Below are 144,179 nucleotides of genomic sequence, written 5' to 3' on the forward strand. Positions count from 1 at the left end.
ATTATTCGTTTAACCCATTTATGCCTAGTGGCCTCTCCCATCCTTCAATATTGGATCAATTTATTTCCAAAATAAGGGATGTCTAGTATATTTATTTCTATATTAATAAGAATATTTCTTACAGAAATACCTTTAAGCAAAAAGCGCAGACCCTGATGAGATGCCGCATCATGCGGCGTCTCATCTGGGTCTACGCTGTTTGCCAATGCCTTTTTCTAGAATCTTGGCATAAATGGGTTAAAAGAAATCACGCGGAAGTGAATATTTCACAAAGATCATGTGAGAGGTTGAAGTCTTTCTTCGTTCCAAACGTAAAGGAAAGCGATAGAAATACATGTATGTGCAGGTTTCATGTAGAAATCAACACAGTCCTTAACTCATGCATGAAGGGAAAACTACATCGTCGGATACCCACGACTATTTCATTCCGTTACTCTCCAGCATTAGCCGTGGGACAATATAAGCAATACACGCCGTTTTGACCTTAACTGTAACCTTTCAGTAGACCAACGAAATCGCAGTTTACAAAAAGAATTTCGCTTTGGAGGTGTCAATGCTTCGCCTGGATAATTGCGATTTGATGCAACAAGCTTTTCCATCCACCTGTCCGAGTGCTTAAAAAGACATCGCGCCAATGTAAGAGTCTAGAGATACTTTTACTCTGAAAGTCGTTTAAATTCTCAATTTTAAAGTATACGCATGATCGACGAAATTCCATTTCTACGGACGACGCAATTTTGACAACAAACCGAAGTCTCTATAGTACGAGTTGTATCATTGGTCAAAAATATCCTCATGAAACCGTGAGGGATCCAATGAAATTAATGGATTTGGCACAGTGAAAAACGGTGAAAAGAGCTCGTAATGTCCCATGGTCGATAAAAGGAGAGTAACGGAATGGATCGAACGTGGGTATCCGACGATGGGAAGACGACAGCTGAAAGAGAAACATGGCGAGGATTTGGAGCAGTTTCCGGTGTACAGTAGTGTACGAGAATTACTTAAAGAAAATTTATGTGAAAAGGATGAAAATGAGATCTACTACAGGGCTGATTGCATTAACAGGAAATTGTGGCATGTGTGGTGTATCCTTACTGAAATTAATGGACGAAGAAAGATCCGATGATATCGTAGTTTGTGAAAAGTTTGAGTATGTTAAGATACCGTCCAAAGCGAATGGCACGAGGTAAATGCTTATATTAGTAAAAAAAAAAACAAGCAGTGATGAAATGTTTGCACACCTGTGCAAACTATAGGAGCCATTTGCCAGTCACCAATTTCGTGCCATATGGCAAAATGACCAGTTCAAACAGTACATTAAACTTCTCCCGCTAAATGACATAGTCTGCATCCACGGTTTTTCCGAGAATTACCGGTAAGCAAATTTATTCCAGTAATTTGTCTATGTAAAAGAGTTTTCTAACACATATCATTACCATGTTGTTCATTTCAGAAAAATAAATATCTCACACATACAAGGTGCTACGTATCGAACGCCGTCAAACACAATAAATAAATAAATTCTGACATTTTACCTCCTTATTAAAGCGGGAAATAATTCATTAATCTTAAGACAAGTTTATGAAAGAAAAATATTTTAGCGATGTTATAGTGAAATAGTGGGCAAAAAACCACACTTTTTGCCTAAATCGAAAAATCATTCAACAACATGTAACACGGTGAGATAAAGAGAAAAATACTTTTCATTTGCTGTTTCAGCAGTTTGTTTTCAGTCATTAGTTAATGTTAGAAAAACTTACATTTGTATTCGCTGTCAGCTTTTCCTGTATTAGATTTTATGAAACCATGTAAAAGCAGTTGACAAGGCAACGTGCAACAAAATGCTGCATTAAAAGAAGCACTGCTTTATTTCGAGGCAATGTGCTACACATAACACGACTTGCTGATAAGTTTCAATAAAATAATATGTATCATAACAGGAACTGCCACAATATACATCTTACACGAATCCTTGCTACAGTCTAATTCAAAATGATTATAAAATGTAATAAGAATGTAAAACAAAACACATAATAATACTCACTTTTATGTATTAAAAGGAATGATGTATTTAACCAAAACACTCTGCAATAGTTCCAATTAAAGGGGCCTTTCACAGATTTTGGCATGTTTTGAAGTTTGTCATTAAATGCTTTGTATTGATAAATGTGAACATTGGATCTAAAAAGCTCCAGTAAAAATCAAGAATAAAATTTAAAAAAGGGCAAAAAGTAGCCCGCATTAGGGCTCGAACCACTGACCCCGGAGTCCTGGAGCAAAAACCAATTAGACCGCTCGGCCAACCTGCCAAGTATGTATGAGAGCCGTATTTTATACTATATATAAGCAATCTTCGTAGTTTCACAAAATTAAACGACAACAACAGAACTCTCCAAATTATTCAATCGTTTCGCGTTGCAACGCTTTATAATTTTCAGGTTTTTAAATCGTCAACAGATGCATATAATGGCTATATTAGACCATGGTAAATGTTCAGTATTACTGTTTCCTCACAAATATCCTAACTAAAACGAAAACTTGCGAATCTGAAACAACTTTTTTTAATTTTGTCAATTTACCAAAACGTGAAAAGATCCCTTTAAAAGCTAAATGATATAGTATAAGATGCAAGTAAGCTGTATAATAAATCCCACCGTGCAATTTTAATTTTATAGTATAACATGACATACTTGCATATTTCAATGACAAAACTGTATTAAAAGACGCACTTCGAAAAAAGTAAAGTATATTAAAAACACTGAATTACTTAATTTAAATGCAAAATGCTAATTCATACGAAATACATGTATTGATTCAGGATTGTTTTACATGAAGATTGTTGTTTTACACGACGAACTAAGCCTATTGAGTTACAATACGATGTATGAATCTGAAATTTTCAATGTGCAATACCGGAATATGTACCAAATTCAAACCGAACACAGTTATTTATCATGTTGCAAATTAAAAAATGGTGACCCATGGCAAGCTCACGGAAATCATGGAAACCAGGGCCTCTTTTTCACATGTTTGACTTGGCTTGCTTTGCTTGCCACATCAGACGTATTCAGTGGATCAGTTCGTGTAGTGCTTCCACATGACGCAAACGATGATGCCATCACCGGTCTTGGCGATTTTACCATTGGCGCGTTCCAGAACCGATAAGAGGGAGTGCTACTCGCGAATGAGAGCGCGATATTCGTCGCTTCCAACGGCACTATTCCGTTACCATGGTGATTTTTCGCGCGCATGACGTCATTCGTATTGTGGCTGATGGTGGAGACGGATGATTCTCTTATCTGGTCGTCGTTACTAAGCGGCCATAATCTCACTAAGCCTGAAATATCATAATAATCATCATAATCATCATTAGCAGCAACAACATCATCATCGTCATTATCATCATCAGCATTATCATCAGCAGTGTGCTACTACGAAAAAAAAAATCATCATCATCAGCAGCAGCAGCAGGAGTATCAGTATAAACATTATCAGCAGCAGCAGAAGCATATTCATATTTAAATATTAACGTTTGATTATCCTCATCTTCAAGATCAGCATGCGTTTTGCGGTCCCATACCCTTGTGGTGCAGTGCGGTCAACAACACGATGATCACAGCTATCAGGAGCACTGACCCTAGTACACCGGCCAGTATCCAGAAGGACATGCCTGGAAACAGGCGAGAACAAAAACATTATAATGGGGAATCGTACATATAGATATCTACATCATTCTTTTGTGCAAAATGGGTAATTTCGAAGATATTATAAAATTATTCAATTTTTCGTACATTTTAATAAAAAAAAATATTCGAGGAAAACTTTAACCAGACTGCGTACAACTCGAACACTCTTGGATTGGTTTTGTGGGATAATCACGTTGAGCTTAAACAATATTTCGGTTATATTAATGCAAATTTTCCCATTTAACTGCTTGTTTCCGGCTCGTGGTTACTAATTGAATTTTTTTTCTCAGTTTGCTGCTGTGTTTTTATAACAAAATAATCACTTTTTCGTTTATTTTATTACCCCCTTTTTAACTCATATGAAAAGTTTAATCCAAAACAGACAAAAACAAATACCTCTGAACACAATTTATAATGTAACGAATACTAGTAATGCAGTCACCACGAAAGCGACAAGCAGAGTCTCACCTTTCACCGGTATCTCTTTGAAGCTGAAGGTCAGGCGCGCCTCGTTGTTGAACCCTTCAGAGTTGTTGCAGCTTATCTCCATGGTTACCGAGTCCAGCTCCTCGCTCAGTGACGTCATATCCTTGGATCCCTTTAGACGCACCACATACTCTGTATCGCAGAAATACTGGTACATTGTATTCAAACATTTGAAAAATGGCATTCCGTTACAATGTATTTATGAACATTTACACTTAATTGAGTTTTAGCGTAAGAAAGCTTAACCCTTGAAGCGTAACGGATATGTTGTTTTTGTTTGTATCGGTTCATCGTGATATTCGTTAAGTCTATTATGTGAAATGAACCCTTCTTGGTTTCTTTAGGCAATCCTTGAGAACTCTTACGGAATGTGGATCGAGTCGGATTGTAATTTTAAGTAAGGCTGTGTGTTTTTCACAGCGTTTGATATATTCTAACATTTCTGCTTCTTATAGAAGTACAAGTGCCCTGTAACCTGCTCTACTGGACGCCGTCACTTCGAAGTAGTCGACTTCCGGAATGACGTCATTGATGTAACACGTGACGTCATCGACCACGCGCTGTCGTGTTATTTGAAATTTGTGGATGACGTCGCCAGAAGGGACCAAAGAAATGCTTGCAGGTAGTCCGAGGAAACGGATTGGCTGGAAAATGATATCTGTTTGACCTACACTCAGTGAAAACGGGACTCAATTCGTGTGCGTAAAGTGTCTTCCCAAATAAGAATGTGAAGTCCGTGGCCTGTGAAGTCCGTGGCCTGTGAAGTCCGTGGCCAGTGAAGTCCGTGGCCTGTGAAGTCCGTGGCCTGTGAAGTCCGTAGCCTGTGAAGTCTGCTTATGCTAATCGTGGACGACACCTCACGCTTTTATGGTGTTTTTCGTTTAAGGGAAATCTCTCCGGAGCGAAAATATGTTGTAATCGAAAGTGTCGCCCCTGTCATGTACTGACTGCACAGGCTAATCTGAGAAGACACTTTACGCACATGCATTAGGCCCGTTGTCTCTGAGCGTGGCTCCTTTATACTATTTGAAAAAATAGCGTTAACAAATGTGCTAACTCGAATATAGAATATTAGTGCATTGTTTCCCATATATGTACATGCAAATAGCGAAAACTTTATGATTTTTCTCCGAAACAACAAATCCCGCGGGTTTTATATATTGCTTGTAAAATATAATAGTGGTCGTCTGCCAAGTTGGAAAAGTCATTAATCTGTGGGTATTATATAACCTTATATGTCTATATATTTAACTGCATCAATGTTTGTAAAACATGAAATGTTTTTATTTGAGCCGTATAATAATAGGCTAGCAGAGTTGTACCAGAAATAACTAAACTTGTCCCGACCTTAAGAGATCATAGACTAGTAAATATATTCAGGCATAAAGAAGTTTTCTAATATTATTAGACAAGTAATTTTTGTTCTATAATCGGTAAGTGTTGTAAGATACACGACACAATTACAGCACACTAAGGATAAAACTTATAAAACTGGGGTCACCGCCAAAGACTATCAAAGCCCCGGATGTTGTAAGGCTTGCCTTATCTCGCACTAAACCCCGAATGAACCCCAAAGAATTATGTAGTCGTGCACATGTTTAAACTTAAAGGTAATTAAATGTTCCGTTCACTAACCGAACATTTAATTTTCTTGCTAAAATTTATTTTTCAAAATAATTTACATAGTTCTAACGTCTGTTTAAGACACGGCGCGGAGTCAACAAATGTTAGTATAAGCAAAGAACGTCTCGTTAAATGGCATATTTTCATTAATGTATTCCGTAGCCCATGTAAGTGATCGGAAACAGATGTCTTACCTCGGGTTGTTTGTTACTTTCACCGTGACGACATACTAGATGTCTTACCTTGTGTTTGTTCGTAACTGTCAGATGGCCGACAAACGTAATTCCTTGCACTGGGTTCGTTCGTAACTGTCACCATTACGAGATACGAGATGTCTTACATCTGCTTCGTGCGTAACTGTCAGCTTGACGATACACTTGATTTCTTTCCTTTGGTTCGTTCGTCACTATCAGCTTGACGATACACGAAAATTCTTACATTGGTTTCGTTCGTTACTGTCAGCTTGACGATACACGAAATTTCTTACCTTTGGTTCGTTCGTTACTGTCAGCTTGACGATACACGAGATTTCTTACCTTTGGTTCGTTCGTTACTGTCAGCTTGACGATACACGAAATGTCTTTCCTTTGATTCGTTCGTAACTGTCAGCTTGACGATACACGAGATATCTTACCTTGGTTTCGTTCTTTACTGTCAGCTTGACGACACACGAAATGTCTTGCCTTTGGGTCGTTCGTTTCTGTAACTGTGACGACACACAAGATGTCTTACCTTTGGTTCGTTCGTAACTGCATTACTACACATGATTGCGTACTTTGGAATCGTTCGTGACTCCCACGGAATGTCTTACCTTGGGTTCGTTCGTAACTGTCAGCGTTACGATACACGAGATCCGTTACCTTATGTCCGATGGTAACTGTCAACGTACGAGGTGTTCTACCTTGGATTCAATCGTAACTGTCAACGTGACGACACACGAGATGTCTTACCTTGGGTTCGTTGATAACTGTCAAAGTGAAGGCACATGAGATGTCTTACCTTGGGTTCGTTAGTAATTGTCGGAGTGACGACACACGGGATCTACATTGGGTACGTTGAAAACTCTCAAAGTGAAGGCACATGACATGTCTTACCTTGGGTTCGTTCGTAACTGTCAGAGTGACGACGCACGTGTCCGTGGACGCGCACGAATCTTTCACCCGAATGGTTACCTCGTACACGGTGTGTGGGTAGTCGGCATTGAGCTCGCCGACAACTATTAACTCCCCTGAAAGTACATGAAAGAATTTGAGTCGCGTTTGGGCAAAAAAGGGGGTTATGTAAGTGCGTAAAAAGTCTTCCCAGATTAGCATGCGAAGTCCGCACAGGCTTATCTGGGACGTCACTTTCCGCCGAAAGTGGATTTTTGGTAAGAAATTGTTCATGAAAGCGGAAAGTGTGGTCCTTGATAAGCCTGTGCGTACGAAACATGCAATACGTCCGGTTTTCCCAAACGCGGCTTAATTAATAGCAAACATGCAATACGTCCGGTTTTCCCAAACGCGGCTTAATTAATAGCAAACTCTTCGCAGTAATTTGTCCTGGCAATTCGTAAAATCCCTTATTCACGTGTACATACGTAGTTTCAAATCTCGTGGTGTAAACAAGGTACTAAGGGCAGACCACTGGCAGAAAATATACGACATAATAACTCGTATTGTCATCTCAACCCATTTATGCCTTGTGGACTCTCCCATCCTTCTAAATTGGATCAATTTATTTCCAAAATTAGGGATGTCTAGTATATTTATTTCTATATTTAGAATATTTCTTACAACAATTCCTTTAAGCAAACAGCGCAGACCCAGATGAGATGCGGCGTCTCATCTGGGTCTACGCTGTTTACCAAGGCCTTTTTTCTAGACACTATGCATAAATGGGTTAAATATAGTATCACTTTGAAACATATGTTTTTAAAAATATATACGTGATTCTTGCTGTTTTAGTTTCTTGATGTGTTTTTTTGCTGTGTTTTTAATGCACCTATATCATCGATTTCCAGCGGAATGCTCGGTGACGTGGTATCTATGGTGACGGCATGGTTGCTATGGAACAGGTCCACGTTGTAGATATTGACGTCTGTCACAAGAGCGCCGATCTCCAACAAGTCTGTGATAGTGTGGGATTTGTCGTCACAAGACGGCGGGACTTCTAAAAATATAAATAACTAAACTATATTAATAAACCAATTAAACTGGGCTTTGTGTTTTAATGATACCCTTTGCCATTTAGCTCAAATGTGTTTTTAGCATGATTGTGTTTCTTTACCACGGACAGGTACATACTGTTGTTCTACCATTTTTGAAGTATGCATCGCAAATGCTTATATCGTGTTTTTCGTTTTTGTTTTTTGTGTCATACGCATTTGGGGAAATATAAAACATCATACGATACAAAATAAAAAAATTGTATAAAAATAAAAACTAATCAAACTGGCAACAACAATAAACAAGTCTATGTATCGAGTTCAAAAGCAGGTGAATGAATATGCAGCTTATCTAAATTCGCATTTAACTACCGTAATCTGCTATCAATGGCCGAAGTGAGTCGATGTCTCTTCATGAATATTTAACCCATTTAAGAACAGGTGCGTATTCGCGTTTCCCAATTCTATTGATCGAAAAACGCGTCAGTTACGGGCAGCTGTTTAGTTTATAAAACTGTTTTCATCAAGGGGAATATTTGTTTCAATTAAAGATTGCTTGATATTTGATAAGCAAGAAAAGATTGCAATAGTACGCACAAATAATATGTTGTGTGTGTTTCTTTTTCTTGATTGAAATAAAAATAAGTATATATTTACAATATGTTCCATTGAAGAATGTCCCTAATCGTGTATGCTTATGTTTTTATTTTTGTATTTACAGGAATACATGGATTTTTATTCAATAAATTACTTATAATAATCTGCACAAATCAGTGTTATGAAAAATATTTTCTGACACAATGTGTAAAATGTGTCTATGTAAGACCGAATGGCAGATTTATCAGGTCTGCTCTTAACGCTTTACCACATTTTACCTTATTATTTAAACGTATTTATTATTATTAATTCTAAACTATCTACGCACTTTTATTTAAACGGGCAGTGATGGCATACGCTCTGACTGTTGAAACGTTAAGGTGCGAGGACTGTGACGTCGCAAACCGGTGCTCGAAGCCGGCCTCGTTTGGTATTACGTCATACGTTATTAAATTGTCGTATGCGCAGATGGTTTTGTTCACTGGAGACCGTGGATCGCATTCTGTATACAGGGCGACAGCGCTGTCGATTTGCTTTCTACAAAACAAACAGACAATAAACCTTATAAATATTCATATATTTGATAGTAAAAAGAAAAGTATGTTTATTGACGTGTTTCGTACGTGATTTCTTAATTTTCTTACTTTTTTTAATGCGTTTACTATATAGGTTGTTAGGTCTTTACGTAAAGCATAAATCAACTCAACCCTTTCATCGTTTAAACGCATCATTAGATTAACTTTTTAATTGCTAAACAGCACAGTCAAAATATGTTATTTCGAATAAATATATATGTCTCCTTTATATCATAGTGTTGCTGAGACATTTAAGAGTTCTGTGACATGTTATAAACGAAAAAGTGTTTCTATACAAATATGGGTCATGTTGGCTAATTAATAGAGCAAATCCCTTTAACGCCATGTTATAAAGCCATTGACATATTCGAATGTGTTACATATATTGTAAACACTTTTATTTTTTCTTGAAAGGCAACACACGGTATGATACTCGACTTTTAACAATCACTCTCAAGATTGATCAACGAAATTTTATTATGATGTAACATTTCGTGCACACAATCTTGCGCGACAATCTGACACCCATGGTTATTGTCGAGGACGACAAATGACTTTTATTGATGCGCTTAGCCATAGAGCTACAAATTAGTATCCCGTTATGAAGTTCATTCATTTACATTAAATGTCTTGTTTTATGTTTCAACTTTATAAGTGTTATACATTCGCACATGGTGTTGTCTTAAGCATGATCTGTTTGCATTCACTTACATAGCGACGACATCCCCGGTATCCACGAAAATCCAGTTCTTGGGTGGAACATTGAACGAATGCTTCTGCATTACATTTGCTGGAAAAAACGTGGTCATTCAAAGTATTTAGTATAACGGTACTAATATTTGCTTCCTAAATGCACAATTCCATTACAAATGTTTTTGACTTTTCAAAAAATGTATACTTTTATTGGACAGAAAAATGATAAATCAGTCATTATTGTACTAGGTGTTTGATCATGTTGTTGAATATGAATAACACGTACATTATTCAGATCGTATTCCTTTCTCGTTACGAAACGAATTATATTTTATGTTCAAATTGTATTTTAAACATAGAATATGACATACATACATGGTTTATACAGAAAATTGTTCATGTATAAGTTAACACTATGATTTCATTTTAATATGCAGCTTTAACATGCTTGTAATGTTACCATTTATATAAAACAATACAGTTGCCCTGCACAGTGAGCACTTTAATCAGTTATCTCACTTACAAATATTGTTCTAAATGGTTACACCTTTACTTCTATAATTAACCCTTTCCAACTCAGAAGAAAAGTGAAAATGTGTATATGCAACCCGCATAAAACCAGAACAGCCTACGAGTATATGTGTCTTGTTCTGAGAAAAGTGGGCTTAATGCATGTGCGTAAATTGTCGTCCCAGATTAGCCTGTGCAGTCCGCACAGGCTAATCAGGGACGACACTTTCCGCTTTTATGGTATTTTTATTTTCAAGGAAGTCCCTCCTTGCCGAAAATCAAGTTTAGGCGGAAAGTGTCGTCCCTGATAAGCCTGTGCGGAATTCACAGGCTAATCTGGGATGACACTTTACGCACATGCATTATGCCCAGTTTTCTCAGAACGCGACTCATATTTTGTTTATTGCGATACCACCACTCACTCTTTGCCTGAAACCCGTTCTCCCCCAGAAGAGTATACATGCCGGGTCGACCGGGTATTGGGCGCCAGACCTGCAGTCGAAGATGACCGTGACCCTTGACGTAAGCGTCCCAGGCCGTGACGTAACCGCAACACGTGACCGTGCCATGGGGATTAGCCATCAGGATTGTTGCATCTATATTGAAATTACCGATTGCTGATTAATGGTATAATTTATTTGATTCAATTAAGTCCAATCGTCGATATCTGTTTGCATAAATGTCTCTGTATGTTTGTATATGTCTATCAGTATCTGTATGTTTTCCGTCAGTCCGCGTGTTCTTCCCCCTGTCTTTCTGTTCACAAGCGGATAATAGAAAGAGTTCAACAGCTATGGAAATAGTTTTACTTAATGCCTTTATGCACTTAATTTCAATTTGTAAAAAGACAAACGATTTATTGGAAAATTTTATTTAAAAATTTGATGTACTGATTTGTGATTGTGTTCTTAATATTTAAAAAAAATACATGTGATTTCACCCCATGCAAGAAGTACAATAAGACAGAAAGCATATTTTTGCGTACACAATCAACTGCTCCAATACTGTCGTGAATTTGACGTGCGTTTCTTTTAACGGCGTAGAGCTATAAGTACATATAAATTGACGGAACGACAAACAGCACGTACACGCAAGTTCTATAGAAGCGGTGTTTAACCGAATCGGCTCAGCAGGGACGACACTTTCCGCTTAAACTGGATTTTCGTCGAGAAGAGTCTTCATTTAAACAAAATACAAATAAAGCGGAAAGCGTTGCCCCTGGTTAGCTTGTGCGGACGGTCCAGGCTTATGTGGGACGATACTTAACGCATATGCATGGTTTCACATTTTCACTGAGCGAGGCTTTAATTTATTATTCTGACGTACCGGTGTCTAAGGCACTAGGTAAATGGTCGGCAGCGTTTGCGACTGATTGCTGTCCAACTCGGGAGGCAACCGTGCAATGGTCTGCAACAAGATCATAGTCTACATTTATATTGGTATCGCTTTAAAAAATAAGTTGCGAAAACAACCACGACAGATTCGTTTAGTGGATCTAAATTAGTTTTAACCTTAATATGTAAACTCATTTCGACCCACTTAACGAATCGGTACTTTGTTAGTGATATAAAAGATTCAGCTATGTATGACAAACGACGACATATTCGTGAATATATCATACCAAATAGTAAATAACAAGGTTAAATTATGGCATGGAAATAATAATAATGATTATTATTTTAATTATTGTTACAATAATAATAATAATAGTAACAAGAATTATTATTATTTTTATTATTATTATTATTATTATTATCATTATTATTATTATTATTATTATTATTATTATTATTATTATTATGTATTCAAAAGCGGTACGAGAGAATATGCAAATAAAAGTGAAAATATGATAATCGGTGTTCATATGTATTTTCACTTTCAATAAACGCATTATCCAGTAGGAAGTAAGGAAACAAAACCTTTTTCTTACCTGACCCAGCGTGTGTTAGTGTAATAATGATTAAAATAACAACAATTGCCAAACAAAAACGCGACATTTTTAATTCCAAAAGTGTACGGTTTTGGTCAAAACGATATTTCTTTTCTTACTCCGTTTATATTCACGTGAAAACGAGAATTGGATGCTTCTCTACCTGTCCAATGAATATAAATTTTCGATCAAAAACGATTTAAACATCATTAGAATTTTTATTGCAAATAATGTTCTCATGTTGTTTTCGTTTCAATACCTACGCACTCGCTTATTGCATTTCTTCTGCGCACAAAACTCACTCCAAAACATTAACCCTTTTCCTTTCGCTCATTTTTTCAGAAGGCTAAATATAAGCGTAAAAGCCTTATAAATACGGATAATCAATTGGTAATGATGTTTTGTAAACTCGAATTGGGCGTTGCCTCTATTGTGATTGCAATGTATGGCATGTCTTTTCCGCGTTTGTAACTTTTAAGAAATGCGATTAGATTTCACGCACCATTACAGCGGTCGGATAGACCCAATGATTAATAGAAAAAACAGGCGGTCACATAACACTAAGTTTTTAAGTCATAACAAACGAATAATTAATTGGATTGTAACATATAAAGCATATATTTTCAATATTCTTGTTGTTTTGCGATTCCATTATCGTATTTTACTGCCGGTTTTGAAACACACACTCAAAACATCGAGTGAATTCAAATACGTTTTCCATATTGATCAGAGATCTAAGTGTTTCAAATTTAGTGGAATGAAGCCTATGAGTGATATTTTCACATTTTTAATGTATTTTGGTAGGTTGTTAGTGAGGACTTTTCAATCATTTTATCATGATACCGTCAAACGATGTGTGTGGCAACACTATGATATAAACCGTTATAACATAAAGCTAATGTAAACTCTTATTTAATCAGGTATACATTCCATGAAAAGGATTCATACTACATGATGTCAAAATGACATTTGCATGTATATTCTTGTTACCATCTTGTTTTCATTGAAGCTCGTTATTTGCCTTGATACTGTGTGCCTTGGCATTCGAAATGGAAATCAGATCCCTGGAAAAAAACGTACCACGTTTTTATGATGTGTTATTATATCTTCAGAAAATAAATGACGTATGTATGGAAGCGTATATGGTACACCCTGATGTTGTGATGATGTCAACATTCTATGACGGCATGATATGAAAAAGGTGTCATGGCGTAAAAAAAACTCATCGTGTCGACTAAAACTATGATGGAAAGTCATTTTCACAAGAGCATGACGAGAAAAATTATGTTGATTTGTCGACTTAGATCATGTCGACCAACTATTTTTTCGGGAAAAGCCGGAAACATTTACGTCGAGACTTAAACTTAATGTCGTTATGGCGAGTAAAATTAAGAGGGAAAACCTACAAAACTATGACGACATACCGTGTTATTTCACAGTAAGTCGATATAAACTAATCCGGCATGACCATTTTATTGGGGTGTACCATATTCTGTGACGGCATGATATGAAAAAGGTGTCATGGCGTAAAAAATAACTCATCTTGTCGACTAAAACTATGATGGAAAGTCATTTTCACAAGAGCATGACGAGAACAATTATGTTGATTTGTCTACTTAGCTCATGTCGACAAAAAAAAATTCGGGAAAAGCCTGAAACATTTACGTCGAGACTTTAACTTAATGTCGTTATGGTTAAGAGGGAAAAACCTACAAAACTATGTCGACATACCATGTTATTTCACAGTAAGTCGATATAAATTAATCCGGCATGACCATATTATTGAGGTGTACCATATACGCTTCCGTATTTATGCGATTAAACTACAAAGTGAACGTTTTTGTTGCTTTTTCATTTGTTCTTTTTTACTTTTCATATTCGTTTTGCATTTAACTTATTAGCGCATTGAACATTTCGGTTCCAGAAAGTACGCATTACATGTTTTGTTGTTGACGCATGTTGCTGTCGACAATTCGTTGAATGACAAGATAATGTTAGAATCCTCGTGTTTTATAGTTTGTGAACATCGAACAAATGTTTGATGCACTTTAAAGGTGTATCATTAAATTATCCATTAACTTTCAAATGAAGTGTTTAAATTATGTTAAGTAATAAAATGTATGAATTGATCGAAATGTTGATGCACTTGAATAATCGCCTGTGCTTACGTTGGAATGTCATTTTTGTTAAATGTACTTTTAATGACTTTTATACGCCGATAAGTGCTGTTCATACGTTTAATGTGGTATGAATTGTGCTAACAAAACCATTTCTTTATCACAATTCATACAAACTGTTAATTGTATACGATGCAATATTTAAGATTCGGAAAATGAACATTTTCAATTTCAAATAAATATATATTTATTTTTATGTTGTAATTGAATAAAAAACGGATGATGACAACGTAACTTGTAAATGTTCAAATGAAATGAGAATACGGAGGATTTTTGCAAACTACTCAAACTACTCGTGTCTGTCATGTTTTATAGTAATTGTCATACTTATTTTACGTCAGATAGTGTTATTTATTGGATTTTTTTCCTGATTTCATTTTTATGTCAAAAATATAAATTGTCTATATAAAGTTAAAGTTGTAATTGGGGCAGATTTTTTTTCTTATTATATTTTTATCATGATGTAATATATTTTAGATACAAAAATAACATTAACAGCAAAGAAACAAAAAAAATATATATAAAGCGCAAGTACTGATTACGTCATTACTTTTTTTCAAATACTTTTCAGGGACGACGCTTTACGCACATGCATAACATCCCGTTTTACAAGAGCGATGTTTATTTCTATGTGTTACCCTGTATACTTGGGGTGCTTGAAATTCATCAATACCAAAAACATTCTCCAGGAAAGATAACTTATTATCATGACTCAAGAAAAAGAATGTGTATGCCATTTTGCTTTCAAAAGTGTCAGAATCAGCAGGTTTTTTTTCAATAACTAAATTGTGTACATTTGTTATACTGTAATTAATTTAATATGGACTATTGAGGGACTAACTATTTCAAAACGGAGTGATATTGAAATTACTTCATTCCTGTGCCAACATGATATTATTTGTCTAACGGAGACATGGACTAACAAGAATTCTAGTATTAACCTCAATGGTTATAGTAGACCAATACACTCATATAGACGCTACCAACATCGCAAAGCGAAACGTTCCAGCGGCGGGATTATTATATACATAAAAGACACTATACGAAAAGGAGTTTCATTGTTGAGAAATGATTTAGATTGTATAGTATGGCTTAAACTTGATAAAGCATATTTAATAATGATTCCGATATATATCTAGGAAAATTCAGCTGTTCATGATATGTATGAGGAATATATTTTCTCAAAATTAGAATCAGATGTTACATTTTTCAATAATAGAGGCAAAGTATTTATTACTGGCGATTTAAACGCCAGAACCGGGCATAAGGCCGATGTTATTGTCTGTGATCGAAACCTTTGTGATACTGATTTTTTAGAAATAGACACTCCACTCCAACGGTCAGCCTGTGACCGAGGCTCAAACAGATTCGGTGACTTTCTATTTGATTTGTGTAAATCTACTTATATCAGAATAGTAAATGGTAGACTTTTTAAAGATAAAGGCATTGGAAAATTAACTTGCGAAACAAATAATGGGGAAAGCAGAGTCGACTACCTCATAACATCATACAAGCATTTTAAAGATATAGCCGACTTTAATGTCCACGATTTTAACGAATTTTCCAACCATGCCCCACTGACATTTGCTCTGAACATGAACAATTTGAGTATTAACGGTGTAAATAATCCGCGCATACATTTCGCGTGGAACTCAGAGTTTAAAGACCAGTTTTTACAACATATAGCTGGTGGGGTTCAAGATTTAGAGAACAGATTGCGGCGTTAACTCGAGTTGCAACCCAGATTTATAGGTATCGATATTTACTAATTTTCTTAATACACGCGGTGAACCGTATTTTAAACGAGTGAGTAATAATCAAAATCATTGTTTCAGTTCAGAAGACAAATTCAAACAACGCTGGTTTAATGATGTGTGCAAACAAAAGCGGGCGGACTGTTTACGAAGAGTTTATGAATATAATTTACATAAAAATGAAAATTTGAGGGCTACAATGCTTGCTTCTAAGAAGGATTATAAGTATTTTTGTAGACAAACAAAATCAAGGTATAAACGTTCACTAGACAGACAAATGAATGACTTAAGCCGTAAAGCGCCACGCGAATTTTGGAAAATATTTAAGCAGAAATCACCATCTACAAACGCGGAAAATGTCTCGATTCATGAATTTTACGAATACTTAAGCACATTATCTTCTGACACTGATGTCATTGCTAACAGTAATGAATATGACGAATTCTTACAAGAATTTGATCGAATTGAAAATCAGACCAGCCTCTATCCGGAACTTGATAAACCTTTTTCATTAGAAGAAATTAAAAAAGGGATCAAGCGTCTTAATTATAAAAAAGCGGCATCGCACGACAATATTATCTACGAATATTTCAAAGAAACAATCGATTTTATAGCCAGACCTTTAGAAATATTATTTAATTACATTATAGATACTAAAATATTCCCAAAAAGTTGGTCGTCCGGAGTGATTCTACCAATTTATAAGCGCGGAGATGTTTCCGACCCTAACAATTACAGGGGCATCACACTGATAAGCTGCTTTGCTAAACTTTTTTACCGGAATAATTAATGAACGTTTAAAATCTTGGGCAGAATCATATGATATAATAACGGATGCACAATTTGGTTTTAAACCGAATTGTAGCACAGTCGACGAAATTTTTATTCTCAATGCTTTAATCGAGAAACAGCTACAGAATAAAAATAAACTCTTCTGTTGTAACATCGATTACCGGAAAGCATACGACGTCATTAATAGGGGTCAGCTCTGGTATAAATGATTCGATTAGGAGTTGATGGCAAGTTAATGTCTATCATTCGTTCGATGTACAATGAGGTGAAACTCGAAGTTAAACACATTAATTCCCTTTCTGACTTATTTGGTAGCAACGTTGGCCTTTTGCAAGGAGAAATAACATCGCCGATCATGTTCTCACTTTTCGTGAATGATCTAGAATTCAGTCTTCAAAACGGATTAAACGCTGGTATAACACTTGATCAATTATCGGTTTATCAACTCCTATTTGCGGACGATGCAGTTATTTTCTCCGAAACCAAAGAAGGCTTACAGGAATCTTCAGTCAACCTAGAAATATATTGTAATAAGTGGAACTTAACTGTCAATATTGATAAAACAAAGATAATGGTTTTTCGGAGGGTGGTGTCTTGAACAAAAAATATAAATGGACATTCAAAGGCAATGAAATTGAAATAGTCAGTAACTTTAAATATTTAGGTATTGTCCTATCTAGTGACGGATCATACATACCAGCCATAAACACCTTGTATGGTAAATCGACAAGAGCAATGAAAAGATTGTTCCTTATAACAAAAGAGATGGTGGAAGTCCCAATAAATTTCATGTTCAAGTTATTCGATTCATATGTTTTGTCAATTTTGAAGTAAGGGGGTTAATAGCTGCCAATAATATTGAACGTGTTCACAGGAAATTTTGTAAAAGATTATTAAATGTAAAGATGTCAACTAGTTCATTGTCATTGTATGCGGAAGTTGGTCGTTTCCCTTTAATCATTGGACGCTATTTAAGAATTGTTTAATATTTTCTAAAACTATATCAAACAAAACAAGTAACTGTATTCTACACACTGTTATAAATATGCAAAGATCAGAAATTGCTAATAGAAATAATATAGTGAATTGGTCATCAAAAGTGCGCGATATACTTAGCCACTCAGGATTTGGAGATGTATGGTTATTCCCTGAATCTATAAATATCGACAAATTCATCCCTTTATTAAAAAAAAGATTGCGAGATCAGTATGTAGCTGAATGGAGGACTAACATTGATTCTTCAACGTCGTTAAATATGTATAAAGAATTAAAACCTACATTCGAAAGTTCGCCGTATTTAGATATAATTGAAAATAAAAAAACATAGAAGGATTATTGCCGAAATGCGTCTCTCATAACTTGTTAATTGAAACAGGCAGACATCATAATATTGACAGGAACGAAAGAATATGCCCCATGTGTAACTGTAAGTTATCGAAGATGAGTACCATTTCATACTTATATGTCCGCAATTCCTAGAAGAAAGAATCAAACATATTCCAAATTTCTATTACAAGCGACCTAGTATGTTCAAATTTATTAAACTCCTAAATAGTAGTAAGAAAACGACACTTAGAAAATTAGCCATCTATTGTATAACAGGTTTAAAAAAAGAGATAACAATTTGTTTATTATCACGTGATATGTTAAGAAGAACTATAACTTATGCTAACAATTGAGTGTACTATGCTTGTTACATGTTGTTTGTTAACCATGGATGTATCACATGTATTGATACCTATATATGTATTCCATGTCACATTATAACTTGTAATTTAGAACACTCTCACTCTCCAGTGATAAGTGATTTATTAATTGATGTATGTAATTTGAACATTGTTATTATTTATATTCAGCACGCATGTCTGTAAATTTAACATGCATTTGTATATGACGATAAGCTTGTTCTGTAATTAATTTAAGTAAATGATGTGTAATGTTACATATGTGTTTGTAACACGCAGTTTTATCAATGTGCTTCCTTATTTCCGCTTAATGTATGTAAAACATTGTTTTACAGTTTAACCCTATAAGCGCTGGAACCGAATTTTGAAGGCCTTTGCAAACAGTTTGGATCCAGATGAGACGCCACAGAACGTGGCGTCTCATCAGGATCCAAACTGTTTGCTATTCTGATAGTATTCTTTGAAAAAAATCGAAGAAATGGCTAATTTTAGAAATTCAGCAGACGGCATTTTAGCAGACAACAAATTTCCCAGCATGCAAAGGGTTAACATACACACGCGCGACTCATTTGCTATAGACGTTTGGTATGAACAGATTATTCTTACTCGACTTCCTTTAGATGCATCACCGTGTATACAAACTCTGATATTAATAATTCAATGCGGGTATTTTAGTCGAGTTCTGGGAAAACTGGACATAATATATTGTGCGTAAAATATCGTCCAAGATTAGCCTGTGCTAAAAATTTCCAACTAGACTTGATCTACTTGTAGAAGAGATTTCCTCTCAACGTAAAATTCTATAAAAGCGGAAGGTTTCGTCCCAAATTAGCCTGTGCGGACTGATCAAGCAAATCTGGAACAACTCTCTCCTTACATGTATTAATAATGGTTTCACCAAAGCAATTCCAATTTGTATATTAGGACCATATGCACGACATCCTTTTATAGAGGCATAGTTATGCAATAAGTGTCTGCATGTGTTTTATATTTCAGCTATGGTGGTGATGCATTAATGCCGAGTACAAGTGTGTGTTTAACAGGATTTTATTGCGAAATACGAATTAAATGGTGTTTATGATAAAGTGCTGTACTATATTAATAATTCAATACAAACATTGCTGAACGTGCATAATCTACAAGTACAACTTTCTGTTCAGACTAGTGTAAGGAACTGTTACGATAAAGTGGATAAATATTATACAATATTCACTAATTTCTAAAATACTTTACGAAAAGACATACATTGTACAAGAATCAACCAAATGCTATTTTTAAACCAGCATCGATATAATGAAAGAATTAACTTATTTGTTAAAACAAAAACAATGATTTCAAATACAACTGGCGCAACATAAAATGTACTCAAGAAGCATGCAAATATAAATGTCAGAGTAGCATAAACATTGGGAGATGGTGAACCATGCTTAGTCTCGCTGATTTTCTAAATTAATCTTACCCTTTGATGCCAACTCATAGCTAAAAATAGACAGACCTGGTTTTGTTTCGCTGAACAAAATCAGGCTTATACATCGATTTGATTAAATTAAAGCGCTGAAGGCACTGAAGTTGTTCGCTATTGCATAATTTAAGACGAAATCATTTTTCAAAATTAAACGCTAGTTTAAAACGAACACACGTCATTCAAATTTTTGTCACTCTATACAATTTACTGTTATGGCATGTTAGTGAAATGGAAGATAATAAAAGGTAAAAGTGTTTAATATATTAATAAATCTGTGTTAAATACATGAATAAAACTCATTATTATGTATGTATGTTAATATGTGTTAATATTTTTCCCAAACTGACAAAATATACTTAATTTATCTTTTCGAATCAGGCTGTTCACACGATTTTTGCCCATTCATAAATCAAACATATATTAACATTTACTTGTTAAATTTATTATGCAATGTCCCTCCAGAATTAAACAATTAAAATTGAGGCCCGTGAAATTAACAACTGGCAATTAACAATTAACAATTTCTCCTCGTAGACCCGTCTGGCCTGTAAATCGTGACGGTCTTTCGCCATGTCTGCTCTAAACTCATTGGTGGGTAACTCACAAATGACTTTATTCATAGATTCACACAGATATAAACCACAATACAAATAATCCATGACTGCATGCTTTAACAAGACAATACAAGATGTGTCAGTTACAAAACAATACATGACATCCCCCTTTCTCTCTCTTTTTTAAAAAAATTATAAATACATGATACATCAACTACTGTATCGTTACATATGCGAAAAGGTATATGAAAGAAAGAAAAAAATAACATGACCTGTCCTTATATACATCTCTGTTCATAAAATCATAATGTCTTTTAAACCTCAGAGTTTTATATTGTTATGGAAAATAGAACATTCCCTATGAACACAATTCAATATAACATAACATAACATAACATTTATTAGGCATAAAACAGCATATTGCAAATTTATAGCCTATACACGGTATGTGTTTGTGAGAAAGCAAAGACATGGTACATGTATTTGAGAAGTACAACACAAAACGATGAATACGAATAGTTAGGTAAAACAAAAGAGAAAAAAAGACATGTCAAAATAATTCAAAGAATAGAATCAATAATAATACAATGATAATTGCTTTATCCAAATATATATACATTAGGCAAATGGAAACAATAATCATAGTTAATACGGTTAACTTATTATTACATCTGTTCTAATAAACATACTAAATTGAAGGTATATATTTTATATTACGTTACATTTGACCTTAGTTTTAATATAATTAATATAGAACTTCTTTCAAATTAAATAGTGAATTGAAGTTCATAAAATTAGGTTAACATCTTTACAACATGTACGACAAAATTATTCACTAAAATAAATGTTCCCTAAGTTTCCACAAAATTGTCGCTGTTATTTCAGATTCAGGCTTTGTTCAGGGCAAAATGTTTTTCTAACAAATGCCAGATACACTTAATCTAGGGTTTCAGCTAGGAAATGATAACAAACTGTGATCACAACGAAAACTAGCTAGAAAGTAGATACACCTAAACATGAAGTAATGGATTTCTGTGAGAAGACAACTTTGCGCGGATGCAGCAGATGCCGTGGTTATCGTTCTCAACAGCAAACTGCAGTAAACAGCAGACTGACTTGCAAAACTCCCTCTTAACTCTTTCAGTGCTGGAACCAAATTTTGAAGGCCTTTGCAAACAGTTTGGATCCAGATGAGACGCCACAGAACGTGGCGTCTCATCTGGATCCAAACTGATTGCTATTCTGATAGTATTCTTTGAAAAAAAATCGAAGAAAATGCTAATTTTATAAATTGAGCAGACGACATTTTAGCAGACGACAAATTTCTCAGCATGCAAAGGGTTAAAATAAGTTGTCTGCTAACGCGAACAACTAAAAAGGTTTGAAAAGCATTAAAATGCATGTTTTTTCTGATTATTTTCGAAACAGTTTCACTATGTTATTCATTTTTTATAATGTTTGTGAGTTTCGGTGCAAAATCGAGGGATATAGGTTCCACGATGATCCGTTTCTATGGTTTCTTTCCTTTCGTCACTTTCGTCTCGATCCGGGCACTTGAATCCATCAGCGCATGAGCACAGGAAATTATATCCGGTCACGATTGGTTTGCTACCATCTGTGAGCTGGTCCACGTAAATCTTTGAACACAGGGCGCGATCGGTTTCACACTGTGGCTTAAAAAGAAGTAACATTGCCTGGTTCATTTACAATTCTATATAAAAAATACAATGTATTCGTGTATTACGAGTTGTTTTGAAGATATGTAAAAAACAAAGATAAGTTTTGGTGCTCGCGTCGTTTAATATGGGCACAACTGAAATAAAAATGTTGTAGGCAGACATAAATTGACAAAATGAAATGATTTCCATTTTTACTTAATCTACACGCACGTAGCTTAACTACTACAATATTTGTTGTAACATTTTTTTTCTTCATTTAACAGTTTCTTTGTGTTGTTAATGTTTGTAGTTTTGTTTTACAACAACAACATAGACACTTGTATGCAGGCTTATACCTTTTCACAAAAGTACTCGTAGATCCACTGGCTCGTGTTGTTGTCGTATTTCGACATATGGTGGCGCCACCATCCGAGTAATTCGTACATGTTGTCTGGGCATGCGCAGCGCGCTTCTCGCACGTGCGGGCTCCACTCCCCTGAGGTCGTAGCCATGGTGACGGCGAGGTCACCGGGTTGACACTCCCGCTCCGGAATTATAGGAACGCAGAAACGGTACTGAACCGTTTTGTCTGCTGTTGAAAAAAGTGTGATCAAGTTAGATATTTAAAGAGGCTGTGAAATGTTTGTGTGCATACAACTTATTTCAAGCTAAAACAAATTGGGCTTAATGTCAATTTAACAACTTTCAAAGATACATATTCCGACATGTTTAATACACAATATTTAAGCAACTATTTTCATAATAAGTTATTCACCCATGACACAAAGCCTGCAATATAAGCTTTTGGACAAAACCAACCAAACACTGTCGGAATCATTTCATTTTGAAATCATCTTCCCGTTACCTCGTTCATAGTGTGGCCATGACAACGACATATAGTCATTGGCTATCCACTTGTTGACACATCCAGGGCACTGGCAGTACGGTCCTTCGTCGAATTCGGTTCCATCCGGGTACCTCATCAGAGACGTACAGACATGCGCATTGGATTTGCACTGAGGCTTCTCCTGTAGTTTGTAAACCAGTCAAATTATATTTATTTTTTGTTCCAACTGGGCAGCCATTTAGAAATTAAACGTTCCCATTAAAACTAGCTTACATATGACAGGTTGCAGGATCAAGTGATATTGTTGGGTTCACAATTGAACGTTAATGGATGTAAACACACCGGTATGTGGTGATATTCTTTAAATAACTTTTAAAAACTATTTTTCTTTAGAGTTTCATTTAGGGCATAAAAGACAGTTTTTATGCTGTTTATTGCAATATGAAAAACATAAGGATTACTTTGTTTTAAAAGCCTATGTCCTTTGCCAAAATCTATGTATAACGCATTCATGTTCACGGGTATGCTGTACGCATTGTGAAAATTGGGCACCAATTCCAGACGTATTTAATGATTTATTCTTAGATCTTAAGATAGCGAAACAAAATTCAATAAAAACTGTCTTTTATGGAATACAGATTTTTGCAAATGTATTTAAAAAACTGGAGATGTTTGCAAAATAAAAGTTCTTAACGGTGTGTTTACATTCTGTCCAGCCCGTGTGTAAACCCCTGTGAACACCGTTGATCCTGTACCCTTATAGCATAGTTACGTGGTTAACCCTTTGCATGCTGGGAAATTTTTCGTCTGCTAAAATGTCGTCTGCTGAATTTGTAAAATAAGCATTTTCTTCATTTTTTTTCAAAGAATACTATCAGAATAGCAAACACGTTCTGTGGCGTCTCATCTGGATCCAAACTGTTTGCAAAGGCCTTTAAAATTCGGTTCCCGCACTGAAAGGGTTAAGGTGATTACATTCTGTGTCGTTGTGTAGGGCAGTACAGTGTAACTAGATAAATACCGATCATCCCTTCCACTAAGTGATAACGAAGCAGAACAAATCGGTTTGTCATAAAATGTTATTCGCAGCCAAACAAATTCCCCAAAACATCAAAACTTAAACAATTCAATCTGATATTTACTTATTCCCAATACAAAATACATGTATATGAGACAAACAGTGCTAATCCGAAGAAAGTGCTCGCGCAATTCTATGGATGAAAAAAATGATATTTTGAAAGTACTGAACAACATCGACCTTTGCAAGTGTACGCATTTACGAATCGTTCAACAAAAAAGAGTTAGAAAGTCAACATTGAGATTTGTAACGCAAACTGCAGAAGGATAGGGGTGACGAAAAGAGCATTGTAATTAAAAACCCGATGAACCCAGTGCGTGTACGTTGCATTGTATTTTATAAAGATGTATTTTTTGTCAAAACTGCGTGGTGTGAAACCACAAACTTAACACGCAACGCCAAAGAGAATTTTCATCCTTCGATTCATTCACATATACGTGTCTTATTTTCACGAAGAAAATCACATTATGAACTGCTAAAGGCGTTCTTAACGTGTGACAATAGCAAAACCCGCATACATGTGCATTTTGTGGTTATATGCAACAATATTGACTTATTACATAAAATGCAAATCCGATCAAGATACACACACACGAGTTTGTTTATGGGCCTCGCTCAGGCAAAACTTGACTTTATGCACGAGCGTTAAGTCTCGTCCCAGGTTAGCCTTTGCAGTCCGCACAGGCTAATAAGGGGCGACACTTTCGCCGAAGCCGAATTTTCGCTGAGAAAAGACTTCCTGTAATACAATAAAAGCGGGAAGTGTCAACCCTTATAAGCATGTGCGGACTGCACAGGCTAATCTGGAACGACATTTAACGCACATACATTTAGCCCATTTTTCCAAGAGCGTGGCTCATATACAGTTTTTGACATATAACTGTATATGTACAAATGTATACAAAGTACTACTTCAACTGCATAGATAGTATGTTTTAGCGCGTGGTCAGTCAGGACACGCAATCCATTGCTAAACTGCTCACAGCATAAAACACAGTTTAGTAAAACACGGCACCATGATTGTAAAGTGAAGACATTCGCATGAGAAATTAGCAAAAACACAGTAAATTCCGGTTTTGCGGTCGGAATAAGGATTCACAAATATACGTTAGCCTCTATCTATTAAAATTGTGGTTTATGCATGTGTTTAAAGTGTCACCACAAATTAGACTGTGCAGTCCGTACAGGCTAATTATGGATGACACTTTTCGCATACATAGGATAGGATACTTCTTCTAAACAAAAAATTCCTTAAAAGCGGAAAGTTCCGCCCCTGATTGGCCTGTGCGGACTGCACAGGATAGCCTGGGACGACACTTTATGCATATGCATAAAGCTGAGTTTTCCCAGATCGAGGCCCGTTTTCAAACCTTAGGGGATTCTTCTGACTCGCAGTGTGTTATTCCCAAACATATCGCCAGCACAGCTACACAAGTCAATATGTAGTCAGACATTGTGCAGTATTGTAAAACGGTTACTAATCCGTATTTCAAGTGTAAACTAGCTTCGCCTGATATATGATATATGTATAGCCTATAAAAAATTACACAAATTGCTTCGCGTTTGCGTATTCATCGACTTTGTCGCTTAGTAACGTTGCTCCTACAATAACAAATCCATTTGTTCGTCTTCATCCGCAATGTCTGTGCACCCTTTTGATCTTTAATTCAAGTAATCGCTCCAAAATCCGTTCAATAAATGTCATAGAAATATCCAGGCGTTTTGCATACATTCGCTGTCCACTATTTTCAATATATCCGGCGACAATCCATGTAGTCCTTAAACAAAATTTCGGTAGTCTCTTTCCAATGGTTCCATCAGTTTTCCGATAGGACTATTAAGTTATCGGCTTCCTCGATGTGTTGGTACAGCTTTCCGGGAGGCAATATGCACTGCCGTAGACAGGAAAATCGATGATGTTGTGTCTCAGACAAGCCTGCAATTATTGGACTTCACGAACTAACAGCGAGCTCTGAAACAATAGGCTATTGCATTCGGTCTGTCATTGATCGAATTGCTTAGTATTAAGCAAATCCTGCATATTTTAAGAAAGGGGAGCTAATCTTAATTGGTCTCGCAATTGAAGTATGCATATGCATGTGTTTGTTTTTTCCAAATGTGTATTTGCCGCGTCATGCGGAATAGGTCTTATGTTGTATAGGTCAGTATAGTCCCAGAACAGCCTGCACTTTCGCCCGTCTAATTAACGCACTTATGCCAAGTAGACTCCCCATTTTTCTAAATTGGATCAATTTATTTCCAAAATTAGGTATGTCTTGTATATTTATTTCTATATTTAGAATATTTCTTACAGAAATTCCTTTTAGCAAACAGCGCAGACCCTGATAAGACGCCGCATCATGCGGCGTCTCATCTTGGTCTACGCTGTTTGCCAATGCCTTTTTCTATACGTTAGGCATAAATGGATCAAGAGCTACGCAATCCGCTATAAAGTCAAACAATGTTTCCTTGTTTCATTAGTAGACAGGGTAGCCTCTGACCAGACTGTGCTATTACGCAGGCTAGGCTGGAACTACGCTTGTCGCATAAGGCATAAGACCTATGTTCTCACGACACGGCTCATTTGACGATACACTTACCACTAGCAGTGTGTATACATAGTATCTTGTTATAAGTAACGTGCTTAAAGCATCATCCAAGATAACGTTGTGTAGTCCGCAAAAGAGAGTATCTTCTAAAAATTCCAGTTTAGGTGAAAAGCGGACTGGAGAAGCCACCGGTAATTTGCATTAAGCCCCGTTTTTCCAGAGCGAGGCTAAATTGGGTCGCGTTCTGAGAAAACTTGGCATAATGCATGTGCGTTCCAGACAGGCTAATCAAGGACGACGCTTTCCGTCTAAATTTGATTTTTGCTAAGAAGAGACTTCATTTTAACGAAAAATGTCATAAACGCGGAAAGTGTCGTCCCTCATTAGCCTGTGCGGACTACATATGCTAATCTGGGACGACACTTTACGCACATGCATTAAGCCCCGTTTTACAAGAGCGAGGCTCAATTGTAAAGAACTCTTTCGATATAAGCTACTCACGTTTTCTTAACCTTTCACCTACTGAATAAAAAAACAATAGGGGTCTTGTGTTCATTAAGGGCAATTCATATAGATCGTGGGAACAAATGACATAACAAAGATAATGTTTTTTAAACGTTATAAACTAGCAACATGTCATATACGGAATGAAAATTGTTATTAAGTAGCCCTTAGAGCAATTATATGTCACACTTAAATTGTCTATGTAGACTTTATATATATATATTATACTGAACATTTAAAAACAGTGAAACACACAAACATGAAAAATTAAAAATATTATTGATTCTTACGTTCTGCTCTTATTTTATGCACTAAGCTTAAAATACTGGAGCATAGTCCATCAGTTTGAAAAGCTGACAGAACTGCAGAACTAGTCCAAAAACTGTATGTGTCATTCTTGAGTGACATAAGAAACTACAATTTGGCACAAGTATTTGGTATTTTTTCATAAAAAAAAACGACAAAATTTTAAAAAACTTGGTCAAATAATTTTATTTAGATTTTATTATTTACAATATAAGCTTTGAAAGTGTCTGACAGAGATGTTCGATCATTGTCGTGGACAATACTTATATTTTAATTAAAATGTTGTTTTTTCGCTAGCCTCTTATTTGAAATTGAGTCAAACTATCTTTTTTTTGTTAGCTCGCTAATAATTTCGTCAAACAAGTTACCAATTTGTTAAGTCCTTATTTGTTATTTGTGGATTTTTTTTATTAAAAAAAATAGAACAGGTTTTACAATTTCATTGAAATAGTAGTTTGTAACCCCAAAACTAAGTGTTTTGTAAACTCATGCTATATCCGGTCGGGCATGCGCATTTATAACTGAAAAATCATAACAAGGTAGTATTCTGTGACGCATAATAATTTCGACAAAATGCCTCTTTTTGCGAATTCTACGCCGTTTGACGCAGATGTTGGTAAGAGATAAATACTTATAATTCATCTTTAAATCCTTATATGTCGTTACCGGTTATTTATTATTTTATGATCATTTATTTATTTAACCTAATTTTCATGTGACATTGTGTCATCGTCATAAATATTTTATTATGGTTTAGATTTAAGAATCTAAGATAGCTTTTTGCTGAATGGTAAAAGACTAGTATTCAGTGTATACTGAGAATTATATACCGGTAGTGATTTTTATACATTCAATGTGGTTCTTAAAAGTACCCGGCTTTCAATGTACATTCAATGTGGTTCTTAAAAGTACCCGGCGACTGAAAGTGTACTAAAAAGTACCCTGGTGTATGGTTTGGTGTCTTTGAGCACATTTTCCGTACAGGGGGTTCACTGAATTATAGAATGAATAACTGGTTCTAGCCCAAGGAAACAGACTCTTGAGCGTTTCAAATAAGAAGCAGTACTTTAATCCAGCTTAATTAAATAGGTTTTAACTAGACTAGACTGAATTATACACAAAAGTGGGAATTTTTAAGTAGTATCTTAGAATACAAGGATCAAGTGAGCTTTGAATTTCCCTCAACTCCATTTAAACATCAATGCAATTTTTTTTCCAAAGACTTTAATGTTGGGCATTTTGCCTTAAATGCACAATACTGGAGATTCCATTGTTACAATTATCCTGCTCATATAACTGTAACGTGTTTTCCGTTTCTTCAGAATATATACAATGGCAACAAACACCAGTGGCATTTTTCAACTAACGGATTTTCCTTTGGCTTTCCTTAGCTGTTTGATTAGAAACTTATCTTCCTCAATTTTAACTGGAATCAATGAATATTGACACTATTAATGATTTATAATCATTGTTTTTTTCGAATGATGAAGGTTAAATCACTATACAAGCCGGTTTCAAATGCCATGTATGACTTGGTTGTCTTCGATCACTTGGGTGACTTGGTTCATTTAGGTGTCTTGGGTGACTTAGGTCACCTGGGATGAATTAGGTTAACTTGGGTCACCTAGGGTGACTTGGGATGACTTTGGTCACCTAGGGTGTCTTGGGATGACTTGGGTCACCTATGGTGACTTGAGTCACCCAGGGTGACTTGGGTCTTTCGGGTGTCTTACACCTGTAGCAATGAGTCCCCCCTGTTGGCGTTATGCAAGGAAGACACTTTTGATCAGTGCAGTACAACAGGGATCAAGCTAGACTCAACTTTTTGGGAGAAGTAATTTCTCCCAAAGCTGCGGAGTAGCTTGACAGACTCAGGCTGACCTACGAGACCTGACACGTGCACTAACTTATATTTCCAATGGAAGCCTGTGACCTCGACTTATACATGTATATGAGTCTCTAGGCTACCCAGCAAGCTATGGTATATTGCGCAAAGTTGCTTGGGTCACCCCGACTTAAAAGGTATCCAAAGTCACAGAAATGCCCCTGGCTTATGCTGACCTAAGAGACCAGAAATGTGCACTGTCTTATACTACCAAAGGAAACCTATGACCTGGACTAATATATGAGTCTCTAGGCTACCCAGCAAGCCATGGTATACATGTAACCCAGGTTTTCCCAAAATTGTTTGCCTGGGCTGGGCAATAATATAAAACCTGTATGTATGTATTTCTTTTGACCTTGCAGTCAAGGATAACCCATGAAAGTGCAAGATAGCACTTATTTCCAATGGGGTCCTTTGGTTTTGCTGAAGAAACAGTAAGCAGAAGAGACAGTATTGGGATACAAGGAATCCGGGTGCGAAACCCTAGCTCTTTGCGAATAGACTCCTTGGTTCTTTTACGTGCTCAGTGTATAGCACCGATACACGCGAGAATTACCTGGGTTTCATACCAGTACACCTCTAGTTGGGTGGGAAACACTTGAAGCATTATTGAAATGTCCAGTGCCCCGGCCAGGAATTAACCTGGGGGCCTCTGGAATGGTAGACCAGAGTGTTACCACTCGACCACCGCACAAACCTGGGTTTTATGCTAAAGTCGTTACTCACCCTTTTATTGCAGCATTCTTGTGGACTAAAAACTGTTTATGATCTAATGATCCATACATTTTCAGAGAAAGCCACTAGCGAATTGAACACAGTAGAAGACTGGGCACTTATTATGGACATCTGTGATAAGGTTAAAATAAACAATGGGTAAGAATTATATAACACAATATTTTGATAAAGACTGCATGGCATTTTGTGGGTTGGTAGTTTTTTTAACAAGTTTTATGGATTTTAAGCAGTTTCAAGGTTACTTGCATGGTTTTGACAGAAAATTGTGTAATATATAAAGTTTTGTAAGTTTAAGCAGAAAAATAAATTTATTATAAATCAGAAACTATACATGTATTCATAATTTAAGGATGATACTGATGATATTTTTTAGGTCCAAAGATTGTTTGCGCTCCATTGTGAAGCGTTTGAATCACAGAGTGCCATTTGTGGCTATGCAAGCATGTGTGGTAAGTTGTTTTGATTAGTTGGCCTTAGAATTCTCAATCACTCCTACATGGCGAGTACAATTTGTGTGAATTTAACATCCCCGAGAAATAAAGTAAATCATTATTTTTATGAACATAATACCAAGCATAAAAGAAATAATGTGCTATACATGAAGTTAGCAATATATTTGGTTTGCTTTGCACAACTTGTAAGCTCAACAAGGAAGAGAGTGAAAGAGTTATCAAAAATGAATCTTTTAGAGTCAATCATTACTTGAAGACATATATTTTTTCGGTTGGGAAATTTCATCTTGGTCTGTTTGTTTTCTTGTCCTTCCATTCAATCATAGTTAACCCTAAAATAACATGTTTCTGTCATAGACATACAAAGCTTAAATACATGTACTTGCAGGGATAATGTCTTTGAACTCTACCAACACACCTACGGGATATTACCTGACCTCAATTTGACCTTGACATCTTCTTGTGCTCTAATTGGCCAGTTTGAATATGAATACGTTTAAAAAGACTTAAAAATGTGGTCTTGTGATGTGGGCATTTAAAGAATGTTCATAGATAACAGCCATACAAGTTTCAAAGCTTTTTAGTAAGGGGTGTTGGTATTATACAATGATTCATTATTTGGAATTAATTTAAAGACAATTTCTTCAGTACTTATAGTGGTTAATAATTATGTACACATGTAGGTAAAGTAACCAACATTAGTGTAAACATATTTCTTTCTTTTGGCAAGTACAATATATCAAAATACACAATACAATACATTTCAGAAAAGGATTGAAACAGAAGAAATATTTCTTATAGATTTTCTCTCCTTGGGATTATATTTACACAAAATTGGCAGTGTATTCGGAACAATATAATTTAGTTTATGCTAGACATAGGAAATATTAGTGATGAATACATGTAAACAAAGGTTTTGAAAGAATAAGAAGAACAAATAAGGAAAACCAACATTGAATACAGGATGGTCTTTGTCAAAGCAATGTGTTTGTATATTAATGTTACATGTATATTTTATTTTTCTCCATAGTTGCTGCATGCCTGTGTGAACAACTGTGGCCGAGAATTCCATCTAGAAATCTGCTCCAGAGATTTTATATCCGAGTGTAAAACACTGATAAACCAGAAAGTAGGTATCCAAGTGTACAACACTGATAAACCAGAAAGTAGGTATCTGTATAAGGCAGTTGAAAATTAAAATTGTAAAACAATGATAAATCAGAAAGTAAGTATCTGAAGAAGGCAGTTAAAAATTAAGAGTGTAAAACACTGATAAACCAGAAAGAAAGTATCAGTATAAATCAGTTGAATATTAAGATTGTAAAACACTGATAATCCAGGAAGTAATTGTCTGTATAAGGCAATTGAAAATTAAGAGTGTAAAGGTAGTGTCATTTGATGTGAGATGTGGTTTTGGAGAAACTCTGCTTAATTCATGTGCATTACGTTGCGTTGCAATCAGCATTGCAGTCGGCTCAGGGAACACACTTTCCGCTTTTATAGAATTTTTCATTTAAAAAGAAGTATCATGCATCAAGTCCTGTTATCTCAAAGCAAGGCTGATTGTAGGTTATTTTAGATTCTCTTTAGGTGTTTTTTAATTATCAAAAGTTCAAATTTATCCACTCTCATCACCAGTTCAAACAGAATCAACCATCAATAATGTATTGAATGAGGGCACAGTCGTTAACTGGCTGGATATCAGATGAGGATTACATTTTGAGATGTCAAAGACTTTTGTTTTGATACAAAAAGAGTAAACAAATTAAATTCTTTTCTTTGGAACAATTGATACACCTAGCTTGGTGGGCTAAAGACCAGCACTTTAAAATTTTATTTGTAAAGGCTGACCTGTTATAAGCCTTTTGTTCAGATTTGGAAAAATGATACTTCGTACATAATATTTCATTATTTTGAAATTTGACTCTATATTCTTATTCTTAAGACTCTACTTTCTTATTAAATACACAATTGTTAGTTGTACAGACGCAAACAATAAAATAAAAGTAAAACATGTGTAAGTCAAAACGGAGATGACATTGGTCAAATGAGACAGGCTCTAGAAAAACAGGATTTTATGCATTTGCTTAAACCTTACAGTGCTGGAACCGAATTTTGAAGGCCTTTGCAAACAGTTTGGATCCAGATGAGACGCCACAGAACGTGGCGTCCCATCTGGATCCAAACTGTTTGCTATTCTGATAGTATTCTTTGAAAAAAATCATAGAAAATGCTAATTTTAGAAATTCAGCAGACGACATTTTAGCAGATGACAAATTACCCAGCATGCAAAGGGTTAATAGTGCACAGATTACCCTGTGCAGGCAATGTTTCCCCATCAGACTGTGCAGTCTGTTACAGGCCTATCCCAGGGTGTATTGGTTAGGTATATCCCCTTTTTTATTAGTGAGGTTTGATGTTGATGTACATTATGGTACCTTTGCTTACAGGCACATCCGCGTGTGTCACAGAAGCTGAAGTTCTTGGTAAAGACATGGGCAGAGATGAAGGAGTTTAAGGAGGACTCAGCCCTCATGTAAGTGCAGGGATAGAAACTGATATCTGTTTATGGTATGTTGCCCTCGTTTTATGGTAGGTTTCCCATATTTACAACTATCTTTAGTACTTTGGTTGCTTGGACAATGAACAAGAAGCCCAAAACCAAGTAAACATCATATCTATATAATACCTTGTTTTGAAATGTACTAAACAGGGTCTAAATCTACTTGCAGAGCTTTTTTTCTTCTGTGAGAATGGTAGTCTTTCACATTTGTTAATAGTTTGCGACTCATTTTTTCACAAAATGGTGGTGGTGCCAAGGCCCCTTCACAAAAACTGGAAAAAAACGCTGACTTGACCAGTTCAAACGAACAACCAGCTTACTTGCTCAGGTCAAACGAGCATACACTGAATGCTAACGTTAAAGTGCATCAGTAAGATCTCTTGTCCATTCAGATACAGGGTAAACTCTGCCCTCATGTCAGTGTACTGGAAGAATGGAGGGTCAATAGAGTTACAGGGTTTTGCTAAAACTGGCATCCCCAGGGCCTGGCCAAACCATAATCCGGCATTAATGTGACATAAAATTATTGAACAATTGCCATTCTTAGGAATTTGTTAGTCCACCTCATGTAAATTAGAGTTTTAGGCATAGTTTGTGTATCGCCATTGAATGATTGAATGTTTGTTGAAATATATGAAATATCAAAAGATGTTCACAGTCAAGAGGGGCAGCAGATGGGGGGAACAAGAAAGGAAAAAAGGAGCAGGGGACCTTAAAACCACAAAAATACTTAAAATCAAGGAATATTTCATAAAATAAAGTTGACACTTAAACAATCTGTGTTCCTTATATCAATAGCCCAAATTGAAACGCTTGATGCAGTATGGTAACATAGATTTAAAGAGATACAAAATGCCTGTTTTTATTTTTTATGTCACAATATATTCAATGTGAATTTCCTGCGACAATATCGGAACATATCTCGTGTTGGCTCCTACATGTTTGGATATTGTCGCGGGAAATTCATGTGGTATATGTTGTCTCACAAAAAATGAAATTGAGCATTTCTCGTTAAATCTTTGTTACCAGACACCACATCTAGCTTTAAAATTTTGGCTATTGCAATAAGGAACACTGATTTTTCTATGGGTTCACTTTATTTTATGAAATATTAGTTGATTTTGAGTATTTATGTGGCTATAAAGGCTTAGGCTTCTCCACAGCTATGCAACTAGTTCTTGTTCATTAAATAATTCCACATGTCAAACTTATTTTAAGTAGTAACATTTGAAATTTGCTTTGGTTACATTAAAAGGCATGTATACTTTTGATTTGAAATTTTATTGGAACGGTCTTTTTAGGATAATCTATGTTTTATCTTACAGCTATCTATGACAAGTTTGACCATTTTCATTGCAGGTTGATACCCCAGCTATACGAGAGCATGAAAAAGGAAGGGGTAGATTGCTCCAACCCAGATTCAGCGGTAAACAACTATATTTAGTAGCTTCTTTAGTGGGATTGTTTCCACTTAATAATCCAATACACACATGATAATAAAAGAAAATAGTCATGTTAACCCTCTGAGTTTAGTGTCTTATGCCACATCAAAAGAGTTGACAGTTTCTAAACTTTCACGTACGATTATTTGTATGCTATGAACAAACACATATCAGTGAAATAGTCAAATGATTTAAAACTAATTAACATATTTCATTCAACAATGAACTCTTCTAAATATCTAATAGCCCAACCATCAGCTTTTAGCTTTGACCCATGCATACAAAAAATAAGTATACATTGTGGGATTGTTAAAATGACTTTAAAACATGAAAAAAACTACAAATAATACTCTTGAAAAACATGACTGTTTGCCTGTGAATAAACTGTCATCCCAGATTAGCCCGTGCTTCATTCAAAGGCTATCATCAGTGTTGACACTGTCTGCCTAAACTAGATATTTTTCATGAGATTTTTTAAAGCTAAAACTTTCATAAAAGCAAACAAAGTTTTCCTTTACTGGCCTGTGCAAACTTCACAGGCCACTCTGGAACGACATTTATATAAATTTAATTACTATAAACAAGGATCAGTAAAATGGTTAAAGCCCCTTTTCATCCTACAATTAACTCCTTAACTAGATATTATCTTGAAACCAAACCATCAACTTTAAACTTTGGGACTGCCTTAACAGGGTTCCCTCTGGGCTTTAAACTTTGTGACTGCCTTAACAACATAAGTGAGACAAGCTAAAGGACATGAGTACATTTATATTGTATGGGATTGCGAAAAGGACATTAAAACTGCAAACAAGTTACCAAAAATACCTTATTTAGTAAAAATTGTCACGAAAGGAGAAGGCTAAATTAAGTCGATATATTTTCCCTGTTTCAGGTAAAGCAGCCTGTGACATTGAGTAAGGACCCCAATGTGGCCCAGTCACAGCAGGAGGAGGATGACCTTGCAAAAGGCATGTTTGGACTCATAGAGGAAACCAATCAAACTGCTTATCACATATCTTGCCTCATAGAGGAAAATATGAACCAATCAAAATGCTTGTAACATGCATGGCCTTATCTAGGAAAGTGCTGACCAGTAAAAATGCATTTGACATATCAATGCTTGATTTTATTGCTCAATATTTTATGTTTAGGCTCAGTTTTTGTTAGGAATTTTCTTAGCAGAAAAAAACACTTGATAATATATTTTAAAAGAAAAAAGAGGAACATTCCTTCAATTTGATCTTAATTGATTGGACAGATATACGTTAAGCACTGAATCTTGTTAATTATTTCATGGACGTGCTAACACACTAATTCAATGATTACAGAGGATTCGCTTGCACATCAATAAGAACGTCTTCTACATCCCACTTTTTCTCTTGTCTGTCCATCTGTCATTCAGATTTTTTACTCCCTTAACTCAAATAGTTTAAGGTCTGGGAACGAAAAACTTGTGAAGCTTTTTCATCATCTTGTGAACTTAAGCACCTGGGTACAGCACTTGGGTATTTTTGTGATTTGCTTTTTGGACAGCAGGTTTATTTCCTTTGAAGTAAAACTCATATTTGTACTCCCTCATTGCTAGAGGCATATAGTGACTGTCTTGTATGTCTGTTCTGTATATACAAGGACACACTTGATCAAGAGGATAAATATTGATAAAAAATCCTACCAGTCAATTGTTAACATTTATGAGTCAAGCTTCATGAAACTTTGTCAAAATGTTTATCTGGACAATATCTACATGTATTTGTAATTTTGGCAATGTGCATCTAAAAACTAGGACATTGAGTCAAATCTTGAAAAACACTTGTTTTGACTCTAGATGTGACATTTCATTTTTAATAAGTCTTGTGCCTGAATCTTAGTCAGAATGTTTGTTTTGATGGACATCGAGTAAAAAACTAGATCATCAGGTCAAGATTTCAAAAATTGGTGTCAGTGAACTCAGATGAGCCATCATGGCCATCTTCTGTAATTATTATAAAAAATCAAATGTTCAAAAACTTTGGAAAAATAACTTCACTTTTATTCAGGGATGGTATTTGTGCTCTTTTTCAGCTGACTCCCTTTCAATGTCAAACTCATTTGACAAATAGTTATTAACTCTTTCAGTGCGGGAACCGAATTTTGAAGGCCTGTGCAAACAGTTTGGATCCAGATGAGACGCCACAGAACGTGGCGTCTCATCAGGATCCAAACTGTTTGCTATTCTGATAGTATTCTTTGAAAAAAAATCGAAGAAAATGCTAATTTTAGAAATTAAGCAGACAACATTTTAGCAGACGACAAATTTCCCAGCATGCAAAGGGTAAACTTTGCTGGATCTATTACAATGGAGAGTTCAGTAACTGAATCGATACCTGCAAGTGGGGTAGGGGGGTATTTTCCTGCCCTAAGGTGATTCTTAAATGACACCCTTGTATAATTTTACAGCGATTGCCCTGTCACTTCAAGAAGATAAGCACTCAACCCAACACAAAACCTCTGCTGGGTTGTACCCCATGACCTTTGGGGGCGGAGCTTCATCAGGGGCCACTGCCAGTCCCCGGGTCAGGGAGGTCAGAAAGGTCAGATTAAGTTTTCAGATCATATTATTTATTTAAGCTTGATTGCATCAAATCCTTTAGACATTTTGGAACACTCAAGATTTTTTCCTGAGTAGAATCAGTACTTGGTGACCGTGTCTTTGGTGGATTACCATACAACGCTCCAATAGTTAAGTGGTTGGAACCTATGACCTTTGGGTTGCTAGGCTAACTAAATTTTCACTGCGCCACAGCAACCTAGAAAGGTGAGTGTATATGTATGAGCATATTTTTTTTTAAATCTTTTGCAACTGTTCAAAAAGGATTGCATTTTACCAGCTTAGCCTTTGTATGCACAACTTTGTTTTAGATCACAGCCCATGTATTTGATATACATCATAATCAAACTCCTTATGTTTACTTAGTTTAAGGCCAAACCTGTAATTCACTTTCAAATAAGGGGTTTCCCTCTTCTAAAAGAGGTATAAATGTTACTGAGCAAAGTAATTTACCTAATTTTTTCCCAAATTTAACAAATTTAAGATTTTCCAAAAAAAAATTGATGTTCATAAATTATTTATATTTTTTTCTATGTTTCAATTTTTGTCTTTAATTTTACCATACGGAAACAGGTAAAGTGAAAGAATCAATGAAAAAGTTGTAGTAAAGTTTATAATTCAAATCTATAAATTTCACAATTGTAAAATGACACTTGCTTTCCCTGATTGAAAGGTTCAGAAAGAATGGTCTGGAAAATAGGCTGCTAAAAATATAACCATAAGATCATTTTTCATAGGTTTGTGAAAACAGTAATTTGTCAAGCCTTGTAGTTTTCTTTGAATGCTGGTTTATTTATAGTATGAACAGATTACCTTGCTTGGTGATATGAGAAACCAAAGCTATTTTGGACTGTATTTTTTGAAAACCCTAACATAATGAAATTATTACTGTTAATAATCTGAAAATAGTCTCCTTGTCAACATTTTGACATCTTTTGAATACACTGCAGATTTGTTAGGCTGAAATGATTTGATGAAACTGAAATAAAAGTTAATTTTTAGCTCTACTGGCCGAAGGCCTGAAGAGCTTATGTCATGGCGTGGTTTCTGTCGTCCGTCCGTGCATGCATTAGATTTAGTCCACAGTTTTCATTAGATTCTTTTCAAGTTTGTTCAGTGTCTTTATTTTAATGAGGACTCAAACCCTATTGAAAAAGGGTTACATCAGAGTAAAAAGTCCAGAATTACCTCCCCTTGAATTTGAGAAAATTGTGATATAAGGCTTGTTTACGCAATAAAGTCCACAGTTATCATCCAATTATATCCCAACTTGCACAGTGTCTTTATCTGAATTATGAGTCAAACCCTATTGGAAATGAGAAATATCGGAGTTATAAGTCCAGAATTATCTCCCCTTGAATTTGAGAAAATTCTCCTTGTTTGCGCGATTAAGTTCACAGTTTCCATCTTATTTTTTCCAAACTTGCACAGTGTTTATACCAGTAGATCGATTCAGGCCCTCATGGGCCTCTTGTTTTTTTATAAGCAAGCATTTTTAGTTGCACAGTTACCATATGAATTATATGCACCAAAATAATTTGAGCTTTGCTTTGGCAAAACTGGTGTTTTTTTTTCTCAATAATAAGGGAATAGGACCAGGTCCCTTTGGATTGGGAAAATTTGAGGCGTTTTGATTATTTAAAATTTGGAAATAAAGTGTGTTCTTTTTTTTGTGGATAAAAAATGCTTCAAAATTGAGAATACAAGTGTTTTTAGTATTATTTTTACTGAGGGTGAGCTTATTTGGATTGGAGATAAACACAATATTGAGATATAAAAAAAAATTATTTTTTTTGGAAATCTTCCTTTGGGAATTTTTAGTTCCCATTTCGGAAAAATATATACTATTTTGCATTAGGAATGGGGCCCATTACTGAAGCCGATTTAAAATGAAAAAATATACTGACTGGGTTTTATTCATGTGCGTAAAGTGTCATCCCAGATTAGCCCATGCAGGCTGCACAGATTTTAGAGGACACCCAGTTAAGGTCGAAAGTGTTGCTTATTTACGACAACACTTGATACACATGCATTAAGCACCATTTTTGCTGAGGGAGGCTGATTTCAACTATGTTTCAGGTGCGGGCCCTGTATGATTTTGAGGCAGTGGAGGACAATGAGCTGACATTCAAAGCAGGGGAGCTAATCAGTGTCCTAGACGACAGGTGAGCTGTTTGTCCAAATTTGATTGTATAATTGTATAGTACCACAAACACAAGTTCAGTGTTTTTTCCTAAGTGTCATTTCTTTGCAAAACTTTGCGTTAAGTACTCACAAAGTTTTATTTCAGCACAGCCTGCATTTTTGGGGGGTTTTAGTTATAAAGCATTGCGTTGTTTCAGTGACCCCAATTGGTGGAAGGGGTTCAACCAGCGAGGTGAGGGGCTGTTCCCTGCCAACTTTGTCACAGCAGATCTGACAGTGGAACCAGAGGAACGTAAGGCTGCTTTCCTATAAAATATCACAAGACCTTTCTGGTTGGCAAGTCGTGTACATGAATGAAACAATACGCATTTATTATGGGAAAAAGCTACGTCTTCAAAAATTGGCTCAATGACAGTTGTGCTGTTGTCAAATAACCCACTGTCAGTTATATAGATCATATAACTGACAGTGGATTATTTGACAACAGCACAATTGTCATTTTACCAATTTTTGAAAACGTAACTTTTTCCCAAAATAAATGCATGTTGTTCGACTGGCACTTGTGATTTAATTCCTATAAATCACAAGTGCCAGGCAAGACTCATTAGATTACACACATGTATATGCTTGAACATTGGTTATTTGGTAATAAATTGCGATAGAAAATATTGTATGGTTATTATAGTTTAGGGGGGTATATAGGAGTAAACTTGTCAGTCTGTCGGTCTGTATGTCGGTCTGTATTAAGTATCCGCTCTCTAATTCCAGTAGTTTTCATCTGATCTTCACCAAACTTTGTCAAAAGTTGTACCTACATGATGTCTAGGCCAAGTTCGAACATGGGCCTTGCTGGGTCAAAAACTAGGTCACAGGGTCACTTAGTGCGTTTTTTAACATTCAGCATGGTGACCTCTCTCTTATTCAAGTAGTTTTCATCTGATCTTCACCAAACTTGGTCAGAAGTTTTATCTAGATGATCTGAAGGCTAAGTTCGAACATGGGCCATGCCAGATCAAAAACTAGGTCACAGGGTCACTTAGTACGTTTTACACATTGAGCTTGGTGTCCGCTCTCTATTTCAAGTAGTTTAAATCCGATCTTCACCACACTTGGTCAGAAGTTGTAACTAGATAATGTGTAGGTCAAGTTCGAACATGGGCCATGCCAGGTCAAAAACTAGGTCACGGGGTCACTAAGTGTGCTTTAAACCTCACCATGTTGTCCGCTCTCTAATTCAAGTAGTTTTTATCCAATCTTCACCAAAATTGGTCAGAAGTTGTATCTTGATAATGTCTAGGGCAATTTTGAATATGGGTTATGCCGGGTCAAAAACTAGGTCACGGGGTCACTTACCTAGTGCGTTTTAAACATCAAAATGTTGTCCGCTCTCTTATTCAAGTAGTTTTCATCCAATCTTCACGGAACTTGGTTAGAAGTTGTATCTAGATGATGTCTAGGTCAAGTTTGAATATGGGTCATGCCAGGTCAAAAACTAGGTCACGGGGTATCTTAGTGTGTTTTAAACCTCACCATGTTGTCGGCTCTCTAATTCAAGTAGTTTTCATCCAACCCTCACCAAACTTGGTCACAAGTTTTATCTAAATGATCTCTAGGACAAGTTTGAACATGGGGCCATTCCGGGCCTAAAACTAGGTCACAGGGTTACTTAGTGCGTTTTTTAACATTCAGCATGGTGTCCGTTCTCTAATTCAAGTAGCTTACATCCGATCTTCACCAAACTTGGTCAGAAGTTTTATAGATCATCTTAAGGCCAAGTTAGAAAATGGGCCTTTCTGGGTCAAAAACTAGGTCAAGGGGTCACTTAGTGCGTTCTAAAAATTGAGCATGGTGTCCACTGTTTTTTGTGAAGACGACATGCATAATATTATGTGTCAATTCGGCATGTGGGGTTATTCGTCACGTCTGTGATAAAGCGCTAGTTTGGTAATAAATTGCAATAGAAAATATTTAGTTCAATTCTAAAGTGATGCTTATTTTATTTTTTTTGTATATTTGAGTTAATGCACAAGAAGTTTATTTTCTATACACTGCCAATCTTTCTAGTACATGCATTCACCCAGACTTATCAATAACATCAAGAAACTATAACATGTATGACATTGATTTCAGCCATGAACATTGAAAAATAATCTCAAAGTCATTGATAAAAGTAGAAGATGCATTTCACTGTTGATTTACCAGAAATTGTTCAGTACTATTTTTAAACCTAATTATTTCAGAATTTTCCGCAATAGATTTGTTTCTTTGTCCGTAGAAAACAAGTGACATATTGCGTTAAAATGGAGAATTGTTGAAGATCCTATACATTATGACATATAAAACATAAAAATTAAGTACATTTAGTCACTCATTTTACATCCTGCGAGAGTTGTAGGGAATTTGTGTATCCTGTATTAAATTGCTGACACAGATTGTAGCATTCAAAAGTAAAATTATGTTTTCAAATAAATAATCATGATGGAAGAAAACATTAAAAATCATTGTTTCAAATTGCAATATAAATACAAAGTGATATCTCATGTAAGCTTGATTATGTTCATTAATTTCATCCTGCCTTCTTGTAGATAATTACATAGAAACAATTTTTCACAGTTTTCAGCACAGTGAATAGCCGGGTTATTTACTTGATATTTCCCTAGCCTGTTCACTGCCAAAAGGTCAAGAGAAGGCGATATTTCCTAGTTCAGGCTGCGTAGGCTAGTCAGTGACGACACTTTCTGCATCTTTGGAATTTTTTGTTAAAAGGAAATCACTTCTCAACCATAATCTTGTTTAAGGGGAAAGTGTCGTCCCTGAATGATTTGGCTATGTGGACTGCTCCGGCTAGTTTGTGATGTCGACACTATGCACATGCATTAAGCCCTGTTTTTCCGTGATGTTGTTTTAGCAAAGAAGAAGGTAGACTTTAAGGAGGAGGTGGAGGTGAAGTCGTTTGAGCCAGACCAGGTCGAGATTGATGAGGTAGGTTGAGACTAAAATGCTCGCAATTTGTTTTTAACTCTTTCAGTGCTGGAACTGAATTTTGAAGACCTTGCCAAACTGTTTGCTATTCTGATAGTATTATTTGAAAAAAATCGAAGAAAATGCTAATTTTAGAAATTCAGCAGACATCATTTTAGCAGACGGCAAATTTCCCAGCATGCAAAGGGTTAAATTTCACTCTTCTGCGGAATGGCAAGTGACATCAACGTGTTAAGTCATTGTTAGTATGTTGTTGTTGATACTTTTAGTCAAATACATTGAAAACCTGAACAAAGCACATTTGGTTGACTTCTATACAATCTTAAGACACAATTATCTGACCAATCATATTCTCTTTAGGCCAATAATGCTTTTTTTGATGTGAAGGAAAAATAAATAACGCACTATCCGGGCAGAACCCTGCTGTCTGCCATCACTCCTCAGCCACCTGAACTGCATCCATACTGCCTTTAAGCACTTGTCCACTGTTGAATTTGTAAGTCATGCTAAAATGTACTATATCTCCTAGCATATGCCTCACAGAAGTCTTCAGAGCTAGCGGAGGGCTTGAATTAGCTCTCTGCCACTTAAAAGCAAAGAAAAAATGACTATGTGCTAACAGCATAAAACCAGAAAAGCCTGCGAGTACATTTGTAACTCGCAGTCTGTTCATGTTTTATGCTGTTTTCTGCTCATTAGTACCTAAGATTTCAAGATAAAGCTATAAAAGCTTGAATCTTGTAAGAAAGGTCTTAAATTGAATATAACTTTCTTAGGGACTACAAATGTGTGAAAATATGTTTCGAAGTGGTAAAGGGTTAAGAAGTTTGTGAACAATTATTTCAACAGTCAACTTCACCTCTAAATAAATCATTTCATACAATGTCAGGTTTTTTTTATACAAATACCCCAGATGCATAATTGTGCATAGTTATAGCCTTCATCAGCAATGCACTTCTTACAGATCATGTACCTCTATAAATTCTGTACATCAATTATTCATGATTTAATTTCAACCGTTAATGTTTTGTGTTGTTAAATACGGTTACAGGAGAAGATAGACCATGTTCTACAACTCATACAGAATGCCGACCCCACAGGGGAGACTAATCCTGACAGTTCGGAGATGGTACAGCTGGAGGGTGAGTCAAGTAGACCACATACATGTGCCTGGCACCAGTGGGGTGAGTCAAGTAGACCACATACATGTGCCTGGCACCAGTGTTATTATGAGATGGTTCAGCTGGAGGGTGAGTCAAGTAGACCACATACATGTGCCTGGCACCAGTGTTATTATGAGATGGTACAGCTGGAGGGTGAGTCAAGTAGACCACATACATGTGCTTGGCACCAGTGTTATTGGAGGGTGAGTCAAGTAGACCACATACATGTGCCTGGCACCAGTGTTATTGGAGGGTGAGTCAAGTAGACCACATACATGTGTCTGGCACCAGTGTCAAGTAGACCACATACATGTGCCTGGCACCAGTGTCAAGTAGACCACATACATGTGCCTGGCATCAGTGTCAAGTAGACCACATACATGTGCCTGGCACCAGTGTCAAGTAGACCACATACATGTGCCTGGCACCAGTGTCAAGTAGACCACATACATGTGCCTGGCACCAGTGTCAAGTAGACCACATACATGTGCCTGGCACCAGTGTCAAGTAGACCACATACATGTGCCTGGCACCAGTGTCAAGTAGACCACATACATGTGCCTGGCACCAGTGTCAAGTAGACCACATACATGTGCCTGGCACCAGTGTCAAGTAGACCACATACATGTGCCTGGCACCAGTGTCAAGTAGACCACATACATGTGCCTGGCACCAGTGTCAAGTAGACCACATACATGTTCCTGGCACCAGTGTTATTATGAGAGCCTCGATCTGTTAAAACTGGGCTTAATGCAGTCCGCACAGGCTTATCTGGGATGACACTTTCCGCCTAAACTGTTATTTTAGCTAAGAGACATTCTTTCAACAAATAATACCATACAAGCTGTCCCTCATTAGACTGGCCAGACTTCAAAGACTTATCTAAGACTAACACTTAGCACTTTTTTATTAAGCCAAGTTTTTACAGAATAGTCTAAAAACGTATTATTTACTGAACAATTCCATTTTTAATTAATTTCAAATTTTTATTATGTAATGATTATAACACTATTTGATTGTTCTCAGATTGTGTATCATTAATGTGGCTTGTTTTATGACATACATGGTGTGTTTATGACATACATGGTGTGTATTACTCAGAGATGGAGGCTTGACTAGATAGGTTAAAACAATAGAATGATAGTGGTCAGTTATAATAGCTGTCTATGTTCAACAATAAAACAGCTGCTTTATAATAGCTGTCTATGTTCAACAATAAAACAGCTGCTTTATAATAGCTGTCTTTGTTCAACAATAATACAGCTGCTTTATAATAGCTGTCTTTGTTCAACAATAATACAGCTGCTTTATAATAGCTGTCTATGTTCAACAATAAAACAGCTGCTTTATAATAGCTGTCTTTGTTCAACAATAATACAGCTGCTTTATAATAGCTGTCTTTGTTCAACAATAATACAGCTGCTTTATAATAGCTGTCTATGTTCAACAATAAAACAGCTGCTTTATAATAGCTGTCTATGTTCAACAATAATACAGCTGCTTTATAATAGCTGTCTATGTTCAACAATAATACAGCTGCTTTATAATAGCCGTCTATGTTCAACAATAAAACAGCTGCTTTATAATAGCTGTCTATGTTCAACAATAAAACAGCTGCTTTATAATAGCTGTCTATGTTCAACAATAAAACAGCTGCTTTATAATAGCTGTCTTTGTTCAACAATAATACAGCTGCTTTATAATAGCTGTCTATGTTCAACAATAATACAGCTGCTTTATAATAGCTATCTATGTTCAACAATTAAACAGCTGCTTTATAATAGCTGTCTTTGTTCAACAATAATACAGCTGCTTTATAATAGCTGTCTATGTTCAACAATAATACAGCTGCTTTATAATAGCCGTCTATGTTCAACAATAAAACAGCTGCTTTATAATAGCTGTCTTTGTTCAACAATAATACAGCTGCTTTATAATAGCTGTCTATGTTCAACAATAAAACAGCTGCTTTATAATAGCTGTCTATGTTCAACAATAAAACAGCTGCTTTATAATAGCTGTCTATGTTCAACAATAATACAGCTGCTTTATAATAGCCGTCTATGTTCAACAATAAAACAGCTGCTTTATAATAGCTGTCTATGTTCAACAATAAAACAGCTGCTTTATAATAGCTGTCTTTGTTCAACAATAAAACAGCTGCTTTATAATAGCTGTCTATGTTCAACAATAATACAGCTGCTTTATAATATTTGTCTAACTTAAACACTAAAACAGCTGCTTTATAATAATGTTCAACTGAATCTTATACTGTTGAACAAGATTAACGAAGAATCTTAAAGAGGACAGACTGTTTTTTTTCTCAAAACCCTTGACAATTAGTAAAACAATGAAAGCTTGGAGCAAAGCAGAAGCAAATTGATAAGTTTTTTACTTGCCATTTTAGAGCAGTGCAAGGTTATGGGACCATTGATAGACGCTGAACTGGAGAAAATAGACAGGTAAGTCACAAGGATTGTGCACAGGCCTCGACACAACCAGTGGCCCGGGAACCCGAGACCCCCAAATTTGGGTTAGGGACACCAGTTTTTCCCAGGATTTTGCTCTAATTTTGATAGGCAGGGTTCCCTTTGGACACCAATCTGTAGAAGCCCTGTGTCAAGCCCTGGTGCAACTATATTATAGACACTTACACAAACTCTTAAAGAGTAGCTAAACAGTTTTAACTATTGTGTTGTATTTTGTATTTTAGTCAGTACAATTTTTATGCCCCCGGATCGAATGATCGGGGGTATATTGTTTTTGGCCTGTCTGTCTGTCTGTCTGTCATTCCGTCATTCTGTCATTCTGTCCCAAAACTTTAACCTTACAGTAAAGTTTTGCAATACCTTTTGAAATATTGAACATAGCAACTTGATATTGAGAATGCATGTGTATCTCATGGAGCTGCACATTTTGAGTGGTGAAAGGTCAAGGTCATCTTTCAAGGTCAAAGGTAAACAAAAAAAATACGGCGCATTAGGGGGCATTGTGTTTCTGACAAACACGTCTCTTGTTTTTAATGAGCTCACCTGCCCACAATCATGGTTAGCTTTTGCGATTGCATTTTGTCTGTCTGGTCTCATTGAAGGGTACTTATGGTTTGCGCTGTGTGCGTCTGTGAGTCTGTCTGTCTGTCACACTTTTCTGGATCCTGCAATCACTTGAAAAGTTCTTCATATTTTTTAATGAAACTTGAAGCATGGATAGATGGCAAGATTGACTTTATGCATGTCATTTCATTTTGCTCAAACGTCATAAATTCTGTTTGCTATGGCAACAAATAAAAATAAATAAAATACAAAATTCTGACAATGGTGGAAATTTCTGACAATAGTGGAGCCGGTTGAGGACATATATTGCTTGGCAATAGTCTTGTTTCTTTATATGACAATAGAAAAACCTTGTTCTTACTCTAGAGGCCAAATTTTCTCTCCAATCTTCATGAAACTTACTCTGAAGATTTGTCCAAATGATATCTTGGACGAGTTCGAAAATGGCTCAGGTTGGTTGAAAAACATGGCTGCTAGGGGGCGGGGCTTTCTTCCTTATTATGCTATAGGAAAAACTCGTTAACACTCTTAAAGTCACATTTATTGTCCAACCTTCATGAAACTTGTTCAGAACATTTGTTTTAATGATATCTTGGACGAGTTCGAAAAGGGTTACGGTTTGTTGAAAATCATGCCGCCTCACTTAATGAAATTCGGTCAGAACATTTGTTGTTATCATATCTTGGGCTGCACAATACAGGTCAGTTTCTTTGTATCAGGTGAGTGATTTTGGGCCTTTCAGACACTCTTGTTTTAAAAAAAAAGACTTGTGTCAGCACTTAAATAAGCCCATTTCTAGTTGTTAAAAAAAAAAAAGAAATTGAAAGAAAAATGCATTGTTCTTTTTCTGGTTTGTAATACTCGTCTTCGTTAAATCAGGGTTGCAATAGATTGCGGTGGGGAGCAATGTACGCAATGGCTTATAATGATGTTTACAATAAGCGCTTATCCTTACTATTGTATCTAAAGGAAGTTAGATGTTTTCAATACAGTTTTGGTGCATTAGCTTTTGACAGGAAATGTCACGTATCACTTAAGTACAAAGTGTAATGTACTCTTCTGTTTGTTATAACCAGATTTTTATGCTCCCCAAAAATTTTTTTGGAGGGAGCATAGAGTCGCCGCTTCGTCTGTCCGTGCCTGTGTCTGTCCGTCCGTGCACAATTTTTGTCCGGACTATTTCTCAGCAATTAATGACCGGAATTCAATTAAACTTTATGGGAAGCTTCACTACCAAGAGGAGATGTGCATATTATCAGCCGGTTCTGGTCGGATGCTTTTTCACAGAGTTATGGCCCTTTGAAATTTTCCATTAACTGTACATAAAGTGCAATTCTTGTCCCCCCAACTACTAGACGTTTCCTTTTATCTGAATATATAGTGCAATATTGTGACAAAAAAAACCTTTGGGGAGCATCACCCGTTTCCAACGGTTTCTTGTTCTTGATTGCTATACAGACGCAGTATGTATGCTAGATTACGTTGAATATTAATGTCTTTCACGCCTACAGAAAGTCAGTCGCAATTTTTTATAAACATTGGACATAATTATTCTTTAATAACTTAAATTCGTTAATCAGTCTATTGTTGAAATATATGAACCCATTTATGCCTAGCGTCTTGAAAAAAGGCCTTGGCAAACAGCGTAGACCCAGATGAGACGCCACATCATGTGGCGTCTCATCAGGGTCTGCGCTGTTTGTTTAAAGGAATTTCTGTAAGAAATATTCTAAATATAGAAATAAATATACTAGACATCCCTAATTTTGGAAATAAATTGAGCCAATTAAGAAGGATGGGAGAGTCCACTAGGCATAAATAAGTTAATATTTGGCAAATAATGATTGTTTGACAGTTACAACATCTCTGGCTTCAAGGGGACTTGGTGATCATGAGATTTTTAATTTGATGCATACTTTGGGATAATTAAGTCCCTGGGTTGATCTAACCCAGTCCACTGGAAAGTTGCAAGCCAATTAATGTAACCTATATTGTCTCCCCTCCACCAAGTTGTTTAACAATTTAACTGTGGGTAGGAAAAATAACTGGTTGAAGTTTATAAACAGGTTTCTCTTTCTTTACTGGCATATACTTTACTGTGAAGGCTGAAATTTGTCCAAATAAAGCATACTTTGTGTCTGTTTTTCTTCATCAGAAAGGTTTAATCTACGAGTATAAAAATATTAACCATGATTGTTGTACATGGTTAAACCATTGGTAAACTTTGTAAACAACTAGGTCCTTTAAATAGGAACATGTAAAGTCAAACAAGTCAACGTGATAAATTATGAACTTGTTTATGCATTGAGTGGCGTAAATGAAGTTGGCTTAAGTTATGAATATCAATATTAGGCTATAAACATAACCTTTACTCTTGAAAGTGCGTGTCAGTGTTGAATACCCGGTAATTGACAACTTGTACATGTGTATGTGGGGCATTCCGATTTGAAAGTTGGGAATTCTGTATGAGAGAAATGTTCTGTAAATATAGTTGAAGGCTGCATGGTGTTCTTTAAGAAAACTGCTAATGAACTTTTTGGCATGGATTTGTAACACATTGTAGAGCAAAAAATGAAATGCCAGGCATATTATGTTTTCCATTTTGGTTTTAAATGTGTGTCACATTTTCCAGTATAAATCGTAGAATGTTTTGTTTATCCAAATGTAAACCAAAAGACGCAGACGTTTTAATTTCATCTTGTCTTCAATCCTCACAAAAACGGGAGACACTATTTTAATGAGCTCTTGCACCCAAGATAATCATTATATCACAACAACAGAATATGACTTTATTGTTCCTTTATTTCGCTTGGAATTATTAAATAATTTTTAGCTCGGCTGTTTTTGGAGAAAACCTGAGGTATTGTCAAAGCCAGCTCGTCGTCAGCCGTCCGCCGTAGGCGTCGTGCTTAAACCTTAACATTGGCTCTAAAATCAAAGTGCTTCCACCAACAACTTTGAAACTTCATATGTAGATGCACCTTGATGAGTTCTACATGCCACACCCAGTTTTGGGACAATAGGTCAAAGGTCAAGGTCACTGTGACCTTTAAAAAAAATAAAAAAACCTGACAAGCTTTCGCAGCCGAGCGTTAGCACCTGTTATGCGTTGCTCTTGTTTATATTTTCACATAATCCTGTCTGTCCCTTCAGTTAGCATGCAGATCTGTGTTGTGTCAACCATAAGTGTCCCAGAGCCATATAGTTCTAACAAAAATGGAAAACGACCAAAACAAATGAGCAGTGCTCTGTGAAAAGGGGATTTAATGCATGTGATTAAAGTGTCATCCCAGATTAACCTGTGCAGTCCGCATAGGCTGATCAGGGAGGACACTTTCTTCCTAAACTAGATTTTTGCTAAGAAGAGACTTACTTGAAACGAAAGATATTATAAAAGCGGAAAGTGTCATCCCAGATAAGCCTGTGCGGACTGCACAGGCTAATCTGATAAGACACTTAACGCACATGAAAGAAACCCTCTTTTCAAAGAGCACGACCAAAACAAATGTGTTTTCCTTAACAATTACAAACTTGACTTTCAAGAATATATATCAATATATCATATCCTGTCTACTCCTGCAGGAAGCATGCAGACCTGTGTGGTATCAACACGAAGGTACTGGAGGCCCTACAGATGTACCACAGTCTGATGAAGGAGACCCCTCTACCCTTCAAGTACACCACCTACAGCAGCCCTGCTATGGGAATGACCCCGGGACCACCAGGACCCTCAGCGCAGGTCAGGGCCCTCCTCCTGTCCCCTTGTTCTTCTTGAATGATCTGAGCTTTACATACGTATAGCTTAAAATTCTTCCTGGTAAAACCTTGTAAAAAAGCCCTAACCAGTTGCAACTTTCAGCTACATGTATCTGGAGGGTAAATAGCTGGGAAGTTGATTAATGCAACTACTGGTACTCCTCCTCACAAATTTAGCCACGCTCTTGGAGAGCTGGGCTACAGTCATGTTTGTAAAGAGTTCTCCCAGAAAAGCTTTCCAGTTCACACAGGCTTATCAGAGACGACACAATACAGTTTTATGGTATTTTTGCGTTAAAGGAAGTCTCTTCTATTCGAAAATAAGGTTTAGGCGGAAAATGTTGTTCCTGGCACAGGCTACTCTGGGATGACTTTTTACAAGCAAGCATTAAGCCCTTATTTCCCAGAATGGGTCTTTTTGAAGTTTAGATCAAATATAACTCTGTCCATTTTGATTGTATGACCCATGTTGTTCAATACTTTTTTCTTTCAGCACTTCAACGGTTCAATCTATATGCCTCAAGGTGGTCAAATGATGCCAGGTCAGATGCCGCCTATGACGCAGGGTCAGATGCCGCCTATGACGCAGGGTCAGATGCCACCCATGTCCCAAGTTCAAATGCCACCCATGTCCCAAGGTCAGATGCCTCAAATGTCCCAAGGTCAAATGCCGTTGATGTCACAAGGCAGTGGAATGAGTCATGGACATGTACAGACTTACACTTCTCCGTCTAGTCAGAACTACAATAACAATGCGTAAGTCTGAAAAGTCATGGTACAATAATTCTTAATTTTGCTTCAAAATTAAAGAATAAAGAGTTTCTTTGAATATGAGTTTGAAGGTTATGAGATCCCTCGGCAGCAGCTGCATCTGATCCAATTTTTGCGCGCTTTTTATCAGGACAAAGAAATTCATTTCTTAAATGTAGAATTTTGTAACCTAAAATAGCTGTACACAACACGTGCAAACTGTGGCAGGTTATATACGCATGTTGCAATACAACGGTCCTGATTGGGAGCTTATTTCATCATATCTTTAAATAGAACCATATGCCGTAATTCATTTGACACTTAAGAAAATTTCAAACGTTTGTGTTTATGACTCTTATCGTCTATAAATCGGGCATATAATATGGGATTATTGATTAACAGTCGATTAATCCAATTATTAATTGACAATGCAAACTAATTAGCAGGTGTTAACCGCGTTCACAAAGTTGTCATTAATATTCATTTTCGGTTTCGTTACCGTTTTGAAGAATCCGCTATTGTTTTGATTTATTTAATGTTTGGCGTCCTTGGATATTTAACGACATCAAAAACGTTGTCGCTATTACTCATTGTTGCGGTTAACATAGAATTCCAAACTGCGAAATGATGTTGCATCATTTGCGCCAACTATCCAACCGGCTCTCATTATATTATTAGCAGACGACAAATGTTGATTCTGATTGGATGATTAAAATACACTGTAACTGTTTAAGACATTACCACAAGTGATCGGTGACTGATAAGATAATTGATTGCACTTTGTTATTGGATTATAAGCAATACACAGTGTACAAACACATGGTCAGAGTGTTTATTCTACGTATGTCTGTCAATATACTGGGCTACCGCTCTTATAGATTTATAGTAGCCCGGCGGGCGTCAGCTGGAAAATTTCAGTAGCCCGATGAAAAATTTCGGTAGCCCCCGGGCTCCGGGCAATGGATTTGTCGGACAGTGGCATCATCATTTCAGTGTCCTTATCTCTAGGGGATAATCTTTGCCACATAGCTGCTAATTCCAGCAATTTATTATACCCACACAAAAGAAGTTTTGGCGGGTATATAGGAGTGAGCTTGTCTGTCGGTCAGTCTGTCTGTCGGTCTGTTTTAAGTGTCCGCTCTCTAATTCAAGATGTTTTCATCCGATCTTGGTCAAAAGTTGTATCTAGATGATGTCTAGGTCAAGTTCGAATATGGGTCATGTCGGATCAAAAACAAGGTCAAAGGGTCACTCCGAGCAATGGATTTGTCGGACACTGGCATCATCATTGCAGCGTCCTTATCTCTGGGGGATAATCTTTGCCACATAGCTGCTAATTCCAGCAATTTATTATACCCACACAAAAGAAGTTTTGGCGGGTATATAGGAGTGAGCTTGTCTGTCGGTCAGTCTGTCTGTCGGTCCGTATTAAGTGTCCGCTCTCTAATTCAAGATGTTTTCATCCGATCTTGGTCAGAAGTTGTATCTAGATGATGTCTAGGTCAAGTTCGAATATGGGTCATGCCGGATCAAAAACAAGGTCAAAGGGTCACTTAGTGCATTTTAAAGATTCAGCATGGTGTCCGCTCTCTAATTCAAGTAGTTTTCATCCGAGCTTTACCACACTTGGTCAGAAGTTGTATCTAGATGATGTCTAGGTCAAGTTCGAATATGGGTCATGCCGGATCAAAAACTAGGTCACGGGGTCACTTAGTGCATTTTAAAGATTCAGCATGGTGTCCGCTCTCTAATTCAAGTAGTTTTCATCCGAGCTTCACCACACTTGGTCAGAAGTTGTATCTAGATGATGTCTAGGTCAAGTTCGAATATGGGTCATGCCGGATCAAAAACTAGGTCACGGGGTCACTTAGTGCATTTTAAAGATTCAGCATGGTGTCCGCTCTCTAATTCAAGTAGTTTTCATCCGAGCTTCACCACACTTGGTCAGAAGTTGTATCTAGATGATGTGTAGGTAAAGTTCGAACATAGGCCATGGCGGGTCAAAAACTAGGTCATGGGGTCACTTAGTGCGTTTTAAACATTGAGCATGGTGTCCACTGTTATATTTGAAGACAACATACAAAATATTCTGTGTCAATGCAGCATGTGGGGGTATTCGTCACGTCTGTTTTTTACTGAAAGATATTCAAATTCGGTGTGGTGTAGGTTAATCATATTACCCTAAGAAGAACCCACCTTTGTGGTATGGTTCCTTTCAAACCAAGAGTACATGTTTATGCACTTGGAGCTTAGATCGCACCCCTGTCACTTTGGTGGGAAGCCACTGCACCACCAACCTCAAGCTGAACAGCCTCCTTTTTAGTTTAACCCATTTATGCCTAGTGGACTCTCCCATCCTTTTAAATTTGATCAATTTATTTCCAAAATTAGGGATGTCTAGTATATTTATTTCTATATTTAGAATAGTTCATACAGAAATTCCTTTAAGCAAACAGCACAGACCTGAATGAGACGCTGCAGCATCATGTGGTGTCTCATCTGGGTCTACGCTGTTTGCCAAGGTCTTTTTTCTAGACACTAGGCATAATTGGGTTGAACATACTTCTTTTAGCCTATTTGCATTGAAGGCAGAATGCTTATTGAAACGCTCTCTGGGCCATTTCTTTGGTAGAACCAGTACTTGGTGTCTGTGGGGTAGATGTAAAGAACCATCCCATTGTGGTGATCAAACCAGCAACCTCCTGGTTGCAAGGCAAGCAGCATATCCTGTATGCCATTGCCTCTTCATTGCAGCAAGCAATCAAAGTGATGGTTTTAAAATGTTTGCCAATTTGATCTTTTCTATCCCATTCCAAAACCTAAAGAGTAAGCAAACAAAGCACAGGATAAACATTACTAAACATAGTATTTAGCAGATCCTTGGTCTTATTTGTCTTTTTCCTGTCGTAGTGTAGATGTTGAGAGAAAAAAATAATTATATTTTTTTTGTCAAAGTTGAAAAAAAAGAGTATTTTCTTTTTCAGACCATCTGCCGGGCAGCCACCTTATAACACAGCCCCGCAACAGCCACATTTGCCACAAAATATAGTTCCTTCACAACAGAATATTAATACACCAGTGAACATGAGAATGGCTCCCAGCTCCACACAGCAGTACATGCCACAATCTGGGCCGGTACCCAACATGGACTATAGTGGGGCCCCACAGGGGTTGCGTGACTATACTGGGGGTGCACAAGGGGTGCATGCAATGTACCAGCAGGCTATACCCCAACAGCACTTGTTGTGAAAATGTGAAATAAAGTGCGTGTGTGTGAAGGAGTGTGATACATGTGGGAACAGACAATGAATATGTATTTATCACTTTCAATGAGTTAAGTTAAGTGAGGGGAAAGATTTAGAATTGAAAAAAGTAAAATTTGCTGTAGTTATAGGTCATGTTCAAAAGGTAATATTGTTTAAAAAATAACTTGATTCAATCCAGAAGAAGATTGTGCAAACAACACAAAACAAAGTATATAAAACTGCTTTATAAAGTGTATAGGCCAGCTCAAAGGTTCATTAGTTTGGGCAAAACAAGAGCAGGTTGGAGCTGCTTGCTATTTGAATCTGTTGACCATTATTGAACTTGCAATGTACAGGTATAAGAGAATACCTTGGTTCATGTATTTAGAATCGTTGTATGCATTATCCCATATGACCATGAAAATGCCATTATGAAAAGTGACATATTAATATATTCAGCAATGAACATGTGCTTTATTAAGATAAATACTTAACATTATGTAGGAAAAGATCTAGGATTGCAAAAGGTACAGGCTGCTACTCAAACAGGACATGGAGGAAAACCAATAAATCTTGTGATATTATCAAATAATTAAAAGAAAATTTGGAAGTTCTTTGTCCAACACATGTATTTATGATTTTAAGCATAGTCTTTTTATCAACATGTTTGAAAAAGCTCATTAAATTTTAACAGATTTCCACAATCTTGGTATTAATTTGCCTTGAGGGACAGAAGAGGCAAACCAAATTGGAGCACTGTGCTATTTTGACCAGATATTTCCCTAATGCATGATATTAATTTTAATATTTTCTTTTATAGCTAAGTAAATAATTGTCAAGTTATTCTGATCAGTCTACCCCTTGTTTATTTTATTTTTTGTAGACCGAACGGCCTGTTCTCAAATGACTCTATGGCAGTAGACCTTCTGGTTATATACAAATTAATAATTTTGATTAAATTTGTTTATTTAAAAAATCAAATACTTGTATAAACAATAATATTGCAAACTTTAAAAAAACAAAATTTATAGACTACCACTTTTGTCAAGTTCCGTTGTTGTTTTTTTCAATATTATTTTAAAGTTTAAACAATGCATATTTGTATTTGCATATAGTTTTACTTACTTGCTTCAGAGACGTTTGAACTTTAAGGTCAATAAAGTTAAAAATAAAATTATATAAACTGTTTTTTAAATATTCGTCCTATGTAATATTTTTCAATAGTACATGTTAGGTGTTGTTTTTGATCCCCTCAGAATTTTTGCAGAAATACAGTGTGTTGAACTGTTATGTGTCCTAAAGTTCTTGGTTAATTTTGTAAGTTTGATAAACAGGACCAAAATTCCTCCGTGAAAACTAAAGAAAATGATACACTATTAAAATATATATATATGTAAAAGAAGATCTATTTTTGGCTTCCTTTAAAAGCTAATTTTGTGTTTAATGGTATAAGCCTGTAAAGAACCAACAGTTTTCTCACGTTTATTCCCAAATCATCTACAGATGCTGGAAGGCATAAAGCATTGCCCTGTCAGTTCATTCGTTTGTTTGTTCTTCCATACATGCGAGTTTAACTTTAAAAATGTTTCCTACAAAGCTTTGATACTTGAAGTGATGTTATATGTATACTCTCAAAACACCCACATATTACCTTACCACATTTTGACCATGACATTTATTGAGTTCAATTTAACTTATTAGGCAATGGGAAAACAGCATTAAAAAAAACGGGCAAGTAATTTTATATTGATATTGTACACACCTGATTTCTTGTATTGTTCTTGTTTATCAGCTGGGTTTCATGCATGTAATTGAATGGTAAGGGTTGAAGCATTGTGATAAAAAGAGATGTTGTACAATATTGTTATTGCTAAAGGAACATGTCCATAGTTTCCATTGTAAAATGATGTATCTTGCATATAAATATTTCATAGAGTAAGCAAGTTGTCTGCGCTTATTTCACTTTTAGTTTATGTAAATATGAAAAATACTTAAAGGTAGTTACCCGTACTTCTCGTTTGTTGTGTCCATTGTTTTTTTGAACCCTTTCCCACTCACTATCTAAGGTTTGGAAATATAGCCTTTACAATGTGAATCTATTAAGAAAGGTCTTTTATCCCATCATCAGACGTGCATTGTCGAAATAAACCACTGTGGAATAAATTTTCCTCTATTTCGTCAGTTCTGAAATATAGCTGTCACGCGTGGCGGAGAATGGTCATATTACTCAGAATCAACTATAAAGTAATCATTTTTAGTAAAATCGAATCAGATTCAACAAAACAAACAATTTGATACCACGATGTAATATATTTGTAACAAATAATGCAACTCAAAAAGCAAAAAAACATTATTTACAAATATTAAGTGCGCGTACTAGTGACGTCATTATTAACACGTCATACGACACAATGCATGTTCTTTCACGCCAAAGCTGCAGTTGTTCAGTGTTTTTTTTCATTATTTCTTAAAAATCGGGGACGTAGAGGTATGATAAACAGAAAAGCAGATTAGTTACTGATCTTTTTGTAATGTATTAGGCTCGGCACGATTAAAATAATGAACTAATGTTTGCTTAAAATAACTTTGGGATTTTCCGTGTAGTTCGATTTTCCTATTCTATTTTTAAAGAAATAATTTATGACTAAGAAAATTGATGGGATAAATCGAATACTAGGTCGGTGCCGAATAAAGCAAAGTTTATTTTGCTCGGCACGAAAATCTGAACCACTCGCCAAGGCTCGTGGTTCAGATTTTCTAAGCCTCGCAAAATAAACTTTGCTTTATTCGGCACCGACCTAGTATTCTCTATTAATCAAAGAAAATTTTCCGAGGGACTACAAATGCGTCAAAATATGTATGTAAGTGAGAAATTGCTTCAACTGTTAACTAGTCCTGTTTTGTTTCCACTTGACACCTAGAATGTTTATAACTGCTTTCAAATGGTAATATTTTAACAATAACTTTGCAACTTGAATCAAATGTGTTTAACTAGTTAAGTTTGTTTTCTTAATTTGTGTTTAATTGACTGATTTTTATTGATAGAACATGATTGGTTTGTAGATTGATGTTAAATTATTATCCCCCGCCATAGGCGGAGGAATATTGTTTTGGTGTTGTCCGTCCGTCTTTCCGTCCGTCCGGAGCCATATCTTGGAAGTGCTTTGGCGGATTTCATTTAAAAACTTGGTATGAGTATATATATGGATGCACGCCAAATGGCATTGTACACCATCTGTTAATAAAGGAGTTATGGCCCTTGGTATCTTGAAAAAATGCTTTTTTGAGTGTCAAATATAACACTTTTGTGTCCAGAAGCATATTGGCAGGGGATATCAATTCAACAAATGTGCTTGTTTGTTTTGAATGCAAATCATTCCATGCATTACAAACAATGGAAAAAAGTTGTTCCAGGTAGTCTTGTTAAATAAACATTAAATACCACAGAGTTGTATTGGTATATGAGTTGCGTTCTGAGAAAACTGGGCATAATGCATATTCGTAAAGTGTCATCCCAGATTAGCCTGTGCAGTCTGCACAGGCTAATCAGGGATGACACTTTCCTTTTTTTTAATGACATTTTTCGTTTAAATGAAGTCTCTTAGCAAAAATCCAATTTAGGCGGAAATTGTCGTCCCTGATTAGCCTGTGCGGACTGCACAGGCTAATCTGGTTCAACATACATGCATTATGCCCAGTTTTCTCACAACGCGACTCATATGATAACTAAAATAACTATTGGACATATCTACAAATGAAGCAATAATGGATCTGTTTTGTAAAATCTGTTTTAGAAACAGTAACATGTAGTACAATTAACCAAGACTGTTTCTATCATTCTATTTTCTTATCTACGGAGTGTGTAAGTTTTCTGTGAACCTTTATTTTTACAGGTATTTGTGAAGTGCTTAGTTATTGTTTGAACAATGTCATTGCATAAATTGCAGATATTTTTCCATAGACAAAGAAAAAAATGGTTATTGAAAACTTCCCATGAAAGAAGCAAAAACGCATCTAAGATTCTTCATGTTTTTTCAGTTTAAATCATAAGTAGTAGTCACTTTGGTTTTTCAATGAATGGTAGTAATGGCAAAAAACCCACATTTTGAGTTAGCGCAGGAAGGAATCCAAATCTATCTTTTAATCGGCACTGTTTTTTCTTAATTTTCAATGATTTACAGTTTTGATGTGGAGAAGTTTAACACAGTGAGCATATATTTTATTTCTTTAACTCTGCTTTCTGGTAAAGTGAGTTTGCTGCAATTTTTAACCAGGTTTTCCGAAGGAAAAAACTGGTTATTAGATTGGCGAATGCGGGCGGGCTGGCTGGCTGGCGGGCTGGCGGAATAAGCTTGTCCGGGCCATAACTATGTTGTTCATTGTCAGATTTTAAAATCATTTGGCACATTTGTTCACCATCATTGGACGGTGTGTCGCGCGAAATAATTACGTCGATATCTCCAAGGTCAAGGTCACACTTTGAGTTCAAAGGTCAAAATGGCCATAAATTAGCTTGTCCGAGCCATAACTATGTCGTTCATCGTCAGATTTTAAAATCATTTGGCACATTTGTTCACCATCATTGAACGGTGTGTCGCGCGAAATAATTACGTCGATATCTCCAAGGTCAAGGTCACACTTTGAGTTCAAAGGTCAAAAATGGCCATAAATGAGCTTGTCCTGGCCATAACTATGTCATTCATTGTGAGATTTAGAATCATTTGGCACATTTGTTCACCATCATGGGACGGTGTGTCCCACGAAAGAATCACGTCAATATCTCCAATGTCAAGGTCGCCACGACTAAAAATAGATTTAAAAAAAAAAAAAACTTACAAAGGGGGTTAATTTTTTTTGGTCATTTCAAAAGTTCAGTTTGAGTTTTCTCCCTTTATCAGATTTTTTTTTCACAATGAAAACCTGGTTTTGTGACAATTTTGTCCCTTGTCAAGTATTGATTTGATAATGCTTAAATTGATTTTAAGAAATGTCATCATTTTAATGTAACTTCTATTGCATAGTTTGTGTTTAAATGGTTGCATGTTTACAAGGTCATGCACTTTAAAAGACTGAACAATGTTTATTTGTTTAACAAATATTGTGTGTCAAATATGTTAAACTTGAACATACATTCTTAGATTGATACTAGTGTTCATATTATTGAGCGTTAATTTCATCATTTGTAAATAAAGAATTAATAACAATTAAAAGTCACCAATATTTATTTCAAATGTGTTTATAATCAAAATTTCAAATATGATTGTTAAACGTTTTTTATCGTGATTATTAAAAACCTTTTTATATTAGGTACGAATTGTTTGCAATCCACCCTATTTTCAACATTTATTTGTTTTGCAATATCATTATGTGCCCACAGTCACATTTTCTTACTAGAACGAAATGAGTTTGTGATCATCTCCCCAGAATATCAGTTAACTATGCTTGTATCATATGTGTGAAAGATGTTATATTCTTTATATATTCTGATTGTTATTGTATGTAAAGCATTATGTGTTATTGTATATTTTGCATTGATTAATATTTATAATGTACATCTCAAAGGAATAAAACGTAGAAAATTAATTGTCTTTTGTGTATTATACCATGAAAAACATGCCTCTTTTTTAGTTTACCTGAGCATAAATTTCTGTTTGTGAGCTTTTGTGATCACTTTTTGTCTATCGTTTGTGATCACTTTTTGTATGTTGTTTGTTTTGCTGTGTCATCAACATTATGGTCAAGTGAGATGTGATTCCAGCCCATTTAAAAACACAGACGCAATGAGGCGCAGCTCTTTTCCTGTATGGGGTATAGTAAAACTATTGGAACAGCATAGGAATCCCATTAATTTTGTAATCCACTGATTATGAAACTTGTTAAGAACATGCAAAATATTGTGTTGTTATGACATTCGGGCTGAGTTGGAATATAATTGAGCCTTGTTCTGAGAAAACCGGCCATAATGCATGTGCGTAAAGTGTTGTCCCAGATTAGCCTGTGCAGTCCGCACAGGCTAATCAGGGACGACACTTTCCGCTTAAATGGTATTTTTCGTTTAAAGGAAGTCCCTTTTTACCGAAAATCTAATAAAAGCGGAGAGTGTCGTCCCTGATTAGCCTGTGCGGACTGCACAGGCTAATCTGGGACGACACTTTTCGCACATGCATTATGCCCGGTTTTCTCAAAACGCGACTCAATTATTGTTTGTTCAAAACATGGCTGCTGGGTTTTGTGGGAGTTTTATTGAGAACACTTCCTGCTTAGAACAGTAACGTTTTTCGGGGTCTCAGTTGAGCACATTTGACTCTCTGCTTGAATACTTTTTTTTTAATTTTGGATATTAATTTGCTCCTAGAAAAACAATCATTCTTGATTTTGATCTTGAATATAACCTTAAACCCACAGTGCTTGTTATACCCCTGCAACAAATTAGACTCACCGAGTCTGTCTTTCTGTATGTAGAAGCAAATTTGAACTACGAAGTTCTCATACATTTTTCAACTTCACTCATGTACACTTGCATGCATTGTTTCTTATGAAGTTGTGCATGTATCTGCTCTCTATTTAAAAGTTTAAATTGAATCATCATGAAACTTTGCAATAATATTTGCGGCAATAATATCTTGCCTAGTTTGATAACTGGCCAGATCGCCTTAAAGGGACCTTTTCACAGATTTTTGCATGTATTGAAGTGTGTCGTTAAATGCTTAAAATTGATTAATGTAAACATTGGATCTAAATAGCTTCAGTAAACAAGAGGGCCTGAAAGGCCCAAAGTCGCTCACCTGAGATATAAAGAAACTACTCGCTTAATTCAAGAGGTCGCATCCACAAGATTGACTGCATCATGTTTTGCATCATGTTTTGTGCAGCCCAAGATATCATTAGAACAAATAAAACAAAAACTTTAAGTGTTAACAAGATTTTACTTTAGCCATATAAGGAAAATTGCCTCGCACCCTGGTGGCCATGTGTTTCAAGCAACTGGAACCATTTTCGAACTCGTCTAAGCTATCATTGGGACAATCTTCTGACCAAATTTCATGAAGATCGGAAAATAAATGAGGCCTCTAGAGTGTTAACAAGGCAAATGTTACGCCACATGAGGCACAATGGACAAAAAACACATTGTAGTCTGGTGAGCTAAAACAAGAGTACAAGTAAAGAAACACAATGCCCCCTATTACGCCGCTTTAAAGCCATAAATTTGACCTTGAAGGATGACCTTGACCTTTCACCATTCAAAATGTGCAGCTCCATGATTTGCTATCTTTCATATTGCAAAAGTTATGACCAAGGTTAAAGTTTTGACGCCGCTTTAAAGCCATATATTTGACCTTGACCTTTCACCACTCAAAATGTGCAGCTTAATGAGATACACATGCATGCCAAATATCAAGTTGCTATCTTCAATATTCAAAAAGTTATGACCAAACTTTAATGAAGGTTAAAGCTTTAGGAAAGAAAAATACAATGATATTTGACCTTTGACCTTGAAGGATGACCATGACTTTTCAACACTCAAATGTGCAGCTCCCCGTGAGATACACATGCATGCCAAATATGAAGTTGCTATCTTTTGAGACACACACAATGAATGAATGAATGACAGACAGACAGACAGGCTAAAAACAATATAGCCCCGATCTTTCGATCCGGGGGCATAAAAAGTTATCCACAACTTGGCTTGGACCACTTACCCATGGAGTGAAAGTGTAGCACTGAAACCACTTGGCCATCCGTACTCATAAATAGTCAAATAGACAGTGATTGGTGTATTTTATTCTTTAAACAAGACTATTGCCAAGCAATATAGGTCCCCTAACCATTGTCAGATTTTTTTTGATTTTTTTTATTTGTTGCCATAGCAACCAGAATTTTTGATGTATGAACAAAATGAAATGACGTGAATAATGTCCATATTTCCATCTATCCATGTTTTAAGTCTCATGAAAAAATATGAAGAACTTTTACAGTTATCGCAGGATCCAGAAAATTGTGACAGACTCACTGACTGACGGACTGACTGACGGACTGACTGACGGACACACAGAGCACAAACCATAAGACCCTGCCGGTGAAACCGGTAGGGGACAATAAGCAATCCTCATAGTGTCACATATATAATGATCACATCAGAACTCCCCAAGTTATTTGTTTGTTCCTTATTTTTTTTAGGTTTTTAAATTGTCAATAGATGCTTTTTATAGATATTTTAGAGCATGGAAAATGTTCAGTAGTGCTGTTTCCTCACAAATATCAGAAGTACGACAATTTGCGAATCTGATACAATTTTGTCAATTTACCAAAATGTGAAAAGGTCCCTTTAAGTACTTTTAAATTATGGCCCATAAAAAAGAAAATATTTACTAGGGATGGCAAACCAAAGCAAATCCGTCACCGGTTAACCTGTTTCGATATTGGAGCGGTTAACCGGTTAACCGACTGTCTTTGTAAAAACATTTAAAAAAAACATCCGAAAAACGTATACGTTTACAAAGACCTATGCGTTTTACAGGTCTTTGACGTTTATAAACAATTACATGTACATGTATATGCAAATATACTCTGTCTTGTTGATTGTCTTGCAGCCTAATTACTTGTGCGTTGTGAGAAATCCAGGCATATTCGTACAGTGTCGTCCAAGATTAGCCTGTGCAGTCCGTAAAGGCAAATCAGGGACGAAATTTCAACATACACTGGATTTTCGTTAGCAGATACTTTTCATTGATTTTCGTTTATAAATTGCGTCTTTGTGTTTATACCAGAGCTCTGTAGCACCGATGTTCAAATCTAGCTATTAAAGGCTTTAAATGACACACTTCAAAAATTGAACATCTGCGAACACGTCCCTTAAATTACACAATAGTATGATATTGATCACAGGGGTATGAAACAAGTGTGGTTATAATAATACTGAAATGCAGTGACATGCCACTGATGCTGGTACTGCTGCTGATGTTGGTACTGCTGCTAATGATGATGATATTGATAATCATGACACTGCTGAAATTGATAATAATTAGGAAAAGGAAAAGGAGAAATATTATGATGATATATAAATGCAACTTATTTTTATTTATAATAGTTGACTTTCGAAGTTGCCATAACACCAAAGTGCAGTGCTATACTTAACTATGGCATTGGCTATATTCGGGTACAAAAACGTACTGAGTATTACTTGATCCGCGTCTTGCGAAAATGAGTCTTATTCAAAATAATATTTATGTAGCTCCAGACCAATTAACGCCAATGAGACCTTGCGTGACTGTGTAGGCTAATCTGGAGCAACGCTGGCCGCAAATAGCATAGGGCCCATTTTCATATGACGCCGTTCAATTAGAATTGTAAGGGGACCGATTACTTTTGAAACAATGCACGCTTTGCCTTACATGAAAACAAAACAAAATGAGTCACGATATGACAAGTAACCTTACATTAAGTATACGCATTATTTATAAAAAAGTCACTGGCCCGAACATTTAAGTTTTCCCAGCAGGGTTTCGTGTTTTGGAAACGCGTAAACATTCTTAAAAGCGTGGTCTTTGAAATTCAGCGTTAGTCCGTTTGCTAATTGCATACTACATGAAACGTGATTTTGATCAACGGATGATAAATAATAAATGAAGCGTTTTTATCTTAATGGGATGATATATGATGCTTGTTAAAAAACAACTTTATTTTATTACTTTCGCTCTCTCAAAATCTGTGTTCATGAAATAATAAATGAAGCGTTTTTACGCTTCGGGAATAATAAAACAAAGCGTGGTAATGTTAATGTGATACTAAGTGAACGTGTTTACTTGCGCGAGTTATTGAAATGGCTCTGCTTGACTGAGTTTTAAATATGTGGGTTATGATTAAGACTCAATTGAGCGCATTGAAGGATGTCATTATTTTGTTGTACGGGGGTTTGGTTAGCTGCGTCAAGTTAATTTTCCTAGCAACGCCGTGTTTAATATGATATCCTTACTACATATACAAAATTATACAACCAGACATAACAATATAACAAAACGTTTAAATAGTTACCGATGAATTTCAATAGTTTCTATTAAGAGTTCCAGTGCTCACATAAACATAAACAAACTGTGGGACGAACATATCCGAAAAAAACTATTCAAAATTAATATCACCTTTAAGTCAATCACTACATCAATTCGGTTGTAGTTTATTTATGTTTATCATACAAATGAAAACTATCACTGGTGTGTGCTGATTGAAAAGGAAAAGGTGCTAACGATTTGAGCATTTGTTGCGTTCAACAAAAAATGCGTTTTCTGCAAGAGTAACCGAATATTAATTTTGTAATCGGCTAACCTCCTAAAGAAACGGATAACCGGTTAACCGATTAACCGTTGCCATCCCTAATATTTACCAAATTGATCTCGTATGCACTCTCACATAGTTTCAATTGTATCATCAGAAAACTTGGTGAAAATGTTTGTGGTTTCAATGTTGCAGACAGGTTTGATAATTAGGGATATTGCTTGAAGCACTTCTGAATTCTGACTTTATATATGAACCGTGTTCTGTGAAAAAGGGGTTTAATTCATTAGCGTAGTGTCGTCCCAGATTAGCTTGTGCAGACTGCACAGGCAAATCAGGGACGACACTTTCTGCTTTAAGTTGATTTTAGCTAAGGAGAGACTTTCTTTAAACAGAAATATAAAAGCGGAAAGTGTCATCCCTGATTAGCCTGTGTGGACTGCACAGGCTAATCTGGGACGACATTTTACGCACAAGCATTAAATCCCCTTTTCACAGAGCACGGTTCATTTGTTTTGGTCATTATTCAATTTTGTTAGAACCATATGGCTCTGGGACACTAATGGTTGACACAATATAAAAGCAGAAAGTGTCATTCCTGATTAGCATGTGTGCAGACTGCACAGGCTAATCTGGGATGACATTTTACGCACATGCATTAAACCCCCGTTTAACAGAGCAGGGTTCATACATGTCATATGTTGCTCCATACTTCTGCCCATCTTACAAGCTCATTTATTGTTTCTTTGCTCCATACTTCTGCCCATCTTACAAGCTCATTTATTGTTTCTTTGCTCCATACTTCTGCCCATCTTACAAGCTCATTTATTGTTTCTTTGCTCCATACTTCTGCCCATCTTACAAGCTCATTTATTGTTTCTTTGCTCCATACTTCTGCCCATCTTACAAGCTCATTTATTGTTTCTTTGCTCCATACTTCAGCCCATCTTACAAGCTTATTTATTGTTTCTTTGCTCCATACTTCTGCCCATCTTAAAAGCTCATTTATTGTTTCTATCTTGAATTTCTGGGACTTTAGAGCCAACTTCCGCCTGTTAAATTTATCCTGTCTAGGATCATTGTCAAAATTCTTCAATCATACTGTTATTACCAATATCTTAAGCATCTTCTATGTTAATAAAAAATAACCACACAGAAGTTTGTTAAAAGTTGGAGGAGAACTTAAGAGTTTACTTCGGGATCCTAGCAAATGTCCACTGCATTTTAAAAACCATGAAACTTCAGATATGTTTGATTGGATAGCCATCAGGCGTCTTTAGTTTAGTCATGTTCATGTCCTATTGCAAAGAGAATCGACAATACAAAGTGTGTTGGACTGCGAAAGAAGTAACTCGATGTTGTGAATTTTTATTTTATTTTCACATTATGGTATATACAAAGTCAGACCTGTCCAAATAGTAGTGTACAAATACTACAGAAAACATTAACCCATTTATGCCTAGCATCTAGAATAAAGGCCTTGGCAAACAGCGTAGACCCAGATGAGACGCCGCATGATTCGGCGTCTCATCTGGGTCTGCACTGTTTGCTTAAAGGAATTCCTGTAAGAAATATTCTTAATTTAGAAATAAATATACTAGACATCCCTAATTTTGGAAATAGATTGATCCAATTTAGGATGAGAGAGTCCACTAGGCATAAATGGGTTAATTTAATGTCAGACGTGGCATGGAGTCCACAAGGCATGCACTACATTTCTTTAGAACATACTATTTCTGAACTTTGCTTGACACATGCTTTAGATGATTTATTTAAAGGTTAACACATAGTTGATATTTTGAGGTTTGTTGAAATACTTTGTATGTATTGAATAGTAGTGTAGTGTGCTCTTTTGTAAGCAAATGGAAATTATTTTCTAAAAATGTTTAGAGCTTTGAGAAGACATGCCCTGGCACGCACATACCTAGGTTTCTTATATTGGCGCAAACAATTACATTCATCAACAAAGTATGCAATTTAAAGACTTGATTTAAACAAACACACATGTTATTTGCCCCAAAATATAAAAACCAAATCATAAAGAATTACATTAAAAGCTTAATAAGTAAACCATTTTTCCCCGACAACAAACTTTATGTCTATTTTAAAAGAAACTGTATGCTGCACTTATTTTAATATACACTATTTTAAAAAACATACATTATATTCACACAACTCTATTGAGTGAATGAATGGTGCAAAATAACTTGAACGTGGCTTTATAACTGACATAAGAATTTAATTATAACGCGTATTCAATTACGCAGAAAATGGTTGTAAACATATCATGTTAACAGTATTTAGTCAAAATCATAGTTTATACAATTATCAATATGGTTTCAGTTGCATTATTTGTTAAAATACCAACTATTATAATCCAAAACATAAACAATGTGAAAAAAAACTAAATAAAACTCCAAATATGGTTCACTTAGACCCAAGATTTTATCAAAAGCTTTAATTTCTGAACTTGTTTGAATTATAAAATTATTGCGTTGAAACGAAAAAATATTCAGCAGGTAAGATTGTTTCATTTATTGTCAATTAAAATTGATTATAAATTGGAAACTGGAAACTTCGTTGTTTTACAAACAGGTGTAAATGTCAGAACAACACAGCCCATTAGGATTCATACCCGCAAATAAGTATTTTCTTTGGCACATTAAAGTGAATACATTTGTACTAACAAAACAAGAGGGCTTGAAAGGCCCAAAGTCGCTCACCTGAGTTAACAAGATATTATTGGGACAAATCTTATGACCAAGTTTCACGAAGATCGGAAAATATATAAGGCCTCTAGAGTGTTAACAAGGTTTTACTATAGCCATATAAGAAAAAATGCCCCGCCCCCTGGCAGCCATGTTTTTTACCAACCGGCATCATTTTAGAACTCATCCAAGATATTATCGGGATGAATCTTCTGACCAAGTTTCATGAAGATCAGACAATAAATGTGGCCTCTAGAGTGTTAACAAGATTTTACTATAGCCATATAAGGAAAAATGCCCCTCCCCTTGGCAGCCATGTTTTTCAAGCAAAGGTAACCATTTTCAAACTCATCCAAGATATCATTGAAACCAATCTTCTGACCAAATTTCGTGAAGATTGGACAATAAATGTGGCCTCTAGAGAGTGAACAAGGCAAATGTTGACGTCGCACAACAGACAACGCACGACGGACAAAAGGCGATCACAAAAGCTCACCATGAGCACGTTGTGCTCAGGTGAGCTAAAAATGACAGCACATCATGCAAAGCTATGATCGCAGCAGTTGATGGACAATGCACACAAGCGAAATGATCGTATGTTAATTGAGACGAACTTAACAAAAATAACAATTATATTTCTATACACTTTTCCCTATGTATGATAAGTTTCTATTTTGATATGCTAAAATTTCAAAAATGACAAAATTGAAAAGTCTTTGTGCTAGACAATATCTGATATGACTGTTCTAGGTAGACTTCTCAGTATCTGTGTAAACATAATGCCTAGTGTGAGTTCTGAACAACATTTTGGTGAAATACCCTTATATATTGAGGCACATATACCGAAACATTGTAGCACATATACATGTAACTAAAAATTTGTAGCACATATACCAAAACATTGCAGCACATATCCATGTAATGATCTTTGATCCCACAAGGTACACTGTGCTGCTACAAAAAGGCAGGGTGGGGAGCCAAACAGGTCTGGTTAATTTTTCGAACAATTAAATGAAGGTGACATTTTTTAATATACGTAAATCCATGGAATTTCTGAGGCCAACATTTTCATTCAGGTTGTTAAGCATAGTCGTAATTTTCCATTTAATACTTGCCAACATTATTAAATTTCAAAATATTTTTATATTTTTGTTTTTTTACCAACATAGAGTGGCAAGAGGGGGGAATCAAAAAGTAGCTGGGTGCAGCACTCTACTATTATGCTCCAGATCATACCTTAAAATGCTGCCATGAAAGACAGTACCTTAAAGGGCTGTCTATGAAAGAACGTACCATTAAGTGCTTTCTATGAAAGACCTTACCTTAAAGTGCTGTCTATCAAAGACCTCTTAAAGAGCTGTCTATGAAAGACAGTACCTTAAAGTGCTGTCTATGAAAGACCGTACCTTAAAGTGCTGTCTATAAAAGACCGTTTCTTAAAGTGCTGTCTATGAAAGACTGTTCCTTAAAGTGCTGTCTATGAAAGACAGTACCTTAAAGTGCTGTCTATGAAAGACCGTACCTTTAAGTGCTGTCTATAAAAGAACGTACCTTTAAGTGCTGTCTATCAAAGACATCTTAAAGTGCTGTCTATGAAAGACCATACCTTAAAGTGCTGTCTATGAAAGACCGTACCTTAAAGTGCTGTCTATAAAAGACCGTTTCTTAAAGTGCTGTCTATGAAAGACTGTTCCTTAAAGTGATGTCTTTGAAAAACCGTACCTTAAAGTGCTGTCTATGAAAGACTGAACCTTAAAGTGCTGTCTATGAAAGACCATACCTGAAAGTGCTGTCTATGAAAGACCGTTCCTTAAAGTGCTGTCTTTGAAAGAAGTTTCTTAAACAACTGTCTCTTAAATTGAAATTCAAGAAAGCTACAACAGCTTCTCCCTTAACCCTCCTGTATTCAAAGATGGTGACTGGTGACATAGTGCCAAGAAACTTTTCATGGTTACATCAAAATAGTAATTTAATAACTTATCCAGTACTATACATGTAAAGCCCTGATTTCCTGATTTCAGAAAAAAAAACACCAGATGGACAAAACTAATGTCAGACTTTCATTTATTAACAAGATCATCCTGAATTCCAACATCTGTTGAAAGAAAAAATAAAAAATAAACACATTTCAGTCTTATACATTTTGTTAAATCAAGTGATATTTTTGTGAGCTTTGCCTTTCCACACATCCTTGAACTTTCAAGTGAGGCCATACAATTTTGAATCTCTGTTAAGATTTTATGATTTACTTTCAAAATATATATCCCATTGATTCAAATTAACCCTTTACCAATTAGACACAAATTTGTTATGCATTTGTAGTCCCTTAGAAAGATACATTTAATGTAAGACCTTTCTTACTAAATTCAAGGTTTAAAGGCTTCACTTCCAACCCTTACATACTGATGAGCAGCAAACAGCATAAAATCTGAACAGACTGAGAGTTACTCAAAGGCTGTACTGGCTACTACTGCAAGTTACTCGCAGGCTGTTCTGGTTTTATGCTGGTAGCAATAGCCATTTTCACTTTGCTTCTTATGGGGGAAAGGGTTAAAAATAGTCTGTGATATGATGGAATGCTAACACAGATACTTATGGTGACGGCTGCAGCTTAGTCTTGAGTAGAACAAAAACCCAAGCCATAAAAGTCAAATTACAGTTATAATATACATTATTGAAGTCATTTATAAGACAAGGATTGCGCATATAGATAGTTGTACATTAGCACACTTTACCACTGCCATAGTTAAGAAAGACAAATGTTTAATTGAGAAGCATTAGGTTGGTAGGTTTCAACAATTCAAGATGACACTAAACATAGAATAAAATTTGTATGGCCTTACTTAATGAAAATAGAGCAAATTGTTAGGAATGCATGATAATATTTTAACAGGTAAAAATACATTTGAAACATACATTCTACTTGTACAGTCTTTGTTTGTTACTAAATAGGTAACTGAAAATAACATCTAGACATTGAGTTATCTGTTAAAAGGTAAAATGTGAATTTGAGGCAAGCATTAATATACAAAATAAGAAAAGCACTCAATAAATTGTAAACCTATAATTCAAAGTGAATATAATGTTGTAGTAAAAAAAGCACAATCTGTTGAAAACACCTAAAAGACTATTAATTACAGTAAAAAAGAATACAACAAGCATAAAAAGTATATATACAACAACACAAAATGGAGGTATATCGATTTCTTAAATAAGATATACTCAGAAAAGTTAAAGCTGCCCCGACTTATCAAAGCAATTTTAAGTTAACATAAACAACACTTAGTAACACATTTTTGTTTATTTTTTTCCACTCAAGTTTTCTTCAAATGACAAACTGCATTTCTGGTTTTCCATGCAATACAGAAATTTAATATGTTGTAATACTTAATGATATAACATATGAGTCGTGTTCTGAGAAAACTGGGCATAATGCATGTGCGTAGAGTGTCGTCCTAGATTAGCCTGTGCTGTCCGCACAGGCTAATCAGGTATGAATCCTTCTGCTTTAATGACATTTTTCGTTAAAATGAAGTCTCTTCTTAGCAAAAAGCCAATTAAGGTGGAAAGTGTCGTCCCTGATTAGCCTGTGTAGACTACACAGGCTAATCTGGGACGACACTTTAAGCACATGCATCATGCCCAGTTTTCTCAGAACGAAACACATATACATGACTCAATCGTGCCCTGTTTTATAATGGTATGAAGGTCATTTTCATTTTTCCAAGTAAGAGTTTTTTCACTTTTCATAAAAAAACTTCAAAATGAGAATGCGGTATCTTACTGAGCGTAAACAAGCTGCTTTAAATTAAAGCATTAGCTTGTGTGTTTTTTTTAAACAACATAAGACCTGGTGACCTAATTGTGTGACCTCAGTAGCCAAAGATTCAAACATGGCTCATAAATGGTGTTCTAGAGTGGTAACATTTTTTTAACAGTTTTATTTTCACAACAATATCATAATCATCCAGCAATGTGAAATAGAGATTTAACGCGCTTGAGAAATTTTTAATATAAATATTAAATCACCCTGACTTTAAACTAAACTGTTTAACTTTCTTGCTATGAGATTATTTACCCTGAAAGACAACTAAACAGCTAGAAATAAAAAACTTAAGTTATTTAGGGTAATCTAAGATGATATAAAAAGGTGGATAACACAATATACAGAAAAAGGAAATCACTCATAAAATACACAAAAGGGAGCCTACTAACAATACACAAAATGGAGACTACTCACAATACAGAAAAGGGAGACAACTCACAGTATAGTTCCAACATTTGCATAGGAATAAATCTGATTCTTATTTGAATCAATGGGACTCACTTTCTGTACATCACCTTCATGAACTTAACATTGAAGTAAAGCTTTGTGAAAACCTATCAATGGGTATTATTGTAGGAGATATGGACCAGACACAAAGAAGACTTCTATGTATTACATGTACCTTCATTTATAATGGAGTAGCAGTGTACCTTACTCCAGTATGACTGACTTGTGCCTTATGCACATTGTCTTTATGACCTTAACATTGTGTCAAAGTTTCATGACAATTCTTCAAAGGGTTAAGGAGATATTGAGCCGATAGGAAAAATGGAGGCTAAAATGTTTGACCTTGAGTCATGCATGGTTTCAGAGTCTATTTAGCAAGTAGCTCTAAACCCGACAGCACAAATGGGAAAGCTCATCTGGAGCTATGCTAGACATTCATTTCAAACACCCATGTTTACTAAACACCACTCTTCCTATTGAACACAGAAACCTTAAGCAGGCACAACAGTTTCCAGCTTAATGTTCGTCAGATTGTCCATGTCAAATAATACTGAAATCTGTTCCACTGATATCTCACACACATGGCCAATCCAACATGAACAGCGCTTGATAAACAATTTAGCTATGGTCTTAAAAAAATTAATATGCAATACAAAAATTAGACTTAACAACTTCATTATTCAATAACAACAGCATTACCATAACAACAAAATGTGAGCAACTGATGCAGAAATATATTGTCTCCTCGTTGTTTGCTATCACTATGATGATCAACACATTAGTGATCAGAAACATAGTAGCGCACAGGGCGCTGCCTTATCCACAAAAATGTACAAGGTGGTTACAAAAACCTACACAATTTGAGTCTAATAAAAATCAAAAAAGTAAAATCCACACCTGTAAGGAAAGTTTCTTGGCCAAAAGCAGTAACGCGTAAAATTTTCGGTTGTAACAGGTATAGGTGTTGCATTTCATGTAATACTTGTCATAATTTGTTAACCTTAACACTTTCATTTGTAGAAATTTTTGGACATCAGAAACAATGTTCACTTTCATGTTGATGCAAGAAAAAAAAAAGCTTTATGTTTTCTTATTTTTAAATAGCAATGTTTTTTAAATAACACGGCACAAGTTGACAAAAAATTAAACTGAAAATTTTCCCAAAGTTGAATACAAATTCAGACGTGATTGCCACACATGATCACTTACAATGATGATTTTCTAAAATTGTAAATACCATCCTTAAAACACACCCAGTTTCCATAACTACCCATTCACATGGACTTCATACTAAATTGTTCACCTAACCCTGCTTCAATCTTTCCCAGAAAGACCACATTTGTCACATTATCCTATCCAGCAAAAGTACATATTTCCATGTTTAAACAACTCCTTTCAATTTCCATGTTTACACCACTCCATTACAATGTCCATGTTCACACAAGATTTATTATTGGCAACAGTGTTCATGATTACACACCACTTCATGGCAACCGATTCCATGGTTACACAGCGTATCTCAGGGCAGCCATGAACCCGGCGCTGAGTCCTCCAGCAATGGGCAGGGTGACGAACCAGGCAATAATGATGTTACGGAATAGTTTCCAGTCCACCCCCGCCCGTGATCGGAACCAGCCCACGAAGACTATACTGCCCACCTTGCAGTGGGTCGTGGAAATAGGAATGCCGATGTTGGAGGCAATGAGCACAGTGAGGGCGGAGCCAACCTCGATGCAGAAACCACTGTAAGGATATATTTATAATATTTACATACAAAGGACATATACAAAGGACACTTAATATGAAATAAAATAAAGCTATTTCTAAGTACGAATAGTTTGGGGTAAAAAGAAGTGGAACAGAGGTTTAGTGAGCGAGATATTGCAAAAACAAGCGCCAAGAATTACATAATTTTTATGCAAGTGGTAGACAAAATAGCCGGTCCAACAATGAATGGTTGGGTGGTCTGTTCTTTAGCAAACACTTGAAATGCCACATATCAACAACGTTTTTGCACATGAGTTGACATTGTTACGCATTACTTGTTTAGTATGTGACTGCTATAATTTTTCCCCAGTCTGTTGTATATACACAGCCCACAATCTTTGCCGAGGGGTTTAATGGGTGGTTACCTGGAAGGTGTGATCTTGGTGAGGTCCTCGCCCAGTGTCTTCATGACCCTGCGCCCGAGCACCCAGAGCCCCACTGAGATACCAAGCCCGCCCAGAAGTAGGATCCAGATGGGTACCGGCGCCTTCTGTGCAGCGCTGCCAGTAGTAGCCGTGATCCACAGGGCCACCAGTGGGCCAATAGCATTGCTGGAGAGAGAAACAGGACTCTTTATCTTGAATAATGTTTTGTGAATTATAGATAATTTCCACTTTTTAACATTTGAATGATGTCTTTATTTTTACTTCATGATGCTATTAATTAACAATGATCTAAAATGTGCATTCAAAGACGTGTACCCAGAGCAAGGCTCATATCTACCTGACATCGTTGCCACCGTGAGCGAAGGATCCAAACACTGCGGTGAGCACCTGCAGGAATGAGAAAAGACTCTGACACTCGGGCGTGTCGTGGATCTCTGCTCTGGCCCGCTCACGGCGCTCCTGTCAACAAGAGGAAATGGATGTTCAAGAGATTCTTAATGAAGCATATTAATTATCTATTTAAATTTCTTACGAATAGCTGAGAATAATATTCAGTAAAACTTGGTATTCCTCATGTAACTGCTTAATTAAGAATCCATTCCTTTTACTTTATAATTACCATGCTCTAGACAATCCAGACACTCAAGACGCTTCAAGAAATGAGAGAAAATACACAGCCGGGTTGGTTAAGTTAAAACCTTTTAAGCCATGTGTTTGTGGATGCTTTTCTATCTACGATTGCGGCACAATTAAGTGCAAATAGCAAATGTTTCTAATAACGTAGCAACTTCTCACAGGAAGTTGCAAAGTTTTAGTATAATTTTTGAAATAAAAAGGTCTTAATGCAATTTTGTTCAAAAAGTATACCGCAATTTTGCAAGTTGAAATTAGGTGTACTATCACTACTTCAACTGCACTGCAACCGTAGATAAAACAGCTCAAAGGTTTTACTCAGCCATGCTAAATGAACTTCACTTCATTCAACACTAGCATGTTAACATTAATACTTAGACTAACATCTTCACTATTCACTGAAATCTCGTCTGACAGACTTCCAGAACTTCCAGACACGTTGGCATTTCCATTGGTTTCCTTGGTAACAATTTCACCATTAGCAACAATCACATCTTTCACCTCATCCTTGATAGCTCCTGTCAAAAAACAAGCTGCCCATTAAAATATTTAAGTATCAACAATGGAGATGCCTCATGTGCAAATAGGTTTTGTGCCATATGTATCCAGAATAGTCTTAGAGCTTGATCAACCTGCATAATTGTTTTGTGCCTTATGTTGTATCCAGAATAGTCTTGAGTTTTGTGCCATATGTATCCAGAATAGTCTTAGAGCTTGATCAACCTGCAGAATTGTTTTGTGCCATATGTTGTATCCAGAATAGTCTTGAGTTTTGTGCAATATGTATCCAGAATAGTCTTAGAAATTGATCAACCTGCATAATTGTTTTGTGCCATATGTTGTATCCAGAATAGTCTTGAGTTTTGTGCCATATGTATCCAGAATAGTCTTAAGAGATTGATCAACCTGCAGAATTGTTTTGTGCCATATGTATCCAGAATAGTCTTAGAGCTTGATCAACCTGCAGAATTGTTTTGTGTCATATGTATCCAGAATAGTCTTAGAGCTTGATCAACCTGCAGAATTGCGCCGTCTAGTCCAGAGCTATGCTTATGACATAAGTATGCGTACTTAGTTCTGGTAGGTGCTTATATCTCCTAAGCCTCAGGAGTAAGGTTAAATTTCTGCTGTGACATCACTGAAATACATGGGTGAAAGTTGAAAATTCCCAAAATACTGAAAACAAGGGACAAAATTGTCCCAACTCCCGCTGAACTACGTTACAATGAGAGATGCATCTATAAGACAACGCGATACGGTGTTGTAACTACAATGGTTACAGCGTCTTGACAGTTATAGACATACACATGCGTTTTTACAGGTAAATTCTTTGTTTAAACTTACATGTAAAACATGTTATGGCATTTATTTTTATTTATTAATGTTTCTTTACTGGCTGCCTAAGCTATCGAGACTTTTTCTAGCATGACATCATGATCAAAGAAAGAAGTTCAAGCTCAAAACAAAGAAAATTCAATAAATTCATTGCTTCTGGCTTGCAGTTTCTGTCACGATGATTATTTAAAAAGATTTGTATCAAGTTCACTCTTCTACAAACATGTGATGCCCATGTGTATACTATCATTGGTGATTTCTATCCGATTTTGCAAAAAAGTTGCAGCATGTCAACTCTGTGTACATGTTAAGGTATCTTCTCTTACGACTAAGACATGCTACGGTGTCTTCTTTACAGCGTTACAGCGCCTGCAGGAAGTCAACCATGGAGATTTTGCTCCTCGATAGTAGCATTTTGGACATGAGTATGGAGGTCGTCATTGATTGCAACAACAACAGTTACTAATTACCTCAATTACTGTAAAGAATTTAACAGGAATGTAGAAAATATTTCACACATCGAATGTGGAGAATTCAATAACATATGTATTATGTACAAGTCGAAATAAAGTTCTGTTCATATTAAGGTCATTTAAAAGCAAGAATTCTTTTGGGTAATATTTATTTGTATTTCTTTATGGCGTTTTTTTAATCAATCAGCAATACAATATTTTACAATCCTTGAACATTTGTTAATAGCAAAATTAAAGATCTATTAATTCAGTCTTTAAATCAGCATTTATTAATTTTTTTAATAAATGCACCAAATCTTTAAAAAAAATAGTATTGATTTATTTAAATCATAAATTTATTTTCAATAAAGTTACATTTTAAATTCAATCTACATTTTTTTGTTTGGTACCTAAAATTATTCTTTTAAAAAAGTTTAGTGGTAGCTCATTCATGCCCCTACATTCTTTACTGTAGGCATTGCATTAATTAATCAATTAAAAATTAATCACCAGTTTGTAAATATATGCCCTGATGTAAGACAATAATAGGTGGCATTAACACCTCATTGTAGGTATACCTCTATAACGATCCATTTTACCGAACCCTCAACAACATTTACTATATAAAATTATAAATACAATTTACCGACTTGTTATTTACCAAAACCTCTAGTACCCGTCAATACTATACCGTAACCTTAAACATGGTGTAGTAAATGCACTGTAACACTCTCTGTAAGACGCCGTAACATTTTAATTCATAAAAATTTATCTCGTTACACTTTCATGCAGTTAATTTTGACACAGATCTTGTTGTAGTAAATGCACTGTAACACTCTCTGTAAGACGCCGTAACATTTTAATTCATCAAAATTTATCTCGTCACACTTTCATGCAGTTAATTTTGACACAGATCTTGTTGTAGAAAATGCACTGTAACACTCTCTGTAAGACGCCGTAACATTTTAATTCATCAAAATTTATCTCGTTACACTTTCATGCAGTTAATTTTGACACAGATCTTGATAAGACTGATCCAATATTCTGTCTTGCTTACGTTTGTTTCATTTTCTTCTGTTTAATGTCAGACTTTGAAATATATTCTAATGATTTTATGAGTTGTCTATACAGGTCTGTAAAACTTCCATTTTATCGATAACATAGGAATAAATGACATGGCAAGCTGTGAAAGAGGAACAGAATATCCGTATTCAAATAAACATTGGCTTACACATACAAAAACTATTCAAAATTACCGTTATTATCATTTATTTTAACAACGTCCCGTATCGTCAACAAACTGTGGTAAGACGCCATAACCGTTGTAGTTATGAGGCCACATCGCGTTGTCGTACAGACGCACCTCTCATTGTAACGTAGTTCAGCGGGAGTGGTCATAAAACCAGGTTTTCATTGTGAAAATAAATCTGATAAAGGGAGACAACTCAAACTGAACTTTTGAAATGAACAAACAAAATTAACCCCCTTCGTAAGTTTGTTTCAAAATAAATATATTTTTAGTCGTGGCTACCTTGACATTGGAGATATTGACGTGATTCTTTCGTGCGACACACCATCCCATGATGGTGAACAAATGTGCCAAATGATTTTTAAATCTCACAATGAATGACATAGTTATGGCCCGGACAAGCTCATTTATGGCCATTTTTGTCCTTTGAACTCAAAGTGTGATCTTGACCTTGGAGATATCGACGTAGTTATTTCGCGCGACACACCGTCTAATGATGGTGAACAAATGTGCCAAATGATTTTAAAATCTCGCAATGAACGACAAAGTTATGGCCCGGACAAGCTTGTTCCACCTGCAAGCCCACCAGCCCGCCCGCCAACATTTGCCAATCTAATAACCAGTTTTTTCCTTCGGAAAATCTGTTTAATAAAATCTGGGGGGCCCCCGGTGGGTCCAGGGCAAGTGCCCTGGCCTGGGGTCCCCCGGAAGCTTCTGCATTTTCGCTTATTTGAAACAAAGAAATCACTGCTCCTGAGCTTTAAGACACCCTTATTTTTAAGTGATTCAAAACCGAAAAAAACAGTTAGTTTGGCTAGAAAATATCCCAATACATTTCTTTAAAATTTCATGTAGATAAAATGTGATATGCAAAATCTTTTAGATAACACTAATTTTTCTAATCTGTATACAAATATTTACAGTATAATATAGATCAATGGACATGTTATAGCAATACATTTTCTGTCTTGTATTTTTAAGCTATTTGTTTGTATATCTTATCTAGTTATTTTCTAATGATTTAATTTCCACGTCCGGTAATTTTTAACATGCGTAACGTCCTTGGCCTGAGACTTGAACGCCTTTTTCCTATTTGATTGGTACTTGATCGTTTTTTAAAAAAGATATCGCCACTTCTTTTTCACACCACTTTCAAGTTCTTTTGTGTTGTACCCCGGAGGCAAATACATGATTTGATTGTGTGTTTTTTTGGTTTCGGAAGTAGTCATTTTGACTTGTCCCCCATTTTTTTTGACAGATAAGACAGTTTCGTAATGTCGATTTCCGTTGGTTGACCGATTTAGGTAAACCAATCAAAACGCTTTTTTGGAAACGAGTCAGATTCCCGATTTAGTTCGAGTTATTCAGTGCGGTAGATCATTTCATAGACAAAGGAATCGTAATTTATTGGCAGATTTCGCCAGAATATTCTAATGAGATGACGTCATGCTGCCTTCTGCACGCGCAGAGGGTCTTTTGGCTCGTATCTGTACCCGATTCCTTTTGCGGGAGACATGTTATTTCGGTTCGTAGCTGTTACTGTTTTGATGTTAAACTTCAGGTCCGATCAAAATCAAAGGCAGGGGTTTGAAAAGAATAAATTAGGCAAGTGGATTGAAACAACGCGCCCATCTGATCTAAGAAACTCAAATTGTTGTAGACTTGACCTAGAGACAGAGTTTTGGACCCAACTTAAGCTAGATTCAATTTAAAAGACTGTCCCAATCTTGTCAACATAAATATTGTGACCCTGTTTCATCAAAATTGAGTCTCACCTAATTTTTCTTTTTTATGTTTCTTCTTCTCCGGCATGATGAGGGGAGCCTTGCTGGCCAGGCTGTATGTCTTGCTGCTCAGGCTGACCACACTGGCAGCCAAGATCTGCTCATCCACGTTTGTGTCATCCACACCGTCAGGTAGCCGCTGTTTGGCTGGTGTACTGGTGAAGTCGGGAACCAAATTGGCACCCTCTAAAATAAAGAGAGTATAGTATTAGAGCCCTATCTTTTTTTTTTTAGTTTCAGAGTGAGTGTGTGTTACTAAAAAGTTTATGAGGTCCTTCCGCGCCTGAGGCTGCATTATGTGTGGACCCTAACTCCTACCAAATTAACTTACTTCACTCGTGAAAGTTGGGACGAATTTTGAATGATAGCTGCAAATCTCCTGCTATTTCATTATTACTAAAAGATTTTCAATTTTTGAAGTGGTCTTGTGTTCCCAGAGAAAAACCCAATGGACCCGTATGGTGACCACCAACCAAACTCACATGCTTCCGAAAACAGGGATTGAGCCCAAGTAACCGAGGTAAGAAATGCCAGTACCAACCACTGCGCATAATTGACAGCCAATTTTTAATACAGAAATTGAAAATAGTATCTCAACAACGTGAGTCTAAATCTTGTGTTATTACACGGGAAAGAAATGTTACACCTGAAAATTGTAGCAACCTGTTTTTAGGTTACGGTATAAGAGATAAGCTTACACACATGCGCTTATACAAGTTTCTTATTTTGATGTTTCTTTTTAATAGTTTTTTGCAAAAAGTATTGATTTTCATTATGAACTGCGAGTTTACTTCTCTAAAGGTAAGATTTTTGTTATACCAAAACCATTTAAAAAAATTGGATAAATTTGAGTTTTATTCACTTAGGGCAACATTTTTGTTAGACACAAAACAATAAAAACAAAAACACAATAGACATGTATTTTGCCAACTGCGTAAAAGTGTACAGATTTGCATGTACAATTGTTGAAGGACTTTTTCATACACTTATCATTTTATCCTGCCATGATCTAACATTAATACTAATGACTATGGAAGGTTACTATGGTAACAAGCAAATTCGTTGAATTGATATTCCCTGCCAATATGCTTCTGGACACAAAAGTGTTGCATTTGACACTCAAAAAAGCATTTTTCAAGATTCAAAGGGCCATACCTCTGTTATTAACAGATGGTGTACAATGCCATTTGGCGTGCATCATCCTCTTATCCATGTATATACTCATACCAAGTTTCAATGAAATCCGCAAAAGCACTTCCAAGATATGGCTCCGAACACAAAAGTGCCGGACGGCCGGCAGGAAAGACTGACGGACAACGCCAAAACAATATCCCTCCCCCTATGGCGGGGGATAACTACTTACTGTGTAACCCAGCCAACTGAGCCTTGTAAGCCTGGCTTTCCTTGGAATGGGCTTGTATGGACTCTTGGTCTGCAATGCAATACAATTTTGAATATCATTATGAACATAACAAGAGGACAAAAGTGCCACAGGCCCTATGGCGCTCATCTGAGTCCTGAGCCAATTTTGAGCTTGGCCAAGATATCATTGAGGTAAATGTTCTGAGCTATGTGTGAAATTATTCACAACTGTAATGATATCTTAAGGGAAACTGTTGAAAAGACATATTTCTATTTTTAGCTTTGTCGGCCATACTATGCAGTGAAGCAGAACCATATACATGTCACTACGGGTGGTCACCTGCTACCATTTTCAAGGGAGGTCATAACAAGTCACTGCCAATTCTTTTCAATGATGACAAATAGAGGTCACTCTTTATTATTGTAAAAGGTTACAAAGCAAGGTAAATCACAATTTTTGTCAGTAACAAAGCCGCAAGGTCAATTAAATTCATTTCAAAGATAACACATAGGAGGTCAATCCCAATGCCAGGGTAAAAGGTTTATAAAAATTATAAACCTGAACATTTCTCCTGAAGCCCTGTAATATAAAGAGAAATAATAAAAGTTGAAATCTTATAACATTCTCAGACAAGGGACAAAATTGTCACAAAACCAGGTTTTCATTGTGAAAAAAAAATCTGATAAAGGGAGAAAACTCAAACTGAACTTTTGAAATGAACAAACAAAATTAACCCCTTTGTAAGTTTGTTTTTAAAAAAAATATATTTTTAGTCATGGCGACCTTGACATTGGAGATATTGACGTGATTCTTTCGTGCGACACACCGTCCCATGATGGTGAACAAATGTGCCAAATGATTTTAAAATCTCACAATGAATGACATAGTTATGGCCAGGACAAGCTCATTTATGGCCATTTTTGACCTTTGAACTCAAAGTGTGACCTTGACCTTGGAGATATCGACGTAATTATTTCGCGCGACACACCGTCAAATGATGGTGAACAAATGTGCCAAATGATGTTAAAATCTGACAATGCACGACATAGTTATGGCCCGGACAAGCTTGTTCCGCCCGCCCGCCAGCCCGCCCGCATTCGCCAATCAAATAACCAGTTTTTTCCTTCGGAAAACCTGGTTAAAAATGAGAACTTTGTAAGTAGAGGTTTGTTGTAGCCTTTGGCAGACTGGTAATTTGATGGTGAAAAAAAAAAGAAAAAAAAAAAGACCTTTGACCTTGAAGGATGACCTTGACCTTTCACCACTCAAAATGTGCAGCTCCATGAGATGCACATGAATTTATTTTTTTTGACCTTTGACCATGAAGGATGACCTTGACCTTTCACCACTAAAAATGTGCAGCTTCATAAGATACACATGCATGGCAAATATCAAGTTGCTATCTTCAATATTGCAAAAGTTATGAGCAACGTTAAAGTTTTCGGACGGACACACGGACGGACGGACGGTCAAAATTTGTGTGCGTATGGAAAGGCGTTGTCCATATACACATGCATACCAAATATGAAGGTTATATCTCAAGGGACATAGAAGTTATGAGCATTTTTCGAAACCTAAACGCAGATTTTGAAACCTAAACGCAGACCCCTACTTCAAGGTCAAGGTCACAGGGGTCAAAATTGTTGTGCGTATGGAAAGGCCTTGTCCATATACACATGCATACCAAATATGAAGGTTATATCTCAAGGGACATTTATGGACATTTTTGACCTTTGAACTCAAAGTGTGACCTTGACCTTGGAGATATCGACGTAATTATTTCGCGCGACACACCGTCCAATGATGGTGAACAAATGTGCCAAATGATTTTAAAATCTGACAATGAACGACATAGTTATGGCTCGGACAAGCTCATTTATGGCCATTTTTGACTTTTGAACTCAAAGTGTGACCTTGACCTTGGAGATATTGACGTAATTATTTCGTGCGACACACCGTCCCATGATGGTGAACAAATGTGCCAAATGATTTTAAAATCTGACAATGAACGACATAGTTATGGATCGGACAAGCTCATTTATGGCCATTTTTGACCTTTGAACTCAAAGTGTGACCTTGACCTTGGAGATATCGACGTAATTATTTCGCGCGACACACCGTCCAATGATGGTGAACAAATGTGCCAAATGATTTTAAAATCTGACAATGAACGACACAGTTATGGCCCGGACAAGCTTGTTCCGCCAGCCAGCCCGCCAGCCAGCCAGCCAGCCAGCCCGCCCGCATTCGCCAATCTAATAACCAGTTTTTTCCTTCGGAAAACCTGGTTAAAAACAACATTAACAAGACTATTGCCAAGCAATATATGTCCCCTACCGGCTCCACCATTGTCAGAAATTCCAGCATTGTCAGATTATTTTTTCCTATTTGTTGCCATAGCAACCAGAATTTTTGACGTAGGAACAAAATGAAATGACGTGCATTATCTCCATAATGCCATCTATCCATATTTCAAGTTTCATGAAAAAATATGAAGAACTTTTTAAGTTATCGCAGGATCCAGAAAACCACCATTTTCAGCAGTAATTCTAGTCTATTTGTTGCCATAGCAACCAGAATTTTCGACATAGGAACAAAATGAAATGACGTGCATAATGTCCATATTGCCATCTATCCATGTCTCAAGTTTTATGAAAAAATATTGAGAACTTTTAAAGTTATCGCAGGATCCAGAAAAGTGTGGCAGACTGACTGACTGACGGACACACAGAGCGCAAACCATAAGTCCCCTTCGGTGAAACCCGTAGGGGACAACAATCAATTTGTGTCAACATTGAAAAATAGTAATGCACTTGTACATACATAATCTAAACCAGCATGCAAAAACGAACCAATAATAGTAGTTACTTCCACTTTACGGGTCCCTGGAAACGATACATGTATTTGAAAAACTAAGGACCATATGCTCATATGTAAAGAGTGACGAGCACAGCAATTTAGAAAATTAGGCAAAATATTTGTAATGAAACTGAACAAATAACAACAAATTCAAAATTGTCATCAAAGGTTGGTGAATTATATAATGTTTTTTGTTAATGATAACTAAGGGAGATAACTACCCCCGGTAACAGTTCATGTTAATGATAACAAAGGGAGGTCACTCACAGTTCATGTCAATGATAACTAAGGGAGGTCACTCACAGTTCTTGTCAATGATAACTTAGGGAGGTAACTCACAGTTCATGTCAATGATAACTAAGGGAGTTCACTCATAGTTCTTGTCAATGATAACTAAGGAAGGTAACTCACAGTTCTTGTCACTCTCCAGCAGTCCTTCCTCTTCCTTCTGTTTCAGTAGAAACTGCACATGATCTGTGGACAGAAGCAACTGGGCTGATACACATATATCAAAATAAATTATTTGACTGAGCAAGTCAGAATTGTTATTTGAAACAAGAACGTTTTAAGTCCACCTATATGAAACTGAAAGTAAGGGTAATCCCTGATAAAAATGTATCATAGCAGGGCTGGTAGGTTGTCTTGTTAATTTGACACGACTAATGAAGTGAAAATACACTGAAGGTAAAATTTCAAACTATTTTATATGCCTCTCCCCATCCTCCCCTCGACTTATCAGCATGTAAATGTATGATTGAAAATATACAATATATATGTTTCTGGAAAATGGCCAATAGTTTGCTAAGGATTACAATTTCTAACCAATTGTAACCAGTTGTAACTTCACCAAGAAGCTCATGTTGACATACTATCAGGTAACAGCCTGCAAGGAACACAACTTGAAATGTTACTGTTATCGGCACAATTCTCTAACAGACTGCATTCACCCACATCTGGTACATGTACCACATTGTAACATTTACATTGACCACATTGTAACATTTCTGACAGCACTATTTATTCACTTGTGCTCTTAAAATAAGTCACTTGTGACGTTGTGTAAGCCGTGACAGACAAATTCAAGGGGGGTCACAGATAGAAAGGATCAATGCCATTACGCTTCAGGTATGTCGTCATCTTCATTGTCAAAACTATCACGCACAAAGTGACAATCCGTGCTAGTGTCACATGAAGCGGGAAGTAAGGCAAAAGCAGATACACCTCTAAAGATAACAATTTTTGAACGCATATCTTTTCATATGACATTGACCTTATAAAGTTATGTAAACAGTTACCATTGCTATCAATGTTGAAATTTTATCTGTACTTTTTACCAAAATATAATTGAAGAGCTTATCAGATATCAAGTATTCACACTTGACTTCTTTAAAGTCAAAAGATAACATAAAAAATCCAAACAAATGATCCTGCGGAGCCCATTTTTGAGTAAACAAGTTAAGATAGTGTGCTTGTATTTCAATTTGATGGTGTCTGTCTGTGAATGTGGCTGCATGTTTTATGTGGTCCCGGAGCGTTTGCCACGGTCCAACACTATCAAATCACTAGTGTCACTTAAGTTGGGAAAATTTTTAAGTTTAGCTGTTTTCTTCATTATATTTAGTTTTTACGGACAAGCTCATTTATGGCCATTTTTCACTTTGAACTCCATGTGCGACCTTGACCTTGAAGATATCAACGTAATTCTTTCGCAAGATAAATTGTCCTGTGATAGTGAACAAATGTACCAAGTAATTTTAAAATCTCACAATGAATGACAAAGTTATGGCCTGGACAAGATCATTTACCGCCATTTTTGACCTTTGAACTCACAGAGTGACCTTGACCTTGGAGATATCAATGTAATTCTTTCGCGCGACACACCATCCGATAATGATGAACAAATGTGCCAAATGCTTTTAAAATCTCACAATGAATGACATAGCTATGGCCCGGACAAGCTCATTTATGGCCATTTTTGACCTTTGAACTTAGTGTGTGACCTTGACCTTAAAGATATCAATATAATTCTTTCGCGCTACACACTGTCCAATGATGGTGAGTAAATGTGCTAAATGATTTTAAAATCTCGCAATGAATGACATAGTTATTGCCCGGACAAGCTCATTTATGGCCATTTTTTATCTTTGAACTCAAAGTGTGACCTTGACCTTGGAGATATTGACGTAATTCTTTCACGTGATATACCGTCCAATGATGGGGAACAAATTTGCCAAATGATTTTAAAATCTCGCAATAAATGATTAAGTTATGGCCCGGACATGCATTTGACCTTTCTTTGAACTCAGAGTGTGACCTTGACCTTGAAGATATCGACGAAATTCTTTCGTGCGACACACCGTCCAATGATGGTGAACAAATTTGGCAAATGATTTTTAAATCTCACAATAAATGATAAAGTTATGGCCCGGACATGCATTTGACCTTTGAACTCCAAGTGTGATCTTGACCTTTGAGATATTGACGTACTTCTTTCACACAACACACCGTCCCATGATGGTGAACAAATGTACCAAGTTATTTAAAAATCTAACGATAAATGACCTAGTTATGGTCCGGACAAACTTTCGGTTAAAAACACACTAAGTGACAGCGTGACCTAGTTATTGACAGGGTATGACCCATATTAAAACTTGACCTATAAATCATCTAGATACAACTTGTCACCAAGTTTGGTGAAGATCGGATGACATTTTCGGAACAGACAGACAGACAGACCGACAAAGTGACTCCTATATAGCCCCCACTACCAGTAATGGGGGTATAAATAGCATTGTTAGTAAAAACATTATTGCTTGTGTTTTTTTAAAGAATGACAAGTAAATTGCTTACTGTTGATTTTCTTTCGTTGCCAGGGTACCACAAGGAATCGTACAACGATTGCCACAATGATAGCTGAGCCAAACGTGAGGATAAACGTTCCATACAGTGGAATCTTATCAAAGTGTAGCACTGGAAATAGAGAAATGTATAAGTATGGAAACAAAGCCTTCAACAATTAGAAGAATAATGCTATAAATGTTGACCATAATGGCATTCAGATTTAATATTAAATCCAATTATGATGCTTTATAACTGTGACTGCACATGAAAAGTAATAAATTCACATTAATTTTATTAACTCAAAAATGCGCCTTTAACTTCCTAAAAATAAAGAACAAGTAAAACTTCAAAGAATATCAAAGAATAACAACAACAAAATTCATAGAGTGTGGCCCACAAAGTATTATATTTTATATATTTTCAATTTCTTTGGAATTACACTCAACACAAAAAGCAACAAGAGATGTGTTTGTTAAAAATACAATGCCCCCTAGTGACCCGTTTTGAAGCCACATATTTGACCTTTGACCTTGAAAGATGACCTTGACCTTTCACCACTCAAAATGTGCAGCTCCATGAGATACACATGCATGCCAAATATCAAGTTGCTATCTTCAATCTACGTTAGCGTTACCGATCGCCAAAATCGCCATTGGCAATTACAATTCCTGGCTGGCGATTAAAAATAAGATTTTCATGAAATTGGCGATTGAGCAAAAATAGACCCTTTGCTTTTCAAATGCACAATCTAAATGCCAGTTTCATGCCATATAAATCGCAGAAACATCGCTAAGATTACACAGATAACATTCTTACCGGAAAGGCCCCAGGGGATAATGACCACCGTCTAGGTCGATTATCCACATGGCTTATGTCTTAATTTGTCACGCTCTACACTGCGACCAGACTTATTAGAATATTTTGGTTACTTGGCAATAACAGAATCATTGAAGCGTGCTGTGTAATGACATAGATGTTACGATTCAACGTTATCGAATTGACCAGTACAGAATTGTCATTTAATAAGATGGGCGGTGTTATGAGATTATTGACATAGCTACTATAAACTAATTTCCCAAGAAACAGCGATTTTGATTGGCTAAAAAGTAGATAAGAGTAACTTCCCTTTATGGTGGCTATGCGACTTAAAAACTGATTTAGAAAGTGAGGTGCAAATTCCGGGAAAAATGGATGCTATGAACGAAAAAGGAAAGTCGAAGCAACAGAAATTAACACAATTCTTTAGAAAAGAAAGCAGACAGAATAATGTAAGATCAGGAAATTACCAAATTTTAGGTTCGCGAGCGAGGTTGTCTCAAATAGTGCAGACGCTAATGCAGAATCAGAAATGTCTTATTTAACCAGTGTATATAAACAGTTTTAAACAGTTTAAGTTATACAGTTAACTATATTTTTGAATTTATTTCTTCAATTTTTATAAACTGACTGTTTCACAGTGAGTATAATTACTACCCAGATGGGCTAGTAATTTTAGTGGTTTCTAACTTAAATACAACATGTACTAAAAACTGTTTAAAGGTGTTCATGTATCATGATCACCACATCACCAGTGTCTATGTAAACAAAAAAATCTGCTGTCAGCAAGTGGCTCACCAGGAAAGAAAGAAACTGCAAGCAAAAAAGGGCTAATTTCAGAAAACAAGAGGGCCATGATGGCCCTGAATCGCTCACCTGACTACCCAAATACAATCACAACCCAGATTTCATCAAGATAAACATTCTGACCAAATTTCATAAAGATTTGATGAAAACTGTGACCTCTATTGTCTACACAAGGTTTTTCTATTATTTGACCTAGTGTTTGACCCCAAGTGACCCAAATACAATCCCAACCCAGATTTCATCAAGATAAACATTCTGATCAAATTTGATAAAGACTGGATGAAAACTGTGACCTCTATTGTCTACACAAGGTTTTTCTATTATTTGACCTAGTGCCCTAGTTTTTGACCCCAGATGACCCAAATACAATCCCAACCCATATTTCATCAAGATAAACATTCTGACCAAATTTCATAAAGATTGGATGAAAACTGTGACCTCTATAGTCTATACAAGGTTTTTCTATTATTTGACCTAGTGACCTAGTTTTTGACCCCAGATGACCCAAATACAATCCCAACCCAGATTTCATCAAGATAAACATTCTGACCAAATTTCATAAAGATTGGATAAAAACTGTGACCTCTACCGTCTACACAAACAAATTGTTGACGTTTTTTCTATTATTTGACCTAGTGACCTAGTTTTAGACCTCAGATGACCCAAATACAATCACAACCCAGATTTCATCAAGATAAACATTCTGACCAAATTTCATAAAGATTGGATGAAAACTGCGACCTCTATTGTCTTCACAAGGTTTTTCTATTATTTGACCTAGTGACCTAGTTTTTGACCCCATATGACCCAAATACAATCCCAACCCAGATTTCATCAAGATAAACATTCTAACCAAATTTCATAAAGATTGGATGAAAACTGTTACCTCTACTGTCTACACCAGGTTTTTCTATTATTTGACCTAGTTTTTGACCTAGTGTTTGACCCCAGATGACCCAAATACAATCCCAACCCAGATTTCATCAAGATAAACATTCTGACCAAATTTCATAAAGATTGGATGAAAACTGTGACCTCTTCTGTCTACACAAGGTTTTTCTATTATTTAACCTAGTTTTTGACCTAGTGACCTAGTTTTTGACCCCAGATGACCCAAATACAATCCCAACCCAGATTTTATCAAAATAAACATTCTGACCAAATTTCATAAAGATTGGATGAAAACTGCGACCTCTATTGTCTACACAAGGTTTTTCTATTATTTGACCTAGTTTTTGGCCTAGTGACCTAGTTTTTTAACCCCAGATGACCCAAATACAATCCCAACCCAGATTTCATCAATATAAACATTCTGACCAAATTCCATAAAGATTGGATGAAAATTGTGACCTCTACTGTCTACACAAACAAATTGTTGACGGACACACGCACATACGGACGCCGGACATCACACGGTCACATAAGCTCACCATGTCACTTCCTGACAGGTGAGCTAAAAAAAGTTTTAATTTTGCTCAGGAAATAGGGGGGGCATGCCCCCGAACCCTCCTTAGATTTGGGTACTAAGTTTTTGTTCCTTAGCGCCAACCTAGTCAATATTGCACAAGTTATTGCAAAAGTTTAACTGAGGTTAAAGTTTGTGACAAACACATACAATGACAGACAGACATATACAATGACAGACATATGGGCCAAAAACAATATACCCCCGATCATTTAATCCAGGGGCTTACAAATTAACTCAAAACGCCAATACCGTTACTTCAAGGACATGCAATTTGAAAAAAGGAAGTCCCAAGGTCATCTAAACAGAGGCATATTACTTACATTGAGATCCATTGTAGAAAATAGAGAAGAAGTTAATGGCGATGGTGATCCCGTAAAACAGGGGCAGCAGCATCAGACCTGGCTCCAAGGGATGAGCCTGAAATGGTAACATGTGTGGAATAAGATAGGAGAAAAATGCAAGTGATTTTTTCTCTGAGTTATTATTATTATTATACCGGATTTATATAGCGCCCTTTTCATGCAAGAGTGCACGTTCAAAGGCGCTTGCGCTTGAGTTCCTCTGTTCGTCTGAATAAATTTAAGTATTAACGTTTATTCAAGGATCGAACTTGAACATGACAATTGCCAAGCAATATATATCCACTACCGGCTCCACCATTGTCAGAAATATTTTTTTTGTTGTTGCCATAGCAACCAGAATTTTTGACGAAGGAACAAAATGAAATGACGTGCATAATGTCCATATTGCGATCTATCCATGTTTCAAGTTTCATGAATAATATTAAGAACTTTTAAAGTTATCACAGGATCCAGAAAAGTGTGACAGACTGACTGACTGACGGACACACAGAGCGCAAACCATAAGTCCCCTCCGGTGAAACCCGTAGGGGACAATAAATCTTGAAATAATGCCTCATTTTAATTCTCGTGTGCATGCTGTTAAAAGTTTTAAATGCTACGAGCAAAAACTTCCAACAACAACAGGCCGTTACGTTTAGACTTTCTGTTGTCACAAGTGAATTCAAGCCCTGTTTTGACATAATCATATAGAAATGTCTGCTATTTTAAAACAAACACTACATTCAAGTTATCAAAATAACATTCTTTGATGTGAATCAACAATTACGCAACTGATTATTTTTGCAAATATCATGTTTGAGTAAACACGATTTCACCTTACAGCCAACAAACCAATAGTAAATGCCATGTACACATGGAAAATATTAATGAAAACAAGCAAATTCGTTGAATTGATATCCCCCGCCAATATGCTTCTGGACACAAAAGTGTTATATTTGACACTCAAAAAAAGCATTTTTTGCAAGATACAAAGGGCCATAACTCCGTTATTAACAGATGGTGTACAATACCATTTGGCGTGCATCATCCTCTTATCCATATGTATACTCATACCAAGTTTCAATGAAATCCGCCAAAGCACTTCAAAGATATGGCTCTGGACAAAAAAAAGCCGGACGGATGGACAACGCCAAAACAATATCCCTTCACCTATGGGGATAACAAGGATTGATTTGTGATGTTTCTGAAATGTGTGCATGGTGATGCAAGATGCAAAGCAGTTATTTGTTGGAGTCAAAAGATAACAATTGCAAAAAAACATCTAAAAGCAGGATTCCGCGTCACTAGAAATGCCTGAGTATCTAAGTTTCATTATACATAATACTAATAGGAAGAATTTGTTCATAAAATAACACTTAAACTTTCGATATCAGTATCATAATATGCCAATTAATTTCTGTGGGCTGAGATGAATCTTCAATCTAAGCTGTAACTTCAGTATAAAGTGGATGTAGAACCTGGTCTTTGTAAAGGATGAGGCTTTATTCTCATGTTTCTAACATAATGCAGAAAACCCCTTTTTAATGCCAATATGGCAAAAAAAAAAAGGTCAAGCCAAGAAAACTAGCAAATTTGACAGAAAATGGCCGCAACATTACTATTGAGCAATAAAATAATCTGCTTGATTGGAAAGCTTTATTTTGTATTTTAAAGAGGAAGCGTTTTTATGAAGGCCCTGGGTACCGTTTTACTAAGCAACTTACTTAAGTCATAGACTTATGCACATATTTTAAAATAATTGAATTTCATATATTTCAGATTGAGGCTAATTTTTACTTAGAATGTAACATTAAATTATCAATTTCATTTCAAACATACCAAATTTTAATGTAGCAAGAATTTGTAGGATCTAGACTGAATTTAAAATATGTGCGCAAGTCTACAAATTGCATAAGTAGCTTAGTAAAACAGTACCCTGGAGTACTCACCTTGGAAAGGACTGTCTTTATCAGGAAAAAGAAAATGGCTGTGGAGATAGCCCCTGACAGGACAGGGGAGGCAAACCAGGAGCCAACTGAAACAAGAGTTGTTGCACCTGGGTTTAACTATATGTTAGTCTTGCTTAAGAAAAACGGGGTTTAGTGCATGTCAATAATGTGTTGTCCGAGATCAGCATGTGCAGTCAGCACAGGCTAATCAGGGATAACACTTTCCACTTTCATTGCATTATCCATTAAAAGAGAATATATTCTTAGCCAAAATCTAGTTGAAGCAGAAAGTGGCATCCCTGATTGGCATGTGCCAACAGCACAGGCTAATCTAGGACTACAAAATATGCACATGCATTTAACCCCTGTTTTCTCTGAGCAGGTCTCACATACAAAAATATACTTGTAAACATCTGTTTAAGTAACATTAACTGAAGATGAACTCTCTCCTCAGGAATCTACCAGGAATTATATTCCAAACAATAATTAAAAAGACTAAATTAAGGAGTCTTACCAAAACTAACATGAATTTTTTGTTTACTTCAGCATTCTGAATATATCAATGGATATAACATCGACACCAATCTTTAATGACTTTATACTAAAATAACATCATCAACAGTCTTCAAATTTTAGTCAAAACGCAGCTAATTTTCCCAATCCAAAGGGACCCAACCCAATTGGTGAAAATAAACAAAGTGAAGAATCGGATATCAACTCCAGTCTACAATAGATTTCATGTCATCTCCTGTCTACACCATTCTAAACCAGCTGAGCCACATACCAATAAAGCCGAGCTGTTTCCAGTTGACCCCAGCCACGCCATGTATGACCAGAGAGAACCCCAGGGTAGCTCCCACAATGGAGTGGGTGGCTGACACAGGTAGCTTCAGCAGCGACGCCACCAGCATCCAGATACACGAACCTGCACATGGAAAGGGAAACAAATGTGCTAATCAGGGCTAACACTTTGTGCCTAAACTGGATTTTTGCTAAAAAATAACTATTATTCAAGAAAAAAACTCATAAACGAGAAGTGTCATCCCTGTATGGAATGTGAGGACTTCACAGCAGAACACTTAATCCACTTGCAATAAGCCCCATTTTCCCAAAGCATGACTCAAATATACATATTCTTGGTTGCATTTCATGTATCTTCTCTAATATGTGCTTTATAACAGAAATGTTTGGATTAAGGACTGAATTGCAATGATGACACACTAACCAACAAAGACCTTCAAATGCAAACAACATAAAATAATTGCCAAAAAAAGTTTAAGTGCTGATGTGATGACACACTATTAGTCACTAACAAAGACCTTCAAATGCAAACAACATAACGTAATTGACAAAGAAAAAGTTTTAGCACTGATGTTTACATTCCTTGAGCTACCTACCAAAACAAAAAATAATCAACATCTCATATTTATATTTACTGAGTGATACAAACCAACTCTAACCTTTGATGTTTACATTTTACAGATCATTTCTGCCATTTATTGCTTCATTGTAATTCATAGGTTAGTTTCAGAGACAGTAATTGCTGCAAAACAATTAAGCTCCTTAAATTTTAACAACTGAACATTTCTGTTTCTGTCTTTCATCAACTTATAATAACTTAATCCTCTTCTTGTTCTATGTTATATCAGCAACAAAAGGACAGTAGGAAATCTTGTATTTATTTACAATAGACACAAAAAAGCATTAATACATTGCATTAGTTTTTATACCCCTTAATCCTATTTTAACCATCCAAAACTGGTACGAGTGTCGTTCATAAGAGATCAAAGTCTGGTGTAAACGTCACCCGTCTCTATAAATGTCTGCTACAGTATTGATTGTGCAACAAAACTGGCACTTATTTGACCAACTTGGTGTCAATTTTTTCTCCCAAAATAGGCCCCGAGATAAACTTGCAGCAAATTAAGCCAGGCTGCAGAATCCTGCCAGTCAGTTATACAGTCCACATGTACATTAACAGAGTAAGTGTTGCCATACAGTAACAGGGATATCAATTGAAGCAGCAAACTGAAATAAGCTAATTTTCAACTCCTGGAAATATCCAGCAGTGCATCATTTTGATGCAAATGTTACCACTAAGCCAACTTCAAATAAAATAGTTTAATCACAAAACTTGTGGAGTTCATTTTAGTTTATGCAAAACAACATTTGCAGACTACTGAACAGATATTAACCCATTTATGCCTAGTGGACTGTCCCATCCTTTTAAATTGGATCAATTTATTTCCAAAATTAGGGATGTCTTGCATATTTATTTCTATATTTAAAATATTTCTTAAAGAAATTCCTTTAAGCAAACAGCGCAGACCCTGATGAGACGCCACATCATGCGGCGTCTCATCTGGGTCTACGCTGTTTGCCAAGGCCTTTTTTATAAACGCTAGGCATAAATGGGTTAAGAAACGAGATTGGCTAAAGTATTTTGACCCCAGAAGAGTTCATTTCATTCCTGAGAATGTCAAGCACTGGGTCATTTGAATTACTCCTAGTTTTCATAATGTCTTGTAATCCCCAACTAACAATTTTTTAGCATTTATATAGATAAGTATTTTTATTATATATATTCAATACCAGCAAATTCGTTGAGTTGATATTCCCTGCCATTATGCTCCTGGACACAATAGTGTTATATTTGACACTCAAAATAGCATTTTCTCAAGATACAAAGGGCCATAACTCTGTTATTAACAGATGGTGTATAATGCCATCTGACGTGCATCATCTAAGTATCCATATACATACTCATACCAAGTTTCCATGAAATCCGTCAAAGCACTTCCAAGATATGGCTCAGGACAGACGGACGGACAACGCCAAAACAATATCCCTCCGCCGATGGCGGGGGATAAAAACCATGCATGAATCATGGACTCAGGACAATTTGCTTTTTTGTCCTGTAACTTTCTTGTCCTGTAACTTTCTGTCCCATTTTAACTAATTTATAAACACTACACAGAATTTCTTTTTCTGAATATAAATAAGACCCTGATTTTAGAATTGTAAAGAGTTTTGGTTTCTTGTTAAATGCTGGTATCGTTATTTACCAGCCACATATGCAGTGGGGCCCACTGGCCCCTAATACATGTATAAGGGGTGGCACGACCCTATATTTTGAATCCATAAATATGAAGGACGTTGAAAAGAAAGAGGGAAATCATGGCAAAATTTGGATTCCAACCCTGTTCCACATTATATTACCAGTGAACCCAAAGCATTTTCTTGGCATTTTTGGAATAAGACAATTACCAGTAAAATTAAGAATTTGAGAGTCAATTAACTTTCAATTGAGAAAAGCATTTTTGCTTGATATGTTAATTTTGTACAATTATTGATAAAACTTAAAGAAATTTTAGATATAATATCCATTAAAATGGTATTTCTAAGTTTACAATATATCAACAATATATTATGAACAGAAAAATAGCATTTAAATGGATAATACAACTCCAAACTGGTCCAAACCAAACAGCTATATTTACAAATTTCTGAAAAACAAACCAGTAATTGGGAAGTTTGAAACTGGTATGACAACTATTTTCAATTGGGAATATGACAAACAAAGCACAAAAATTAGCCAAAAAAAAGCTCTTGTACATGTACATATTCAAAGAAAGATGAATGTTCTATCCATATATACCTGAGAGTGCAGCCAGATTTCCAACCATGAATTCAGGCTCCGTTCCATTTGGAAACAGTTCCACGGAAATGATGCCTTTACGTATAGTATCTGACACCTTTGCACCTGAAAACATTAGCAACCGACATAAACAGCAATTCACCGAGATAATGCAGGAACAGTTACCTGTTGTTTTCATAGCCCTGGCATGCATAGAGGTATGTGAGGGAAGTCATGAAAACCTTTTATTGCATGATAATCTGCATACCGCTTTAAAAATAGCGTGTCCATTTTGGTCTGACAAAATAAGCAAGCAAAGGGTGTTGACTGTATTAAGTGGTGGGGTTTCCTTTCTTATAAGTTATTAACATACTCTTTGTTACACATTTCGATTTATCTTTTATCTGCTAATGGAGAAATTAGAAAAAATCTTGGATCTTCTAATAGAGAAAAAAATGACACATTTTGATAACCCAAAAGAGAATGTTCAGGATCTTCTTAGGCTCAAATATTCATTGGCTTTAAAGTTTTTTTTTTACACATTTAATGTTATTTTTTACTGCCGGTAATCAACAAATATATAAGCCAATAAACAACAACGTTATGTGCCAATTTTCCAGTGTTACTGTGCCTAGTTCCCCACTGTTCTGTGCTCAGTTTGAAATGTTATGACAATTACAATTATTCATTATGCTGCCGGACCCCTTGCCACCAGATGAGACAGTGAATGAATATAGCTAAAAATTTCAGATATGTATTTATTAAAAGAGCTTCCATCCCTTTAGAAACCTATAAGGGAAAGGAACCCTATCACCTCAAAATAACCTACTTGAAAAAGCATTCTTCTACTCTATAACTGAATGAAAGACAAGAAAAATATTTCTTGTTTTTTAATCAATTGTTACAATAATAAGAACACACTGATTAACACAATCAGATATAGAAGACCTGGTCAAATACGTATGATGTACCTTTGCTTTATATTGATATTCAAATGTAAAAAAGTGTTGTTGTAAATGTTTTCCCAAAACTCTTGGAATTTGATAGATATTAACAAAGGAAACTGAAGATTTCTTTTAAATTCTAAGAAACATTTTCAAGATTTAAAATACTCTTATATTGCCAATAAATTCCTCACAAGTTCAACTGCCAAAGTGTATATTGGATTGGAATGCACTAAAGTTTTAATAAAACTGAAGCTAAGCATTTCTTCTTCATGTGCAATCTTTAATGCCATAAAGATACCTTGGTGTTGGCATAGCTATATATATGAATGATTGATTACCAATGAAGAGAAATAGTTCCAACATTCTCAAGGATAATCAATAGACCTATAGTTCACTATAGTTCACTGCTTAATCAATAGACCTATAGTTCACAGATTAATCAATCTGGATCAAGGATAACAAATAGACCTATAGTTCACAGATTAATCAATCTGGATCAAGGATAACCAATAGACCTATAGTTCACAGATTAATCAATCTGGATCAAGGATAACCAAAAGACCTATAGTTCACAGATTAATCAATCTGGATCAAGGATAACCAATAGACCTATAGTTCACAGATTAATCAATCTGGATCAAGGATAACCAATAGAACTTTAGTTCACAGATAAATCAATCTGGAATAATCTTAATTCCATTTAGTGTTTCTACCAACAGATGCTAATTTTCAGACTGCCTTTCTCTGACACCACATGGTTTTCAATTATTCATATATTATTTTGCAGCTAATTGCCAATGCCTGTTTTCTACTGCTGTAAACATGTATAGGCTCTTTTGTATTCACTTCTTGAACATGTGGATTTGTTATGAAATTAGATTATTACATGTATATTATTGAATATTATATTTTAATATGAACATGTCAAAAATGGTAGACATAGCCCAATATTAAGTGCATCATAATTACCATTCTATTTTAGAAACTTTTCTGATTGTTAAACGTAAAACATGACCTATTCATCTGACCATTTCCCAATGACAAATGTAAATCCATATAGTCCAATTTTCCCTTTTTGAAACAATTAGTTTTCCAAATCATTACTGCCTACATCCTAAATAGTTAGACAAATAGAGGGGGGGGTGGTAAGGGGGGCGTTATTGTAAAGTATAGATGGTAGTTGGTGAAATGTGGAGCCTGCAGGTTTTTTTTCCACTTTTGGGAAGATAGCCCATGGCTTTGGAATTGGAAATTTTATCGGCATTTTCATGAAATTGGGAAAATAAATTCATTAGCTTTTTTTTCCACATGAAAAGTCCACTGATTAGGGAAATACTAAATTTGATATAACTCTTTATAATCATTCAAATTAAAAGAACAAGATCATATAATACTTTGTTAGATGTAATTGAATTGAAATTGAGATAAAATACGCATTAGATTATTTTTTTTGGAAACTGGGAATTTTTTGCCACATTTTGAGAAAAAAGTATACTTTTTGGGATTGGGAACATAGCCGAATTTCGGCTATAAAATCGGGCCAAAAAAAACCCTGGCCTGTTATCAAGAATTCCATTTATTTTATAGTAATTTAACTTGGTGGATAAAAGCCCTAAGGCTGGACAAGCTAAATAAAGCCCATGTTTGATCTTTGATCTGTAAGTGTGATATAGAGCTAACCTAGAGCTAAGGACACGGGACCAGGGTCTCACATGCAACACTCAGTCATTTTATGGTGAACATCAATTTAAAAATATTTTTTTAACAGCAAGGCATAGTCTGACAGCCTAAAGTACCCACGCACTATTGCACATATGAACTCTTTCAAATGCGCTTACCCTTTTTGAAAGCTATACTGAGCTATGGCAAAGTTAGCTTAACAACAAATTACCTCATTAGTTTGATGTAGATCACTTTTGCTGTTGCCTATAATCAATTTCATTGCCTTATTCATCTCTCAAGAATTGTAAAACATTACTGTATTCACTACTGGTTTTCAACCAATACCATTTGCCATTCACTAGATTGGAATTATCTATGACATTAATAATAGATAAAAAAATAAATAAGTAATGGTCCATAAAATTGTCATAAAATAAAAACCCAGAGCTAACAGGTTTTATCTAAGGCCATCCTTAAAAATTCTTTGTTTGGCATAACCCGACCTACCCACTAAAATCGGCCCGACTGAAATTGTTTTTTGTCATTTCCCCTCCCCCCCCAATTTTTTTTTCTGCTCGCCGAAAATTCTTTCCGCTAAATTTTGCCTTTCCGCTTTTCATCCTTTCCGGTTATTTGCGTCATTTAATTGAATGCTCTTTCAAGGAGATCTAGAATAGCAATGAACAAAACGCGTGCCGGTATTTATTTGAGTCGCCTATTTATTTGACATGTGCATATGCGATAAATTAGACTTTAAATACAATTAAACCGCTCCTGTTTTTCTCGTATCCCTTAAATTAAAATACGCTGCTGTCGTTCAGGATAGTTTAGGAGTAAAAAACAAATTTATTAGTGATCACCGTTCAATTTAATTCGGCAATCGGCAGAGATGTTTAATATTATTGCCATATTATAACTAATTATTTAATTATTACTCTTTAATTGAGATCGGTAAATATTAGGAAGAAAGACTAAAAGTGGTCAGCTTAGAAATATTTATTGACGGGTATTGTCACGTTTTTTGTTTCGTTTGTTTATGTCTAGTGACCGGCCGCTATTTTGAAGGCAGACTGCGATGTTAAATGTGTATTAAAATTATACAACATCTGCGCATAAATGACCCAAAATTATCCGATTGCTCCACCCTTTCTCACGTTTCATTCGACAACGTCATGTCATGTGAAAGCAAGCTCAATGTTGATTGGCCAGCTACCATGTGCACTTCAATAAAAATAAGGTCAGGTCAAGCGATGTCTACAGACCGGGTTTTGTTAATTGTTCCAATTGCGAACACTTTCATTGAAACAAAGAGACAAATATAGAAAACTAGTCCGGATTAAAATGGCGGATGTTTTCAACGAAATTTTACTAGATTTTCGAATTTTCGCAATTTAGATTTTTCTTGAGCCAAATGGCGCATATGGCTCAAATGGTGAACGACATCACGAGCATTGCGAACGTGTTATTATTGGAATAAATGCTCACTATTACAGGGTTCGCGATGTCGTTCGCCGTTTGCGAAAATATAGCGAATTTGGCTCAAGAAAAATATAATTTGCGAATATGCTAAAATCTCGTTAAATTTCATTGAAAACATCCGCCATTTTAATCAGGATTGTTGTTTTTTAAACTATTTCTTTCTCTTTGTTTACATGAACGTTTTGAAGCGAATATGGAAACTGGCCAAACAACATTGAGTTCGCTATCAGGTAATATTGGGTAATTCATGCGCAGATAATGGAATACACAGTTGAAATTGTCGTCTGCCTGCAATATAATGGCCGATGGCAAAAGTCGTATAAAAAATAAGCAAACAAAATGAGCGTAACACTCAATAAATTATTTTCAAGCTGATCACTTTACAACTTTCTACCATCTATCGATCTGAATTAAAGGATGATAATTAAATAATTAGTTAATACATGTCGAAGATGTTACACCTTTCTGTTCTTGATTGAAATTAAAATGTTTTAATTACTTTGTTGTTTTTTACTCACAAACTATTCTATTGTAAAGTAATATGGCAACCAAATAGTATATTAATTACTAATTTGCTAGGTTACTTGTTTTCATTTTCTGTAGTCAATCGATATGCACACTTTCATGTGCAAAATGCGTACAATTTTTCGAACACTCATTTTCGGATAAAGTATATTTTGTTGATTATATTATATTTTCGATGTTCTTTATTCAAAAATAGACTTACGAATACACATGCGGTGATACGGACATGCAGAAGAATATTTACCAATTTCCTTTTATGAGGCAGAAGACTTGGAGCTTTATTTGATAATTTCCTTTCAGTTTGGTATATGTGGGAGTTCAATTTCAGAAAAAAAAAATAAAAATCCCTACCTACCTTCCCACCCAAATTTACCTGGGTTGGGTTATGCCAAACAAATAATTTTTTAAGGATGACCATACAGTAGTTCAACATTAATTGCTTTATTTTGCCAGTAAGTAAGACAAGTTCCATGTCTATATCATTAATTCTTTTCCACATAAAACAAGCACAAGCATACCAGTTGTGATGATCTTCGGTCAAAGCCTTTTAACATCATGCAGAAATCAATTTCTTCATAAAAGCTCATGAGACCATAAAATCCATAGATTTTCTTTTCCTCAAATGTGTCTACTTTACCAATTTGCGAGATTGAAGGTAAAAGAAGTTATACTGATTTGTGGCATGGTACCTATTAAAACTGATCCAAGAATTTCAAAAATGGTCGCAAGAATGCAGGCCTGTTTCAGTGTAAGAACCTTCGCTCCCACTGATGAGCCGAACGAGTTTGCTACATCGTTTGCCCCGATACCGAAGGCCAAGGCAAATGCAACAATAAACCCAACAACAACGATCCACATCCATTCTGGGTTGACCACCGTCCAGGAGTCTGTGCCCAACATCCTGCAAAACACAATTAATACATATATTAAAACCAGGCCTGATTCTGGCCTATCTACAGTTGCCTTCAACGGATCTTTGCCCTTATAAAATATGGTTAAAAAAAATCTTAAGTTGAAAAATAAAAGCTCAGTTTCCTAAACAGTTTTTTTTTAGACAGGAGTTTCTAATGATTATTATACCTAAATTTAATTTCAATCATATCAAACATAATTTATATATTTGTTATTTTATGCTTTCCGATGGTTTACAGAGAAATATCAGTGTATAAAAACTGATACTTCACTGTTTCAAACAGGGAAAATTAACAGGGAAAATTATTCATAATTTTCATTGTTTTACCGAAACTATTTTTAGATATCTTTGGTTATACACACATGAACAACTGTAGTCTGTATCAGACTACAGTTCTTCATGTGTGTATAATTATGCTCTGGTGCTTCTTTTAAAAGTGTTAAAAATACATTAACACATGTTAATCCATGAAATGTTTACTTCTCTTTGACGATTGATTTCAGATCAAAGGTGCCTGTTCAAAGTGATGGCTCAATAAATTGTTATTTAAATTTGTCATCTCACACTTTAATTATTTGTCCTGTTCTAATAAAATAATAGTTATTTTGTGTTAGGTTTGAACACAAATAACCTCTTCTAGTGTGCAGCTATATAAATGCTTGCTGGTTTAAACTCGGGACTTCCAAACATATCAGCAAAGCGTTGCATTCACACAGTCACACATCAAACCCTTTTGCAAAAATATTACAGTTTACACAATAGGACGGTCAATAGACCTGCTGAGACTGTTTCAACAAAACCCCAAAAAATCCAGTTTAATCGGTATATCTCGTTCAAATAGTAAACATTTGAACAATTTATCAATAAACACCAATCTTAAAGATTGAGCAGACATGCTAGGTGAATTACCCATTTTCCACCCAGAGGCAAAAAGAAAATAGCTAGTTGCAAACAGCATAAAACCAGAACTGCCTGGGAGGAACTCGCAGTCTAGTGTTCAATTTTTATGCTGTTTGTTGCTCATCAGTATATTTGAGTTGGAAATAAAGCTTTACAAACTTGAAGCTAGTAAGAAACTAAGAAAGGTCTTAAACTAAATTTAACTTTCCAAGGGACTACAAATGCATCAAAATACGTATCTATTAAAGTGGTAAACTTACAGTACAGCCAAAGCGGCACAAACATAATCCGCGGCTACGCCACGGCCAGATTATTAGTACGCGGCGGCCGAATCGTGTGTTGACGCGGCGTATCGCCGTGGCACTCGGAATCGATCCGCGCAACGACGCCGAGTCTGTATGAACCTCGCGTACTTTCGCGGAGTAAATCCACCGCATACGTACGCGGCGGATCGAGTGAAAAGATATCCACCTACATGTACATACATGTATGTGTAGCGTAGAATTAATAATGCGCAACTGTTAATGTTTCGTTCGATTATCATAATTAAATTTGTAATCCGAAACACACTTCCGAATTTTAATGCTAACGCGACATTTGGCAAATTATAGCGTCAAATAAACAGTGCTAAAATATCCTTTGTTTCATAAAAAGCGCGCGAAAATTATGCAGACACGTAGAACGTCGTTTGGAAAGTTTGGGTGTATTTTGTGTTGTATAAATACATGTACATCACGTCAGGCGTAAATCGCGTGTTCAGTGACAAAAAACGCCCCGATAAGACGTTATTTCATCATCTCTATAAATAGTAACAAGTGCCAAAATGTATTTGATACTAAAGGAAATATCGAGAATGTTTGTGTATCGTAAATATTTACCAGCATTTGCTTCAAAACTGGAATATACGGGATTATCGGGTAATTAGTAGCGATATTAACTATATAATATGAACAAAATAAAACGTGTTTATATACGCATATTCAAACAATAGTTATAATAAGCTGATAATTAACAAAACAACAAATACGTCGTCACCGTCTTGATTATTGATGTGGCTTCAAACTGCTAATTTTCTCAGCTTAAATATAATAGCAAAATCAACATGCAATTAATTTATAAATCCACCATATGCTGGAGCCTTGACCACTTGTATGTGCGAAAACATAATTACGTGACCTTGTTTATGTGTGAAATACATACACTACGGGCAGGAAACAAACTTAATTGGCCAGACACATTAACTGTGCTTACATGTATATGCTAATACAATACGCGCACAATACATTTATTAAGATTTTAATTATTATTATAATTGTTCTTAAAAAATTTGTTAACTACATGTAACTAATAATTTTTTAATTTTTTTTTATTTCATGATGCCTATCGACTTGGCATCATGTCGCGGATCGTGGCATGCCTCGGCGGACAGATGCGAAGTTTCGCGGCGAAATGCGACTTGCCGCCGCATACTGACGCGGCTTCAACGACTGACGCGGCATCGACTCGTTTCACCTTGCCGCCGCGGATCGCGAAATACGTTTGTTCCGCTTTGGCTGTACTGTAACCATAAAGGGTTAAAGTGCAATTAACTGTAGAATAGTTTGCCATTTGGGAAATTTAAGTGATTAAAAAAGATACTTGTTATGAGTAATTTTAAACAAGGCTATTGTCAAACAATATGGTCCCCTACCGGCTCCACCATTGTCAAAAATTCAACCATTGTCAGAATATATATTTTTTTGAATTTTGTACGTAGGAACAAAATAAAATGACGTGCATAATGTCCATATTGCCATCTATCCATGTTTCAAGTTTCATGAAAAAATATTAAGAAATTTTTAAGTTATTGCAGGATCCAGAAAAGTGTGACTGACAGATGGACAGAGCGCAAACCATAAGTCCCCTCCGGTGAAACCGGTAGGGGACAATAAGATTAGTATAAGAAGTGCATGTACATATAAGAAGAACCGCATAAAACCTCAATAATACAAAATAAGAATAAATGAAATTGTTAACTTATTCCAGAAAATTATTCCTGAAAAAATCCAAACATAAAGCATTTAGAAACTTACAATCTTTGTGTTCAGAACTCAAAACAGTAATCCAATGTTTCGTAACTTTCTATAGCTTGTTTTTTAATAACTGATACAGCTACATACATTCCAACATTCTAGATACTGGCAGTTAGATATGAGTATGTATCTATGTGTGTGGGGGGGGGGGGGTCGCTAACATTTTCAAAAGCCAATATCATCCACAAGTGAACCATCAGATACATTATCCGTGAAACAGTGGTTGGTTATAGCCAGAATAATGTTGTTTTATCCTTGCCATTATTCCAAATATCCTATTGGTAAGGCTGTTTTCTTTTTTTGCCAGTACAGGTATTTTAATCTCTTTAGAGCTGGGTTTTTTTTTAATTGTCTTAAAGCAGACCAAATTTGACTTATATGAAATAGTTTATGCATAATTTAATTATTAAATACAATATTTTGAATTGTTATCATACATGTATATCAAAGTCAGTTGTAAAGAAGCAAAAAAGAGTACGAGAATAATGTACAGTAGAGTCTCTGTAAACAGGACGTTCTGGGGACCCCCTGATCAGAGAGTTCCAGTTTACCAAGAGTAGGCATATTGCCTAAATATACACCATGTTTTAGCTCACCAGAGATATTATTGAGACAAATGTTCTGACACAGTTTCATGAAGATTGGACAATAAATGTCAGTGCCTTCAACAGGATTTTTTCAGACGCCCCGGGGCCGTTAGGGGAAGGGGGGGTATGGAAGGGCTGCACCCTCCATACGTTATTTTTGTTCACATTTGTAGAGTGAAATGACGTTATTTGCAAATTAGTATGTTACGACTCTTCAAGAAAAAACCCAGCAATAGTCATTGATAACGACATTAAAAAAAAAATTGTTTTTACCCTTTCCGGCATATATACGTATAATCCCGTCTCGATCGATTCCTTAATACATTAGTATCAACCATACTTTCTATCTTTTACTGCAGAATTTCTACTTTTCCCGTCGCTACTCATAACATTACAATCCCGTATATTCCAATTTTCAAGCTTATTCTGGTAACTATTTACGACAACAGTGCTCAAGAATTTAAAAAACAAACAAAACATTTGCTATTTTTTCTTAAGTATCAAATAAATGTTGGCATTTGTTACTATTTAAAGATGTGCTGAAATAACGTCCAATCGGGGCGGGTTTTTCCACTGAACACGCGAAAATCGCCTGTTCATGTTTTTAAACAACACAAAATAAAATACACCCACACTTTCCATGCGACGTTCTACATGTCTGCATAATTTTGTGGGCTTTTTATTGAAATAAAGGATAATACACTGTTTATTTGACGCTACAATTTGTTAATGTCGCGTTAGCATTAAAATTCGGAAGCATGTTTCGGAGTACAAATGGAATAATTTGAGAATCAAACAAAACATTTACAGTATGCGTAATTAATTCAACAATAACTTGTAAAAGGGCATTACGTGTCGAATAAATGTCAGAAAAACGAGGTGAATCAGTGCAATAAATGGACATGATGAAATATACATGTACTGAAATTAAATTGTTATCGCATAATTATTACCGGGAGTTACTCGCTATAAGCAATTAATTGCTTACCACTAGCAATTAATTTCTCCTATTAATTATGTGTCATAAGTTACACTCGATTGGTAACTGTCGGCTTGGGTACTACTTACATGTACCCCAGGTGCTTTTTAGTATACTTACATGTACCCTGGGTACGGTAAATATACCTAATCGTACACGGTTGATATTAGACTGTACCCGGGTAGAATTTCCTCCCCAAATCCGATGTTGTAAAACGCGCTACCGATTATCTTAAACAAACTTCTCTTTAAAAAAAAACTACATCAACATGATTTTTGAAATTTTGAGTATAAGTTTCCATAATTTTTGAAACCTAAACAAAGATTTTTAAACCTAAACGCGGACCCTAAGTTCAAGGTCACAGGGGTCAAAATTTTTGGGCGTATGGAAAGGTCTTGTCCATATACACATGCATACAAATGTACCAAATATGAAGGTTACATCTCAAGGGACATAGAAGTTATGAGCATTTTTCGGAACCTAAACGCACATTTCGAAACCTAAACGCGGACCCTAAGTTCAAGGTCAAGGTCACAGGCGAAAAATTTGTGTGGGTATAGAAAGGCCTTGTCCATATACACATGCATACCAAATATGAAGGTTATATCTCAAGGGACATACATGTAGAAGTTAAGGGAGTTTTTCGAAACCTAAACGCACATTTCGAAACCTAAACGCGGACCCTAAGTTCAAGGTCAGGGTCACAGGGGTAAAAATTGTTTGTGCGTATGGAAAGGCCTTGTCCATGTACACATGAATACCAAATATGAATGTTATATCTCAAGGATCATAGAAGTTATGAGCATTTTTCGAAACCTAAACGCAAAGTGTGACTGAAAGACGGACGAACGGACAGACGGATGGACAGACGGAGAGTCCGATCACTATATGCCCCCTTTTCTTCGAAAGGGGGCATAACAACAACAGTGGAACTTGGACTGGTTTGAAATCTTTCAACAAGAGACAGTGAGAATAGCCACACATAACCAAAATGAGTTTAATGAGTGGAATGCTTTAACAACTATTTTTAAAGGTTAGTCATATATTTTGTTTTGATTTTGTTTCAAATCATCAAATAAGATCATCTGCCATAAAATGCTAATGTTTATGTTGTAAATAACTATAGTATTATACACACATGTCTCATTATTTTTTATTTTATGATAAACTTTTATTTGTTTACATCCGTATCCGAATAGTTTCTGTCCAGATTTGGCACTTAAAAAACTATACATAGTTCTTAAGTAATTTAACTCAATACGGTAACTTTTTTTTTTTATTTAAACAAAAGTTAGTGTTGAGAAAGTTTAATGATGTAAGGAAGACTGGTCTTTACGATTCAATTCTTTCACTCGTCGCGGTAATCCAGTCACATTTTACACAACGGTCATCATTGCGCCCCTTTGAAAAGTTATGTTTACTTTCTACGCAACGATGTTCGGCGAAAATAAATGGCCGAAAATGAAAGGCTCAACGATTTCAAAAGATATTTCCAGTGAAATTAAAAGGCACTGGCGATTGGGAACGGCACCTAGGATCGTTGGGAACGGTAGATATGGAGATTGGGAAAGGTCCGGTGCTAAAATTGGGAAGCCTCCGGTAGGCTTTGGGAAAGGTCCCGTTCCCCGGTACTAGTTAAAGAAGGACAAAAACGCTGTATACATCCTTGTCAGCATACCGGTAAATGAATGTGTAATGTGGCTAGAATAATCGATATGTGCGTCATGCTATCTCTTATCAGTGGATTATCCATTACCCCATGTGGTGTTTATGGCGATTAAATGTAAAAGTAGGTACCGAGTGCTCTTTTAAAACATGGAATATTGATACACTGATAGAAAAACCTTGATTTTTTTTTTTACAATCACCACTTTCTTTTACTGAAAAATACACTGATCGGAAAATTTCAAGCCCCCAAGGACTCTGATTTCGAAATTCAAGCGCCCCAGGAGGCACCCTTAAATGGCCTGTGGAAAGCCCTGAATGCGACTTCTATAGTGTTAACAAGCTTTTTCTTTAATTTGACCTAGTGATCTAGTTTTTGACCTCACATGACCCAGTTTCGAACTCCACCAAGATACATGTATCTTTGAGAAAAATCTGACAAAGTTTCATAAAGATCAGAGAATAAATGTGGCCTCTAGAATGTTAACAAGGCAAAATGTTGACGACGGACAAAAGATGATCCCAAAAGCTCACCATGAGCACGTTGCCCTCAGGTGAGCTAAAAAGGCATGCATACATTTATTGATATGGTACAGTAAATATGCATGTACATGTTTTGGCGAATGACAACACCACATGGCAATACATGTAAATGAGCTCAGAACTAATATTGCGAATTCGTTGATATTGAGATCTTGTGGCTTGAACACCTTCACAAGATTATATTACTGTCACAGTTCAGTTGATTTGTTGTGATTTCCTTTCACAGAAAATCAAAAAATTAATTGAACATTCTCCAAAACTTATCATGAATATTTGAAGCATTATTCCAATCTTTGAGGAGCAGAGTAGGGCCCTATTCCACATTTAAACTATTCAAACTAAGTGAAGAAAGGAACTTGTTCTCAATACAAACTTACCTCAAAGCTTTAAACTTGCTTTTAAATTGTGCGTGGGTGGAATCGCTGAAAAATTTTCCTTTCCCTCTCAGTATAGTGCAAAAAGTCTAGCACCAAGGTCAACTTGTCAAGTGTTGAAGGCAAGCACTAGTTGATTTTCATCAACTGGGAGCCTGAAAGCATATTAATTACCATTTCAACTTAAAATGAAAGGCAGTGTTTTTTTCGTTCAACTTTGGGTCCATTCCCAATGGAACAAGAGAGATGTGTTTGTCAGAAACACAAAGCCCCCTATTGCACCACTTTGAAGCCATATATTTGACCTTTGACCTTGAAGGATGACCTTGACCTTTCACCACTCAAAATGTGCAGCTCCTTGAGATACACATGCATGCCAAATATCATGTTGCTATCTTTAATATTGCAAAAGTTATTGAAAAACTTTAACCAAGGTTTAAGTTTTGGGACACACACAATGAATAACAGACAGACAGGCCAAAAACAATATGCCCCCGATCTTTCGATCCGGGGGCATAAAAAGTAAATATTTGAAGGTTTCCAAAAGAGAATTATTTTGTTAATGAGTCTGAACATGTCAATTATCTCCAGCTTTATAAAGGTGAATTTTAGAAAATATAATAATGAAATTACTTTTGTTATCAATTTTCAAGTATATGTTAGCATAAAATTGACAAAATTAATTTCCCAATTTAGTCAACAGGACGCGATTTTTCCCAATCCAAAAGGACCCGGCCCCATTCACAAAAAACAACAACACTGTGAGGACGCTGATCCTTACCTAAAATGACTTGATAAATAGTAGTAATAACTTTGCCACTAAATGCCATTACACAAAGTTTCCACCTCAGAAATCGGCTTTCCTCTTTCTCTACCCCCCTTCCATACATAATGATGTACAAAATCATTTTAAAGGCACACGCTCTTCTGGACTATTAACTGGCAAAATTAGGTTACCCTTACTTTTTACTTACTTTGTTAATGAGGCATGAATTTTCTCCCACTCAACAAAGGCATTGATTTTTTCCCCCAAGTCAATAAAAATATTCCCACATACAGTTACTTACAGTATGATCAAAACATTATACAGTATGAAGCATAGACAGTCACATCCCTTCACTTGCAAGGTCTTTTCCGCTCCATTTTGGGAAAATGCCACACTGGAATTTTGGGAATTTCTTGTCTTGATAAACCCCATTTTGGGAAAAAAATATTCGAAAAATTGGCTCAATTGGGAAAAATAATCACATGTAAATAGTGTTTCTTATATTTCAAAGAAGCCGTTTACTGGTAAATAACGACTATTATTACCGGTAAAATTTTACAAAATATTATGAACAAGTGTGATAAGTGCAGGGTTTATAATCTGATTTTGGGAAAAGGGCCTGGCCTTTTTTGAGGGGAAAATTATGTTCTACACTGGATCAGGTAAGCTTATATATTTTAAAGTTTAAAAAAAAATAAAAAATTTGAATTGGGAATTTTTTTTCAATTGGGAAAACAACCAGATTTGCATTGGGAATGGGGCAGATATTCAGACCCGTGTCATAGGCCGGAAAAGGCCTGCTTCCACACAAGAAAGTGATGAAAACTATAGGCAACAAATGATCTGAAAAAGGGTTGAATGACCTGAATTTTTTGAGGGAAACCTTTAAATTGGTAATTTATGCAGTTATTTGGAAAAAAAAATATACTAAATTACTTTTTGACATCGGGAATTGAAAAACTTTCACCCCAAAATTTGACAAAAAAAACATAGCACATGCACAGACATTGGCTTATTATACAATGTAAAGTATTAAGCATAGACAGTGTTATCTTGTCACTTACACGAAAGCGCCAGATGCAATCAAAGGGCATTTCCTGATCTGAAAACTGGGTGAATTATCTAATCAAAGCGCTGAAGGCACTGAAGATGTTCGCTTTTGCATAATTTTACACGCAATTCATTTTTCAAAATCAATCGCAAGTTTGAAATGAACACACGCCATTCAACTTTATAAAGTGTGTGTCATAGCGCACCGGTCGAGTTTTGTGTGCACTTATCATCCTTATCAGTGATATTTTTTGCTTTAATTTGTTACAGCCTGTGCCTTTTGAATGGGGAAAATTAGCGCGATAAACCGTGAAATTGGGAAAAATAGCGCTATAAAACCAAAAAATTGGGAAAAATGAAGCATTATAAATAGGATTATAAGTAACAGAAGTGATATTGTTTTTAAGTGCATGTTCAGGGAGTTTTCTAGAAAAGGAGTCTGGTCAAATTGTTTGTTTTTTTTAATCAATAAAAGTGGCAAGTTTGGGAATGATTTATGGACAAAAATGACTAAATTCAAGTTATATATTTTGTAAGATGTTTAAAAAATAAAGTTGAGACCTAGATTTAAGAAATCATAATTAAGTTATATGAGACTTTTTCGAAAAAAAAAAAAAAAATGTTTTTTTTTTTGTTTTTTTTTTGGAAGTTGGGCTTTTTTTGGGAAATTTTGGTCAGAATTTTGGGAAAAAACATGTATTTTTGCGATTGGGAAGCAGCCGAAATTCGGCTGTAAATTTGAGCAAAAAAATCACTGCTTATTATTTCATAGAAATAACTTAGACAAAATAAAAACAACATGCTTTTTGGACGTTCTGAAAGCATAGAAAGTATGATGAAAATGGTAATGAGAACTTAATATAAAGAAAATTTGCAGTCACCATCATATTAAAGGAATATTTTTTCTAATATCAAATAACTATCTCACCAAGAATATAAATTTATAATGAAAGTTCCGTGTACAAAACTTTAGATTTTTGACACCATATACAAATTAAAACAAGGGCTGTTTGTAAAACATGCATGCCCCCCATATGGGCTGTCCATTGTAGTGGCAGCCATTGTGTGAATACGTTTTTTGTCACTGTGACCTTTGACCTAGTGACCTGAAAATCAATAGGGGTCATCTGCGAGTCACGATCAATGTACCTTAGAAGTGTAATGATCCTAGGCAAAAGCATTCTTGAGTTATCTTCGGAAAATCATTTTACTATTTCGGGTCACTGTGACCTTGACTTTGACCTTGTGACCTCAAAATCAATAGGGGTCATCTGCGAGTCATGATCAATCTACCTATGAAGTTTCATGATCCTAGGCATATGCGTTCTTGAGTTATCATCCGAAAACCATTTTACTATTTCGGGTCACCGTGACCTTGACCTTTGACCTTGTGACCTCAAAATCAATAAGGGTCATTTGCGAGTCATGATCAATCTACCCATGAAGTTTCATGATCCTAGGCGTACATGTATGCATTCTTGAGTTATCATCCGGAAACCATTTTATTATTTTGGGTCACCGTGACCTTGACCTTTGACCTAGTGACCTCAAAATCAATAGGGGTCATCTGCGAGTCATGATCAATCTACCCATGAAGTTTCATGATCCTAGGCGTATGCGTTCTTGAGTTATCATCCGGAAACCATTTTACTATTTCGGGTCACTGTGACCTTGACCTTTGACCTAGTGACCTCGAAATCACTAGGGGTCATCTGCGAGTCATGATCAATCTACCCATGAAGTTTCATGATCCTAGGTGTATGCATTCTTGAGTTATCATCCGGAAACCATTTTACTATTTCGGGTCACCATGACCTTGACCTTTGACCTAGTGACCTCAAAATCAATAGGGGTCATCTGCGAGTCATGATCAATGTACCTATGAAGTTTCATGATCCTAGCCCCAAGCGTTCTTGAGTTATCATCCGGAAACCACCTGGTGGACGGACCGACATACCGACCGACCGACCGACATGAGCAAAGCAATATACCCCCTCTTCTTCGAAGGGGGGCATAAATATACAATAATCTTCGTATCTTGTATATGGAGGAATAAAAGTTTATAAACATTGCTGTTTATTCTTTACTTGTTACCCGAGCAGTTCACACGGTGTCAACAACGCTGACATAAACCAGCGCCCTCACACTACTTTGGGGGAAGGGGTCCGCAGCCCTTAGGTGGGGGAATTTTCGCGGCGTTACCCTTTTTGGGTGATTTTTTTTACTTACTCTCTCATTATTACATTTGTACATGTTTACACTATATTCATTGCATTTTTCATAATTTATTATAATAATCATGAGACACATCTTTCTATAAAAAAATAAAAAAAAAATAATTTTTTTTTGGGGGGGGAATTTTTCCCCCCAAAAGGGGAAAAAAGTATACTTTTCAGGTGGGGGACTGCCGCCGAATTTTGGCGACAGATTTCATAGATTGAGGGCCCTGTAAACATAGGTATAGAGCACTAAAGTAAATTGCAAACTTTTCAAAGTCAGCGTATACGCCGACTACATTTTAAAAGAATTGATATTTATTGTTATAAATATATTTTATATAATATATTTAGTTGTTTTCGGTTTTAGCGATTATAAAGTAATTGATGAACTCATATCCAGCTGTCTATGTATTGAGAACTGTGAATTTAAACAAGCTAAACCTTCTACTAACCTTGAACTATTGGGTTGCTAGCACCCGTAAATACAAAAGATCGACGCTATCTGTTGAGAAGCAAACAACGTTTTCCAGAAATACCCGCTGTAGTAGCATGAACAAGGTTACGAAACAGGTCATTATCCCCACGCTTTTTTGAAAAAAAGGTGGGGATATTGTGGTTATCTCCGCCGTCCGTCCGTCTGTCTGTCTGTCCGTCCTGGCCACTATCTCCTCCTACACTAAAAGCACTAGAACCTTGAAACTTACACACATGGTAGCTATGAGCATATGTGCGACCCTGCACTATTTGGAATTTTGATCTGACCCCTGGGTCAAAAGTTATAGCGGTTGGGGTGGGGCCGCGTCAGAAATTATCACTCATTTTTTTAGGTTATTTTACATTTACTTCTTTATTTCTACACCGATTCACTTCAAATTGATACTGGACCTCTCTTATGACAATACGGTCAATCTCAACCATGCATGGCCCCATTCCCAACCCTGGGGCGCCCCGCCCACATAGGCCACACCCACCAAAAATTTCCATTTACTATATTTTTTTCATTTCTACACGGATTCACTTCAAATTGATACTGAACTTTTGTTATGACATTAGGGTCAATCTCAACTATGCATGGCCCCAATCCCAACCCTGGGGCGCCCGCCCACATAGGCCACACCCACCAAAAAATTCCATTTACTATAATTTTTTCATTTCTACACGGATTCACTTCAAATTGATACTGAACTTCTCTTATGACATAAGGGTCAATCTCAACTATGCATGGCCCCATAACCAACCCTGGGGCCCCGCCCACATAGACCACACCCACCCAAAATTGCCTTTACTATAATTTCTTCATTTCTACACCGATTCACTTCAAATTGATATTGAACTTCTCTTATGACAATACAGTCAATCTCAACTATGCATGGCCCCATTACCAACCCTGGGGCGCCCCGCCCACATAGACCACACCCACCCAAAATTGCCTTTTACTATAATTTCTTCATTTCTACACCGATTCACTTCAAATTGATACTGAACTTCTCTTATGACAATACGGTCAATCTCAACTATGCATGGCACAATTACCAACCCTGGGGCGCCCTGCCCACATATGTCACACCCACCCAAAATTGCCTTTTACTATAACTTCTTCATTTCTACACCAATTCACTTCTAATTGATGATGAACTTCTCTTATGACAATACGGTCAATCTCAGCTATGCATGGCCCCATTACCAACCCTGGGGCACACCTAGGTCAAACATTCGGCGTGGGGATACGCGTCGGCCTCTGCCGCGCCATTTCTAGTTCTTATTATTATTATAAATTGTTTGTTGTATTCGGGTTTAGCGATAATGAAACATTTTTTTGTTTTTGTCTATCGTATCGCTGAAGTTATTGTTGAACTTATGTTCAACGTTTTATAAATTGAGAATATAATTAAGCGTTAACTTTTTCCCGAATCTATTAATAGCCTCAATTTACAAATGACCTGTACTACATGTACATCAATGAGGTGTATGTGAGAGCGTAACCTATTGCGTTGTTATCGCCCGTGGACTTTCCTTTGTTTATCGACAGGCGCATCTATTAATAGCCTCATATTATGAATGAACTGTGCAAAAATACTACGTCATGAAGACGCTGCAGAAAGTGGACTATTTTATTCATTCATCAAAGCTCCAGATAAGGGTTGTATTTTCGTAATTACAAATTATTTTCAAGTCCATTACGTTTTTATTTTAAAATCTTGTCGTACCATTAAGAATTTCAAAATCAAGTAACGAATATTATTTTTATATCGGTTCGAATCGATTTTTATTGAGTTCTTTTCGCGTATTAAAGATCTTTGCGGTGCTTATATAGAATGGTTATCGGGTTTGTATAACAAAGCGCATTTTTTCCAATAAAAGCGGCGTATACAGTCTATATGTCAAAAAACAATGGCGGCGCCCAGAGAACGTCCTAAAAATACTGCAAAGCGTCCAAAAACACGCTTTTAACATTTTGTACGCAAAGTGAGCCGAAGTTAAATGTTAAGAAAGACATTATAGAAAAGATCTTATACGATGTTGTATGTTCAGTTGCCGACACAGTCGGAAAAGCTTAACAAAAACGCGACACAACGGGTCCAAACTTTAACACAAAAAAAACCATTGAACGAGTGGAAGGGACAAGTACCGTGGCTAATCGTTGAAAAGATTGAAGGGGAGACTCGTTTTAATTGTGAATATGTAAAAATTCATCTAAATTATACAATCTAAGCACAGTTTGGGCATATGAAGGTATTTGAAAAATAACATTTTATAATACTGAAAAGACACTGTTGAACTCGCATAAATAAAGTTGCTAGTATGTTTATTTTGATTTTTTTGCATGAAAATAACCATTATTATTTATTTTTAGGTCATTTAGAAAAAATAAGAATTATTTTCAAAAACTTAGTAGTAACGTTAAGAATAAAATTTCAGAGTTAAGAATTCTTTTTGAAAATCTGGTAGTAATTTAAGAATTTCACAAAACCTTATCTGGAGCTCTGTTCATAAACAATCTCCTCCGCGACACGTACAATACGATCATTGTTTATTGATTCTTTTCTATAAAAGCACCGTTCGAAACTATTGCATTTAACAAGATATTAATATCATGTTTCCATTTGTGAATGAATATAATTGGAGAACTCAAACCTCTTGCAAAAATTATACAACTCTTTCTGGCGCGGATACGCGGAGTAAGCGGGTATTCGGCTCCTAGTAGCTAAGGCGTATCGACCTGAATTTCAGACTAACCACCTTAGACCACCCTAAGCGACCATCTATAAATGGTGTGAATGATCTGAAAATGGGGTCACTATTTATTTAGATATTGTATTCCAGATTTTTTCACCATTTTGGGAGAGGGTCCTGGGTCCCTTTGCATTGGGAAGAATCGCGGCACTTAGACTTATATTGGAAAATTAGTGTTGCTATTTTTTTGCTAACAAATGCTTCAAAGTTGAGATTAAAAGTGCTGTCAATATTATATTTTCTATGGCATAACATATAGAGCTGGATGGGAGAATCAGATGAACTAAATGTTGAAATCCACAAAAAAATTATATTTTTTGGAAACCTTCAATTGGGAATTTTAAGGTCCCGTTTGGGAAAAACTTGTTTCCATTTGGAATGTGGCCGAATACCGGCCCAGATATCAAATAAAATGCAATCGCTGTATTCAAAACAAAGAACAAGAGATGTGTTCATCAGAAACACAATGCCCCCGACTGTGCCGCTTTTAAGCCATAAATTTGACCTTTGACCTTGAAGGATGACCTTGACCTTTCACCACTCATAATGTGCAGCTCCATGAGGTACACATGCTTGCCACTGACGGACAGTTCAACTGCTACCGGTACATGTATATGCCACTCTATAGGGGGCATAAAAATAGCAAAAGCTAAGATCAGTAATCTTTTAAACACAAAAAAAAGAATGTAGAAATCATTTCAACACCAGGATCATCTTTGTAATAAAATGATCAACAAATGTTACATTAGTCAGATTTACTGATGTCATCAGATACTTTAATTATATAAATTTACATATTTTCATGTAAACGCAGTTCGAAATAAACATGAACAACATCCTGCAATAAAAAATAATAATGATTATTGTTCAATTATTGGATTCATCCCACATCACTAAGCCTATGCATTCACATTTTTCCTACTGAATCCAGGGTTTAATCTGCTATGTAAAAAAGGCAGTAAAACAGACCCGATCCCAAAGCAAACGGACCCAACACCAAACATAAATTGTAAAAAAAAAAATCCAATTTCCGAAGAAAAAAAATATTTTTTTTTTATAGATTTTTATGAAATAAAATTGAGATTTGGGTTACATTCTTAGTAAGATGTTTATGAAATAAAATTGAGATATATTTATTTATATGATTTTTCCAAAATGGCCAGGAAAAGGCCTAATGTGTCAATATTTGTTTTTAAACAAATCCAAATTTGGTCCCTTTTGTAGATAAAAAAATTCCCCAAATTTGCCATTTTATTGATTTAAAAATTCTGAATTCGACCGACTCTTTTTACCAAAATGTTTAGAAAAAGCTCTGGAATCATAATTAAACTGGCATTATATTTTTTAAGACATAAATTTAAAATGCGATACAGTGTTACAAACCAGTGAAATTAAAATGTATATAAACAATCCCCAAAACGAAACAAAGCTTTCTCCAAATTCCGCTAAATTTTACCGCGAAATCTTTAAAAGCGCGGTTGCCCGCTCAAAGCAGCATCTGGTTCCGACATAATGACTCAATGGCCAAGGCATGAGTGACATGCGGACATTATGATAAACATCATTAAAGCGTTGCGCATAATCTTGTTAAATCGAATACCTTTTGTCAGCTGGTGAATGGAGAATAAAATATATTAATGTCTGAAATACATCTGGCCTCTAGTAAAACCAGAAAGTCAATAGTAACACTGCAAATAACTTCCATCACGTCAGTATCACACAGAAACACTTCGCCATGTTATGGACATGTACGTCTGCTCCATGTGGAAGCTTGCAAAAATTGATTAAAGAGCGGAACTGAGCAAAAGTGACTACGTGTGCGCCTAACTACCGAAAAGAGGCCACAATCGGTATTGGTGGAAAAAAAGAAAGAAGAATATGAATGAAATTTGCTAGTTACATTTATTACTAAAATAATTGAAATGGCAGTGGCTAGTCGTACGGCCCCGTACGGGTAGACAAGAGGCTAGCCGTACGGCCCCGTACGGGTAGACAAGAGGCTAGCCGTACGGCTCTGTTCGTATAGCCTTTCCTATGGAGATTGTCTAGCCGTACGGCTAATAAAGTATGAATTGTCATTCAGTGCTTTTAGTCAGTAATAAGTTTGTTTAAGCTCATAAAAGTTAAAAAAATTCTTCATCTGTTACGGCTTCCTTTCATGTAATACGGTTGCTTATTTGATTCTTTAATTAGCCAGGGACCTATACTTGTATAGGTCCCTGAATTAGCCGACGTTCCTAAGAAAGGTGTGAACAACTGTTTTAATGAGTTGCGGCATCGATATTATGAAATTCAATGACGGCAGCCGTCAAAGGTTACTATTACTGTATATATCGGTGGATTTAGTTAAGTTTGTATATGGTGTGATTTCAAGTGCATCGCGCATGGCAATTCTTTAAAGTGACATGATTCAAGATATGAGCAACTTCATTTGTCATACATGCGAACAACAAAGACACGGATAAGCCTGTGTATTCACACTGTCTAATCAGCGTTTTTTTTTGCCGCTGCATCATTTCTATAGAAATTAGTACAAATTACACATCAAAAAGCAATCATTGTCGTTCCGATGATTTATTTGTTTGCATAGTTGACATTACTTGTCGTGAAATGCTGCCTCATATTGTGAAAATTGGGTATATAACTTCGTGTTGTATATGCTTTTGTCAAGTGCTATTATCTGAATGTTTCCTTTTATTTATTTTGTTATAAACTTTTCTCATTGTCATATCGCAATTTTCATTGACTTAGTTAAGATTATTTACTATATATTTATTCTATACATTTGATATTTGCTGTACAATGCGTATTTATATACTCCATAACTTTGATTTTTATTGATTGTTGTAATTGTTGTATGGCGAAATAAATTTACATTTTCATATCTCACTTGTTTACACCCTTTATATACTATACACGAATCGGACTTCCAACCACGACGAAACATAAACCAGACTGCAAATTCCGTGACGACGACTACACGAGCCAGTCTAAAGGCTAGAAATTTCGGAATCTGCACGTAGATCAATACTTTATCCATATCTTTATGTGTCATAACAGCCGTACGGCTAGACAATCTCCATAGGAAAGGCTATACGAACAGAGCCGTAGGGCTAGCCTCTTGTCTATCCGTACGGGGCCGTACGGCTAGCCTCTTGTCTACCCGTACGGGGCCGTACGACTAGCCACTGCCAATTGAAATGCTTATGAAAAATTTCATTCAAAAGAAAAAAAATAATTAAGTCTGCTGAAAAAAGCGAAAAGATTGTTGATAAGCCTCGGGTGTGCGTTTTACAATTACGCAGCATTTAAAGCTCTTCAGCAAATAAATTATACATAAATTGCTGCATTTTCTGACGGTCTCTTACCACCATTTTAATCCACCGCCGCAATTAAAAATTAAACGCGGGTGATCAGGGGTTTAAATTAACCTTGACTATTTTAACTTTGTGTCAGGACATCACTTTATATAATACTTGGTAACATCACTGAAGGTCAAGACAACAAAAAAAGATAAAACTTTAAAGGGACTGTCAACCACGAATGATGAAAAAAGAAAAGTTCTAAAATACCGTATTTTTTTTACAATGATTAGTTTATATTGATTAAAATATCACGACTGGTATATTACATTACTTGAAAAAAGTTCATATTTTCAGTATATTTGGTAATAAAATTTCGCGATGTGAAATCGAAAGTACATCGCGAAAAAAGGTGACATAACGATATACACATTATAAATAACGCAAGTAGATTGATAATTTTATATATTAGATATATACAATTCACTACGCATGCACAATTTGCATTTCTGGGTTTAACCACGTGACGATGATGATCAATCTACTGGCGTTATTTATAGTTAACTGGTAGTTACCTGGTAGACAAACCCAGTAAAATTTATTACCAAATATACTGAACATATGAAAACTCAACAACTTTTTTCAAGTAATGTAATATACCAGACGTGATATTGTAATCAATATTAACTAATAAATAAAAAATACGGTTTTTACAACTTTACAAATTTTACAACTTTTCTTTTCTTCGTCGTCTTGGTTGCCAGTCCCTTTAATGGTAGATTAATAGTACACATGTACCAGGTATGTAGGTTAATATACATACCTGATAGTACGAATCGCTCTATTTACTGACGCTAAATGCCAGTAAATAGACTTGTCATCATTTCATTCACAATGGACGACTTATCAAATGAGGTCAATAACAACTGGTTACGAAATTCAAATAGTAAGATACTATTAAGATAAACAAACAGGCTTTGTGCGTCATTGTTTACACGTGTGCTTGATAATTTCATGCAAAGCAATTTGTACATAACGCTTGTACGTTTTAGTTACAAGTAAATAATTACGATATCAATAAGCACACACTGTTATATTAACACATCCAATGAATAGTAGTCAGTAGGGCTCTATTGGTCACTGTCGACTCAGCTAAACTTACCGTTTTCTACAATCTACCCCGGGAACGTACAATACTTTTTGGATGTACCAGACCCGACCACGTCCAATTGAGCGTTAGAAGTAGTTCAGTAAATATCAAACGTTATATATTGTAGTATATATACGAGTACCCAGGGTACTTTTCAGTAATTCATGAGCCGAAAAAGATCAATTGAACCTCCACGGTTGGTCATTTTCGGGACTAGCCTACCTAAGTACCGGTATACTACAATGAATTTAATTTACTTTTATGCTGTACCGGTCCCGACAACGTCCGATTAAGCGTCAGTAGTAGATCAGTAAATATCAGACTATAATTATAAACATATAAATATAATAAAAAAGTGCTAAATATATGTAGATTGCGACATCAAAGTCGATTTTTTAAATGAAATATACGGCCCGCCGCACATTGAAGGGACCAACGGCTAATACAAACCTGTTTATTTCCATAAGCAAGAGTAGTGTACGATGCAATAATATTGTGGTATACATATTTGCATTGCTGACACGACCATTGTCTTGGTACTTTTTTATATCCTATCTGTAGATACATAAATACATGTATTATGGTATTTAGGCACTAGGCACGTAAAGGTACTTTTGTACCAGAAGGTTTGTAGTGTTATAACTGTGATTACTTAATATCAAGTACCCATACGAATGAATCGAAGACGATATACTAAAATTATACACTGGTCCTTATATCGTGACCCGATAGCTATACATATAGAATAACAGGTTACTGCCTGATTTTTTTTGTAATACAATGTATATCAGGCAAGGCTTAGAATAATATAACGGCAAGGCTTGCCGAACCGTTATTTTATTCGTGCCGAGCCTGATATATAACAAATTAATCAGGCAGTAACCTGTTTTCTGTTTATCATACCTCTACGTCCCTGACTTTAAAGAAATAATGAAAAAATCGCTAAAAAGCTGCAGCTTTAGTGGGAAAGAAAATGACTTTTCTCTTTTGACGTGTTAATAATGAGCACGCGCGCTTAATATTTGTAAACACATGTTTTTTGCTGTTTGTATTGCATTTTGTGTTTCAAATATATTACATCTTGGTATCAAATTGTTTGTTTTGTTGAATCTGATTCGATTTTACTAAAATTGATTACTTTATACTTGATTCCGAATAATATGACCATCCTCCACACATGACTGATATAAGAACTTCCTGTTGACCATGATAAACACAAATATATCAGGCAACGTTATATGATTAATATATATATATATATATATATATATAGATATATATATATATATATATATATATATATATAGATATATATATATATATATATATATATATATATATATATATATATATACATATATATATGTATATATATATACATATATATATACATATATATATATATGTATATATATATACATATATATATATGTATATATATATATATATATCGATATGCATTGTATTAATACGTGCTTTTACTCGATTTGAAAGAGGAAGACACTGTCACCGCGTCTTTGACAAGACCATTGCACCACCACATGAGTTCAACCAGTGTTAACAGTTGTGGAGTAAAAATCGGATGAAATATCAATCGGTACATTGCAAACGGGTTATTCAGAGACTACGTTTTGCGCATAAAACATACTAACTCAATGCTTGATGCGGTGCATGTGGCCTATATCAGTTAAGTTAAAGTAATTCAAAGAAATAAAGGGATCCTGGTCGAGCTATTTTTGTATAGGACAGAAACCGCACCATACATATTTATATAATAAACCGTATACGCCATAGCGGATGTTACCTAAAATAAGTTACGAGTGATGTACTTGTCCTGCATCAGTTTCCTGCAACAGTTTTAACCATCCGATAATTATGATTAATTATTTGAAGCAATGAAGGGATCCTGGTCGATTGAGCTATTTTAGTATAAGGCAGAATCCGAACTATATTTAATATATAAGATGGCCTTATACAACCTAATTAAAATAAATCTGCTGGTAATTTTTCTGGTGTTATACCATCCCTACGTTTCAAAGTTTTACAATCGAAAGATTCTTTCTGTATAAACATGTTTCCACTACAAAGCCTTTAGACTACATTTGTTAGCATTTCAACTTTAGCTCAACACGTTTTATTTAAACGGACTCCCCAAGTTATAATCAAGTAGGAATACCACAACTTTCCACCCATTTATTGTACACTTATAACATTTTACATTAAAATCATTGTACAGTCTCGGGAATGAAACGAGGAAATTAAATGGAACGAAACATTTTAGTACTATCAAACAGTTGTGATCTATTTTTAGCAATCTCTATCAGCCAGACGCTTTGCCAATAACCACGTGCTGCACACGCGTGTTCGCTATTTCTACACTCATGACTGCCGGAGTGTGAAGTTGTTTACTGTAATGCTACCAGGGGCGTAGCTGTTATTTGGCTAGCTGGCCCCGGCCTACAATTTTTGTTGAAACCAAAAAACGCATTAAAATGTTGCTCCTGATGGGGATTGTGGTGTTAGAAATCTGCATTTCATATTGACATGATCCTCAGACAATGGTTTCTGGTCGTTTTCAAAGGACATATCTTCCATATTATTAACTCTACTTCTTTCAATGTGCATAGATTCTAGCTCGCTTCGTTTAAGGTGACTTGCTGTTACAAGTTTACATAGATCTACACGTACGTAGATATGTTTGTCTCCCTTTCAGCACTACAGTAAGTTGTAACGATTATCGCTGGATTTTTATTTAAAAAAACATTTCGAATGATGTTTATCATGTTTATGACCGTGGAAATTTACAGTGAAGCACTTGCCCCCGTCACCCGATCCATTGACTGAACCCGGATCGGTTCGGTCCCTTGATGCGGAACAAAAACAAAATTTAGTTCTCTGACATTGAGATAAACATTATTCACAAAGAGAAACAAGCTTAAGTCTAATATTTTCTTATCTTATTATTTGTCTAGATATGCGTTAAATCTCACCACAGGCGTTATAGGATTAAACAAATTTCAGGGGGAGGACCCACGGACCCCCGTTTTAAGTTATCGTATCATATCCGGATCTACAGCTCAAAATATGCTAGCTACGCCTATGCCTACGTGTGTTAAATCTTTCTTCGAGTGCTATTTTGTTTGTCTATGAAAACATGATCAGGGTTTTACATTCATGTCAAATTTTAGGGGTCCCTAGTCCTGACTCAAGTTAATAATTTTCAGGGGTCCTGTCAATAAAAATGGGGGTCACAACATAACTTAGTGATATATTAGTTGTAAAGCACTCCTGTCATTAACTATTGCATGGTCCTTTATTCATGGCAAGAATGGAAAATTGGAAAAAAAACATCTGTAAATGGGTTTGATGTTACCTTCGCAGACATGCATGTTTCACAGGACATCAAATCATTTCTGAAAAGCCATTGATACTTATTTAGCCATTCCGGCAAAAACGTTCGAGCCTTTTTAGTGGCAGGGGGCATTGTTTCAGTCCCACAGGAACCTTGCACTTGTTTGGCTGATTTTGCATCTTTAGAACTCGTTTGAAAGAATGCTCGTAGGTCACCTTGTTTTGACATTTTTGCAGACAAAAAAAGGGAATATTTGAATGCATGCCATTTGAGTTACAAGCAGCGCACGTATGCTAAATATGCTGGCTGTGTCAAAGTCAATTAGTTAAAAGTATAGTAATCGATTATTTACGTAAACAATAGCCGAGATTAAACACACACCTATACAATTAAAGGTTGTATTTATTTTTATAGTTTAATCTTGCTTGCCAGATAATAAGCTATCGTAACCTCAGTAAGTGACATAAATAGCTCACATTTAAACAATGTAATCTCAATTCGGGACTTTGCACCTAGCAACAGCAGGTGCGCGATTACACGATTGGTCCATAAATCAACAAGCGAGACAACTCGTACATCCTTCTAGAAAATTACGTATTGCAGTTGTCTTTCAGAGTTTCTTGTTGACATTACGAGAACCAATACGTCAAAATGATTGTGCGTCCCATGGGACGCAAATTAACAAATATGACGGGTCCTGACTGGCATTTTATGCGTATTTGACGCAGAATATCGCGTCCCGTAAAACCCTGTTACATGCTTTTGATAATGTAAAGGAACTGTGAAGATGATATTTACATACATTTGGGTGTGCAAATTGAATGTAATTTTAAAGTATTCATGTTTTTTATCAGGGTTATTAACAATTAATGCAATTTAATAATACATTATTGTTATCTAATCAGTGTTATAAAATGTTCATTTTAAAAACATTTGAAAACGTTCCTTAAACTCTACACGAATAATGGCGCTAGGCGTTTCATCAAAACATAGATGGTCCCACCGCAAATTATAGGCTCCAAAGTCCGCCCTAAATGTGTATTCTGGTATTTGTTGTTATGAATTGAAACTATGAAGTAACACAATAAAGTCCAAACAGTAGTACATCCAACAATTAAAGCGTTCAATAAAACCCTATACAAGGTCAGATATACGTTTCATGTTTTGACCGTTTCAAACTCGTACTGAACTTGTCTGTATGTTTCTTTTTAAGTTAAAAATGAGGTCCTCCCGCAACGAAGACTTCATTATGTGAGGACCTGAGTTATGTCTGAGCACTCCCACCTTATTAATTTACCATGTAAGGGCGAATTTTGAATTTTAGCTGTAAAATATATCTGGTTTTAAATGCGTGTTCTTGTGCTGCGGTGTGTGTGTGTTTGTTGGGGGAGGGTTGGGGGTGGGGGGGGGGGGGTGGGGGTGGGGGAGGGGGGCGTTTACCTACTTAAACGAAAACCAACTTTTCCTCTATGTTAATCACAAACAAAAGTCGCAATTCAGACTTGTCTGTGTTTTTTTTAAGTTAATGAGGTCCTTCCGCAACGGAGACTTCATTATGTGAGGACCTGAGTTATGTTAACCACAAACAAAAGTCGCAGCTGCCGGGAAGAGATTGAATCCGGGTATGTGACTTACCACAGCGCTCACCGGACAGCGTAGTATTCGTGAGGTCCTTCCTGCATACTGTGAGGACCCGGAGTATGGCCCTGGACTTCTTACTAAGTAAATACATGTTTTTCACTCAAAAAAAAGTTGGAATTTTAATTGGTGTTGCAATTTCCAGCAATTTTTTTTTAACGAAATGTATTTTAATTTTGGTGTGGTTTTGTGTTGTGCGGGAAGGGTTCGAACTAACTATAATACAACGCGAAGTTGAGTTTAGATGCTACAGCTCACAATGCATTCATTAGTTAAACAAGTGCACTAATTCCTACGGAAATTTTTGATATTATATACCAACAGTTACCTCCCTTATATGTGACGTGGAAGCGTCTTATGCACATGTCGGCGCAAAATGAAATAGTTCTGCAGATTAACAGTGTGACCCAATGCCGTGCAAATAAGAACACAGATTTATGCGAACTGACATTTTCAATATTTAATAACCAAAGGTAGCAACACTTAATTTTTTATATGTATGTAATACAAAATTAACATTTTCTATTGCTAGCTTTTGGACTATGAAACTTTGCGCTTACAAATATTTACGGCATTACAAAATACCGGTATATACAGAACGACTCAGTTTGTACATACGGTCAATAATTAAACAGAAAACTTCTTATATTTATTACCAGAAATGTTCCACATGCACTGCTTCCCTCACGTCACATGTTTCAACACTAACCCTCTATGTACTCCCCCGACGTGAGGTTTTAATTCAATAAAAAACGGTCTAAACCAAAATTTCTTCATCACCGATCATCTACTGTAGATGCAACACATTATGATAATTCAGCTGTTCACGTTTAAACGACATCCATGCATCAAGTGATTGGGGCAAATTTATGGGTTCTATGTATATTTTATAGCGGAAGAATATACAAGGGGCCATTATTTAGCCACAGCTGGTTGCATACAAATTCATTTCTTTGCGATCATCAACACACAAGAGACATTCAGCTGTGAAATATTTCTCGGATTCGGACAAGCACATAATGAGGAGTTGTGTACACACACTTTAGCTGAATGGATCAAGTTCCCCACGGGTACTACTTCCCTGTGCCCCGGGTACTTTGAAGAATACTTCACCGTACACCGATTTTTAAATGATACTTTTGGGTACCCCGGTATACTTACATGTACCTCATCTTTCCTAATTAAAAATAAATTCGTTCCCAACATTTTTCGTACCCAATTTTTTTTCGTACCCAATTTTTTTGTCGGACCCAAATTTTTGTTCTAACCCTAATTTTCTTCGTACCAATTTTTTTCGTACCCAATTTTTTTCGTTCCCAATTTTTTTCGTACACAAATTTTCTTTCTTACCCAATTTTTTTTTCGTATCCAAATTTTTCTTACCCACAATTTTCGTACCCAAATTTTTTTTTCGTACCCAAAATTGTCGTACCCACATTATTTGCGTACACAAATTTTGAGTACGAAAAAAATGTGGGTACGAAAAAAATTTTGGGTACGAAAAAATTTGAGCACAAAATAAATTTTGGTACGAAAACAAAATTGGGTACAAAAATTGTGGGTATGAAAAAATTTGGGTACGATTTTTTTTAAATTAGGAAATGTGGGGTACCTGTAAGTATACTTTGAAAATCGGTGTAAGGTGAAATATACTTCAAAGTACCCGGGGTACGGGGAAATAGTACCCGTGGGGAACTTGACCCTTTCAGCCACACTTTGGGTGCTTAAATATACTTAAGCGCGAAAACAGACAATAATTTTGCCCAAAACTGTTAGAAGCCGATACATCTTTCTTTACGAGTATCTTCTACACATGAAGGTTATTCGACTGGTAATGTTTAAGCGTGATCCACTCAGCGATTATAAGGATGAGTTGAAACCAAAAAGTTTATAGCGGAAATAAAGTAAACAAATGGGCCATAATGCTGTCACAATTCATCACATCCGAAATTCCGTCGGTACAAATAATTGCACATAAATGTCCTTCAGCTGTAAAGCTATGACTAGGAACCACTCAATGCCAAAAAACAGAATAAACACCAGCTATGGGAAATACGTTATTTCATTCTGACGGACGGACAGGTTCGATGCTTAATGCCCTCAAATCCATGTGTGTGTGTGGGGGGGGGGGGGGGGGATTGGAGGGGGTATCCAAATATGAGTCGTGTTGTGATCAGAGAAAACTGGGCGTAATACATGTGCGTAAAGTGTCGTCCCAGATTAGCCTGTGCAATCCGCACAGGCTAATCAGGGACGACACTTTACGCTTTTATGGTATTTTTAGTTTCAAGGAAGTCCCTCCTTACCGAAAATCAAGTTTTAGGCGGAAGCTTTGAAAGTCCGTTCAAACCGGTGTATTTTATGCCTATGGGGGAATCTAAAGAACGCTCCCACAGTGGAGATCGAACCGATGACCTCCCGGTCGCTAGGCGGACACCATATTCACTACTGCACGGCGACCTTTAAGTGGCTATAGTAAAACCTATAATCACATTTTTACAATCTTCATGGATATTTTGTCTGACTATCTTTCAACTGTGTTGGATTATGGATCCGGCAATAAAAAAAAGGCCACCAAGAATTAGTTTACTTATATATCGGAAAAGGACCGACAGTTAAAAATCCCATCGGGGTGAGGATAGTTATACAACTGTATGTACATTTACATGCATATCTAGAGTAAAATCATTTTGAACTATAAAGAAACTTTGACCCACTCATCATTAAACATGTTCAGATTACCAAACAAGAGGGCCGAAGATCATGAGGCGATAAACTCAATCCCGAAGTGACTTAAATGATCTAATCTGGTTCTTAGAATCCGCATAATATATATGACTTCTGACATAGCGTTTAACGCTGTTCAACACAAAATTGGGGCTTCAACCAAAGACATTATTAAGATTAATCTAAAACACATCAAGTGCGCAGGCTGGCCGCATATGCCATAAGACCAATTGTCGAATGATTCGGATGTAACCGTGTTATTCGAATGTGTGAAAAAAAAACTAGTTTTTTTATATCAAATATCAACATACCATATGTTTTTATTACATAGAAAGACATTTATAATAAACCATGTGAGAACACAATCATATAATTTGATTTTACATAGAACAAGATGTGTTTGTGAAACACAATGTCCCCCTATATGATGTTTGACCTTGTAGGATGACCTTGACCTTGACCCTTCACAATTCAAAATGTGCAGCTCTATGAGATACACATGCATTTCAAATATAAAATTGCTAGCTTCAATATTGCAGAAGTGACATTACATGAGCAATTTTGACCCATATATTTGACCTTGAAGGATGACCTTGACCTTGACCTTTCACCACTAAAAATGTGCAGCTCCATGAGATACACATGCATGCCAAATATCAAGTTGCTATCTTCAATATTGCAAAAGTATTCATAAAATTAGCGATTTGGGCCACATATATTTGACCTCTGACCTTGAAGGATGACCTTGATCTTGACCTTTCACCACTAAAAATGGGCAGCTCTATGAGATACACATGCATGCCAAATATCAAGTTGCTTTCTTCAATATTGCAAAAGTACTCATATAATGAGCGATTTTGGCCACATATATTTGACAGCTGACCTTGAAGGATGACCTTGACCTTGAACTTTCACCACTCAAATTGTGCAGCTCCATGAGATACACATGCATCCCAAATATCAAGTTGCTATCTTGAATATTAAAAATACTGCAAAAGTGTACATTAAATGAGCCGTTTTGACCCATATATTTGACCTTTGACCTTGAAGGATGACCTTGACCTTGACCTTTCACCACTCAAAATGTGCAGCTCTATGAGATACATATGCATGCCAAATATCAAGTTCCTATATTCAATATTGAAAAAGTTATTGCAAATGTTAAAGTTGGCGCAAACCAACCAACAGACCAACAGACCAACAGACCAACAGACAGGGCAAAAACAATATGTCCCCCACTACTATAGTGGGGGACATAAAAATTTATAATTAACAACACTATTATGTGGTCTAATATACGTGCACTTAAAATCAAACATTTCATGCGGTGGATATGCGACTATTAATTAAAAACAGAACACGACAATACTTAAATTTTTCTGTTTAATTTAATATCTTAGAAACGTCAAGTTTCTACCTTTATTTCGAAGTCAGGATATACGCCCAAGATAATTTTTGTTAGATATTTCTTTTCACAATAAAATTAGGAGTCTAGGTAGAAGAAAAAGAAGTAGTCTTTGTATACGAAACGCATTCCTTAAATTTTCCAGTCAAACAAATCTCGTAAAACATTTCAAACATAAAAGCGAGTAAGTATTTTATTAATGATAGTATGATATGATAATGGAAAAAAGACAGGGATTGATGAAACCGTGTCTATATCGTTAAGCAAACGAACAAACTTTCAATATACTTGTTTTGTTTAAAATTTGAAATGTTAAGTTACATATGTTGAAATTATGATACGAAAGGACACATTACACACATGATGAAATGAAAGGACACATTGCAAACTGACTCGGAACGTCAAGGCCAAGAGGTTTCGTATTGGGTATGTAACGTTCTAGAGAAACCTTAATCAGTTTTCACAAAGAATGGCTCTGGAGTTAAAGTCACGACTCGAGTGCATCATCAAATGTGGTTATGGGCCTCATTGCCCAGATGATCCACCGTACATGCTGTCGTCTGGCTGGGCAAGTTTTGTCGAATTGTTGATGATCATGCGTAAGCTGTATGTGTGTATTCGTATTTCACTATCATACTGTACTCGTACGGTCACCATGAAACGCTATTCGTATTTTATGATCGTACAGTACTCGTACGGTCACCATGAAGCATTATTCGTATTTCACGATCACACAGTACTCGTACGCTCACCATTACGCACTATTTGTGTTTCATGATCGAACAGTACTCGGACGGTCACCATGAAGGACTATTCGTATTTCATGATCGCACAGTACTCGTATGGTACCCATGAAGCACTATTCGTATTTCACGATCGTACAGTACTCGTACGGTCACCATGAAGCATTATTCGTATTTCACGATCGCACAGAACTCGTACGGTCAACATGAAGCACTATTCGTATTTCACGATCGCACAGTACTCGTACGGCCACCATGAAGTACTATTCGTATTTCATGATCGCACAGTACTCGCATGGTTACCATGAAGCACTATTCGTATTCCATGATCGCACAGTACCCGTACTGTCACCATGAAGCACTATTCGTATTTCACCATAGAACAGTACTCGTATGATCACCATGAAGCACTATTCGTATTTCATGATCGAACAGTACTCGTACGGTCACCATGAAGCACATTCACTCTCAGCTTGTGAATTGAACTCACATGTTTTAAATGGAAGAAGGTACGTACAAATATGTCAAACACTTACAATAAAAGCGTTCCTATAGACCCACAATAATGTACTAGTACTTTATGAACCGAATATTAAACTTGTATTCGTGTGCAAAAGCGGGTTGTTTTCTGATAATGTACTAGGACTTGATTAACCGAGTATTCGTGAGCAATATCTTATTGTTTATCGTCTGCAAATGCATGATGGTATTGACCGAGTTTGTTTTAATGTCCATTTAAATGCCTAAGGTGATATTGCGAACGTTAATTATCTATTGAAAGCTTTGCATTTTAAACCGTTTTGAAAATTAATAAGGATTGAAAACACCAATAAAGAGACGGGCGATAAGAGATTATTCAACCAGAACAGTAAACCTTTTGTTCTAATGGCAGGTCGTAATTTTGTTGAAAACATATCAAATGATCTACTCTCTATGACAAAACATATCAAATGATCTACTCTCTATGACTTTTATGTCATTTATGTACCTATTATACAAGTTTAAACCATAAATTTCCGGAGTTGACTGACTAGTTCAAAATGGCGTCGTTGTGGACCGGCATTTTTTTTCAATGTCTTTCTTGGAACTTAATCTGCCGCTCTGATGGTATGTTTAAATTGCTTTCGACGAGTTTTGTTTTTTGTTTTGTTTTTTAATCGTCGTACAGTGTTGACACATTTTATTTTTAAATACTTGACCCAAATACATAGTTCTTACATACATTTTGCAAGCGACGTGTTCACGTATATTCGTTTATTTTAAAATAGATACAGTTACTGTAAAAGTGGAACTTCAGCAGATGGTTATGCCAATAAATAATTATGAGCTTCGGATTAGAATAGTAGTGTTTGTTTTAAATTCGAAACAAAAACTCAAGTTAAAAAGAGATGATTTCACAAGAGCTGCGTCATGGTAAAATAGGTCGTATGCCATATGCGCCCAGCGTACCTCCATACCAAGGGAGAGTATCAAGTGTAAAGCACTTTGTTCACTGCATAGCTTGTTTTCGTGCAATAAAACCTTTATCATTAAAACCGCGACATAAGCTGCAAGTAAGGTGTAGCGAATGGTTTCAACCATCGATTAATGGATTGTGAAGCCGATTCGTAGCGCTTAGACCACGTATACGCGACTAACTAACGCAGTCTATTTTAGGAGCTATTGTATGCATACCGAACTCATACACTATCACCGCGGGGATCAGATCCACAGTATCGGACGTGTTCGCCACTCTCAGCTGTAGCACAACTTCAGCAGCCACACTCACATACTCTATTGATGAAAGCAAAGGTTAGAAGACACTCTTAGTATAATTTGAAGTCATACTTAATTAAAATTATCATTGATAGGCAATATTCTCTTTCAACAAGTAAAATGAAATCAATTACAATGAACGTTCTATAGTTGGATTTTTTTTCAAAAGATCAACATTGCCGTATACATTCAATGCAAAATTTTATTCATACGGCGTTTTTTTCCGTTGTAAAAATGTTATTCAAGAATCAAGAAATTAAAACAACACAATTTTGGTTGAAACTATGCAATTCTTGGCAGATTTTCATTTCATTTGTTTTCTTTTCCAAAGACGTACCTGAATACGCATGAGTTTAATAAAACTCTAGACAAACAAAACAAACAATCCTTTAACTACAGCATCTAAAATGTCATTTCTTTAGAAGAATTCTATGAAAACCTGTCTTTATTATATCATATTAGCCTATGCATTCCATACAGGTTAATCAGGGGTCCATTTTCCGCCTCATTTAAACGGAAAAAAATATATAAAAAACCCGGAAAGTGTCGTCCCTGATTAGCACAGACACTGGCTAATTAGGGACAACGGTCACGCACATGAATTATGCCCAGTTTTCACAGAACGCGTCGTTATTTTTCAGACGGCTACTCATACTTCAAAATGGACGGTTCAAGTCTGATGTTAGCCCACCGAATCGACGTGGAGGATGGGCTCAACACGTGGCCAGTGGAGATCATCGTTTCTGATGGAAATTCCCCTGATGGTTATACCGTGTCTTACACATGAGCCTCGCTCTATGAAGAGAGTCCAATGCATGTGCGTAAAGTGTCGTCCCAGATAAGCCTTGCAGTCCGCACAGGCTAATCAGGGAAGACACTTTCCGCCTAAACTGGATTTTTGCTAAGAAGATACAGTTTTTAATAGAAAAATATCATAAAAGCGGAAATTTTTGTCCCTAGTTAGCCTGTGCGGACTGCACATGCTTATCTGGACGAAAATTTTCACTCATTCATAAACCCCCTTTTGCCAGAGCGAGGGTCATATATTTTAGCATGACTCAAACCCATCGCTATTTTCTTTCATTCATAAATATATAGAATAGTATTATCCTACAACTTTTGTTGTTCTCCGATTTATTATTTCGCGGTTGCATATGCATCCATTTATTCTTATGACCCTTATATATGACCCTTGCCAAAATTAACACGAAATTGTGTAAATATTGTATAATATGTAAAGTTGTGAAAATTTCAAATTACGAATTCATATATGTTCTTAGTCTTAATCTAAGATTTGCATTAAAGTAAAGTTACTTTAATTGTAAGCTTAAACGCACAACCTTTTCAATCTATATTTTTCCGATGCTCATTTAATGCAGTGATCGTTCCGGTTACCGTCAACACATTTACGTCTACAACAACAACAACGACAACGCCCCCTCCACCGGGCTATAACTGGTTTGAAAGCGACAACAATACAATCCTCTTCGGGGTCACCATGGGGACGATCGCCTTGACGACCAGTAAAACACTTACAAAATATTGTTGCTCTGCTCTATCATAATTCATTTCAGCATCGCACAGTGAAAAGGGAGTTTATTATGCATTTGCGAAAAAGGTCATCCCAGATTAGCATGTCCGCTTTCACTTGATATTTGCCACGAAGAATCCTTCTTTAAACGAAACATATGGGCCTCGTTCTTCGAAAACTGGGCTTAAGGCATGTGCGTAAAGTGTCGTCGCAGTCTGAACAGGCTAATCAGGGACGACACTTTCCGCTTTTATGGTATTTTTAGTTTCAATGAAGTCCCACTTTACCGAAAATCAAGTTTAGGCGGAAAGTGTCGTCCCTGATAAGCCTGTGCGGACTGCACATGCTAATCTGGGACGACACTTTACGTACATGCATTTAATCTGTTTTTTTCAGAGGGCGACTTATTTTTTTATATGACTCGAAGTCAGTTGTATCGTATACACATATATTTGTAGAACAAACTTCAAATTTATAACCTTCCCCCCCCCCCCCCCCCCCATTAATTTGAAAGAATTTCTGAACATTCCGTTCGACTGCAACATTTCAAATGGAAATTGTATCTTTGTCGATACGAAATCACGTTTTCCCCAAAGTTTTAAATATCAAAAGTTAAGAAAAAAAGTTAACAGGGTGTACTGAAATCACAATTTACTTATGTCCATCTTTATGTCCGTCTGCCTGTCTGTCCGACCGAATGCGTCTTTTTCACAGCATTTAAACTTGCAGACATCCTTCTTTATGATATAAAGTTGTGCACATGTGATTTTTCATCATTCTTCATTAACAATTACACAAATTAATCCCCTTTTTTTTAACAAAGAACATCTTTAACCTCATGCCTTATGTAATAAAAAACTTAGACGGCGGTGTTTTCCGTTGTTATTGTGATCAATTTAAGTTGGTGTTAATTATTAAAGAAGAAAACAACAACACATGTGTTACATAAGAAACCTGGTTGCATGAATAGTATTTTATTGTTAATATTTTGCAATGAAAATTAACTGCATAAAAAAAGCTACGCAACTCAAACTTATATACTATATATATTTTTTGACAGGTCTCTGCGTCGTCTTGTGTTTCCGTTTCCACCGGAAGGGCACGTGCCTCCCGAAGAGTTGTCCGGAGTATAACAAGTGCCTGGCCAGCTTCCGGCGTCAGGTCACGTGCTGTCCACTGTAAGTGAGCGCTTCTTTAGTCAGCGGTTCGAATTCACAACTGGAATTAAGCGATTGCAAAAACAGCAACACCAAACAAAACGAAAGAAAAACATAATTGAGATGATACTGAAATCGTACGCCTGAAAATGCATCTTCAAGTAATTTAAAGAATCGAACAAGACAATTGATCTAAACAATAATGTGTTATTTATCAAGGCCAAGGTTTCAAGTTTGTCTCATGAATTTCAGGCCAACAGGCGGCGCTAAACGGAAGCCGGAGGAACCAGATGATGAAGTGGACGACACCGTGTATGAGGAGGTATTTCCGGCCGGACCGAAACCGTAAGTTTGGCTTGGGTCTGTTGTCAAGAAAATTGCTTATGGAAATCTTGACATAAACATGATTCATTGAATAGGACCTAATTGTTTCTCTGGATATTCAAATTCCTATTTGTACAGAGAGCACACTACAATTACAAATATTCATATATTTACAAGTTCATTACATTCAAATACATACATGTAATACGTGTGGATCGAATACCACATACGAAGGAAATGTTATGAAAATTTAAGGTTTTACCTTGATAACGGGTCTTATGGGGAACGTTTGGAATTTGCCTTCTGAATAGTCATTTTTTTACACGTTGCCACTATCCAAAACAGGCATGTGGTTGTAGACCAGTTGGTTGTTCAATTGATCAATCCATTAGATAGGTCAGTAATTACAACGGCCGGTCGGTTGAGAGTGTCGAACACGTCCGATATTGTGGATCTGATCCCCGCATCAATTCATTAACTAAAAACAAGCACTGCAGCTGTCCGTCTGTTCGTTTTCATCCATCCACCCATCCATCTGGTGATATGTTTATAAAATTAAGAATATGATGTTCAATCCCATTTAAATAATACATGTACACCTTTTAACTGTTCCGATGTACGATATACCTCAAAACAGCAGAGTTTTCATAATATTTGCATGAATTTTATCACAATTTTCGTTAATTATTTTAGAGACGAACAACCGAAGAAAGCCAAACAGAAAGTGATCGACGACATTGGTAAATTGATTTTAATTATTGTTGGATACAAAACCTACTTACTTAAAAGTGACCGAATGTGAGAGATTCGTTTACAATTGACAATAAGTTGAGCTAATGCGGATTCAATAGTTTGGAAAAACAAGAACACGAAGGAGATCTTTTTGCAATGGACGTGTTTAGATCTCGCACCACTCACATTTGTGTATATTTCACATTTATGTTTTAGAGCGGGGTTTACCAGCTGTGTCGCCCATGCTGATTACCAACGCGAAACTTCGGGACGCGGGATTTGACGGCATGCGAGAACCCGGATTCAACGCGCCTATCAACACGTCATATGGCGGGAAACAGCGCACCATATCAAGAGTGTCCGCCAAGAAATTCTAGCTCGATAGTTGTTTTATTTCAGGTGACCAGATATGTCCGGGACCCGTATTTACAAAGATGAAAGCCCGTAAATGAATAACATTCATTAAGATTTTGGCTATTTAATGTAAAAGTACTTTAACATTTAAATGGTACAAGGAAAGTGTTGTTTTCTTTTCCTACACATTTTATTTTTAGATTGCAAGTGTTGACCTATGCGAAAAAAGTATTGCAATGTTATGACATCGTATTAACTGTAAATACTAATTAACAATATATATTCAATACGCATGCAGTTCCAGATTTTTGTTTGTTTGATATAGAAGAAATAAACAATCTCTACCTGCGGTATTGTTTCATGACAAGACTAACCCATTAATGCCTAGTGGACTCTCCCATCCTTCTAAGTTGGATCAATTTATTTCCAAAATTAGGGATGTCTAGTTTATTTATTTCTATATTTAGACAATTCTTACAGAAATTCCTTTAAGCAAACAGCGTACACCCAAATGAGACGCCGCATCATGTGTACGCTGTTTGCAATGTCCTTTTTTCAGGACACTAGGCATGAATGGGCTAAAATCAACATACCTATTTAACAGCAAGTTAGTTAAAGATTGAAGTGCTTATCTACCTTTCCCTCATTATAGGAACGTATTCATTATAGTACATATATTTTAGCTACACTATTCAGCCGAAAGTTGTAATTGTCGCAAAATATGTAATTCGAAACAGCCCATTTGTTTTTAATAAAGTTGTTTTTATCAGGATGCTCATATGCATTTTCTTTTATATATTTGACAACATATAATAAGTTCATACGGATATTGCTGCGCCCAAACTCCATTGAAATAAAACACTAAATATAAATAATACTACCATAACAATCAATGTGTGAAAAAAGACTGGATTCACAGACTGGCGAAATGACATCCTCATAACTTAGTTTCAGTGCAAAGTTTTTGTAGCGATTTGTGTCAATTTGTTTGTATTCGTTCATAAGAAAGAATAACACTTAATATATACATGTTACCTTTATACGAAATACGTGGTTGTTGAACTAAAATTGATAATCTTTTCAATTGCATAACCGTTGTTTATTTATTTATGACACATATTTTTACTATGCACTGTTTCCTCATATCGTCAGCTGTAAAAATGTAACATGTTCTGTATGCAATGTTCCTTTGATATTAAATGACATATTGCTTGTTACAAAACTTATGACTGTTTTTTGTGCTATGTTTATGTCGATGATTTTTCGCTAAGAAGAGACTTCCTCTAAACATGTGCGTAAAGTGTCGTCCCAGATTAGCCTGTGCAGTCATGTGCTTAATGCATGTGCGTTTTTATGGAATTTTTAGTTTTAATGAAGTCCCTCCTTACCGAAAATTACGTTTAGGCGGAAAGTGTCGTCCCTGATTAGCCTGTGCGGACTGCACGGGCTAATCTGGGATGACACTTTAAGCCCATGCATTAAGCCACGTTTTCTCAGTACGCGGCTCATTTGTTGTTTACTTCGACGTCACGCCTGAAATTAAGGTCCGGAATTTCATCCCTTAATATCATTGTCATTGTCCTATTAACTTGGAAATACTTGAAGGGTTGCGAGTGAACACGTTTTTGCTAAACATTTGGTTGAACGTGACACGCGAGAGGTAAGACTTTAAAACCAAATACGATATAAGCCAAAGTAGAGAGAATGACAATATTTTCGGTCACAAAATGAGCAATAAAAAACCTTGTCATTATATAATAAGAAACATTTGGTTGAACGTGACACGCGAGAGGTAAGACTTTAAAACAAAATACGATATAAGCCAAAGTAGAGAGAATGACAATATTTTCGGTCACAAAATGAGCAATAAAAACCTTGTCATTATATAATAAGACGTTGCTCAACGTGCGACAGGTTTTATGACTCAATCTAAAATATGTCTTACTTGGCGATTAGAGAATATTTATTCCGAAAAGACAAGGCTATTAGCTTCTACCATTACGTGTTCTTGCACCAGCAGCATCTGCTTGAAGGCGAAGCTGTATCGCCGACGTACAATTGTATATTATAACTTCAAGTATTATTAAAAGAATATTTTGTATAAGAATTATGTGACATTATGTTTTATATGATAAATAAACGTTCAATTGCCTACGTTATCTTCAAGTCCAAGTAAAGGTTTACAGAACCTTTTTTACAATAGTGACAACCTTATGTCCAAAACTTGACCTGTACAAGATGTACGACCTTTCTTTACAAACAAGTGATGCCGTACTCGCAAAACCTATTTATATCTTCAAACCCCAATACAAATCAGGGATGATTATTTTTAAATCGTTTATGGTATTAATTTTATTAATGTTACTTATTTCAATCATGATTAAGGCGAAGGGACATAGGAAAAACTAAAACATATGTCACGCTTGAAAGTGAAAGTCACGGTGGACGCGTGAAGTTAAAACTTTAATAGCGATATATAGCGATTGTAGATGTTCGTGTCCTGGACATTTCTATATCGTGCTTGAAGGACTTCCAAAATAAATTTGCGCAATTATTATATCAAGACGACATTTTGCGTGTATTAACTATGTTACTTAGCATATTACCAAGGTAATAAACATGAAACGTAATAACATTATCAGTGGATCGTACATGACTGATAATAATCTACATGGTATTTAATAATTTTTGTATTATATTTTTTTACCTTATAACTGCAAAACGCCTCTCGTTTTTATAGTGTGCGTATAGTGTGCGTCCAATATGAGCCTGCACAGGCTATTCAGGGACGACACTTTCCTCCTTCATGGTAATTTTTGTTACGAGAAAGTATCTTCTTAGTGAAAAATCTTGTACTCCACATGCTAATCTTAAGGCATATGGATAAAGCCCCCTTTTACAATATTTATCTTTTTAACAATATGTTTATATTATTGTCAATTTATTTTATAAATTACTATTATGCAATTTCAATCATAATGTGTTATATTTGTGGCGTTATCATGGTCGCCCACCCGGTTCGATGATTCAGTATGATAAACAGTGACAATTCAGCCATTTAATATCTTTCAGAAAAGCCAATAAGTGGGAGTTTCTGGATTAATCGCCATAAGAAATTTTTACCCCTGAAAATTATAAATACTGTTACAAAAACTTAACTACAACAGCGTTGGCCTTCCATGTTCATGTCATAATGTACTAAAACTACTGACAAACAAGTGATATTTAATTACATATTTGGTTGGATATGGTGTAATAGTCCATATAGACTACGATTTCTTTCTATTGACACATGTATTGCGAAATAGATAGTGCTACAAGAGAAATCCATTTTTAACTAAAGGTCTTCAATTAATGTGACAAAGAAAACGTAAGTTTAGTGTTAACATACCCGCTTACCCCATGTTTCCTTTGTTTTCAAAATGCCAACCTTTAACAATCGATTACAACGATACGTTAGAAAGGAAGCGGTGCGCAACGCCAGTTTTTCAGTCGTATCAAAGCGGTAAGAACAAAAAAACAAACTGAAAAGTGGAATTTTATAAAGTTAGTCGTGTATATGGCATAAAATTGTTTAAAATTAAACTGACTTTTGGAGAACCAAATTAATCAGATATCAATATAATAAACAACGATGGGTAAAAGGAACGCTTTGAAAGTGATACGATTCATCGCATCGGTGATGGTACTCGACTCCGTGTTTGCAGGTATAATTTTCAAAAATCAGACTTGTCTGGTGAAAACTTCTATTAGTTTGCCAAAAAGGAATTTCTTAGTCTAAACTTGATATTTATTTATTTTTAGCATAATCTATCACTTGCCTTATTGAATAATTACAAAAAATCAATAAAATAAAGTTGAGTCAATTTTATATAGCGCTTGACAAGTAAAGAATGTGGAGGTTAGGGGGTTAAAAAGAAACATTGCGTGGCACACCGTCTAATTATCATCTATATCTTTCCTATTTATAAAAAATAAAGAAGAAAATAATCATTGAAACAGATCTTAAAACATAACCAATTCAATTTATTACGAAATTTGTTTTGTCAACTGTATATGAAAAATATTTATGTTGACATAATATGTAATGTTGTAACATTAAAATACGGATTTATTTCATGATAAAATCAAGTACTACACATAGTTTCGTAAATAAATTCCGTTTTATTATTGTAATACTATAGAAGCAGTCTTTTGGACCATATATTACGGACAAAAGCCCGCAAAGCGGGCGTTGACCGTTCATATATATGGAAATTTAGACATAAAATTACATAAGATTACCACATATGGATGCGTCTCAAAAAAAATTGCGACGCGACATATATTTTCGCGATGCTATTTATGACCTTTAACAAATAAAAAACACTTTGACATATGCTAAATCACATGTAAATACATAACTCAGGAAAAATTATATCAATGACATCATAATTGTGTAGCGAATCGCACTAAATATTCTCGCATTATTTGTTTTTCTTCGAAACCGTTCCAGAATTAAGACATTACTCAATTATCTCCCCTGAATAATCTTCTCCAGTGGGTATAAGCCGAAGACTGGTTCACTACATATAGTGACAGTCTTTACCAAACACAATTTACGCGAACATAACCCGTCTTAAATATATTGCCGAATATCAGATTTCTGTCGAATTTATTTGCTTTGATCTTTTCGATATCTAATTGTTATTATTATCCTGACAAATCACAAACGCTTGTTAAAAAAAATATTTGTTTTAAACATTATAGTTGGCATCTCTATTATTCCAGTATTGTCGCGGTATTTCAATAACGACACCCTACTGTTTATTTGTCAGAATTTGTGACGCATTTTCCATTCGCTCTCAGAAAGAAGTTGTACGTGTGATCATGAGCAATATTCTGGTAAGTTGTCGTTGTTATCCATTAGAAACACATTTATTCACAAAATTTAAAGATATTCCGATCTAACTTTTTAGTCTTTTAGATTTAATTCTTAACGTATTTACACCTCGTCTGCTCGCACTTTACCGATATCCCGAAAGGTTACATATCACTATAATAAGTCTAGGCCTAAAACCACAAAATCCGATACCTTTGGATTTTCTTATCACAATTTTACGTAAAAAATATCCCAGATTCGAAGTCAACAAAAAACAAGACATTTATAAATTGTCTGCATTATTGGTCAGATTTTAAGATATTTGTTGGGTTTCCGTCTTTAGAAGCTGTTCTGCCAACGAAAGAGCTGGGCATCACACAAGCCATTTTATCCAGCAAAACTGACAGTGTTGGTTTACAGAAATCAACAAAGGAGGGATTCTTGAGCTATCAAAGTTTCCAAGCTATACACACAGTTATTATCTGTGGTGATCTTTATTGGTTCTGTTGGTTTACCTGGATGGAACATGTGTGAACTTTTATAGAACTTTGAAAAGTCTATATCTGTCTATCTATAAACAAAAATAAGCTATGGTACAATAAGATCAGATGTGTAAACAATGTCAAAGGGTTGTTAAATTAACAATTTGAAGGCAACTATGCTGAAAAAATATGAAAGTTCCCATGCAAATTTAGTCTGTATATCGACAAGTGTCTGCCAATAAATGTCAAACTAGTAATACAAAACTTACCACAAGTATGTAAAAGCACTAAGTACCTGTTGTGATCATTTTAAGTTAGATAGTGTAATTCTAAACAGTAGCAAATAGCTTGTTTTGTAAATGCATAATGCAATTAATATGATTTCCTTTATATTGTGTAATTAATAAATTGGTTGTTACTTGTTTATCCATGATAAATGTTCTATGGCTAGTACAAAACCAGCATTGTTAATTTTGTAAAAGGTAATAAAATAACACCACTTTGTAATTTCATATACGTAAATATTCTTGAAATGTAGGTTGATGACAGTGTTTTAGTACTTATTTTGTAACTATTATTTTATGTGCAAATAAATGATGTGAAGTGTTTTTAATCTCCACACAATACCACATACCTTTTTATATATGTACTGTGTTATGTGTTATTTGAATGTTTAAATAAAAAAATATGGATGATATAACATGATGCATTCTAATATTTGCATTCAAATTGTAACTATAGAGCTAAGTGCATGCAGTTTAGACTGTGATTTAAGAATTGCTACACAATGGCTAGTTTTTTTAGGGGCGACACAATTTAAACTATTCAACAATAGTTTGCGAAAGAAAATTAGAATCCTGCCAGATACCTGTATTTATTAAATATTTTAATTGCGAAACAAGTATGTTGTTATGCTGTTACACATAATTATACATTGATAATAAATAAGAAGACAGTTAGCGGTGTTAACGTTTCCCAACAGTAGAAATCATTCTTCTGATGAAGTCAGTGGTATACAGACGAAAGCTCCAGGTATGGCTTTCAATACGTATTGTGTGTTATTTGACAGTCTAGAACTTATTGGATTAAAAAAATCCTGTCAAATTTGTCAATCAAAATCGATTTGACACATCACATGATTTTGAATAAGTTAAATCAGTGTACTGTATGCTTAATGCAACTGCTTTAGCAAGCTGTCAAGTTGATTGAGACATTTGATGAAACAAACTGTTTCCGGGGTAGGACCAGTACTTAGTGTCTATACATGTATGACGTATCATGACGTCGAAAGTCTACAAGACCTACTAGGTAGAACGAGAACTGTACTTTGACGTACAATTTTCACCGACACTTGAGTGTTAGTCAATCAGAAGATACCTTACATCTGTTGCTTTTAGAGATATTTGACATTGAACATTATTATTATTTATACCAAATTATGCGACTATCGACCGCTTACTCATAGATATTGTGCGTATTTATTGACCTGGCGTGGCGGAAGTAACCTCTGACTTATGCAAGTTATGGTTATTACTAAATACGACCAACGGGGAGGTTATTATACATTATTTATCCCGTAAATGTTTGGTAACTGTTTGGTTACCGTTGGGAATTTCCTACACAGTAATGCGCTGGACGGTCGTGATACTCCGCCCCGCATGAATAAAAACTCACAATATGCTGAATAATTTTAATTTTAAAAAGGTAACAATTGAATCTTCTTCAAATTTGTATATAATCTTTTTCAATGGCTTAAATACTTGAAACTTCTATGTGTTTTTTTTCCATTCTGATATTTTTATTCATTTTGTCCTTAATTAAAAAAAAAGATTTTAAACATTTATTATGAATAAATCAGAAGGAAAAGCGGCTCAATAGACAAGTGTTTTGATTGGCTTTTCAGAAAATGTGTACGTCGAAGTACAAACATGTATGTCGAAGTACAAATTGTACTTTGACGAACAAACATATACTTTGAAGTGTATTTTATATTTGTATGTCGACGTACAATTGTTGTACTTCGACGTACATTTCTCTTTTTACATAGTAGGTCTTCTTGACTTTCAACCCAAATGGTACGCCATAGTATGTCTTTAGGGTTATCTAAAGAATGCTCCCACTTAAGGGAACAATACAGAGACCTCCCAGTGACTAAGCCAGTTAGCAGACACCCCATCCATTATACCACAGCCACCGAACCAGCTTTTAATTCCTGTTGCTAGAAAACAAAAAAATTATAAGATGCTAGATCTTTAACCTAGGAACATGTACCTCGTTTTGAGATTGATTTTTTAAGATGCATTACTTAATTATTGCAACAATTATAATTTTTTGAACACAATCATGTCCATATATTTATTAAAATACATAGTTATCAAAAAAACTTAAAAAGCTTTTGCCCGTAAATTAGGTAGCACCTATAATCATATTATTAACGTGTCATTAAAGACATATAGGATCTGGCACGAGTTGTCATATCATACCATATTTTATTAAACGAGTTCAGGAATTGTGTTAGCCTTTGGCTCGCCTACTAACGAATTTCCTGGACGAGTTTAATAAAATATGGTATGATATGGCAACGAGTGTCAGATCTTTTTTATCACATGCTTTTAAATGAGCAAATCAAATAAATATTTACGCAAACATAATGATAAATCCCGAATGTTGTTTACATTTCGTGACGTCATTTGACGTTGCAATGTCGTTTCAGCAAAATAACAAAATGCGATTGGTCAATAAACGAAAAGTAAGCCAATGAAAACGCTATAAAATGTTTTATCCCACTTTTACAGCGAATTCGGTTGATTAAATGTGTAATATATAGAGAATAATAGGTTAGTGTTAATTATAGATCAGGATTATCATGCGAGGCTTAGAAAACAAAAAGCACGAGCCTTGGCGAGTGCTTTTTCGTTTTCGTGCCGAGCATGATAAACCTGATCTATAATCAACACTAATCTATTATTCTATTTATCCCACTTTTCATTTTGCAAACCTTTTTGTTTAAACAAAATTAGTTTGATTAGATAATTTCGCTGGATTTATGGCGTCATTTCGTCGAAATATTGACGTCATTTCCTGCCGTTGATTATAGATGATATTTAATCAACGGGGATTTAAATTCGCTGTAAAAGTGGGATACAAAAATATGTTTTGGTTGTATTTACATGGGAAACAGGGTATAGCATGTGATCAAAGTTTACATGGCATTGTATGACAGGTTATATACCATTAATTTGACGTGATATTTCACAGCCAACGCAAGGCCCGTATTCACGGGAACGTATCCACATACGGAGAGCGTTGATGAAGGCGCCAAAGTGCCGAGCGACGTACCTGACACCGATCCTATTTACACATTCACGGCAACGGACGGTGACGGTGAAACGGTCTTCCTGACCTTCACATATGATCCATCGGACAGTAGTGACATGTTTA

At 35.8% G+C, this 144,179-nt stretch overlaps 5 protein-coding genes and 4 long non-coding RNA genes across 51 annotated transcripts in view; 4 read left to right on the forward strand and 5 right to left on the reverse strand.

Annotated features, from left to right (window-relative positions):
• The first annotated feature begins 3,939 nt into the window (after positions 1-3,939).
• Positions 3,940-8,528, forward strand: LOC127856962 (uncharacterized). Its single transcript, XR_008038267.1, has 3 exons — positions 3,940-4,323; positions 4,628-4,794; positions 7,798-8,528. It is a non-coding gene; the product is annotated as an uncharacterized LOC127856962 (long non-coding RNA).
• LOC127856963 (uncharacterized) lies at positions 4,702-7,858 on the reverse strand. The gene is made up of 3 exons (XR_008038268.1): positions 7,779-7,858; positions 6,890-7,023; positions 4,702-4,816 (listed from the first exon to the last, which is right to left on the reverse strand). It is a non-coding gene; the product is annotated as an uncharacterized LOC127856963 (long non-coding RNA).
• Positions 8,529-20,861: 12,333 nt separating the features above from the next.
• On the reverse strand, positions 20,862-32,855 carry LOC127857701 (uncharacterized). Its single transcript, XR_008038567.1, has 2 exons — positions 32,781-32,855; positions 20,862-21,810 (listed from the first exon to the last, which is right to left on the reverse strand). It is a non-coding gene; the product is annotated as an uncharacterized LOC127857701 (long non-coding RNA).
• LOC127857700 (uncharacterized) lies at positions 21,919-26,196 on the reverse strand. Its single transcript, XM_052394321.1, has 4 exons — positions 25,627-26,196; positions 23,197-23,359; positions 22,688-22,923; positions 21,919-22,346 (listed from the first exon to the last, which is right to left on the reverse strand). Exons 1-4 carry the CDS (start codon positions 25,708-25,710, stop codon positions 22,116-22,118), a joined length of 714 nt encoding a protein of 237 aa, XP_052250281.1. The 5' UTR covers positions 25,711-26,196; the 3' UTR covers positions 21,919-22,115.
• LOC127857699 (signal transducing adapter molecule 2-like) lies at positions 28,106-59,956 on the forward strand. Of its 3 annotated transcripts, XR_008038566.1 has the most exons (17): positions 28,106-28,231; positions 30,292-30,373; positions 30,609-30,684; positions 31,718-31,816; positions 33,138-33,223; positions 34,610-34,676; positions 35,585-35,660; positions 37,129-37,262; positions 39,359-39,444; positions 39,622-39,716; positions 42,333-42,406; positions 43,458-43,548; positions 45,977-46,031; positions 50,205-50,361; positions 50,872-51,134; positions 54,113-58,838; positions 59,000-59,956. XR_008038566.1 is itself a non-coding variant. In XM_052394318.1 (16 exons), the coding sequence occupies exons 1-16, from the start codon at positions 28,189-28,191 to the stop codon at positions 54,375-54,377; spliced, it is 1,749 nt and encodes a 582-aa protein (XP_052250278.1). In that variant the 5' UTR covers positions 28,106-28,188; the 3' UTR covers positions 54,378-59,956. The 3 variants fall into 3 exon arrangements, 2 of the variants coding, with proteins under 2 accessions (XP_052250278.1, XP_052250279.1); XM_052394318.1 differs by having other exon boundaries at positions 54,113-59,956; XM_052394319.1 differs by lacking the exons at positions 28,106-28,231; positions 30,292-30,373; positions 30,609-30,684; positions 31,718-31,816 and adding an exon at positions 31,828-31,853 and having other exon boundaries at positions 54,113-59,956.
• A 6,040-nt stretch (positions 59,957-65,996) lies between these two features.
• Positions 65,997-118,657, reverse strand: LOC127857553 (sodium-dependent phosphate transporter 1-like). 41 transcript variants are annotated; one of them, XR_008038460.1, is made up of 19 exons: positions 116,826-117,001; positions 107,960-108,111; positions 100,613-100,824; positions 95,332-95,436; positions 92,458-92,598; positions 91,674-91,759; positions 89,704-89,800; positions 86,302-86,421; positions 83,863-83,925; positions 81,151-81,171; positions 80,593-80,661; positions 79,221-79,415; positions 74,794-74,927; positions 74,114-74,235; positions 73,756-73,941; positions 69,131-73,366; positions 68,957-68,985; positions 68,844-68,872; positions 65,997-68,756 (listed from the first exon to the last, which is right to left on the reverse strand). XR_008038460.1 is itself a non-coding variant. In XM_052393992.1 (16 exons), exons 3-16 carry the CDS (start codon positions 100,821-100,823, stop codon positions 73,129-73,131), a joined length of 1,788 nt encoding a protein of 595 aa, XP_052249952.1. In that variant the 5' UTR covers position 100,824; positions 107,960-108,111; positions 118,594-118,657; the 3' UTR covers positions 65,997-73,128. The 41 variants fall into 41 exon arrangements, 6 of the variants coding, with proteins under 6 accessions (XP_052249952.1, XP_052249951.1, XP_052249953.1 ...); XR_008038459.1 differs by having other exon boundaries at positions 68,844-68,901; XR_008038456.1 differs by having other exon boundaries at positions 69,102-73,366.
• Positions 75,062-76,304, reverse strand: LOC127857555 (uncharacterized). The gene is made up of 2 exons (XR_008038464.1): positions 75,316-76,304; positions 75,062-75,223 (listed from the first exon to the last, which is right to left on the reverse strand). It is a non-coding gene; the product is annotated as an uncharacterized LOC127857555 (long non-coding RNA).
• An 11,911-nt stretch (positions 118,658-130,568) lies between the features above and the next one.
• On the forward strand, positions 130,569-136,565 carry LOC127858351 (uncharacterized). The gene is made up of 8 exons (XM_052395407.1): positions 130,569-130,649; positions 131,199-131,333; positions 131,939-132,061; positions 132,677-132,820; positions 133,889-134,006; positions 134,238-134,330; positions 135,003-135,049; positions 135,258-136,565. The coding sequence occupies exons 1-8, from the start codon at positions 130,583-130,585 to the stop codon at positions 135,416-135,418; spliced, it is 888 nt and encodes a 295-aa protein (XP_052251367.1). The 5' UTR covers positions 130,569-130,582; the 3' UTR covers positions 135,419-136,565.
• Positions 136,566-143,567: 7,002 nt separating this feature from the next.
• Positions 143,568-144,179, forward strand: part of LOC127858067 (protocadherin Fat 3-like) — a 13,324-nt gene continuing 12,712 nt past the window's right edge. Inside the window, exon 1 of the mRNA XM_052394953.1 lies at positions 143,568-144,179. This exon is cut by the window's right edge and continues 9 nt beyond it. Coding sequence (XP_052250913.1) covers positions 144,173-144,179 — 7 coding nt within the window. The 5' untranslated portion in view covers positions 143,568-144,172.

This window comes from Dreissena polymorpha, chromosome 14 (genome assembly GCF_020536995.1).
Source record: "Dreissena polymorpha isolate Duluth1 chromosome 14, UMN_Dpol_1.0, whole genome shotgun sequence".
NCBI classification, from domain to species: Eukaryota; Metazoa; Mollusca; class Bivalvia; order Myida; family Dreissenidae; genus Dreissena; species Dreissena polymorpha.

Excerpts from the sequence above, each read along its gene's own strand:
- LOC127857700 (XM_052394321.1), bottom strand. The coding sequence starts at position 25,710 with ATGTCTGACTACATATTGACTTGTGTAGCTGTGCTGGCGATATGTTTG. Across the intron at positions 22,924-23,196 it reads ATGGCCACACTATGAACGAG|CAGACAAAACGGTTCAGTAC; the intron begins GTAACGGGAAGA and ends TTTTTTCAACAG. Across the intron at positions 22,347-22,687 it reads ACGAGTACTTTTGTGAAAAG|CCACAGTGTGAAACCGATCG; the intron begins GTATAAGCCTGC and ends CTTCTTTTTAAG.
- LOC127858351 (XM_052395407.1), top strand. The coding sequence starts at position 130,583 with ATGGCGTCGTTGTGGACCGGCATTTTTTTTCAATGTCTTTCTTGGAAC. Across the intron at positions 131,334-131,938 it reads CTCTATTGATGAAAGCAAAG|ACGGCTACTCATACTTCAAA; the intron begins GTTAGAAGACAC and ends GTTATTTTTCAG. Across the intron at positions 132,062-132,676 it reads TGATGGAAATTCCCCTGATG|TGATCGTTCCGGTTACCGTC; the intron begins GTTATACCGTGT and ends CATTTAATGCAG.
- LOC127857553 (XM_052393992.1), bottom strand. The coding sequence starts at position 100,823 with ATGTTGGGCACAGACTCCTGGACGGTGGTCAACCCAGAATGGATGTGG. Across the intron at positions 81,172-83,862 it reads GCTGGAGAGTGACAAGAACT|GGCTTCAGGAGAAATGTTCA; the intron begins GTGAGTTACCTT and ends TTTATATTACAG. Across the intron at positions 80,662-81,150 it reads GCTTCAGGAGAAATGTTCAG|ACCAAGAGTCCATACAAGCC; the intron begins GTTTATAATTTT and ends ATTGCATTGCAG.
- LOC127857699 (XM_052394318.1), top strand. The coding sequence starts at position 28,189 with ATGCCTCTTTTTGCGAATTCTACGCCGTTTGACGCAGATGTTG. Across the intron at positions 30,685-31,717 it reads TGGCTATGCAAGCATGTGTG|TTGCTGCATGCCTGTGTGAA; the intron begins GTAAGTTGTTTT and ends TTTTCTCCATAG. Across the intron at positions 31,817-33,137 it reads AAACACTGATAAACCAGAAA|GCACATCCGCGTGTGTCACA; the intron begins GTAGGTATCCAA and ends CTTTGCTTACAG.